Raw genomic sequence first — 144,179 nt, 5'->3', positions numbered from 1 at the left:
CTCCTCTGAAAAGGAACAGTACTAGCTCAGCCTCCTCTGAAAAGGAACAGTACTGGCTCAGCCTCCTCTGAAAAGGAACAGTACTAGCTCAGCCTCCTCTGAAAAGGAACAGTACTAGCTCAGCCTCCTCTGAAAAGGAACAGTACTGGCTCAGCCTCCTCTGAAAAGGAACAGTACTAGCTCAGCCTCCTCTGAAAAGGAACAGTACTAGCTCAGCCTCCTCTGAAAAGGAACAGTACTAGCTCAGCCTCCTCTGAAAAGGAACAGTACTGGCTCAGTCTCCTCTGAAAAGGAACAGTACTAGCTCAGCCTCTGAAAAGGAACAGTACTGGCTCAGCCTCCTCTGAAAAGGAACACTACTGGCTCAGCCTCTGAAAAGGAACAGTACTAGCTCAGCCTCCTCTGAAAAGGAACAGTACTAGCTCAGCCTCCTCTGAAAAGGAACAGTACTAGCTCAGCCTCCTCTGAAAAGGAACAGTACTAGCTCAGCCTCCTCTGAAAAGGAACAGTACTAGCTCAGCCTCTGAAAAGGAACAGTACTAGCTCAGCCTTTGAAAAGGAACAGTACTAGCTCAGCCTCCTCTGAAAAGGAACAGTACTAGCTCAGCCTCTGAAAAGGAACAGTACTAGCTCAGCCTCTGAAAAGGAACAGTACTAGCTCAGCCTCCTCTGAAAAGGAACAGTACTAGCTCAGCCTCTGAAAAGGAACAGTACTAGCTCAGCCTCTGAAAAGGAACAGTACTAGCTCAGCCTCTGAAAAGGAACAGTACTAGCTCAGCCTCCTCTGAAAAGGAACAGTACTAGCTCAGCCTCCTCTGAAAAGGAACAGTACTAGCTCAGCCTCCTCTGAAAAGGAACAGTACTAGCTCAGCCTCCTCTGAAAAGGAACAGTACTAGCTCAGCCTCCTCTGAAAAGGAACAGTACTAGCTCAGCCTCCTCTGAAAAGGAACAGTACTAGCTCAGCCTCTGAAAAGGAACAGTACTAGCTCAGCCTCCTCTGAAAAGGAACAGTACTAGCTCAGCCTCCTCTGAAAAGGAACAGTACTAGCTCAGCCTCTGAAAAGGAACAGTACTGGCTCAGCCTCTGAAAAGGAACAGTACTGGCTCAGCCTCCTCTGAAAAGGAACAGTACTGGCTCAGCCTCCTCTGAAAAGGAACAGTACTAGCTCAGCCTCCTCTGAAAAGGAACAGTACTAGCTCAGCCTCTGAAAAGGAACAGTACTGGCTCAGCCTCTGAAAAGGAACAGTACTGGCTCAGTCTCCTCTGAAAAGGAACACTACTAGCTCAGCCTCCTCTGAAAAGGAACAGTACTAGCTCAGCCTCCTCTGAAAAGGAACAGTACTAGCTCAGCCTCTGAAAAGGAACAGTACTGGCTCAGCCTCTGAAAAGGAACAGTACTGGCTCAGTCTCCTCTGAAAAGGAACAGTACTAGCTCAGCCTCCTCTGAAAAGGAACAGTACTGGCTCAGCCTCTGAAAAGGAACAGTACTGGCTCAGTCTCCTCTGAAAAGGAACAGTACTGGCTCAGCCTCTGAAAAGGAACAGTACTAGCTCAGCCTCCTCTGAAAAGGAACAGTACTAGCTCAGCCTCCTCTGAAAAGGAACAGTACTAGCTCAGCCTCTGAAAAGGAACAGTACTGGCTCAGCCTCTGAAAAGGAACAGTACTGGCTCAGTCTCCTCTGAAAAGGAACAGTACTGGCTCAGCCTCTGAAAGATCCCCCACCACACAGCCAAATATTCTTATCATCACTCTTTATGCTTCCCTTCCCTTCTCATCACACTTGCAATAACAACTGCACTATCTGTTTCTTCATAAGACTTCACGGGTCAGTGTATTGTAAGGTAAATGGTATATACTGAAAGTGTTACTAATGTTTTGTGTAACCCTACATAGCTCTTATAGCTAAAGTTTGGAACAATAATACTCCAAGAAGCTATTGAAGAAATACTACTAGAAGTGTGATACGGTATAAAGAACATAAGAAACTTGGAGTAAGACAAAAATGGTTTAAAACATGGTTCTCCCAATTACTACATATTCTTAAGCAAACTGCTTAAATGTTCTGAGTCTCTGTATGTGCAAATGTTGGTACACTTGTTTTCTTCAACACCCAGACATATCTGTAAGTAACATTCCTCTAAACTAAAGCAAAGGATTCAATGGTCACTTGAAAAAAATATTTAAGGAGAAAAATACATAAATATATTGTTTTCTATACTCTCAGAACTTTATTGTATTTATTATACTTTTCATATGAACAATTGAAAACATTGCTTGAAAATTCAATTAACATTATGTTTTAAAAAGCTGCTCATTCTAGTTTCCTGATGCCATAAACAATCCATGTAATATGAGAAATGACCTTTGCATTCCTGATAGGATTCCAATTTGTCATGAGATATGATTTAATAAAGTTCTGTTTACTATATTTTATCTATTTTCATGAATAAAATTGGATTGTAAGAGTATATTATTTTTGTAAGCTTCTTATCTGATTTTTGTTTCAAGAATATAATAACCTCATAAAATGAATTCAGAATGTGGTCTTTTTGATAGACATGTACATTAATCAGTACAGTAACAATGCTATCGATGGAAGATTACAATAGAAGCCTACCCACGCTTGAGGTCCCCAGATGTCACCCAGTGGAACTACTCACCTAAAGGTGGGCAGTTTTTAACCACCCAGAGTGCGTGGAAGACAGGATTAGTGGTTTGCTCTTGTTAAGCTCGCGGCCAAGAAAGCCTGCACAACAGCTCTGTACGACACGTGGCATTCGTGAGTCTGAACTGGCGCAACTGCAGTGGGGTTGCTTATGTTGTTTTATTACGTGGCAGGCACTATTTGGGAACTAGTAACTACAATCCCAGCAGTGAAGGAACTGCAACCTTAATTATGGATGCGATGAGCGCCATCCAGGCTGGCCCACGGAGTGCCATGTGAGCATGTACAGAAAAGGACTTTAACTGGACCCCATGGGCAAATAAAGGGCTCCCTGAGGAAGTGACTAAATGCTAGGCAGAGAATGGAGGAACCATCATTCCAGGAATAAGCATTAAAAACAAAGCTATAGAGATATGAGAGGGCACGCCTCGTTTAGGGAAGTGGAGTATCAAGTTCAAGGGTAGAGGCCCTGATAGGAGACTGGAGAAATAAGCAAGAATCAGATGATGCAAAGCCTTATGACTCAAGCCCATTTGTTGGAATTTTACCTTGAAGGTACTAGGGAGCCACTGATCTGTAGAGCTCACTCTGGTTTCAATATGTAACATGGTTTAAAGAGAAGCATTTTCGGTGACTAATTCAGTAGTTAGGCTGAGGAATAAGCACCTGTAATACAGCAATATCCGGGGAATGGAGAGGAGTGGTAAGGATGGGAGAAAGAAGAAAGCAAACAAACAAACAAACAAATAAAAGAACTTGGTTATGCTTGGATGTGAGAGATGAGAAGAGAGGGAGAGAGAAGAATAGCAAATGGCTTGCTGATTTCTTTCCTGGTAACTAGATGATTTGGGGTACCACGCACCTAGTAGACTGTATTAAAGGCTAGTTAAACACAAATCTACTATTAGGTCACTGAATTTTATGTGCTCATCTTTTCTAACAGAAACACTATTTATCAAATGTCCACCAACTATTTTTTGCAGCATTTCAACACCACCTACAATTTTAAAAATATAGAAATCTATTGCATTGTTTTTTCTTTAATAAAAGCAATTGCCTCTTCAATGATACCCCTTCTTCCACCCACACACATACAAACACTACTAGACACTCACCATCACCACTGGCCCCCATCTAAGTCTACTTTATCCCCTTGCATCAAAGTTTACTTCTTCTGTGTTCATTGTGCGAATGTCTGTTACTTGCCTTCATTTTTAGTTCATCTTATAAATAGCACTAGTTTATTGTTCTGTAAATGCTAACAGAGTCTGTTTCTTCATCCAACTAGTATTTATGGAGTGCTCACCATGGAACACATACTGTGATACACTTCGTAAATAACATCTAACTAGGGAATCAACATTTAAATAAACTGTTGACTCTAGTTTGCAAAACCATTTCAAATCAATGAATAGAATGTCAGGGAATTTTGTACCTTTCATATAACTCTCACATATAAACTATTATATTGTTGTGCACATAAAACTTCACATCCAATAAATAACTTCCACTGAATTTGAATAATTTGGGTGATTTCTTGCCAAATCATTAGGTTTTGATTTGGAATTGTTTTTCCAGCAATTGGATGCCTTTCTAACTTCTCTTCCCAACTAGACAATAAAAAGTAATTGCTCCCAACTTAAAGATCATGATTTTTTAAAATCATTTTAATCGGGGGCTGTGCAGCTCTTATCACAATCCATACATCCATCCATTGTGTGTCAAGCACATCTGTACATTTGTTGCCTCATCACTGTCAAGACATTTGCTTTCTGCCTGAGCCCTTGGTATCAGCTCCTCATTTTTCCCTTCCCTTCCCATCCCTCCCTCCCTCATGAACACCTGATAATTTATAAATGATTATTATTTTTGTCATGTCTTGCTCTGTCCGATGTCTCCCTTCACCCACTTTTCTGTTGTCCATCCCCCAGGGAGGAGGTTATGTGTAGGTCCTTGTAATTAGTTCTCCCTTTCTACCCCACCTTGCCTCCACCCTCCAGTACCGCCACAAAGATCATGATTTTTATAGATGTCCTTAAATCTATTGCTTCATAAAGTGTTGTATATATTTTCTATACACATATGTATTAATTTTCAAATATATATAAACATTTACATTAATATAAAACAAATCAATTAAAATAGTGAATTCATAGTTTTTCATCACCATGTCTTTGGGTACTTCTAAAAAATATATTTATGTAATAATAGGTATTAAAGAGTTTGAATAATTTAAAATCCTTTAATGAGTAGGATCTTATCCTTTTCTTATTTTATGTCTTCCAGTGCTCAGTCTAAAGAAGTTACTTAAAACATGCTAAATGAATACATGAACGTCTCAAAACATACCTTATCTGCAAATTATAATCTTGTAAAGTCTTTCTGGTCAGCTGATGTATTTCTGAGTTTTCCTCTGCTAGTTTAGTAGCATCTATTAATGCTTTAAGCTATAACAAAGAGAAGAGCTCTGTTGGTCTATTGCTTCCAACTGGCATATCACTCATAGTCATACCCATAGTGGGAAGAACTGAGAAGAGCAATCAATATCTGCCTAAGCAATGGACATCATGAACTTACCAAGTGATCAGCTCATCAATTGTTATAAATGCCAATAATTATGGCATATTGAACAAAGGCATCTATCTCAGCTTCTACTCAAAATCCCATAGCTAACCAGCTATTTTCATCCACAGTCATAGCCAGCATCACATTTTTATACCATAGCAATATCTATGCTGTTAAATGTCACCAAATTAATTCTCACCAATGCAGATTCCACATGTGCAAAGTAGAACTGCATCCCAGGGTTTGGAAGCAGATTGCCAGAACTGTCTTCTGAGGTGCCTCTGGATGAGTTTGAACTATCCACCTCTCAGCTAGCAAGAGAGACGTACCCTCTGTGCCATCTAGGGACTCTTTTCTCCACCTATATCTACATCTAAATCTCTCTAGAAAAGCTCAAACACACACCAACCTAGAAGAAGAAAAATAAACTAAAGAGAGCAAAATATACTGTCAAAGGTATAAAACAGAGTAATATATACAGAGAAATAAAACTGGAGGAATTCATACCTGAAAACATATAGGGGAAATCAATTGTACAGGTGGCAGCTTGCAGGAACTCCAAATCAATGAATATAAACTGAGTTAGTTAGTTGTTTATTGTGCCAACCTGGCCAATAAATGCATGTGGGATTAATGGCTCAGTGAGCCTTGCCTTTCGAGTTCTCGGGTCTCTTGCTTTCTGATGTTCGGACCAGGGTGTAGCTGCCTTAGCCAGTTCCCTGCTTCAGCTGGTTAGGCTCACTTCCTGCAAGATATCCCTGAGGAGAAGCCACATGGACCTACCCCGGTGCAGCCCTGGGTGCTGGAGCAGCTGTGTGGAGCCCCCAACCAGCGCTGAGATGTTTACATACTCGCTGACTCAGCTTTCCTCCTGCAGTCGGCATCGTTGTGTCTGTTTTATAAAATGGAGGAGGATTTTGTAGACTGGTGTTGGGCATATGGGTTAATGTTGGACTTGTGGGCTTCGGAAGCACTGGGTTGGGATATTTTCTTGATGCACACTTAACCTCTACATAAAACTCTCTCTTATACATGAGTTTCTGTGGATTTGTTTCTCTAAAGTACCCAGACTAATACATAAACTTTTACTGAGAAACATAAGAAAAAAACTAAGCAAATAGGAAGCCATATTACATTTCGGGATAAGGAAACTTAGTTTGCAGAAAGATTAAACATTCTATAAAATTAATGTGATCACAATAGAAAGAATCATGATTTAAAATAGAATTTGCTAAGTCTGAACTAAGGTTTAGATAGGAAATAAAATTGTAAACAGTAGTCAGACAAGTCTAGAAAAGCAAAATAATGAGACAGTATTTGTCTTATCACACACATCATGATTTAACAATTAAATACAGTGTTTAACACAGAGCAGGACGAGACCAATATGTCAATGGGATAGAAAGTCCTTAAATAAACAATGTAAATATGTTAACGTGGTTTAAGATAAAGGCTGCATTAACTCGTAGAAAATGACAGTGCTTGGTTGCTATTAGTTGTTAGGTGCCATCGAGCTGATTCTGACCCCGAGGGGGAAAAATTGAGTTGGGGACCAACATCACAGAAAACAGAGCTATCAGCTCTAAACTAGAATTTAAAATCTCTTATACACGCAGAATGCATTTTTATTCATACAACCTATCTTTTAATCACATACAGCATGCATACACACATATACACAACAGATATATTAGAACACACAGAAAGTTATCTCTGAAACTATTGGTTGTCTTTTCAGAAGCCATGTTCCTTGACTAGTAAATCCCAACTGTGCTCAAGTGCTCAATATCACATTGGTCCATGTGTTTCAGAGGCAACTCCTGAGTAATCTAGCTATTTGTAGCATTGCATTCTTCTTGCCAGAGACTGGTTTAAGCTTGATTGTACAACACCATTCCAGCCAATGAGACACGAGAGGAAATTTGCTAAGGGGAAGAAGAGAGGCTGGGGAAAGCTCTCAGAGATACTACATACTGCTGAATATTGCTGTGTCTGACTGACAGGACTCGAACTCCGTGACTATGAGAACAGCAAACCAAGTCAGTTTGCCGAAGATCCAACAATAGAAAAAAAATTAAGCTAAGGTTGTTAGTGATATTGTTGAGCCACCAAATCAATTAATCAATCCTTAAACTGAACTGATGTCTCTGAGTGACAGAAATATAATTTGTGCTCAATTACTAACCTAAAGGGAGGTAATTTGAACTCACCCAGAAGAGCAAGGAAGCAAGCCCTGGTAATCTGCTTAGCACACGCTGTGGAGCAGTTCTATTCTGCAGTACCTGGGGTCACCATGAACCAGAATCAACTCGATGGCAATGATTTTAGTAATATCTTTTCCTACTGCTACAAATAATTGAGATGGAGTTTTCTGTGAATGACTACCAAAGGCATTCAAATGGATATATTTGGGGTAAAGAAGTTCTTTGGAAGCAAATAACACAACCTAAAATCTACAAGTAAAAAAGCAGGCAGATGTAATCTCATAAAAAATTAAATATTTGTAAAATATATAAAAAATGAAGTTTAAAAGACAAGAAGCAAAATAGGGAAACATACATAAATCATACTAAAGAGGTATATTTCTTAATATACTTATACCCATAAAAATCATCTATGTGCACACACATATTAAATTAAAAGATCAAGTAAAGATAAACAAAGCAACCAAAAATAGGCAAATAACAACATATTTTGGTAAGGACGCTGGGACGTGGGCTAGTAAAAATTTAAACTGACTGTGTGAGGCAGGGTTGACTATAGAAACAAATCCAGAGACACTAAAATCCAGAGACACTCAAAGAGCAATTGTATATTGAGAAAATATCCCAGTGCAGTCCAGATCAAGTCCATAAGTCCATTAGTAATGATATGTCTGATACTAGTTCATCAATTCCTCTTCAGACTCATGAAGCACATGCAATGATTCTGAAAGCAGGAAGATCATAGTCCATTGAATCAAAAGTCTGTGGATCCAAAAGTGGTGCAAGTATCTCAGCGCTGGTGTGGATTTCCATGTGGCTCCTCCAGCTTCTGAGAATCCTCTGAGAAGGCCCTCCCAAAAGGAGCCATTATCAGGTTGTGTGTGACCTGATTGACAGGCGAGACTCCACCCCATTCATTCAATACCCTCCAGTTGATACTACCACAGTGCCATTGATTGTGTGATACTACTACACTGGAAAAATTTGGGGGTGGGGTGGGGGTGGAAAGGTCGTTCATAATTCTGTAACAAAATTTAAACAGCATGTGCCCTGAGCCTTGACTAGCTATTTTTCTTCTATCCCACAGAAGTACTCAGAGATATGCTCAACTGTACAGTACAAAACATTTATGGATTCATTGCTATTATCTTAAATTTGGGAGTAAGCTATGGGTCATGAATGGGAATTAATTAAATATATCAAGAGTTAGATTGTTGACTTAGATATAGTAATAAAAAAGCTGCAAGTTACAATACTAACTTAGAAAATATGGTAAGATTCCAAAAGCCCAAACCAAACCCGATGCCATTTAGTCTATGCCAACTCCTAGCGACCCTATAGGATAGTATAGACCTGCCCCGTGAGTTTCTGAGTCTAACTCTTTTAGGGAGTAGAAAGCCAATATTTCCCCTGAGGAGTGGCTGGTGGTTTTGAACTTTAGACCTTTCAGATCAAAGCCCAACTCCTAACTACTGCACCATCAGGGCTCCTTGGTAAGATCCAAATCATGAGTCAGAATCGACTCAATAGCAGTTGAGTTTGGGCTTATGAGAGCAGATTTTAAAGGTAGTATTTACTACCATACTATTTTAAAATAGTATAAATAAATGTCATTTATTTATAAATAATATTTATATAGTATACATAAATATCATTTAAAATAGTATTGGAAAAAATAAATAAGGGTTTCTTGGGGAGAAGTGGGGAAGGAAGGGGATAAAGGGGAGCTGATATCAAGGAGTTCAGGAAAAAAGAAAATGTTTTGAAACGGACTGCGGTAGCAATTGTACAATACTGTTTGATGTGATTTAACTATGAAATGTTATGATATCTGTAAGAGCTATTTTTCAAATTATTGGAAAATAATCTATAAAGTAGAAGTCTTAAATAGATTTTCACAATCAACTCTGAACCCTAAGTTCAGAGTTCATTCCTTCATTATCATAACCAGTGGCCACATGGTAATGACACAATAGAACTGCCAGTATTTGTTTTAGGAAATACTCTTTTTATTAAATTGTGCCACACAATTTCTACATGAAAATTTAACCAGATGGATTAAGATCTGTGTTTTTTGCACTTATATTGTAAAAAGCAGACATATAAGGCACCGTTAATTTCTAGTTCATGGGGATATCTTTTGACTCTATCAGGCTTGAAGGTTTCATTGGCTAAATGTAACCCACTAAAATACTTTTTCAGGGAGAGCACTAGTCAACAAAATGCTCATTCATCAGAAATACAGTTGGTGAGTTTGAAGGGCTGATGTCTCAGGTTAGCCACCCCATGCTTAGCCCACTGTGCCACCAGAGATCCTTATTAGAGAGTTTAATAAGAGGCATATATCCAAAAGAATACTCAGGGGGTACTTCTTTGATTGTTCTTCTGACTTTACATACTCTCCCTAATGTCATTAGATGACTATTTGGATGATTCGTTCTCAGGCCATGTGGTAGGAAGGTTTATTGTGCCAACCTGGCTAATGAAATATGTAGGATTAATAAATTGCAGTTTGATTGGAGAACAAAGAGATAAATGGTTCGGCAAGGCCCACCCCTCTCTCTCGTTTTCTGGTGATCAACCAGTGTGCGGCTGCTTTACTAGTTCTCTGCCTTCACTTGTGAGCTACACTACCTGTGGTACAGCCAACCCATGGATCATGTCGATATTCCCTTCGAGACCTGCTTCGCCACCCTGCTGGTTTATTTATACATCACTTGCGCTTGAGGCTTTCACTGCTTGAGTTCAATATCCCATGCGGGCCTGCTCTGCTAAGCACCTGAGCTGTTGACTGTTGTTGACTGGTCCTGCTGCTTTGCTGCCTGTGGCCTGACCGCCTGCATTGCCCTAGGGAAGACTCAGCTCTCTGCTTCTTTGACCTTGGACCCAGCAGCCCTCGTTGAGTTGAAGGACTTCCAGTATATTAACTGTTCCACAGAAGTGAGTTGAACTGAGTCCTCTGTACTGTTGTGTGGACTAATTAGCTGTTATATTCCTTTGTGTTGTATATATTTAACCATATATACACACATAAGTGTCCTGGTTTTGTTTCTCTAGAGAACCCTGTCTAACATAGGCCAAAATGCTTCATATTACAAAATTCAGGATCTCTAGTATTTTTATTAAAATACTTAATTGTTGTGATTAAGTGCGGTTGAGTCTGTTTTAACTCATAGTGATTCTATGAACAACAGAATGAAAAACTGCCCAACCCTGTGCCAACCTCACAATTGTTAAACTTGAGCCCACTACCGTAACCACTGTGCCAATCCATCTCATTGAGTGTCTTCCTTTTTTCTTTTCTTTTTTTTTTTTAAACTAGCTTTCTACAAAAAAGAACCATGTGGCATACTGGTTGCACATTGAGCTTCGAAATGCAAGGCCAACAGTTCAAAATTATGAGCTGCTCTGAGGAAGAAAGTTGGAGTTTTCTACTCCCATAAAGAGTTAAATATCAGAAACTCACAGGGGAATTTTTTATCCCTGTCTTATATGGTCACAACGAGTCCTCAATGACGCGGTGGCAATGAATTTGGTTTTTTGTTGTTGTTTTTCCCTACCAAAATACTTCACTCCAAGGCTTACAACAGCTATATGATTGTTTTGACTAGTAAGAATTAAAAAAAAAAAACTTGAGTCAAAGAATCAAGGTAAACAACTGACTAACAATATAGTTATAAATGCTCACAATCTTGAAGAGCATATTTGAGGCTGCCTCCTTCACCAGTATATTTCTATAATTTCTTTTTAAAATTTAAATCAAACTATTTTTCTTATTATCTCAATACTTAATGGATGTACTCATGGAAAATGTTCTATGAAGACTTGCTTTGTACTAACAAGTTTGTTCTATAAATACAATGAAGGCATTCTTACCTTCTCATAAAGTAGCTGAGGCAAATTCTGTTGTTGCCTGTTCTGAAAACACTCATAAAGTTGGAGCAACCTAGCACACAATACATGTTCTTGATTGAAGAGAGGATGATGGCTGAATTGCAAACCCACAATGTTGAAATCTAATTGGTACATTTCCCTTTGGCTTTCCATTTTGTTCCTAAAAGACTTTTCTAGACCATAGTTTATTGCCTTTTAAAAGAAAAACATATGCACAATGTTAAACTTAATTTTATTTCTTTTGAAATTTTTTTCCTTAAAAATTTTTTTGGTTGTAGAGAAATTAGCATCATATAATATCACAGAACTCTGTGGAGAAAAAGTTATCTGAACCAGGCTATTTTTGTAAAAGTCCAAGAAAACCCATTTTATATTAAAACAAAGCAGTAGAATAATGATTTTACTCAAATCCTATATAAAATTCCTATAAGAAAATGAATAAACAATAAAACGCAGGCATTCCAGAAATACATCTAAGAATTAGATGATAGAAGAAGAATTTTTTTCACATTTTATTAGGGGCTCATACAACTCTTATCACAATCCATACATATGCATACATCAATTGTATAAAGCACATCCGTACATTCTTTGCCCTAATCATTTTCAAAGCATTTGCTCTCTACTTAAGCCCTTTGCATCAGGTCCTCTTTTTTTCCCCCTCTCTCCCCGCTCCTCCCTATAGAAGAAATATTTTTATAGGAAACATTTAAGTACATAAGATATGAATGTAAATAAGAACATCTCGGTAGTGAAGTGACAGAATTAGACAGACAGTAATAGAAAGGGTTAATTTTTATTTAGAAATTAAGACTAGATGATAAGGATCACAAAATAAATAAGCATCATACAATTTCCTTCAAGGAGAAAAGTAGGATGTTTAAATATCAAAAAGAAATGAAGAATAACTCGCTTGCTGAAATTAACATAGAGCAGAAACTGAGATACGTGAACTGGAATGCAGGTCACGAAACAGTGCAAGCACTGAAGCTCAGAAAGAAAAGGGAGAAGAAACACAGCAAGATCAGAAGGGGCACATGGGGATCTGAAGTCCCAAAGCAAAAGAGAATAGGGCAAAAGGACAAAATGAGGCTAATGTCCAAAACTGATTCCAGACATGAAGCCATTGATTTAGGACGCTCTAACAACCAAAGGAGCCCTGTTGGTGTAGTGGTTATATGTTGGGCTGGCATCTGCATGGTTGGCAGTTTGAAACCACTGAATCTCTAAGGGAGAAAAACTGGGCTTTCTACTCTTATGAACAGTCATGGTCCTGGAAACTCACTATGTGGGGTCGCTATGAGCCAACAATGACTTGATGGCAGTGTTTTAACTTATTTTTCTAATAACAGAAATATAGAGTTATATATGATAGCATGTATACTGATATATATGTATATGACATATTATGAGTCTACAACAGAAACCAGAGACAAAAAGAAAAACTAAAAATCCAGAATAAGACTTTAAGTTGATCAGTGGAAAGACATCTGTAAAGTACTCAAAGAAAGATAATGGCCAGTCTAGAATTCTAGACCTAGCACAAAATTCTTCAAAGATATAGTTGATGAAAATATGTGCAGACAAACCCTGAGAGAATTTTTCACTAGCAGGCTTGCACTAAAAATAATACTGAAAGGAGTTCTTCAAGCAAAATATAAATTGACATGATAAAGAAAAGTCTACCACTTGTTTGTTAGTTTGTCATATTATGTGGCTGGTGTCTTGCTGTGATGCTACAAGTTACGTCCCTGGTATTTCAAATGCCAGCAGGACACCTAAGATGAATCTGTTTCACTGGAGCTTCCACTTCCGAGGGATTAGCCACTAAAAACTTACGAAGCGCAGGAGAACACTGTCCGATACAGTGACAGATGAGCCCCTCAGGGTGAAAGGCCCTCAACGTTAGACTGAGGAAGAGCCGTCTTTCTCAAAGTCTGGTCTACCTTCATTTGCTGATGGAGCACAACACAAAATGAAAAGAAATAACTTCAGATACCTACTGATAATTGGTACATGTAATGTGTGAAGTATCAATCTAGGAAAATTGGAATTTATCAAAAATGAAATAGAACTCATAAATATCGATACACTAGGTATTCAGTGAGATGAAATGACTGGTTTTGGCCATTTTGAATCAGATTGTTTACTATGCTAGGAATGACAAATTCAAAAGGAATGGCTCCCATTAATGGTTAAATGAGATTGTAAAACATATCTTGAAGTACAATGCAGTCTGTGATATGATAATATAGTTACTGTTTTGGGGTGGTTTTTTTTTTTGCTGTTAAATGCCACAACACTATGCACAATGAAATGAAACTCTGCGTGGTCCCGGACGCCCCGTCCTCACAGCCGCGCCTATGCCTGAGCCCTTTGTGACTGCCCCTGTGTCCATCTACCTTGTTGAGGGCACTCCTCTTTCTCACTGAGCCCTATTGTACCAAGAAGGCTGTCTATGTCCTTGTCCAGGGCCAGTCTTTCCTGGAAACATGTTCAAAGTAAGTAAGATGGAATCTCACCAACCTTGCCTCTAAGGAGCACTCTGGCTGTACTTCTTCCAGATCGATTTTTCCTTTAGCAGTTCATGGTACTTCCAATATTCTTCTCTAGCACCAAAATTCACATGCATATGAGGCAACTGAGAATACCATGATTTGGATCAGGCACATATTAGTTCTCAAAGTATTCATCTAATTCAACATGTCTTTTGATCTCTTGACTACTGCTTCTGTGAGCATTGATTGTGGATCTGAGCCAGAGGAAATCCTTGACAACTTCAACCTCTTTCTCTATATATACTGATGGTGCCTCTTGGTCCAGTTATGAGTAATTTGGTCATCCTTATGCTGAGTTGTAAGCCACACTGAAGGCTGCAATCCTCGATCTTCATCAGCAAGTGCTTCGAGTCCTCCTCACTTTCAGCAAGCACGGTTGTGTCATCTCCACACTGCAGCTTGTTAATAATCCTTCCTCCAAACCTGATGCCACATTCTTCATATAATTCAGCTTCTTAAATAAGTATGGTGAGAGAATGCAACCCTAATGCACACATTTGCTGATTTTAAACCATTCGGTCTCCCCCAGTTCTGTTTCCACAGCTGTTTTTTGAGCCATGTACAAGGTCCAGAGGAGTACAATGAAGTGTTCTGAAATTTCAATTCTTCTCAAGGTTATCCACACAGTCAAATGCGTTGGCATAGTCAATAAAACACATTTAAAGGTCCTTCTAACAATATTACCCCTTGTTCCATGTCCTCTTTTGAATCCAGCCTGAACCTTTGGCAGCTCCCTGTCAATGTGCTGCTGCAATCCCTGTTGGATAATCTTCAGCAATAATTTATTTTCATGTGATATCAATTGTACTATAGTTTGAGCACCCTTTTGGGTCACTTCTCTTTGGAATTGGTACAAATATGTACCTCTTCCAGTCAGTTTGTCAAGTAGCTTTGTCCCAAATTTCCTGGAATAGAAGGACTGCTTCTAGTGCTTCATCAGCTTGATGAAACATTTCAATTAATATTCCATCAATTCTTGGAGCCTTGTTTTTGACTACCACATTCAGTGCAGCTTGAACTTCTTCCTTCAGCACCATTGGTTCTTGCTCATTAAGTTACCTCCTGAAATGGAATGTCGACGAGTCCTTTCTGGTGCAGTGACTCTGTGTATTCTTTCCATCTTCTCTTGATGCTGCCTGCATCGTTCATTATCTACATGCATACGAGGACTATAGTTAATACAAATGGATATTCAAATTTATACACCAACCATTAAAGCTAGTAATGAAAAAATTGAAGAATAACACCAACTTCTCAGTCTGGAATTGATCACACATACAATCAAGATACATTGATAACTATTGAAGATTGGAATGTGAAAATTGGAAGCCAAGAAAATATAACAATAGTTGGCCTTGGGGACAGAAAAGAAGCTGGGGATCTCAGGATAGAATTTTTCAAGATCAATGGCTTCTTCATTGTAAATACCTTTTTTCAACAAAGGAAACAGTGACTATACATGTAGACTTGGCAAGATGAACTACACAGGAATCAAACTAACTATATCAGTGGGAAGAGACAATGAAGAAGCTCAATATCAGCAGCCAAAGCAAGGCCAGAGGCCAATGGTAGATTAAAGCATCAACTTCTCTTATAGGTAAGCTCAGGTTGAAATTTAAGAATCTTAAAGAAAGTCTCCAACAACCAAAATTCAACCTTAAGTACAACCTTGTGAATATCTCAAATAGATTAGCTTCTTTGAAGACTAATGACGGAAGACCCGACAAGCTGTGGGATGATATCAAGAACATCATAGGTGATGAAAACAGAAAGCCATTAAAAGACAGAAGGAAAGAAGAGGTCAAGTGGAAGTCAGGAAGGACCAACAGATGCATCAACAGAGAGCTGGCAGAAAGAGATACAAGATTCAGAGCAGGACTCAGAGCAAAGGACAGGTGAATCTGGGCTGGAAGTACAGATAGCACAACAATGTTTCCTTGTGTTTGACTGACTATGCAAAGGTGTTTGACTGCATCATTCGCAACTAACTATGGATAACACTGAGAAAAATGGGAATCCCAGAACACTGTGCTGTGCTTACGGGGACCCTGTGAGCTTGAACAGGAAAAGGGAATTCTGTGTGGTGTAAAATCAGCAAATATTCGGGTCAGCGTTTTATCTTTTCATTATATTTATTCAGTTCGTATGTTGAGGAAATAATCTGAGAGTTGTGCTATAAGAAGACCGTGGCATTGCAACTTCTGCTATGCAGATGACACAACCCTGCTCATGGAATAAGGAAAAAATAGTAAGTCTATAAAAGACATGAGTAACACAACAAACTGAATAAACACATCTAGAATGCTGGGCTCAACAAAGACAGAATATACATTCTTTATAAATATATATGTGAAACATTTACCAAATTGACCACATGCTTGGAAATAAAGCAAGGCAAGTAATTTTTAAAGGACTAAAATAATTCTGAACATGCCCTGTTATCACAGTGGAAATAAAAGAAGACACAAAACAGTTTAGGAATTTGCAACACATTCTAAATAATTCCAGTGTCAAATAAATAAATAAAATACAAACACGGTAAAACTTACAAAATACATAACATGAGGACAATGACAATGTTCTTAAAACTGGAGGCATGTGGCTAAAGCAGCGATGAGAGGACAAGAGGTAAATCCTAAAATTACATATTTGTTTAAAAAGGATAAAAGTTGAAAGAGAATCACCTTAATATTCATCCTAATAAAATTTTAAATGGTAAAAAACCCTAAATAAAGGAGAGGAAGTGAATAGAAATAAGAGTAAACATGAATAAATGAGAAACTAATTTATAATAAAACCAAAACCAATGGTCACCTCTCTATGTAAAAATGACTAAATAAATACACCAATAGAACTCCTCTCAGAACCTGCAAGAGACCTGTGTGAGCCATGTTGTGGTTGGGGGCCAGTTGGTTCTGACTCACAGCAACCAGTGTAACAGAACAAAACACTGCTGGGTCCTCTACCAGCCTCACAAGTATTATGTCCGAGCTCATTATTACAGCCACTGTGGCACTCTTATCTTGATGAGAGCCTTCTTATTTTTCACTGACTCTCTTTCTTATCAAGTTCGTCTCTTTTTCTAGGGACTGGTCCCTCCTGATAACATGTCCAAAGTACGTAAGTAAAAATCTCCCCGTCCTTGCTTCTAAAGAGCATTCTGGCGGTACTTCTTCCAAGATGGCTTTGTTTGTTTTTCTGGCAGTCCATTGTCTGCTCAATATTCTGGGCCAACACCACAACTCAAAGCATCAAACTTTCTCTAGTTTTCCTTATTCATTGTCCAGCTTTCACATGAATATAAGGTGGCTGAAGACATCATCACTTCCTGGTTCAGATTCACCGTTGTGCTAGAAGTGACGGTTTTGCTATTCCTTGGAACTTTCTTAGCTACATTGATAAGCAGCCTCTGGCTACCGCAAAGTGGTTCTCTTTTAAGTGTGCTGAATCTGTCAGACACCCAGGTTGTACTAGAAGCAATTCCATACCTGCGACTGCAGATCAGGACATAAACTGACCCAATGCAATGTGCCGTTTGAGCTCGTGACTGCTGCTTTCCACTGATGGTGGAGTCAGGCAAGACAGAGCCTCTGACAACTTCCGTTTGTTCTCAGCTTATCATGATGTTGCCTCCTGGTCCAATTGGGGAGATTTTGGTTTTCTTGATACTGAGTTGTAATCCATAGAGATGGCAGCAATCCTTGGCCTTCAGCAGCAAGCATTTCAAGTCCTCTTCACTTTTAACAAGCAAGGTTGTGTTATTTGTATATATCAGGTTGTGGATAAGTAATATTTTATTACTAGACTAGATAATATCTTTAAAGAGTGAATTAGCACCAGAAAACATTTTAATATTACAAGAATTCTAATCACAAATACAAATAATCTGCTCTTGGTTACCTTCCTGTATATGGTCTTTAAAGATGGGTTTATGGGCTCCTCTCCTATGTTCAGTCTGAAATTCCATGACTGCCTAATTGGGGAAGGCAATGACATTATTTCGCCACTTTCTTCGAACCAACGTTTTCCCTAACAAAAATAAGACACATAGCAATTAAATATCTCACCAAAACCAAACATCACATACTATCAGCGAGTTATTGAACTTTGTAGTTTTGTGATCTGGTGTACTTGCCTCGTCTAGCATAAGCAGGCGGTTTTCCATTTTGTTGCAGGTCTTTTTATATATTTCTGGTTTTCTCTGAATATAGAATCCTTCATCTTCTAAAAGTCGCGGCATCATGTCTTTTGGCAGTTTACACTGGCTGAGCACTTAATAACAAAATCTACACATTAATCTAAAGTCCAAAATATTAACTGGCATAGACCAGATAAGAAATAAATATGAACTGCCATCTGCCTATCACTAAAATCCAGCAGAAGTCTAAATATATGCACAAGTAATAAATTCTCTCACCCAAGTCACTTATCTCAGAGAAAGCATAAGAACAAATACAGAACACGTTTTTAATGATTTTAAATCAGTATATTTTCTCTATGCAGAATACAAAGGAAGCTACGTGTCTGTGATGCGTCACTGATGACCTGGGTATCGGAAAAGAACAGTACCTGGAGAACTACTTGGTACAAAGGTATTTGCTTGATCTTTGGTCTGTTCTCCATCATCTCTGTATTCAGCAGCTTTCACTTCAAGTAAATCTGGATAAATTACTTCTTCCATAAAATTTTCATCTTCATTCTCAGAATTTTGTAAATTATCACCAGGTGAAATGTGTCCTTGATAATTATCTTTTTTTGATTTGTGCTAAATACCAAACAGAAAAAAGCTCATGTTTATTTCTAATGACTAATGTACATATAAATGAAATGTACCTTACTAGTAACTATCTTCCTGATCAATGTCATCCAGATAAGTCCTACCTAAAACTGTGCTATAATGCAATTTAACTGAACATACAGGAATTATTTCAAGGTTTAATATTATATAATATAACTTGTTATAGCCTTCCTTAGCAGTTCTCCAATGGAAAAAAACACAGAGGTGTAATTCAAATCTTTCCTCTCTTATGAAAAACATTATCAGATATTTGACTATTAAATTTCAATTACTAAAATGTCATACTGTAATGGTAGAGACCAGAGAGATCAGATGGCACAGTCTGACTCAGCCCCCACTCCTCCTTTAAACTATTACAAAAGCAGTACTATTTAAAGTGATCTGAAGTAGCCACTGTATTTTCTGGAAAGTGTTATAAAAAAGGAAAACTAAAAAACTAAGAATTAAATATAAAAGTCTTTGCAGAGTGATTACTGTGAAATTATGATATATGAGTTATAAATAATCTGAATATAGGTATGAAAAGTATGAAATACTAAACATAAAATGCGTATTTTATATAGTGACCAGAAATTATATATAAATCTGTTCATAAAAATAAAATCACCAATTTGTTTTAGATGACTTTGTCCTCTTTAATTTGAAATCTACATATATTGAAATAAGAGAGGGTCAAAAATATTAGAGTCAAATTAAACTTCTTCAAAATTAATCTATTACTCACCCTCAAGAAAGGAACACTGAAGATATGGGTGCTATAGCAAAACTCAGCAAAGAAATTAGATGGTGCCCAGCTATCAGATAAAGTAGCATCTGAGGTCTTAAAGGCTTGTCTCCAAACAAGCAGCCATCTAAGAAGTGAGATGTCAACTGAGTCCACATAGAAGAAGCACACCTTCATCCATCACCAAAGGGTTGTACATCATATAATCCAAAGTAGGAGGAGGGAATAGTATCAGAGCCTCATTTGTGAGAATCTGGTTTGCCAAAGGCGATGGACGACAGTGGGAGCCCGAGATACATTTGTGGGAACTGCATAGGAGATAAGCTTCCCAAAATTGAGGGATGGGAGGAAAGAGGTTACTAAACAGAGTGCACTGGAGAGATGAGTGTAGATCAAAGGGATAAATCTAGCTTGAACAGTTAAAACGTTATCTGTTGATCCCCCTTTGATGCATGTTGGACCTGATCTGGTTTCCAACATTTCTGTGATTTTGTTTTGTTTTGTTTGTTCATATTAGGATTTATCTCAGAGGTTTATCTTATGTCACTGGGGTCACTCTCTTGAAGTTGCGTTACGGTTTTCTGTTTTTTGGTATATGAAACCCAGGATTGATGAACTTATACAGGTAGCAAGTAGAATAAGGGTTTCAGGGGGCGGGCGGGGAGTGGGGTGGTACAGTGGTGGGGGGTGAGTGTGCTAAAGGGGAGACGATGTCAAAGGAATCCAAGAAGAAATAGAATGTTTGGAAACTGATTATGGTAGCAATTATACAATACTGCTTGACATGATTGAACTATGGAAAGGATATATATATTAACTTCCAATTAATAATAATTTTAAATGCATCTAGGAGTAAATATTAACATAAAAAGAATTAACCACATGACTAAAAACTTTCTGACAATAATAACAAAAGTCCTGGACCAAATGGCTTTACTGAGGAATTCTGCCAAATATTTAAGAGAATCAAAACTAATTTTCTTGCTGTACTTCTGAAAGATACAGAAAGGAATGCTCCTTCCCTCATTCTATGGAACAAGTATAACTCTAATCCCCAAATCACACAAAAGACGACGAGTACTGAAAAGAACCCGACAGTGAATTATTCAGTGAGTCACACGTTTTGACAAGAGGGAACTCGCCCAGGTTTGCATGGGTGGCTCGGCAGTAGAAACTCGTAACTCCACACCAGCAGAACCACAGCAACAAAATGCACGATCCTCTCGACGGGTGCAGAGAAGCATTTGATAAACCAATGCCCTTTCTTGATAAAACCCTACACAAGACTGGACTAAAAGGGAAACAAAGCTCACGGCCATGGTGCCCATGTTGACTGTGAGACTGTAACTGTTTATGGCTGTTCTCCCTCACAAGTGCTGGGGTTTTAACTGTCGGCCATGGGGAGGACAGCTCAATGTGTAACCACTACACCCCCCCAAAGGCTCCTAAGCGGGAAGTAGCTTCTAATAAGATATCGAGGGAAAAAATCTAACCAGGGATGGGAAGGGCTTACACAATGAAAATGATAAAATAGTACACGAAGATTAAAGAAGACTTAAATAAATAGGTGTACCATGTACATGGATTGGAAAATTGAATATAGTTAAAATGTCAATAATATCCAAAACAATCTATTGATTTAATGCAATGCAGCTTCAATAAAAATTCCATCAGGCATCTTTACGAAAAAAACACAAAACCACCCCCCAACAAGTTTATATGGCAAGTCAAGAGGTCCAAAATAGTCAAAACACTGCTGAGAGAAGAACAAAGCAGGAGGACCCACGGTTCCAGATTTTAAAACATAATATATAGATACACCAACCAATGGAATTCCATGGAAAGGTCAGATATCTGAATCCACACATCTATGGGCAACTGTCTTTTTGACAAGGGTGCCAACTACATTCAAAGGGGGAAAGAAGAGTCTCATTACTAAATTGTGCTGAGAAAATTGGATTTACACATAAAATGTGGATCCCTTGAAAAATGAAACAGGATTCTAGACACACACCATATACAAAAGTAAGTTCAAATTGGGGTAAGCACCTAAATATGCAAACTAAAATTATAGACTCTTAGAAAAATGAGCAGGGGTAATGCTGTCAGCTTTAGTTTTCAACAATATAGTAACAACTGTGAAGTGGCTCAGTAGTATCATCTAACAGAATAACAAATATACAAAGAAAAAAGAAAATCATGACCTAATACCAATGAAAACTTTTGTCCATCAAAACTCTTTGCTAAAATATGGAAAAGACAAAATGAAGCAATCATCTTCATAAAACATATAACCAACAAGATCTAATAACCAAAATATATTTCAAAAACTTTAGCAACAAAAATACAAATAACCCATTCATAAAATGGGGAAAAATACTTACATAGACATTTAGCTAAAAAGGACAAATGGCCACCAAACACATGCAGAAATCTCCAATGTCATTAGCCACCAGAGAGAAGTACATGAAAATCTCAGTGAGCTGTCACTGCCCTCTCAGGATGATGGCTAAGACCAGGGGAAAGAAAGTAACAAATGTTGGCGAGGAAACTGGAATACTCACCTACTGTTGGTGAGAAGGAAAAATGGCTTTTTGACAGTTCTTCAAGAACTATAAATAGAACTCCAATGCTGCTGTTAAGTGCTGGACTTATAGCAACCCACACACAACAGAACCAAACATGACACCATCCACAGAGTTGTTTGAACCCCCTGTGTCGATCCATCTTAATGAAAGCCTTCTCCTTTTTCTCTGACCCTGTTTCACCAAGCATGACAGTTCTCACCTGCTACATGTTCAAAGCACACGAGAGGAAGCCTCACCATCCTTCCTTTTTTAAAAATGATTTTATTAGTTGTTGTGTAATACATATATAGAACATTCCATATTTCAATCACGTCAAGTAGTATTGTACAATTGCTACCGCAATTAGTTTCCAACCATTCTTTTTCTACATGGACTCGTTGATATCGTCTCCCTTTCACCCCACCCCCAACCACCAGTGAACCTCCCGAAACCTTTATTCTACTTGTTGTCCCTATAGATTCATCAATCCTGAGTTTCATATACCGAAAAATGGAGGCGTAAACAACACATTGTCAAGAGGGTGACCTTCGTTGACATAACACCTCTGAGATACACTCTACTGTGAACAAACAAAACACAAAACAAAAAGACAGAAACGTTCTTACTCCTTCCATGACAGATTTGTGTGTTTTTTTGACATTCCACAGAACTTTCAATATCCTCCAACAATACTACAATCTATCCATTTTCCTCTGGTCTTCCTTATTCATTGTCCAGCTTTCACATACATACGAGTTGATTGAAAATACCATGGCTTGAGCCAGGGGCATTTTCGTCCTAAAATGCTACCTTTTCTCCATAACACTTTCAAGAGGTATTTTAGAGCAAAATTATCGTATAACCTAGCAATTCCACTCCTACAGATACACCTAAAGACTTGAAAGCAGAGTCTCACAAAGGGACTTGTACATCAATGTCCATGGCAGCACTATTCACAATAGCCAAAAGGTGGAAACAATGCCCGTCGATAGGTGAATGGATACGCAGAACATGGTACAGGCAGTTGCCAGGTTCCAGAGGGCAGAAACAACAAAAGGAAAAGAAAGCACAGGCTTTGGAACTGACAGCCCATGTTCAATTCCCTACTTCATCAATGCTCAACTCCTTTATGCCTCTTTCCTCACTTACAAAAATAATAATCACACCAGATTGACTGGCTACCATGAAGATCAACTACTATAATCTACACAAAACACTTTCAACCTCAGTGGTCATCTGAAACACGCAGTAATTGCTAGTTATTATTATTCATAAACAGTTCTCATATTCAAGGAGAAGCGAAAGGCCAAATAATTTTAAAACCTTTTATTTCAGTCTTTGCCTTTGAATGTTTTATTTTTTCCCCCTGAGGGTGAGGATGTGAGGAGAAATCCAACCTGCTTTAAAGACTGGTCCAAAGAGTTGTCATCTGAGCCATCTTCACCATTTAAAATGAAAAATGAAATACTTTCATTCAATGAGACTTCAGTCTGTCAATTGAACAACAGTAAATGACTTTATTACACGTTTTCTGCTTTTGAATGAAGTACTTTTCTGTGTCGTGGGGAATAGTAACCGTTATCTATATCAATGGATGAGAAGCGGCAGGGCAAACACTAATATTCAAGTTACATTTAACTTTGAGCCTATTTGGTTCATAAGCTATTTGTTGTTTATTTGAATGTTTTGACAGTTATAACAAAAGGCAGAATATACCAAAATCTTCTGTTTATCTGAGCTTATTTCTCACTCCAGCCTGAGTATTAAAAGCATTCCCTCTCTCCATTCAACTAAAATGTAGACTCAGGTCAAACTCTTTCTTTCCTGCTTTTTAGTGTTCTCACAGAAACATACATGCACACATGTGTGCATGCGCGCGCACCCCATACGCCCCCAGCACAACACTTTGTCCCATACTTTTTGTAGAGCTAAAGTTAATCTAAAGTCTTAGAAGTGGCATACTCTTCATTATAAACCTGCTAATGAACTCATTCTCATTTACTAATACTAAAAAGCCTGAATTTAGGGACTATAAATCGCATCTTTATACCATATTAAACCGTTTTAAAGGAGATGTAGGGGTGGGATCCATTCTACAATACAAAGTAAAACCCACAGTTACTAGAAGTCAAATATTTATGACTAGGAATTATAAAATATACGTTTATCTTACATTCTGCTTGTATCCACAACTTAGCTGTCACAATAACTTTAAAAGTTATTTATCTTAGATTATTGATATGCACCCTCCCCATAACTATTATGTCAATCCAGCTAATGGAAGGTGCTTCTCTTTTTTCTGTCCCTCTACTTTACCGAGCATGGTGTCTTTTCCTTAAAAAAAAAACAAACTTTTTTTTCTTTTTGTATTAAACCTCAACATAAAAAAACCCCAAAATTCCTCACAAATGGACCAATAAACAACATCATGATAGAGAAATAGTTGAAGTCACTGAGGGTCTCAGAGTACTTGGATACATAATTAATGTCTATGGAAACCAAACCAAAACAACAAACTCAATGTCAATGCCATCAATGTTTACTCATAGCAACCCTATAAGACAGGGCAGAACTGCCCCTTTGAGTTTCAGAGACTGATATAAAGTGTATTGTGCCGACCTGGCCAATAAACACAAGTGCGGTTAATTGAAGGGCAAAGAGAGAAATGGCTCAGTGAACATCGCCTTTCTAGTTCTCAGGTCTCTTGCTTTGTGATGGTCAGACCAGGGTGCAGCTCCCTTAGTCAGTTCCCTGCTTTAGCTTGCAAGGCTCACTTCCTTCAAGACATCCCTGAGGAGAAGCCACATGGACCTACTCCGATGCAGTCCTGGGTGCAGGAGCAGCCGTGTGGAGATCTCTGCCAGCACTGAGATGCTCACACATTCACTGATTCAGCTTTCCTCCTGCAGTTGGCATCATAGTGTTTTGTGAGATGGAGGAGGATTTTGTGGATTGATGTCAAACATTTGGGTTAATGTTGGATCTGTGGGCTTGGGCAGCACTGGGTTGGGATGTTTTCTTGATGCACACTTAACCTTTATATAAAACTCTCTCTTATACACGAGTTTCTGTGGATTTGTTTCTCTAAAGTATCCAGACTAACACAGAGACTCCAATTCTTTACTGTGTAGAAAGCTCTAACTTTCTACCAAAGAGAGGCTGGTGGTTTTAAACTGTTGACCTTGCAGTTAGCAGCCCAATGTGCAACCACGACACCACCAGGGCTCCTATGGAAACAGCAGTCAGGAATCAAATGATGTTTTGCATTAATCTGCTGTAAGAGATCTCTTTGAAAGTGCTTAAAAGTAAAGGTGTCCTTTTGAGTGGTAAGGTGTGCCTGGTCTAAGCCATGATATTTTAAACAACCTCATGTGCATATGAAAGCAAAAAAAAATAACTGATGCATTTGAATTATGGTGTTGGCAAAGAAAATTAATATGTCACGCATGGACTGCCAGCAGAATTACAGTCAGAATGTTCCTCAGATGGGAGGACATGCTGAAACTTTGACCCATACTCCATGCATGTTATCTGGAGGAAACAGTAACCTGGGAAGGAAATCATGGTGGAAGGTCAGCGAAAATGAGGAAAATCCTTCACCGACACATTGGCTGCTAACAGTCACAATAACTGCAAGCGTAGCAGTTACTCTGAGAATGGTGCATGACTGGGCAGTGTTTTGTTCTGGGCTACTTTGAACCAGACCTGCTTGATGACATTTCAAAACATCTTACTTCTTTTGGAAAAATATATCATGAACATAGTTATATGCTTTATTGGCTGCTCTCCAGGTTACTTCAACTTTGATTAAACTGGAGAGAGAGGTGTGTGAAAAGCAGGTAGGTACAGGTTGTAACTACTCTGTCAGTCCTATAAGATCAGTATAATATCGCCCGGGCAGCTCTTAGGGCAAATGGAATCGTCTTGCAGAGTCTGAAGAAGGCTCTGATGTGGTGAGAACATTGTAAGTCGTGCTACACGGGGGTAAGTGGAAGACCTCTAGGCAATTTGTTTGGGGGTTAAGTTCTTGGCTGTTAACCGGAAAGGTGGTGGTTCAAAGCCATCAGTTGCTGCTCCACAGGAGAAAGATGTTACACTTGGCTTCTGTAAAGATTTGCAGACTTGGAAACCCTATGGTCCAGTTCTACTTTGTCCCGAATGGTTACTATGGATCAGAATTGGTTTGATGTTAACAGGTTTGTGTTTGTTTGGTTGCAATGGGGATGATAAAAATAAAGCTAATTCACTATAGGTGCAACTTTGTCACTTGAAACAAATCCCTGGGAAAAATTTAAATTCCTCTTGCATTTGTTTGCTACATTATTCCCAGAACTTAAAATGGCACGTGATATATAGCATAGGCCTGATAAATATTTGCTGGATGGATGAACCAGTCTTTATGCCCGAGATTTGAGTATTCTAAAGTAGGTTTTATCTTTTATGGTTTAATAGTCCAGTGGATTCTCTATGTTTGAGTGGGGAAATGGCGGGATAGAGAGCGCATGAATGGAACAGCGTTTTTACATGTATTGATTTTATGATGTATCTTCTGTCCATCTTGTATTATTAAAGAAATTTAGTTTCTATTTAAACTTTTCTCTTTAGAAATCTCTATTCCTAGCTGAAATTCTTAATTAGCCACTTACAACTGAAAAAAAATAAAAGCCAGTAATGTAAGAGTTGTGATTATTGACAACCTTTTTGCTTGTGTACAGCTTCATCGACTGTAATGTGGTATGTCTCTCCTGATAGCTACAAAGCAAAGGGGTCCAGTTTGTATCTCTTTGTTTTTGGTAGGAAGCATCTTCACATGTCTACTATCCCTTTGAATACCACCTTTTTTGGAAAGCCAATTCATGCCCTGTGCCTGCTTTCTTAAGTCATTTCATCAATTGCTAAGAGGTATGCATGTACAGTGGATTATGAAAGAGTAACAACGTTTTCTCTTTATCAAAGGGGACTTTAAATAATAAAATTCGGTGGCTATGTTCTTAGCCTTCATCTAGTGTCTGCTGCACATGGGTCAAATGACAGCGGGTTGTGAAAACACTCTGAGAACGCTGTGTCAGTGTCGCCATTATTTCACTGATTATTCTACAGCATCGGGCTTATTTTCTTGCAGTCTTTCATGTCTTGGCCTTCTACTCTTTTGCCTTTCTGGCCACACAGTCCCTGTATTCCCTGTAATGGTCCCACTTCTCCTCAGACCCTCAACATGGGCAATCCCAAGACTACGGAGATTACATACCGTATATACTCGTGTATAAACCAAGTTTTTCAGCACAAAAAATGTGCTGAAAAACAGGTTCGGCTTATACACGGGTCAGCGGTACCCCAGCGAGGTGTAACATCTCGGAGTGATTACCCCAGCGAGGTGTAACATCTCAGTGTTCATTCAAAGCCCCGCTGGATGTTTGTCTACTCACACCTAACCAATCAGAGCCGTCCTAGGACGTGGACGGCTCCAATCACAGAAGCACCTGTAGTGATTCACTTACACCAGCAGCTGAACTGTTAAGGATGTGTCGGTGGCTGCGCTCCGTCTCTCCCCTCTGGTCTCTGTGTTAATTCACATCCTGCATTTCCCACCTGAGGCTTATACTGGAGTCAATCAGTTTTCTGGTTTCCCAGGTAATAATTAGCTACCTCAGCTCATACTCGGGTCGGCTTAGATTCGAGTAGATACTGTACGTTCCCATATATTCCCAAACCTGTGTCTCCAGGCTTGATGACCTCCTTGAGCTTCAGAACCGCATTTCCAGTGTTTCATGATATTTTTAATTGAGTGTCTCATCACCATCAAAACCTCAGTATGTTGCAATGAGAATTTAGTGATTTTATTGTTGTTTTAAAAGCTTCAATAGGTCAAGTAGACTATTCTAGCAACGTTAAATATTGTCTTAGAGAAAAATGAAGCATTCGTTTTTTACTCACTCACTGCCCTCAAGTCAATTCTGACTCATGGTGAACCTATCCAGCAGAGTAGAACTGCCTTTGTGGGCTTACAAGACTGTAAATTATTACAGGCTTAGAAAGCTTCATCTCCCGAGGAGCTGCTGGTGGTTTCAAACTGTTGACCTGTGGGTAGCTGCCCAGCACAGAACCCACAGCACCATCAAAGCTCATAATTGTATTTGTTGACCAAACTAATGTGGAGTTGAAATAGATAAAGTAGACACATGTCAACTCTTAATTGTGGCAAAAATATGAACTGTGTCAAAAGCTAAAGCAGAGTACTGCTGTGATCCAATAGTATTGCAATAAAAGCTCTCTGTAGAGCATTTCTGATAGATTATCAAGTCCACTAGTGGTGTCTATAGTGCACTTAAGAACGAACGATTCAGATCAACATGGATTAAGGTGTTCCCTTTTATCTGATCTTTTAAAAATAACTCATTTTATTGGGGACTCATATAGCTTGTATATCATTTCATACATTGATTGCATGAAGGATATTTGCACATGTTACCATCATAATTTCCAAAACACTTTCTACTTGAGCCCTGGGTATAAGCTCCTCTTTTCTCCATTATTTTATCTTTACCACCTTTCTCAACATAATTAAAAATACCAATTTTACACATTCTACAAGGAATATCAATATTTTAGGATGTGAAAGAACATTAACCCTGTCAAACAATTGATAGCGTTCTTTTAGTTCACCATCATCTTATCCAGCATTTCAAGATTCTTGTCACTTTTCCCTAACTTCCCATCTCTGCACAGAAAGCAGAGATAAAATGGAAATCTAAAGATTACTTTAAGAGCTAGGTGGGTATTGGTTCCTGTATATATTTCTTACACACACACAGGGAGACACACACACACAAATTTTTAGCAAAATAGGGAATGGATTAGTGGCTTTCTAATAGGAATAAAAAATAAATGGATATTTAGTTAAGAAAATATGTAATAAATAAATAAGTTACCTTTAATGCTCTTTAGTCCATGATTGAAAGACCAAAAAGTACACTTTACCCTTAAACTGTCTTATTTAACAAAATTAATTGTATGATTTCTATCTAGAGCCAAGCGTATCTAATTTATTGGTATTCTCCTACATTTATAATTGGCATATTTAGTATAACCTAAATTCTTATAAGTTTCATTAGTACCTAACCTTTTTTTTCATATATTCTCTTCTCTTCGAGATTTGATTCATAATGGCTCTTTCTTTAGTCTCCAGTTCCTAGATAAAGAAGAGAATATTCATAAGAACAATGTATTAGGTGACTAAAGTAAACCTTGGAATCATTGGGATACTGGACAGAAAAATATGCTATTCAGAAATTTTAATTTAACTATTAATAGAGTAATGAAATACACTACCAACCCTAGCATTAAATATTATTCTAAGGATTCTGGTTAATGCAACAAGGTATGTAAAAGAAAAGGTATAACCATTAATAGTTTCTATATATGTTGTGGTAGAAAATGGTTGTTTTCACAGTAACGGTACAAATCTTTTCAAAATATATATAAATAACCTTAATTAAAATATGTGAATTTCCTCCAGACTTAAAAAATTATAGTGAGCAAAAGCAAAGAAAAATACATTATTCAATAAAGAAATATCCCACGAGGGCAGGGAGACTGGTCGAGAAGCACTTATGAGAGGGCTTCAGTGAATTTTCAAAGCCCCACGTATAGTAGGTTCGATGGGACAGTCACATGGAGATATTTAGACGGTGGTTGAAAATACTGAATTGGGGAAAAAAGATATGGAACAGGCTTGCAAAAGAAGAGAATCACGCCTGAGATAGATAAATTAATTTATGTATGAGCAAAGGGGGAATTTAATAGATTGACTCAACAATTTTTAAAAAGGTTGTCAGCACTTTAAGGTTCTTCCTACTTTCATGCAAGACTAGACTCAACAGGCATAAAATTACAAGAAAAGAGAATTTTGCCTTTGCCTTCCATTCTTCAAACATTTCTAAAACAAGTTTCAAACCTGGCTTATTGATGCTTACACATGCCAAATTTGGATGCTAAGCTACTAACTGCGGCAAACAGAAAGATTTGGCTACCCCCACATAAGACCAGAAAACCAAATCCTTTGCCATCTATCAAGTCAGTTCCGACTAAGGCTGACCCCAGGGGCTGCAGAGCGGAACCTGCTGCAGTCCCCTCAGCTATCATCTTTATGGAAGCAGGTTGTCATGTCTTTCCTCTGCTAGGTGGGTTCAAACTGCCAATCTTCCTTAAATGGTCCAGAGCAAACTGTACACCACCCAGGGACATTATTTTATTCACTTAATATCAATATAGGGAAAATTAACAGTGACACATCTTATAAATAGTAAAATTATAACAAATTATCAAGTTAACAAGTAAAATCTTATCCTAAAAGAAAAAAATTACTCAGATTTCTTTTTAGAACTGGAGATTTTAGGGGGAAAAAAAGAACTGGACATTTTTTTCAACCTGTTCATTTATCATTTCATAAAGGATGCAAGATAAGCAATTATAGATGAACGATTAGGTACATTTTTTAAAAATCTACATGAAAATTACAGTTACTCATCTGATCTCATGGAATAAGGATAAATTAAAACGCAAGCCTTTTTTTTTTAACCTTCTTACAGCAATTCAACTTTCCGTGTTTGTCAGAAAACTGACTCTAACATTTAAGCACAACTGTTCTTTGAAGATATTGCTAATTTGCAATTCCTGTAATTAGAGCGGTTTCCTAAAAGTGAAGATGAACTATTTTGGTACTAGATGACCTCGACATTCACAGTGAAAACAGAGAACTCGAGCAGCTTATTCAGCCTTTAAATCCATAGTGAACAAGAAGAAATGTTATAGGTGAAAGAGTTTGGCTTTTGCTTAGCATTTAGAAATCTCTGGGTTCTGAACAGATCAAGATTACCGCTATTGTGATTTATGAAATGAAATTTCCTATTTTATGATGTATGCAGATATGACGCCCAAATAGGAATGTATGTTTTAGAGTTTTGAAAGGTTCAAATCTATGGTTGCCCAGCATATCTGTTCCTGAAGAGGTTTCAGCATGAAGCTGTAAAATCTATTTCTAGAGAGGCTTCAATACTTATGCAAAAAAAGAGTCCAATTTGTAGTTTTCTAAGCATTTGCCTTTCATTCTCATGGGAATCTCATTTCCTCACTACCACTGAGTCAATTCCAAATCATGTAAGAGTATGTAAAAAGCCTTTAAAAATCTATAGGCATGTCCATGTCACAGGGCTCACTATTTCTTAATTTATATTTGCAATTGTCATTGTGTGTTGTTGAGTCTATTCTAACTCACAGAAACCCTGTTGGCTGATTAGAACTATCCCATAAGGTATCCTAGGCTGTAATCTTTTTCAATTAAATGCTATTTTATTGTCTTTTAGGTGAAAGCTCCCACAGCAGATTAGATTCTCCTTTAACATTGTCTATGTAAATTGATCCATGCCATTGGCTACAATTTTTACAATGTTAGCATTCTCATTATTTTCACTCTATTTTGTGTCCATTGACTTGGCGTCCCTTCCCCTCCTTTTCTTCTCATCTTTTGGGTAAATATTACCTCTTTGGTCTGCTATAGGAAGCACATTGCTCAGTTAATATTTTTTGTAAGCCTATCTACTATTTGGTTGATAGGTAACCGAAGACACAGCTTCAATTTCATGTTCAAAGCTTATTGTATGGCAATAGTTTTGGGGTTCCTCTAATCTCTATCAGTTCAGTGGGTCTGGGTTGTTTTAGAAAATTTGTGCCTCTGGTCAAAATGGTTGGTAGTGGTGGCTGGGGCTAGTTCTTTGGGGCTCAAATTAAGAGGTTTATGTGGACTATTAGTCCCATTGAATCTTTTCTTCATTGATTTCCTTTATCCTCTTTTTCTCTTTACAAGGAAACCAAGACGTGTATCAGATGTCTAATCAAAGGTTTTTTAAGACCTCAGACCCTACTCACCTAATTAAGATATCAAACATTAACTTTATAAACTGTTATGCCAATTAAGTTGTCCAGCAAGACTATGGCCCAAAGCCTTTTAACCTAGTAAACAACCCCTGAGTTGTTTGGAGATGTTCTAGGAAGCCTCCATAACTGTGTGCTCTGTTGGTGTGCTTTGTTATATATGCGGCACACACAAATATATATGCATATATATACACACATACATATACATATATAAATATGTGTGCCTACTTGCTGCCATCGAGTCGATGCCAATTTATAATGACTGTAGAGGATAGGGTAGAACTACCCCTGTGAGTTTCTGAGGCTAACGTTTTATAGTAGAAAGACTGGTCTTTCTTCTGAGGAGCAGCTGGTGGTTTCAAACTGCTGACCTTGACATTAGCAGCCCGCCACTAAGCCATCAGGGCTCACTACATATATATGCCTACAGATTAAACACCTAAAGATGCGCATGTATTTACTTGCATATGTCTTTCTAAACACATGCAAGGACTTCTAAATGCTTTCATTTATAAATTAAAAACAAGACCCTCCAGCTTCCAGGATATCGTTTACTAATTTTTAACTTCCCTAATTAGTTCTGGTTTTCTCTCTGTTTGATTGCAATAGATTTACATTGTTGATATTAGGTGCCACCCAGCCAGTTCCCTCCAATAGTAAGCCAAGGTTGAATAGAACAAAACAATGCCCAGACCTGCACCATCCTCAAAATTATTGCTAATTTTGCAGCCACTGTTAATCCATCTCACTGAGATTCTACTTTCTTCTACTTTACCGATCTCTACTTTACCAAGCTTGATATTCTTCTCCAAGGAATGATTGTTCTGATAACATGTTCAAAGTAGTTGAGACAAAAATCTCACCATCCTCGTTTTTAAGGTACATTCGGGCTATACCTCTTCCAAGCTCAATTTATTTGTTCTAGCACTACATGGTACATTTAATATTATTCCCAACAGTATTATTCAAAAGCATCAATTCTTCTTTGGTCTTCCTTATTAATGAAAGCTTTCACATGCATATGAGGCAATTTAAAATTCCATGGGTTGGCTCAGGCATATCTTAGTCTTCAAAGTGACAGCTTTGTTTTTAACACTTTTAAAGAGCTCTTTTGCAGAAAATATGCCCAATGTAATATGCTACTTGGTTTCTTCACCTCTGCCTCCATGGGTATTGACTGTGGATACAAATAAAATTAAATCCTTGACAACTTCAACCTTTTTTCAGTTTATTGTGAAGATTTTTGCTTTCTTTACATTGAGCTATAATTGACACTGAAAGATGTAGTTTTGGCCTTCATTGGCAAGTGCTTCAAGTTCTCTTGGCTTTTAGGCAAGCAAGGATGTATCACCTGTACATTGCTGGTTGCTAATGAGCCTTCCTCCAATCTTGACACCGTTTTTTTCATTTCTTCCAACATTTTGTCCAGCTTCTCAGATATTTGCTCAGTATGCAAATTGAATAACTATGGTGAAGAATGAACCCTTGACACACACCTTTCATAATTCGAACCACATAGGGTGCCCTTGTTCTGTTTAAACTACTGTCTTCTGGTCTACATACATACAGAGTCTACATTACCACTACATTTAGGGTTCTTGAATTTCCACATGTTCTTCGCATAGTCAATAAAACACAAGTAAACATCTTTCTAGTATTCTCTGAATTCAGCCAAGATCCATATGAGAAATAATATCCCTTGTTCCAAGTCTATTTCTCCGGCTTGAATTTCTGGCATATCCCTGTAATGCTACAACTAATTTTGAATTATCCTCAGCAAAATTTTACTTGTATGTGGTATTAATGATATCAGATGATAATTTTCATATTTCTTTGGAATAGGCACAAACATGGATCTCTTTCAGTCAGCTACAAGTTTCTTGGCATAGATGAATACTTTCAGTGTTGTATCAATTAACTGAAATCATGAAGTTAGTATTCAGTTAATTCCTGGAGCCTTGTTTTGCACTAATGCCTTCAGTGCAGCTGAGACGTCTTTCTTCAGTACCATTGAATCTTTTTTTTTTTTTTTTGTATCAGGAGTGGGGTATGAACCAACCATTGATTCTTGACCATATATTACCTCTTGAAATGGTTGTTGGTCGACCAATTCTTTTGGTTACAGTTGACTCTCTGTATTCCTTCCATCTTTTTTTTTTAATGCTTCCTGCATCATCCAACATTTTCCCCATAAAATCCTTTCACATTGCAATTTAAGGCTTGAATATTTTTATTCATTTCTATTATTTTGAGATATGCTGAGAATGTTCTTTCTTCCTGGCTTTAAAACCCAAGTCTTTGCACATTTCATTGTCATACTTTGTCTTCTCAAGCTGTCCTTTTACATTTTTTTAAGCATTGGAGAAATTACAGGTTATTTCTTTTCTTAAAATCATTTTATTGGGGGCTCATACAACTCTTATCACAATCCATAAATACATCCATTGTGTCAACCACATTTGTACATTTGTTACCATCATGATTTTCAAAACATTTGCTTTCTGCTTGAGCCCTTGGTATCAGCTCATTTTCCCCTCCCCTCCTTCATGAACCCCTGATAATTTATAAATTATGTCATATCTTACACTGTCGATGTCTCCCTTCATCCACTTTTCTGTTGTCTATTCCCCAGGGAGGAGGTCATATGTAGATCCTCGTAATCAGTTCCTCCTTTCCACCCCACCCTCCTGGTATTGCCACTCTCAGCACTGGTCCTAAAGGGATCATCTATCCTGGATTCCCTGTGTTTCCATTTCCTATCTGTACCAGTGTACATCCTCTGGTCTAGCCAGATTTGTGAGGTAGAATTGGGATTGTGATAGTGGGGTTTGGGGGGGGGGCATTTAAGAATTAGAGGTTAAGTTGTATGTTTCATCGTTGCTACACTGCACCCTGACTGGCTCATTTCCTCCCTGTGACCCTTCTATAAGGGGATGTACAGTTGCCTACAGATGGGTTGTGGGTCCTCAATCAGCACTCCCCCTCATTCACAATGATTTGATTTTTTTTGTTCTATGATAACTGATACCTGATCCCTTTGACACCGCGTGATCACGCAGGCTTGTGTGCTTCTTCCATGCGGGCTTTGTTGCTTCTCAGCTAGATGGTCACTTGTTTACCTTCAAGCCTCTATGACCCCAGATGCTATATCTTTTGATAGCTGGGCTCCGTCAGCTTTCTTCACAATTGGTTATGCACCCACTTTGTCTAAAGCAATCGTGTTGGGAAGGTATCATGGAATGCCAGTTTAATAGAACAAAGTGTTCTTGCATTGAGGGAGTACTTGAGTGGAGGCCCAATGTCCATCTACTACCTTAATACTAAACCTATAAATATATGCACATAGATATATTTCCCCATCCTCATATATATATTTACATATGTACATGCCTGTATTTAGACCTCTATAAATGCCCTTTGTTTCCTAGTTCTTTCCTCTATTTCCTTGTACTTTTCTCTTGTCCCACTATCATGCTGAGCCTTCATTTGAATTTCAGTAATTCCTCTTGTTTATATTACCCTTGATCATGCCCTACCATGCCTCCTACACTCTCCTCACCAGCGACTTGGTCACTTGTTGTTCCCTTGTTTCTGGGTTTGTTAACATCACTTCTTTTCCCCTTTCCTCCCCCTGTCCCATGTCCCCCCAGAACTGTCCATCCATTGTTTTCTCCTCCAGATTATTCATCCAGCCTCTTATTTAAACAAACCTGCGGAGATAATAACATGCACACAAAAAAAGACAGAGCAAAACAAAGCAACAAAAGAAAACAAAACAACAACCAACAGTCAATGACAAAACAGCAACAACAAAGAAAAGCCTGTAGCTAGTTCAAGGACCGTTGGCCTTTAGGAGTGTTTTCCAGTTGAGTCTGATGGGGTGCCAAGCCCTGGCCCCAAAGTCTATTTTTGGTGTTCCCTGGGGACTTCGCTGCTCATTGTGATGATTAGTGCAGGTGTGCAGCTATTTCCCCCCATTTTGAGTGGTGCTTCATCAGCAAACGAAGGTCGTGAAGCTGTGTTCCACCGATGTCATTAACTACTTGAGACGGGAGCTCTTCTCCAGTCATATCGTGAGTCCCTTCCAACCTGAAGGGCTCGTTTTCCAGTAGCATGTCAGGCAATTTTGTCAGAAGTGGACTGCCTCTTCCTTCCTTCCAGTTTGTCTTAGTTGGGAAGAGCCACTGAAACTTGGCTACTACCATGGGTTACCCTGCTGGTGTTTGACACGCCAGTGGCAGAGCTACCAACATCTCAGCAACATGCAAGCCACCACAATATGACAAACAGACAAGTGGTGACAATGAACATCTATCTTCATGCATTTGCGTTGCTGATTTTGCATCGCTATTGTATATACCCAGGAGTAGGATGCTGGATCATAAGGTATTTATACTTCTAGCTTTTGGGGGAAGCATCAGCCTGGCTTCCACAGTGATTGTACCACTTTACAAACTATTGGCTTTGTGCAAAAGTCCAACACCCACCCACAACTTCGCCAGCTTTTTTTTCATCATTGCCAGATTTATAGGGGTGAGATGCTATGTCATTGCACTTTGCAGTCGCCTCTCTCTAATGGCAATGGAAGGAGCTCTGGTGACAACCAGGTCAGTGGTTCAAATTCACCAGCAGCTCTGGGAGAGAGATATGATGCTATCTGCTCCTGTAAAGATTTACAACCTCAGAAACTCTATACAGGGTCTGTTCACTTCATTTTCCTGTTAGTTTGGGTAGCATATTTCTAGAAATAGGTTTTCAATTTTGTTGAAGAACAAATTTTCATAATATTCTGTTAGGATCTTTCAAATTTTCTATTAGTTCTGTTATAATATCTCCCATTTCATTTATTTTAGTAATTTGCATTTTTTTTGGTCAATTTGGCCAGTGGCTTAGACAGTGTTAAAGTCTCCTGCTACTATTATACAAATATCTATTTATTTGTTTTACATATTTTATTAATAAATCATTTTATTGGGGGCTCTTACATCAATTGTATCCAACACATTTGAACATATGTTGCCATCATCATTTTCAAAACATTTTCTTTCTACTTGAGCCCTTGATATCAATTCCTTTTTTCCCCTCTTCCCCTCCCTTCCCACCCTTGTGGACTAGATAAATTATAAATTAGTATTTTCATATCTCATACCATCCAGTGTCTTTCACCCACGTTTCTGTTGTTCATCTCCCGTGCGGGGCGGGGGGTATTATACACCAATCATTGCAGTTGGTTCCCCTTTGATCTCCCTTCTCTCCCTTACCCTCATGGAATAGCTACTCCTATTACTGTCCTGGAGGGGGTTATCTGTCCTGGATTACGTATATTAAAAGCTCTTAACTGTATATGCTCTGATCTAGCTGGATTTGTAAGGTAGAACTGGGGTCATCCATCCTTTGATTTTTAAAAAAATATCTGTCAAAGTATGTCTCTTGGAGGGAACATATCAATGGGTCTTTTATTAAAAATCTGTTTAATCACTCTATTTCTTGACTGATACACTTTAACACATTTGGTAAAACTCTTGATAGGTATGCATGTACTCCTGTTATTTTGCTGTACTTTTTTATTACGGTGGTGGTGGTGGTGGTGTTAATAGTTTCTTTGTGCCATTTAATTTTCTGTATTGAGCTCTTTTTTTAAATGGATCTCTTTCCATATCTTTTGTTACTGTTAATTTTGTTACCTGAGCCTTTTTAATTTTCATCATTTTGGTAATAGATATATTACATAATTTTTCTTTGTGGCTACTCTGAAATTTACCTCTATCTTCATAAGCTTATATATTATATAATTAAGGCAATTAAAGTCAAAGAAGAAACAAATTATTACTTATTGATGATTGCAAAGGCAAGAATTCTTTTTAAATCATTTTTGGGGGAGCTCTTACAGCTTTTACCACAATCCCTACATGCATCCATGTGTCAAGCACATTTGTACATACATACGGTAAGAATTCTTAATAGCTCACACTCACATAGAGTTTTTGGGATGAACATCAACTTCTGTAACTTCAGAACAAAATTGATAAAGCATCATTTTCATAAGAAAAAAATAACTTTTTAAACGAAAAGCAAAACAACAAAATAAGAATTGCATTAATTCAAAATTATTGATTAAATTATTGTTGTTCAGGTCAGTGGAGGTTAGTAAGATCAAGGGAAAGGCATGAGATTGATTTCTGTTTCCACTTTCATTTGGGGAGACCACAAATATCCTATAAACAGACAGGCTGTTCAATATAAAGGCTAAACACAACCCCAGACCCTTCTCTGGAGTTCAGTTTCTGGACCAGTTCGGAGGGTGTGTCCGTATCAGGGATGCTGGTGGGCCTTTGCTTTAGCTGGAACAGAATGTGAACTACGACTGTTACACAGACACGTGGAGGAATCAGCTGATTTCAGCACAATCTTCAATCACCTGTCACATGTCATTTGAACTAGCAGAATAAAATTACAGAAAAATAGCTACTGCTTAGACTGGTCACAGAATGCATATTCTGATCTTTTGTTAATTTTGTTGTTGTTTTGCTGTTAATTTTAAGCTAATTAGACATTTGTTTTTCCCTTTAATTTCCTGCCAGTGCTTAGAAAGCTTCCTAAAATGGATTGGTATACTTTCTCCCTTTGCAGAAGAGAGTTCAGTGCAAAATCCGATTTCCTATAACTTTATAGATGTGAATCTCTGCCCATCATTGCATGGCATCATTGTGTGGCAAGCTCTTTCTGTATCCCTTTATAGCAGTGTTTCTCAAATTAAGCTATTCCACCTTCCTTTGGTTTGAACTGAGGTGGAATGTGTCCCTTCAAATGTTTCAATCAAATTGTCAACAAAATTACTAGCCGCCCTGTCAATGGGTGTGAACCGAAGACCCTGTGGTTACCAGTTTAATGTTTACCCATAACTCCACCAGAACTTCTTCCCCTCCCCTGTGAATGTACATCTCCAATAACTCTTTGAAAACATCAAACGGCGAGTCTTTCTGGAAGCTTTTTTCGGACTCTGACCTTCCTAAGACTTCCAATAGCACTTAAAATTCAGAATGGCAATTTTCCTTCATCCCCTTGTATCGTGAAAAATTCCATGTTGCAGCTTACCCCCAAATGAAGAGGAGGCTGGAGCAGAAACTCGGCTACCGTCCAGGTGCGGTACTGCACACACAGGGGGCGGCAAGCAAACACGTGCGTGCCGTGGGGGTGCTCAAAGTTCGAGTGACTGAAGAACGGATTTTACCCCCGCGAACTTTGGGAGCACTTCCAGTATGTCCACTGGGAAACGATGCAGGTCAGAGGGGCCCTTGGCTACTGCAAACTGGCTTGCACATCTACTCGCGCGGGCACCTGTCCCAGCAGCCTCTGCGGCTCGGGGCCTGGCTCCCGAGGGGCTTCCTACTCCCGACCTGCCCCGTCGACTGACAGCCACCTCTTTCTCCCGCGGTTTCTGGGGGACCAGAGGTTTATTCCAGAGCAGGCCTTCCGCCCGAATCCCGGGGCCCGGGGCGTGCGGCGGGAAAGGAGAGGGCCCTGACGCAGCAGGCCGCCACCCACCGTTTCTCCGGGAGCCACGGTGGGACACGTGGCTGTAGCGCAGGTTCCCAACGGCTTCCCACGCACGGCGCTGACTTCCGGTCCGCTGGACTTCCGGTGGCGCACGCGCATGCGCGACGCAGCCTCCCCGCCCGCAGGGCCTCAGCGCGCACGCGCGCGGGGATCTTGGGCGTGAGCGCGGGCTTTGCCGCCCGCGCGCCTGCCGAAGCACTGGGCAACAATCCATTGCTTTCTTTTCCTTCCCTGCCTTCCCAGCACCCCTGGCAAACTCTGAAATCGGTTCCCTTTGGTATGAAAGTCTTTAATGTGGGTTTTTAGTCCCTATAGTAGTGGCCTCATATTTAGTGTTCCTTTTGTGATTACTAATTTCACTCAGCATCTTGTTCTCCAGGTTCACCCATGCCATGCCATCTGGGCTTCCTCGCTTTTTCTTTTGAGGCAATGCGTAGTACTCCATTATGTGTAGATGGCAAAGTTTTTCTTAACAATTCTGTCAATGGGAATTTGGGTTGTTTCCATCTTGCTATTGTGTGTGCGCATGTCTGTTCATGTTATGATTCTTCTATTTTTTGAAACGAACAGGTTTGTCATTATAGATTTCACATCAATTTCAGATTTACTTTCCCTCTTTTTTTAACCACTCGGACTAATATTTAGGTTTGAGGGATAAGGCTATGACTTCCTTCTGTAGGATATATACCCAATATATGAGATATTGCTGGATTGTATGCAATTTCTGTTCCCAGTTTCCCATGCAGCTTTCCACAGAGTTGTCATCGCTAGGTGCTAAGGAGTCTGTTGCGAGTCACAGTGACCCCGGGTGCAACCGAATGAAACATTGCCCAGTGCTGCCCCATCTCCACAAGTATTTTTATGTTTGAGCCCACTGTTGAAGTGCTTCCTACAGTGATTACACAGAATTACATTCCCACCAGCAGTCTCTGAGGAGTCCAATCTCTCGCAAGCCTCTCCAGAATTTGTTATTTTCTGGATTTGTTTGTTTTTTTAAAACTAGGCTGTCATTGTGGTGTAAGGTGGTATGTCGTTGTTGCTTTTGATTTGTATCTTCTAGCGTCTCTTCATGCTTGCTGGTCACTTGGATATCATCTTTGGTGAACTGTCTGTACATGGCCTTTCCAAGGCTGTGAAGCCTCTCTTGTTCCAGTGTGTGGCTGGTGGGTTTGAATTGCTGACCTGGCAGTTAGTGTTCCCAGGCATAACCCACGAGGCCACCAAGATGCCAGGTCCTCAACATAAAGAAAATCCTTATAACAGGACCTACAAACGACATCGTGATACTTTTAAACAGGAAAAAAGGATTGAACACGTCAAGGATTTTATTTTACTTGGAACCAAATCAATGCCTATGGAAGCAGGAGTCAAGAAATCAAATTATGTATTTATTGTACTGGACAAATATGCTGCAGAAGCCCTCTTTAAAGTGTTACAAAGCAAATGTGTCTCTTTGAAGCCTAAGATGCACCTGACCCAAGCCTGGTATTTCACTTGCATTAGATAAGTAATTCTCAACCTTCCTAATGCCATGACCCTTTAATACAGTTCCTCCTGTTGTGGTGACCCCCAACCACAAAATTATTTTTTTGCTACTTCATAACTGTCATTTTGCTACTGTTATGAATCGGGCCACCCTTGTGAAAGGGTCATTTGACCCCCCCAAAGGGGTTGCAACCCACAAGTTGAGAACCTCTGCCTTAGATGCATGGGAAAGCTGGATGGTGAACAAGAAAGATTAAAGAATTGATGCCTTTGCGCCACGGTATTGATGAACAGTATTGAATATACCATGGACTTTCAGAGCACACACAAATCTGTTCTTAGGAGAAGTACAATCATAATAAGTACATAAGTACAGTTCCTTAGAAACAAGGCTGGTGAGACTTTGCCTCACAGACTTTATAGGTGTGTTATTAGGAGGGACTAGTCCCTGGAGGATATTATGCTTGTTGAAGTAGAAAGCTGACAAAAAAGATGGATAGAAACTGGCTGCAACAATAGCAGTGTCCTTCCTGAGGAAGGATGGGTCGAGACCAGGCAGTGTTTCTTTCTGTTAGACAGAGGGTCACGATGAGTAGGAACCAAGTTGATGGCATCTAACAGCAACATAGTAATGCCAAAATTAAATGTATCTTGAATACCATTTTTCCAAAAAGGAAGTTTTAGAGACACTCCTGAAGACTGCAAAATCCATTCTACCTGTGAGGAAACATTAATGTACTAGATTCATGTGAAAATTAAAAAGGCAATTATTCAAACCTGCTGCCTTTAATTTGAGCTCACGTTGAGACCGTAGGACAGAGCAGCCATTCCCAGAGATGAGTGCAGAGCCGGCCTCAGCTGGAGAAGTGAGGCCCTCTCCCTAGATGACAGTGCTGCGGCAAACAGCCCTGAAGATACAGCTCAGAGAGAGCAGCCAGACTGACTCACATGAGGGCAAATCAAGAGGGGATCCAACAGACCAGAGATGGGATCGAAGCCACGAAGTCTCTGAAGTGTCCTGATTGTAGACTTCTGACTCAGGGAGCAGCACTTGGCACCCATCTGAACTGGTTGGGGATTACTCACAAGGGAGACACACTGAATGTCCAAGGGTGTAACGGGGGAGGAAGGGAGGGGCAGGTATGACAAGGCACCAGTCCACTCCATCCTTGACTACAGGAATAGCAATGGGGACATTTAGGATGCTTGTCTGTCAGACATGAATGCTGGAGACGAAAAGGGAGTATGAGTTGTTAGGTCAGCAGGATATGCAGCTCTGAAAGGAAGGGGAGCTAGACTGATGGTTTATAACGCCCTTCTATTTAACAGAGATATTCATCCGCTTATCAGGATCCCTGTCTCCTCTCTCTGTATGTTTGTTTGCTTATTTATTCTTTTTAGTTTTATCTATAAAAGATAGGCAGGATAGGCAACCTTAGGAGACAGTATCTGGTCTGCTGGTACCTTGGGGTCATGGGAGGGGACTGGTAGAGAGGAGTGGGGAGCCAACAATGATGGGTACAGAGAAACAGTATGTATTCTAAAATTGATGGCAAAGAGGATGTCATTTTTCTGGTCAAGTTTAATCAGTCGGATTGTATCTGAGGAATTACTGAGAGGTGAACAATGGGTAAAAATAATAGTTGGGTAGGAGGAAAGAATATATATATGTATATTTGCAAATGCAACAAGGAAGCAGATGAACTTTGGGCCTCGCCTTAATTCTTACCTCAGTTCAAGAATGATTTGTTTTAATAATGATCACTGAAGACAAAATGGGTGCATAAGCAAATGTGGTGAAGAAAGCTGATGGTGCCAAGCTATTAAAAGATATAGCATCTGGGGTCTTACAAGCTTGAAGATAAACAAGTGGTCATCTAGCAGGGAAGCAACAAAACCCACATGGAAAAAGCACACCAGTCTGTGTGATCATGAGGTGTTGATGGGAAGAGGTATCAAAAGTTCCAAAATAAGAAACCAAATTGAAGTGAAGGGGGCATGGTTGTAGTGGAGACCCAAAACCCACCTATAAGGTAATTGGGCACTCCCTCTCAGAAGGGCCACACAGAGGGGGGGAGGGGGTAAATGGAAGCTGAAATTGAGTTCAAGAAGAGGGGAAAATACTGAAAACGATGAAGGCAGCAATTGTACAATTATGCTCGAGCTAATGGAACTGTGGATTGTAATAACATCTGTAAGAGCTCCTAATAAAATGTTCTTAAAAATGGAAGTTTTCTATGAACCTTTTGACACCAAGTCATATTAAATTTCACATGTAATAAAAGTAAGACTGCCATAGCACTTGTGGCTGTTTTTCCAAAAATCTCCCTCACCTCTGGGAAAGGCAAAGGATTATTCCTTCTGTCTTTTCCGCTCTAAATATATCCTTGGACATGTTGCCAATATGTTCTTGTAGTAACGCAAGAGCTTCTCCCAACTGGACCCTCTTCTGTTTTTGGAACATGGTTGGCTGCTTTGGGTAGGCATGCTCAGTTTGACTGTCTACCATCTTTCCAGACAGCTGGAATAAAGCACGAGGCTTTCTAGTCTGTAAAAAGTTAGTCTCGGAAACCCACACGAGCAATATTTTACCCTGACCCATAGGTCTGTATTAACTTAGAATTGACTCAATGGCAGAAAGGAGGTTGTGGGATTCTTTTGTCTACAGAACTAATTAAACAGAATGTTTCCTGCTGTGCATTAATAGAAAACAAGTTTCTATAAAGAATGGAGTGAGTCACCAGAGCGAGATTCTGTAAAGCAATAAATAATTATCAAAAACAATTGTATGATATGTAAACTATGTGCCAAGAAAGCTGTGGTAAAAAACAATGCTTATATAATATTAATATTAGTTGGCACTGAATCATCTTATTTAGTCCAAAGCATATTTTTAGATCAGCCTTGAGGTTAGGTATGCCTGTTCATTGGCTTAGCAGCTTCATGCTGATTTGAAATTTAGCTTCCTTTTTCAGACAATTGTAAGGACAAAATGAGAGAATAAATGTAAGCAAACCTGGCTGTAAAAAAGCAAAAACTCACAAAATAGATTCTGCTATAACAGTGTAGCTAATTACTACAAAAGGGGTTACGTGTGCCGATTTGGCTTCTGATTACTAACTTGTTTCCTGCCACCAGCTGGGCTCTGACTCCCGCAACGCCCTCACAATCAAACAACACAGCGCTGCATCCTCAGCTGTTCCTGTACCTGAGCCACCGTTGCAGCCACTGTCAGTCCATCGTACTGCATGCCTCCCTCTTTTTGGCTGCCGCTCTTCCAAGCAGGAGTCCTCTCGGGATTGGTCTCCTGACAACGTATCCAAAGTTACGTGAGCATGGCCTCTGAGGAGCATTCTGGCTGTACTTCTTCCAAGACAGATGTTTGTTCTTCTGGCGGTCGTTGGGTACTTGCGACATTCTTCAGCAGCACAGGTCAAACGTGCCGTTCTTACTCCGTGTCCGGCTTGCACACGCATATGAGGCCATTGAAAATGCCATGGCTTCAGTCAGGCACGCCTTAGTCCTCAAAGGAACCTTCCTGATTTCCAACACTCCAAAGGGGTCTTGTGCAGGTTTACCCAATGCAACGTGCCATTTGATCTCCTTACTGCTGCTTCTATGAGTGTGGATGTAGATTTTGCAAGACAAAATCCTTGACAACTTCAATATTTTCTCCACTTATTATGATGTTACCTATTGTTCCACCTGTGAGGATTTTGGTCTTTTTAACATTGAATTGTACTCCGTACTGAAGGCTGCACTCCTTGATCTTCAGTGAAAGCGCTTCAAGTCCTCCTCCCTTTCAGCAAGCAAGGTTGTGTCATCTTTATATTGCACATTGTTAACAAGCCTTCTTCCAATCCTGACGCCATGTTCTTCTTCAGATCCTCCATCTTCTCTGATATGCCCAGCATAAAGATGGAACAAGTACGGTGATGACTAAGATCTAACACAAGCAGTTGTGGGTAGCAAAGAAGTGGAGTTCATGCCCACAGTTTCACGCAGTCTACATTTTGTTCAAAATCATCCTGGCTCAAGAGATACAGGGCTTTGACGTGTAGTGTGTGGGAGACCTCGCCTTCCTTCGTCAGCTCCACAATTCCAGTTTGGGACTCAATCCTGCAAACTGACAACTCGTAAGGTAATCCTTAAAGGGTCTCCTGTATCCATCCAGAGGTCCATAACCACTTTTCTTCTCCCACAAAATATTTCACAGAATAAGGTGGGGGAGTGGGGTGGCGGGGGATGGAGGCCAAACTGTGTGCCTTTATAAAACATCCTAGGATGTTTATAAACACCATGACTGCACAAAAGCATGCCACTGTACAGCACCAGTTAAGCATTCAATTACTAACCAAAAGGTTGGCAGTTTGAACCCATCTCCAGTGCTTTGAAAGAGAAGCCTGGGGACCTGGTTCTGAGAGGCCACAATCTTGACAGTCGCTTGGTGGGCAGTTCCACTCTGTAATGCCCAGATCGCAAGGATGCTGCATCCACCCTCTGGCAACTCGCTTGTGCCCCCACCCCGACACGAATCTAGCTCTCTCACTAAATTAAATCCTGGGCCAATAGGTATGCCATCATTTTAAACCTCAATGTGCATCTTTATAATCAGCTGTTAATGAAAGGCTGGTGATTTCCGTTCACGGCTATTCTTCTCCAGCATATAGTGTAAAGATAATTACTGGGTAACCCCATCCCCCAAAAGCATGCGACTCACTTTATCGTGACTAGCTTTATTGCAGTGGTATGGGACCAAACCCGCAATATTTCAGAGCTATGCTGGTACATGTGTTTTACCACAATTTAAAACCAACCAACCAACAAAAACAATGAATGAATTGGAGGATGAATTTTCCCCAACCCTAAGTTACAACGATTTTTTTTCCTGACATGTAGTAGGCCTTGTTATTGAACACTTCTGTGTACAACAGCTTTTTACCAATCTCTTTTCTGGGTGCTCCACCCTGCAGCGGGTTTGCATCACTCAGAGAAATGTAACTTGCCCGCATCCCTGTTTTGGATTGCATTTGGATCGCATCCACTGCGGAAGCATATTGAATCCTGTAACATACTTACCGAGGCCGCAACACCCTCCCACCCGGAAGACGGGCTGAGAACGGGATGGTTGACTAAGTAAGCGGGATTTTTAAAGCGCATGAAGAAATCCCACTATCTTTTCCCTTAATTTTTCCATGAACTTTTTTCAAGCAGCCTCAGGAGAGAGAAAAGAACTCTAAATTAAGTACAAGGAAGCCATTTCCTGAGATTCTTTTTTTTTTTTTAATTCTCCACACAGGACTCAGAACACACAATTCTTTTTAAAAAGCCAATATTTTATATATATAAAGCAAAAAGCATGAAAAGTGGCACATCTTCACAACTTACACAAATGTAGTATGAAAGAGAGTGGGCAACGGGGAAAGGCAAAAGAGGCAGTGTCTGCCGGGAAGTCACTGAGCCAAAGGGTGGTGAATGCCTCCCAGCAAGAGACCAGGAAGCTTGGAACTGATGAAGATTGGCCCCAGTGAGCAGGAAGGGTGGTCTTGTACACAGTAGAGAAAAGTGCTTCCTGGGAGGATTTTGTTTAGTTTTTTCCTCATTCCAGCCAGAAAATTTCAACTTTTCCTGCTATCCTGTTAATTCCAAAAATGCGAAGACTTTTGAAAGATAACTGAGCCCAGGATGAACACGACCGCCAGCAGCAGGGAGAAGAAGACCATGAGGGTGATGTACGTGGGGCGAGAGAACGGTTTAGGCGGAGGCAGCTCTGCTGGGATCATGTTGGTCAGGTTTAGCATGTAGCCCAAACTCCATCCGGCTTCTGTATTGCCGTTGATCTACAAACAGTGGGGAGAGGCTGTTATTTTTTTGGTCCAAAGAGACAGTATACAAGCGTCATGAAACCCATCCAAATACTGGACAACCACTAGGTGAAGGGCACTGTGTTTGGTTTTCTCAATGCACTAAGTTTGTATATAAACTAGGGATATGGTTGTGGGGAAAATAGAACATCAGACGATTACAATGGAGAATTGGGAGTTTTACCACTTCCAAAAGAAATTTGTAAATGCCCATCGACTCCTGCAAGCTTTGGGCCCTGGAACATACTTCGCTAGTCTGATTAACCCTCCCACCCAGAAGCCAGGCTGAGAATGGGATAAGTGGTCACCTGCCGAAAGGAACCTAGTAATTGAAAGAGTCCTTTGGAGATTTGTATTTGTCTTGTTGCTGTGAGTGTGAGGGGTGGAGGTGGCAAAAAGGAGGCAAACGAGGGAATAATAATTGGCGTTTTACATCCTTGTCCGATCCCGGGAGCTTCCTGTGTAACCAGGACTTCTTCATGATTCGTCTAAATCAATCTCACTTTATCACAATCAGAAGACGATATGCACGCCTGCGAAAGGATTCTTAATAAATGGCGAAGCATGTTCTGGCATCTTTCTACACAGAAGCTAAAGGAGAACATGAAATCAGCCTGTTTAACTACTCAGAAGTTGCTGTTGGCATCATTTTATGACCTATCCTTCCAGTTCTCTCTATATGCAATTTATTTTTTCAGATGCATAAACAAAAAATGGTACTAAATTGTGTAGTTTGCTCACTTAACGAAACGTTATGAACATCATTCTTTGACTCGTAAAATATTTCTACCCCGTTTCTGGCATGAACTATCTGACATTCACTTTTTGCTCACTTTATAATTATTTACATATCTTAAGAACAGAGTAATTGCATTAAACGATGTGTATATTTTTAAGATCCTGGGCACATACTGTCAAAATAGTCTCCTGAAAGGTGGTGCTAATTTACATTCCAAACAACAGTGTGGAACTACCTGTCTCCCCAAAACTTGTACCAATACTGGGAATAAATAATTTCTAAAGGACGCTCTTCCCTCTGAGGGCTAGAAGGCTGTCTGTTGGTAAGGGTCCTGAGTTGGAAATGTCATTGTGCGGATCAGGGGTCAGCACACTTGGGTTCTTGAGATAGCGCAGCTCTTTTGATACATACCTATGGCTCTGAAGTAAAATTGAAACCAGTTAAAGAACACCATTCAGATAATCATGATTTCATTTGTTTGTAAAAATATATTTCTGCCTCTGCAGTGATTTTTAATTATTGTGAGAGACAGAATGGGCTCTGCTCAAGAGTTTGCCGAGCTCTAGCCTTGATGTTATTGCCTTGTGCAGAGTTCAGAGAAGACGAGGCAGGACTGCTCTAAGCATCAATCTCAAGTGACACATAGACATAGCCTTCAAAGAAATGAAAACTTACGGTGGAATGGAAGGAAGGCTGGGGTACTGAAACGAGGAAGATACTGGCATTTGAATTGATGGAGTTTACCAACAAGAGTCTAATGAAACTGGCATCCTCAGGGATGAAGCAGTCCTTTGTTCTAACATTTTGTTTTGCTTGAAATTTCAATATTTAATAAAGCGGGTAAAATGTTTTTCTATTCATGGGCATGGGCTTAAAGAAATACTAAAAGGCTGCTGCTGCCGTCGATGTAAATATCCCCCTGCACCTGGATAAGTGCAGATGGCGATGTAGTACAGCACAGCCCTGAAGTTAGCTCTGGGCTCAGGCTTCTAAGCAATGGCCCCTTCGAAAGCCAGTCAGTCCCCTTTGTCACATAGTTTTCAGACTGGTCAACCTTGAAGCAGTTGGCATTAAGAGCCACAATCAACAGAGCTATTTGTCGCTTGAAAGAGACCATGATCGCCGTTTCCTGGCATGAAGAGAGGGACTTTGGGATGGGTATGAGAGTCCCATGCTGTTACATTATTTTGATATCTCATATTTTAGTTTCATAAGATGTAAGTTACTGTTATCTGAGCAGGAGGAGGATGCTAGTACCAGGCCAGTGGACATCCCCAGAAGGGCTTGTCACAAAGTGGCAACTCAGATTAGAGATGAAGCGGGGGAACAAAGCATCAGATCCAAACTAAAAACCAGGCGGACTTTCACCACTTTGACGATGAAAACTGCTTTGTCACTACCAGCGACCTCCCCCCCCCCCCCCCCGAACACAAAACGTACTCAAATTACCTTGCTCAAGAATTCGACTTGATTCCAGTACTCTTTAAAACCAAACTTTTGAAGCAGGGCTAAAACGTAGGTGCCAGAAAAGCAGTACTCGCTCAAGTACTTCCCACTCACATGAGCGAAAGTTGTGTTCACCTAGGAGTGAAGAGGATAGATTGATACGAGGGCCACCGCGACTCTATAGCCCGCTTTCCCACTGTGAGAGAGAGAGAGAGAGAAGAAATCCCCAGCTCACATAGCGCTACGGTCCATGTGGTGTTTTAGGGGTGGCCCTATACTTACCCGCTCATTTAGGGCTGGGAGAAAGAGCTTCTAGAAGGTACCATGGTAATTAATGTCCGTGATCTTACTACCACCCTCCTCTCTCGCTCTTGCCTTTAGATTCCCGGGCAGTGGGACCAGTACCGGTTTTCTCCTTCACACCCATCTCTTCTCTGCACTCTCACACACGGGGGAATAGCCTACACCAAGGAGGATATGCAGGATTTCTTGCCTAGAAAGGTTAGAAATCCATGAGGCTGAACGTCAGGACCCAGAAATACCTAATTATCAGCAGCTTCAAATGCATAGAAGCTTAAAGAATTGTTTACTTGGGCTGTTCTTTGCATGACCAGATTGTCAGGATGTAGAAGTGGCTATATTTGGGTCACTGAAAGACGTATGACCCTCGAATTAACCTACTAGGGGATGACCATGGAGTGTCACTGTGACTTCCCTCTCTCTGCCTTGGGGACCCAGTGATTTGAGGGACCTACAGACATCAGTGGGTGTGCGCCTCCTTTTATTTCCCCATCCGAATCATGGCATAATATGTGCAAAGCATCTAACCCACTTGTCAACACATAATACTGGCTTCCTGATTGTTAGCTCTCTGCCAAGGATCCATAGAAGGAACAGTCCCAAACTTGAGCGCACTGGGGCAGCAGTCTTTGCTCAGGGTGAGGTTTCAAGGCAGAGGAAAGGGTTACCCTGTGAAAAGCATCGGACCAAACTGTGTACAAAAGGTGGCGATACAGTTGGGGAAATCACGAGCATGACGACAATGACGGAGGACTTGTTGAAGGAGGATGCAGGCCACACCCTGCACTCCCCTCCCCCGGCTCTTTCATGACACGAAACTCACTCTCAGAGACCCTGTAGGACAGACTGGAATGGCCTTCGTAGGTTTCTGAGATGGCGACTGTTCACGGGTGAGAAAGCCTCGTCTTTCGCTCACCTAATAGCTGGTGATTTTGAACTGATGACCTTGTGGGTAGCGACCCAGTGTGTAACCACTACACTACCAGAGCACCTTTGAATATTTCAGCATTTCCCCCACATGCAGAATTTTCTAAGCCTACTAACGGGGCCTTTGTGTAATTTACCATGGCGTATGGGAACAGAACCTAGGTCTGCGTATGAGCATCCCACTCCAAAGTAAGCTGCTGAAACGGGCGAGGGTGAAGAGAGGGAATGTGGCCGAGCTTTCACTCTGAACAAGACGCAATTCCCCACCCCAAAGGGCAGCTTATATAGCCGCCTTCACTGCATAGGCCTAGACTTGAGTTGCCTCTACCCGAAGATGCCTCTCGTCTTTCGCAGACCACCCATCAACTACAAAAATCTTCCCCTAAACATCTGTGAATTGTGCTGAAACGCACGTGAGCAGCTCTAGCTGAAGGCCCGGGATCCCCTTTCTTGATGCTTCAACTCAGGCAGCAAACGTGGGAAGAACTCCCGATCGACAGGCTCTTGCACAACCTCTCTTCCCCTTTGGTCAGTGCGTCTAGTTTTAATGACCGTCCTTTTGTAGGAGGAACGCACTCTTCACTGCTGCAACTGCATCAACTTAAAATAGCTGCTCTTGAGCTTGCCTCTATGAGATGTAGAGGCCCAGATGACGTGGTGGGTTAAGTGTTGCGGTGCAAACCACAAGGTCAGCAGTTTGAAACCTTCTGTTGCTCCGTGAGAGGAAGAAGAGGTTTTCCACTGCCGTCAAGAGTGACAGCCTTGGAAACCTCCAGAGGCAGTTCTGTATAGGATTGCCGTGAGTCAAAATCGACTCAATGGCAGTGAGTTTATTTTTGTTCTATGCGAAGTATCGTTTGTAACTGGAGCGGGCCAGTCACCTCTTTGCCGGACACTTTCACCAGGGGCCAGTGAGTGGCTGTTGAATGACGCAGTGCCTCCAACTCGAAAAAGTAAATGTGCTTCAAACTATGAGAAGCGGGGGGCATCTTGGACATGAGCAGTGGTGAAAGGATGTTCCCACAATAGTGTCTGGGGTGTCTTCTCTGGGTGGCCTGCTTTCCTTGCTGATAGAATGCTGACTGTGAGGCTGGAGAAGAGGAGTCAGCAGTAATGTAGCCAGCTCCAGGGAGCTCTCAGGCTCTAAGACAGCCAGAAAATTCTGTACCCTGCTTTCGCACTGAGCCCTGGCTAAAGAGATGTAAGGGAAAGATTTCTGAGCACCTTCCGGGACAGCTTTATTTTCCTTTGCAAAGATGCATCTAATTCTACCCTTCTCAGCTTGATCATGGCTGTGATCCCTGAAGCTACTTCTTCTGTGCGTGAGGAAATGGTCACAATAGCAGAAGAGGCACGGACAAGGACATGTTCAAGCTGCTGACCCTGGCCAGACCGGTGTTAGGTAAGAAAAATAAATCAAACCTTATTTGTTTAAGCCTCTGAATGTTTTTAGCTCATCTAGAGGTTTATGCATTTCTAATTCAGTCCGCAATCTAAGCTTCTCTAATACATGGGTTAGACCTTTGCCAGGGCACACTAGAAGCATCTGAAGAGGAAGCTGACGCTGTCAAGGGCACAGGGTAACTGGGACAGTTGCTCTTTCTAGGCACGCACCACGGCCCAGGGGGTAGAGCAGAACTCCTCCATCTTCCGAGTCACCATCTCCTCACTGGACACGTTTTCTGATGTCAAGTTTAAAAAGTTCATTGCATAGTAATAAGCTGAAAATGCCTGCAAGAGAAAGAAGGGCAGTTATTGACCACGGCCAACTCAGAGATCTGGAGATGCTCACCAGAAGCCCCTAGCACGAGTACTTGGAAGTCTCTGCTGAGTGATTTAACGAACCAAGTGATGTTCCAGATCCAGGAGCTGCATCCTTTTTGGAACACAGATCACTGTGCTACTGACCTAAGTTTCTGAGCTACTTGGCAATTGATTTTTCTCTCTAATCTTTTAAAAATCATATATATATATATATATATATATATATATATATATATATATATATATATATATAGTTTGCTGTTTAAATGCATAGAATTCCGTAGCATTAATTATAGTTCACGTGCTGTGCATCCATCACCACTATCTATTTCCAGTAGTTTTCGATCCCTTACTGGACACTCATTAGAACCCGTAATGGAAACCCCTAACAAAACCTCCCTCTTCTTTCATCAACAACACCCCTTCCCACCTCTCCCCAGACCTTGCTAATCACTAATGAAAGCTACGATACTATCCGCCTGCCTATTCTAGATAATTCATATAAGTGGGTTCATGCAACGTTTGTCCTTTTTATATCTGACATTTCATTCAACATCTTTTCAAGATTCATCCATGCCATAGTATATATCACAACTCCGTTTCTTCTTATGTTTGTTCATTCATCTGTTGATGGACATGTGGATGATTTCTACGTTTTGACTCCTCTGAAGAATGCTACAATGAACACTGATGTGCACGATCTGCCTTCAGTCTCTTAAGCGCATATGTACAAGTGGAACTGCTGGCTCACGTGGTAGGTAGTTCTGTTTGGTTTTTTGAGGCACCACCAAACTTTGCCACAGCAATTGCACCATTTTACATCCCCTCCAGTGACACAGAAGAGTTCCAATCTCCCCACATTGTCCTTAACATTGGGGCTTTTGCTGTTGTTTTTCTTGTTATTTTTTCTTCTGAAATAGCTCTTCCGTTAGACTTGCAATGGTACCCCAGCTGTGGTTTCAGTTTGCATCTTCTTATGTACTCAGAGGTTATCCACTTAGCTTCTTCAGAGAAATGTCTTTTCAGAAGGAGCTTGGAACTGGGATCCAAATAATTGCCCAAACTTCAAAATGTAATGAAAATGATGCTAAGCCCAATATTCAACCTGCCCATCAGGTCACAGACTGATGGTGTCTCCTTGTGGGCGAGGCCTTCTCATAAGGAGGGACCTGGGAACCTCCCCACCCCCTCTCTGTCTCCCCGCCTTCACCTTTCTGCTGACTGATCCTATTTGCAGCCATATCCACATGACTTTCCACTCACCAACCTGTGATCTTCCTGCATTCTATATGAGTCTGAAGAGGGACTTATGGACTACTCTTGGACTTATGGACTTGAGTTGGACTTGGCTGGGATGCTTTCTTGATATATAATTATATCTTGATATAAAGCTCTTTCTTATACAGATATGAATTTCACTGGATTTGTTTCTCTAGCCAGCCCAGCCTAATACATATAGGGAAGAAATATGCTCAAGAAAGAGTCTTTAGTTCCAGGGCAAAAAGAATGATAAGTCTAAAACAACCATCATATTCCACTCTCCTTTATCACAATGGGTTGAAAGATGTACTTTTCACCAAATTCTGGCCAATGGGACTTGAAAAGATGTTTACCGACACCTCTGTAAAATGGGAGCGAGAGATACAGGAGAGAAACTTCTTGCCTGCTTGCTTTGGCTTTGCATGGGAAGGAAGCTCTGGTGCTTACTTAGCACAGTAACTGCTTTGAACACAAGAAAGACCAGGGAACGGAGAAGCTGATCTCAAGTTCTAACATGGACCTGAAGAGCAAACCATAAATTATCTACCTTGAAAGTTATTATGTAAAAGAAACAAATCAATCCTACTCTTTAAATTCTTTGCAGCCCAAATCGTTCCAACCAAAACACCTCATTACTTTGCAAACTTACCCCAAATTTTCCCCAGATTGGTGGTATGTGAACCGAATCAAAGACGCAATCGTTGGAATTGCAATAACTGGCACTGAAGAGCTCAAGGATGCTTTTCTGGCATTCTAGAAAGTTTCCAGTGCCCTGGATTCTTATGGTATCCCCTTGATCCAAATTATAAAATTTCCTGCTGCAGTAGCTCCCGTAAAGCTCTTTGGTGGCCACTGTCTTACTGTATCCAGGGTGGAAGCATGGCTCCAGGAGGAGGTCAGACTGTAAATTCTGGATGGAAAATCAATGAAAGGCATGTGAGAAGATAGTGCCAAGAGAGGGTCCCCTGCCTAGAAGTCCCCTTGCATAGCCCAAAGATGGACAGTCTATGAAGCTCGGGACTGATGAACCCGCAGAGACAGCAAGTGGAATAGGGGTTCCTGAGGCGTACAGGGGGGTGGGCGAGGGCACGGGAGCTGATACCAAGGATTTCAAAAGGGAAGAGAATGCTTTGAAACTGATTGTGGTAGCAATTGTCCAACACTGCTTCATGTGATTGAACTATGAAATGGTTTGATATCTGTATTAGCTCCTAATTAAATGGCTTTGGAAAATAAAAGAAAGGTATCGTGTGAGTGCTCCAGGTCCAAAAACCAGTGCAGGTATCGTGTACTACCCCAGCACTTAGTAGGAGCATCAATATGTCCCTGCCTTGCCTCTTCCACTTTGGGAAGTACTGAGATTTGCATAGCAGGCACCAGGAGTGCCATGCCTAGTTGGATAGTCACAGGAAAATGGACCCAGAGATACCATTAGTCTAGAATGTCTTAAGTGCTTAGCCCCAAGCACATAAGTCAGGAACATGTTGACTAAAAACAACAACAACAACAACAACAAAAAACAAGTTAATTTTTGAGCCTAAGGCAGTTCGATAAGAACCTGTATTACACACCCGACCCCCACTTTATATCAAAGTGCTAGAAGGTGCCTTAGATCATCTAACCAAGGAATATCACAATTATTTTAGCCTGCAGCTCAGTAGGTACAAGAGAAGCAAGAGGGCTGCTGTGGATAGGAGGCTTAGTGGAGTGTTGGCGTTCCGTGGGAAACTCTCGGCAGCCATGAGTCCCATGGTGGTCATCTTAGGACAGTGATTCTGAGAACTAAGAGTGCCTGAGCCGGCTGGCCTTTCAATGAAGACAAGGAAGACTTGGCTGCATCAGCCTGCTTTGTGTTTGTCCGAGTGTGCTTGGTACTTGTACAGTGCTGAGCATGTTTAATCTTTCTTGTCTTCAAAATGCAGAATGCATCCTGGGGTACTTCTGGCATCTGAGGTGTTTTTTTCTCCTTTTCCCCAGGTTGTTTTTGACAACCCTTTTCTGAGATTTGTAGGGAATGGAGATGATTATAACATGATTGCGAAGGCTTTATGAGTCGCATACACCCCACAACAATATTCTAGCATGTGATTTTCATTGCCAATCCCGTAACAGAGAGAAGTCATTTTCTAAGAAAGGGTTTGGGTAGTGTCCTTGGAGATAGTGCAGTAAACAAACACAGGAGGTGAGGTCTGAATGGAACAATTCATAGGGGTTGACCAGATGTAGTTAGAGACACTGCCTTAAATAAGACCTCTAATAAGTGCCACGTGAATAAATGATGTAGAAACGATACCCAACTTTCCTTGGCACCAGACTAGGAAAGAGGTTTAGAAAGTAAAGCAACCGACTTCAGACCAATTCCTGAACTGAAGAAGACAAGAAAGTATCGGAGTTGGCAGCTCGGACCTGGGGAGGCCAGGTCTGGGCTTAATCATACTTGCCGTCGCCTTCCTGGCCAGTTTCCACAAGAGTGCTTGATCTTTCCCAAAGCACAAGAAGCTGTGTGTGAACACAGTGTAGTTCCTCCCATAGAGGCGGAAGTGCCTCAACATTTTAGGAGGCGTGTGCGTCTTGTTCACGGGCACAAAGGTAATTTGGGTGGAGGCCCCTCCGAGGTCCAAGGCTCCAAAGGTGCTCAGACTCTCATTTTTTCTCCAAGACAGGTTCTTAGGACCTTGTTTCTGAAAGAGAGTATAGGTATTGGGTGCTATAGGTCTGGGCATCTTTGCACGATTTCTTGGACTCAGGAATTTCAGAAGGCAAAAAAATGTAGGGCATAATGATGAAGCAAAACTCACTGGAGGACCCTGGTCCTGAGCCTGCACTAGATCAATGGCAAGAAATGAGGGACTTTGGAGACAGTCAGAACAAAAAAAGAGTCTACGCAAGTCTTTCTAAACAAGAGCACACTGGCCAGGAAGACTTATGTTCAAATCACATATTCAATCACTCATTTGCCGTGTGACCTTAGAGAGATTAAAGATTCTCTCGATGTCTCAATTTGGGCATCTAAAATGGGAGTAACAATTCAAAAGGCTTTTCTGGGAATGAAATCCGCAGTATATGCGAGCTGCTCAACACAGCACAGGACACAGAGCGCTAGTGAAGCACTCGGAGTCACTGCCATCGAGTCGATGCTGACTGATCGCGATCCCTGTGGGTTTCTAAGACTGTAACTGTTTCCCAGAATAGAAAGCCAAGTCTTTCTACCTCAGAGCTGCTGGTGGCTTTGAACGACTTAACCTGTGGATAGCAGTCCAATGCGTAATCACTACACCACCAGGCTCCATAATTAAACACCAGCTATTCTTAGTTTTAGTGATAGATTTTAAATTTCTTCTTTGAAAATCTACCAAATGCCAATCACAAAATGCAGGCTTCATGAAGTGAAGATAGAACTTCTTTATTCCAGCAGTAGCAGTTCTTTGTAAGAGAATTCTACCATGAGTGATTTTCACAACTGAGGCAAGAGATTCATTTGTTCATTCACTCATTCGTCCAGAATTTGTTCTGGCTAGTGACCCAAGTACTGCCGGAGAAAGCAATGGCACTGGCCTCCCAGGGAGTTTTGCCCTCGTGCGTGCTACAAGATATTCACCTCCTTTAGTTTTCCTAGCACATAGTTGATGGTAATCCAACCATAAGAGCCCTCCTCGGCGTCAGACAGGATCCTGGCACCCTGGAAATTAAAGGGGTAGGATTTGAAGAGACTTGACACTGAAGACAGGATCTTCGCCACCAACTCTTTATTGTCAAATCTACACAAAGGAAGGACTGAGGTTATTGTTTTGTGTTTTAATGATTAACCCTACCTATTTCAGCCAAAGTTTCTGGGCAACTCTCCTAGGAAATAACCCTAACCACTAGAATCAACCGAGAGCTGGGGACCACCCCAGATGGCTGGCTGAGGAGTCCTCCATTCAGACCAGGCAGACCTGCTCTTGCCGCCCCTCTCTTTAAATCTAAACTTCCCAAACCATGGCAGCTTAGTCTTCTGAAAACACGAATTTCATTTTGCTGTTCTCGGGCTCAAATTAAAAAAAAAAAGTGTCGGGGACATTTAAATGACTGTGGCGATGGTAACAGGGTCTTGAGCTGAGAGGGTTAGGTCAGCCAGCGATGGCGGCACTCGGTTGATTTGCATGCAGAGCCAGGCTCCACTCGGGGCTTCTGTTGTTTAACAATTGGACTGATAACCAACTTCCTTTGATGCCGCACTGGGCAACAATGCCTTGACATTTGGGGTCTGTCTGAGGCTTTAACACCTAAAGAATATTTCAAGGTGCTCATAAGTGAAGATGGGATGCAATTCTTTCCAAGGTCTCGGTTATGAAATACGCATACCTCTGAGTAAGAGACTGCTGCCAGCCACCTGGCATTAGACCTCTGTGATCTCTCATTGGAATTACTTGGTATTTTACCAACTAGCTTGGCCTTGCCTCCTCTCCGGTGACTTTTCTCCTTTGTTCACCAGTTATATAACAGCTTTTAATAGCTTTCCACTGTCTCCAAGACAAACTCCAAACTCCCTAACACAGCCTACAAGACTATCTCGAATCTCACTGAGAGTTCTTGCTATTACTAACCAGCTATGTGACTTGGAGTGAAACAAGTCACAGCTTTGTCATCTGGTTATAGTTAATCATATCGTTTACCTAATAGAACCATTGAACAAACTCCAATCTCTTTAAGTGTTTAGTATAGTGCTAAGAACATAGTAAAAACAAACCAAATTCACTGCTATTGTCAATTCTTACTCATAACAACCCTATAGACAGGGTCAAACTGCCTCCGTGGGTTTTTGAGACTGTAACTCTTTATGGGAGTAGAAATTTTCATCTCTCTCCTACAGAGTGGCTGGTGGTTTTGTTGAACTGCTGACCTTGTGGTTAGCAGCCCAGTGCCTAACCACCATGACAAAAAAGGCTCAATCAATACTTGCTATTACTATTTTAAGGAACCCTGGGGGGGGGGGCTGCGGGCTAGGTTGGGATACTATTGTGGTTTAAAACCCACTAGGAGAAAGACATCACTGTTTGTGTCCATAAAGCTTTACAATCTCAGAAACCCAATATAGGGTTACTATGAGTCAGAATCAACACCATGATAGTGGGTTTGGGCTAATTATTATTTTAAGACATGTACCCTATGTTCTACTATGTGGAACTATTTATAGCCTTGTGAACAATACCTTGGTATCACAATTCCTTGAAAGGGGCAGGGATTTGTATTTTTTCCTGTTCACTGCTATGGCCTAGCATGTAATAGGACCTCTCACATAGTTGTTAAGCCAAACCTATTGTCTTTGAGTCAATCCAGATTTATAGCAACTTCCTGGATAGAGTGGAGCTACTGCATAAGGTTTGTCAAACGGTAACTGTGTCTCATGGAGCAGATGGTGAGTTCCAATCAGCTAGCTTTGGGTTAGCAGCCCAACACTGAAATCACTGTGCCATCAAAACTTGGCCCCTGATTCATGAAGACCCCATATATTATAGAGTAGTTCTGCTCCATAGAGTTTTATTGGCTGTAGTCTTTATAGATGCACTTCATCAAATCTCTGAACACATGTTATTATCAAGTTGACTAGACTCATTGTGACTCTATGATAAACTAGAACTGTCCAGTAGGGTTCCTTAGGCTGTAATCTCCACAGATCACCATGTCTTTTCTCTCACCGAGCCATTGGTAGGTTCCATCTACTGATCTTTCAGTTAACAGCTAAGTGCATCATGTGGGCTCCTTAAGCCTAGTACATAATTAGAGGCTTCAAAAAGTCCACAGAAAAACAGAATTAAAAGAATAGAATTTCTCCATGAACTTGTTAAAGCCCCTTCATAGGTGGTAAAAACACACTGGTTACTTAATACATGCTGGAAAATGAATGAATAAATACACGCTGTCTGCGCTGCCTCTTTCCCTACCTTCTAGTCATATTCATTCTTCGTGATTCCCCCTCTGGTAAATCTTCTTCATCTCCTCTCGTCCTGGGCAAGGCCAATTGTACACTCCCAACACTTGGAATTAGTCTGCTTTGCTCCTCTCTCTGAGGAGCCTGGTAGTATAATGGGTTTATGTGTTGGGCTGCTAACTGCAGAGTCAGTAATTCTAATCTACCAGTTGCTCTCCCACTCAGCGGGGTAGTTCTACTCTCCTGTAGGGTTGCTATGCATCAATCAATTCAATGGCAGTGAGTTTGGTTTCTGGTTCCTCCCTCTAAAGATGCCCAGTGGCACCATAGGGTCAACATTGGGCTTTTAACTGCAAGGTCAGTGGTTGAAACCCACAAGCCATCCTGGAGAGACAAACGAGGCTGTCTGCTCCTATAAAGATGTACAGCCTCAGAAACCCCTTATAGGGTCCCGATTAATTGAAATCAACTCAAGGCCAGTGTGTTGGAGCTCCTGCCTCTTCGATACTAAATGGCTGAACCTGTGGCCACCAATTCTCAGAAAATACAGGTTAAACCTTTCCCCATTTGTGTCCCTTCAGAGTTCCCCAGGGAGAAGTGGGCAAGGGGGCTTTTTGATATGTTAAAAACCCCACCATTGTACACACCAAGAGGTTGGGGTTATTATTCACTTAATTGAAATTTTCTTTCTTAGGTGCAGATACTTGGACTGGGTCGGTGTCAGGGTATTGGGGAGACCTGGTATTGTCCCATTGCTTCAAAGGCTCTTGTCTAACTTGTCCTGCTCTCTGCACGATGCCGTACCTGAGCAACCTCATGCCGGCTGTGGCCCCCAGGTACACAGGTGTCTCTTGGTGCTTGAATGTTGGAATCACATCCTTGGCTCTTCCCATGCATGGAGACAGGTAAACAGGTATTTCTTGTAAGTTTCTATATGATGAGATTCCACGACCTAGAGAAAGGGGTAAAAGAAGATGGCAATCCATATGTTAATAAAAAAAGTTTAGGGCATACCTCCATAAACATAAGGCTTTTATAACTTGCCGATGTTAGAACAAAACAACAGTGTTTGATGAGCGCATGCAAGAAAACAATCATTTGATGTGATCTCATGTATTAGCTAGTCGTGCTTCGAGGATAACTAACATTGACAGGATTTTTTTTCCCCCAGACCCTTGGCTGGGTCAATCCACTCTTCAATAATTTCACCACTAGATGGCAAGATTCTTATACTTGATTGCATGAACTTCTTAGCGCATTCTCTCAGATTTTAATGGGGATCTTATTCGCGCAGGCTTCAAAAAGTTCATATAAAGTTTCCATTATCTTTTAATCCCATTTTCCCACAATCTTTTTAAGCCGCCTCACTACCCTACATAGCTGCATATTGATGTCTCTTCCACAAAGCTATAATTAACAAAACTAGTTTCTAGATGACATAAAGAGAAAAAAATGACATTTAGGATAAAAGAATAATAAGCAGCAAGCATCCTGACTTTTACTAAAAAAAGAGAGCAAATGTTCTTAACTAGTTCTGTGATCACGGCTACCCAAAAAAGAGGGGGGGGTGGGGGGAAAAAAAGACCAAGCCCACGGTTGAGTCGATTGTAACTTGTAACTCATTCGTGACCTTGTAGAGCAGAGGAGAGCTGCCCTATAGGGTTTCCAAGGTTGTAATCTTCATGGAAACATGCTGCCTCATTATCCAATGAGAGGCCGTGTATTAGTCAGAAGGAGCTCTAACGATGCTTAAGCATTTGGCCGTGACTGAAGGACTGCCGTTAGTTACTCAATGCTGAACCCATTGCACCGATCGGAGTCGCTTCCTTTTGTTCGTTAGGCCAAACACCTGCTGGATTAAGCTCAAATAGATATAACCAAAAACACTCTTAAAAATGGAAGGTAGTAAATTCATTTAAAGAAGCCAGTTGTGTGAGAGCTTTGGGCTTTAAGAAACGCTAAAAGTATTGTCTCGAGCGTGAAGGGGCCAGTCACCATGCTGCTCATGCTCTTATGCCCAACTGCTTCCCACCACCCCCCTCTCATTGTTCCTCTTACCTTTGACTTTACAGGATTCTATCTCATACACCAATCCCGTGTCATTCACCTTTTCTGCTGACCACTTGTAGATGTACATGTTCGTGTGGGAAGAGCCCGCGTCAAACACAATTCCATACTGAGGGCAAAACAAACGCAGAACTTGGTGTTACCTCGCTCTTCGCCACAGCAGATTTGCAACAGGACAAGTACAGGTGCTTCAAAACCAGGAAGAGGAAGTACTTTCTTTTCTAGGGAAATGGCTGGGAGGTGACCTGGGATTGTCTTGGTCACAGGATCTTCCACTAGGGCACCAATCCCTCTAAAAGAGCACCTCGTAATCTTGGTTGCATGTTAGAAATAGCTAAGCCTTGCTTAGGGCAGACGAGCACATTATCTCGGAAGCTCCGAGGTGATTCTAATGTGCAGGCACGGTTCAGCAGCTGAGACATTATGGAAGGAAAAGAGAGAAAGCCATTAATCCAGTAACTGAAACTCCTCTGCACATTGGAATCGTGTTGCAAGCTCCTGAGAGGCTCAGCGACTACTGATGCACGCAATATTTACTGATGCCCAGAGAGGGGTTGCCTTGGTCCAGCACGTGAACTGGGCTTTGGAAGATGGGTAAGGTCTCCAAGGGACTCAAATGTTCAGACACATTTTGGAAGAACTGCGTTAATTTGACAGCCAAATAGCAGTAGTGCTTTCATCTATGAAAGTGGAATTTGTTTTTAAAGAGAGAAACAGAAAATACTAAGAGTATTTCATTTTAATGAGTATTAACTCTAACATTGCATTCAATAAGTTTTCTAAGTTAGGTACTTTTAGCATTTTTAATAAAAGGAGAAGGCGTAGTGGAGAAAGAAGGCAGGGGAAGGGGGAGAGGGAGGATGCCGAGGTAGAATGAGACAGAAGAGACAGGGAGAATGGCCGGGTCACCATGTCTTATTTCCTAAGCGTTGAATGTATAGGCGGGTGCCATGTGAAGCATGCTATATGCATTGTCTCCGTCTTCAAGGCAGTTTCTACAGTATCTGCCACTTTCAATCTGTCTATCTGGGTAAGAGACTAAAGCACATTAGCCTGAGCTCTCCAGCTGCCAGACTGTCTGGGAATCCGAGCTTATGCTCTGGATCAGAAACAGAGGCGAGCCCGGCAACAGTTTTCAGACGATGCCCCGTGAAAGGGCTCTTTAATGAGAGAACGACAGTGCCAGTCCTAAATGCCCACCTTGATGCATTTCTGCTTTTGTGCACCTCCATAAACTACCGCCCGAGACGAGAGACAAGCCATTCCCAGCCCGCGGAAGGCTTTCCCATCTCCCTCAGTCGGTTTCCCCGGAGAAGCCCCTTCTTTCCTCTGTCACCACAGACAAGGTTCGCCTGGTTTTGAACCGTGTCTGAGTGCATTCACATACTGCTGTCTTCGTGTCTAATGTGCTTCACTCTACACTCTCTCTTTCAAATGCATTCAACTGTGTGTCAGTAGTCCGTCCTTCGATGCTGTAGGTATTTTATTAAATGCATAGAACACAATGGATTTATCCATCCTGTTATTGATGGATCTCTGGCTTGCTTCCATTTGGCACTATCGGGAATACAGCTTCCAGAAAATTCATGTATCTGTCTTTTGGTGAACACAATTTCTTGTTTATTTTGGGTACTGCCCCGGAGTACATTGCTGTATGCCCACTTTAACCAATTGTTCTTAAAAAGAACACTGGGTTTAACTAGTAAAAACCATAATCAAATACCAAGTCTTCTATGGGCTTGTAAGGAGAACAAGGTGACACGTTTGCTTTTCTTTTTTTTTTTTTTATCGTCTCTGAACTAGAGAGAAACTCGGGGTGAAACAAAACGAAAAGAATGGAAGAATGAAATGCTGAAATATACACAAACTATTCTTATCACATTTTGTTGTTTGTTTGCGTGGACTGCCAATGGGTACTACTTAATTCAGCTAGTGAGTGGGTGAATGGGTGGGTACTAGTTGCCACTGAATCAACTCCAATTTATGGTGTCGAGTCCATTCCAGATCCCTTGCTTCAGAGGATAACTGTGCTCCAAAGGGTTTTTAATGGTTGACTTTTTAGAAGTAGATTACCAATCATTCTTTCTGTGGTGCCTCTGGGTGGATTTTCAGCTTTTTGGTTAGCAGCCAACAGGAAACCATTGGCATTACTCGGGGTCTCCTCTCTCACTCTTCTCTCTTTGTACACACATGCAGAGAGGCACACTCATGTTTGCACATATACATATCAATTATCTTTCATTTCATGTGTCCATGTGCTTTTTGAAGCTCCCTCACATGTAGTTGTATATATGCGGGTAAGTTCAAAAGTATTGCTACTAGGCTCCCAGTTCATCTATACATAGGTTTATTCCAAACAAAATGTACTTAAACATGACCCTGCGATGGGCTGATGCTTACGACAAGCTCTCTCAGTAATACACTGGTCGTTGTCTCCCTGGGGTGCTTTCAAAAAAAAAGGATCCAATCAAAGCAGTGCCTCCCAGGGAATCTGCTCGGCCAGTGACATTCAACAGAGAGGTCAGCTCAGTCGGTTATGTTGGTGGTTTGGGGGGATTCCCAAGGGTGATCTTGAAGGACAAGAGATGATCACATGAACTTATTAAGAAGAAGTTTTAATAACACTGAAGACTGCACTGGTGAGCAAACAGGCCAGGAACATTGCATCAAGGCATTTTTGTTGTGTGTGTGTGTGTATGTGTGTATGTGGGGCAGGTGTTTCCGCATTATGATAATGCACCTGTACAAACCCAAAGACCCTGTAAAGGAGCACAATTTGAGCCACAAACACAGTAATTATGAGCGGGTTAATCACAGTGGAGTTAAAGGCCTTCAGAGAGATAGTAGTCAAAATGAGTGGCTTTTCATGGCGTTCTAATGAGACACTGTGGTCAGTGTTGCCCAAGGTGGCCCGAATTGCCCTTTGCCGTGGTCTCCAGTGGAAGGAGCAGTTTCTCTGGGAAAGAGCTACATGGAAACACTGCCTTGAGAAGTGTATAGACCTGGGTGGAGACCACGCTGAGAAACAGTAGCTTCCTATTTTGATATTTTGATACTTTTGCTTACTAAAGGTTTCTATAACACTTTTAGTAATACTTTTTACTTACTCTCAAATCTGGCAAGGTTAAACATTATGGGTTAACTTGGCTAATATTGTATAATAATGTATACATCATAATATAACATATACTTCAGATACACACTATTGCATACTTAAGCTAATGTGTAATCTGTAACACAGCTGGAGCATACAGGACTGTTGTAGTGTTGGGCACAGTTCTGTACTGTTCAAGATACTGGATTTACACCAAATTACTATGTGCACTAGAATACCGTATAGAGCTAGCTGTATGTACAAGAAAAACTTTTCTTATTTTGCTTCTCTAAACTAAACTTAGGCTACTTTGTAAACTTTAAATTTTTAAAAATTTTATTATTTCTATTTAAACTTTTAAGAGTCTTCACTTTTTAATCTTCCATATACACGCTTTCTTAGCCTAGACCACACACAGTTTATTAAGGAGGGTCCAGGTCATCCTCATCACCATTGTCAGCCTCCTCAGAGTGCCCCGTCAATTAACCTACATTGATGAACTGTCACCAACAAAGACAGTCTCTCCTGGAATGCTGGGAGGACCTGGTTGTTGAGATTCTTCCTGGGGAGGTGCGGGCTTTTCATTTCATATGCATTTCTAAGAAGCATTCTGGCTGTATGTTTGTTTTGTGATCCATGAAACTCAGTATTCTTTGCCTTTAGCGTAGTACAAACACATCAGTTCTTCCCAAATCTTTTCTTATTCATGATCCAGCTTTCATGTGCATATGAAATGACTGAAAATAGCTTGGGTTGGCTCAGGCACACCTTGGCTCTCAAAGTGCTGTGTAACACCTTGAAGAGGAATCATGCAGGAGGTTCGACCAGTGATGCATCCTTTGGTTTCTTGACTGCTACTTGCAGGAGTGTTGATGACTGACCCGAGTGAAAGAAGATCCTGGACAACATCATCCTTTATCAGGATGGTGTCCCCTGGTCGAGTTATAAGGATCTGTTTTCTGTGCCTTGAGTAGTAACCCACATTGAAGGTGGTAGTCCGTGATCATAAGTAATTGCTGCAAGTCCTTCTGGCTTCCACCAAGTAAGCTGTGTCATCGGCATGTCATATGTCGTTAATGATGCCGATGCTGTGTTCTTCATGCAGTCCAGCTTCTCGGCTTATTTGCTCAGCAGACAGACTGAACAAATAGGGTGAAAGAATACAACTTTGGCATTTTGTTCAAACAAATGCCTCTTGGTCTGTGCATAAATTCTATACGAGCACAATGAAATGTTCTGGGATTTTTCTTCTTTCCATTGTTATCCAGAATTTGTTAGCATCCAGTCAAATGCCTTAGCATAATCATTAGAACACAAATAAATATCTTTATGGTATTCTCTGCTTTCAGCAAAGACTCCTCTGAAGTCAACCATCCAGCTTGAATTTCTGACAGTTCCCTGCCGATGGACTGCTCCGACTACTTTAAAAATTATCTTGAGCAAAATTTTACTTGCATGTGATATTAATGGTATTGTTCAATAATGTGTACGTTCTGTTACATCTCTTTTCCTTGGAATGGGCACATAGATGGATCTCTTCCAGTCAATTGGTCTGGTAGCTATTTTCCAGATTTCTTAGCATGGAAGAATGAGTGCCAAAGTTGTATTCTTTCACCCTCTTTATTCAGTCTGTGGGACGGTTTAAGTGGTAATCTGTAAGTTCCGGGACCTTGTTTTGCACTAATGCCTTCAGTGCAGCCTGGGCTTCTTCTTTGAATCCTATCAGATCTTGATCCCATGCTTCCTCTTAAGATGCTTGAAAGGCAATCCATTCTTTGGGGAACAGTGATGCGGTGTATTACTTCCATCTTCTATTGATGCTTCCTGCATCCAATATGTTTTCATCATTCAATATTGTCCCATAGAATCCTTCAATATTTGCACTCAAGGCTTGAATTTTTTCAGTTCTTTCAGCTTGAGAGCTACTGAATATGTTCTTCCATTTTGGTTCTCTAAGACCACATTTTTGCACATTTCAGAAATGTGTAGACCTAGATGGAGGACATGTTGAGAAAAAGTAGCTTCATATTTTGGTGTATTTTTTAAAAGGTCATGATTCTGTAGAAATACCTTTTTAAGTTACCCACTGCCATATGTAAGGCACGGAGAAGGAAGCCAACAAACATTTGTTGAATTGAATGAATGAGAGGCATTGAAACCATATATTCCTAAATTACCTCCAATTCTGAAGGTGGTCAATATCCAGCGTTTAATATAAAATAGTACACACTACGGCTGGAGCCCCTCCTTAAAAAAATCAGCAAAAACAAGTAAAAGAACAACACTGTGATCATTCACTTCTCTTTGTCTCTTCAGATGTATTGGTTCTTTAAAATCCTTTTTAAAGTCCTGTAAACGTTGACAGATTAACCCTCAAGAACAATAATGGGAGGAGTGATACCATGAGGGTAAGGGGGGGCTTGGGGGAGAAAGGGGGAGCAGATCCAATGATCATCATCTAAACCCACTCGCCCAGGGTGACGAACATCAGAAACATGGGTGAAGAGAGACAGCAGACTGTGTAAGATATGAAAATTATAATTTATCAACGGTCCATAAGGGTGGGAGCGGAAAAAATGAGGAGCTGATGCCAAGGGCTCAAGTAGAAAGAAAATGTTTTGAAAAGGATGATGGCAACATATGTACAAATGTGCTTGACACAATGCATGTACGGATTGTTGTAAGAGTTCTAAGAGCCCCCAATAAAATGATATATTTTTTAAAGTCCTGTAAATGTAGTTTTTACAAGAACTTCAGTTCCCACGTCAGTCTGACTCATGAGGCTGGGTTTATAAACAAAGTCTGTCCTTTTGAATGTGGCTCTAGTACTCTAAACATGTCAAGCCTTTGTTAGCTACAGAGATGCAGGTGGGGCCTATGAATAATTAGAAACAGCTTCTTCCATGCCTTTTCCTTTCATTGAAGTCATTCGACCTTTAATATAAAACACAGTGATTATACTGTTTTTAAACCAGACAGCTATTTGAATCCAGTGGGATAAAAATACACATTATTTTCCTTATTTTCCAGGAGTATTTGGGGTTGAAAATCAGAGCAATACTTTCAAATTCTCCATAAAAAATGTAAAATAACAAATGTGTATCTAAGAAAACTTTGATTTATCTTGGAACAAAGTAGATACAAAGAGAAAGGCCCTTTGCAGAAGATGGGACCAGTAGTTGAGTGCCAGGTAAATGATCAAATAGCTAAAATATTCCACATCACCTTCCAAATAGCTAAAATATTCCACACCACCTCCCACCAAATGGTGATGCCCACTCATCTCAGCCAAGCGCCTCTAGTGTTCTGGGTACTCCTTTATTATTCCATTCAATCCTCATAAGCATCCCCCAAGTAGATAACTCTTTTATCTCATTTATAGATAAGGAAGCTGAACATATTCAGTACTTCTCAAGCTGAAAGAACTGAAAGAATTAAAAATCTCACAGCAAGCCCACAAAGTGGGAGCTCTTCATGAAAGCATGTGGTTTGGCTCAGTCTGGTGCCTTCAAGAGGACCTGTGCAGCCTGTGTATTTGTCAGGAAATGGATTGTCAAAGATAAAGGCATATTTGACAACTAGCTGCCAATGTTCAGAGATGAGAAGGCTTTAAAAACTGACAAACTGAACAGACTTCAAAGCTACTTGCCCAAATAGGTCCACCAGGACCGAGTTTTTTTTTAGCAGAAATTTATTATTACATTTTTATAGTTTTGACATAAAATTCACATATCATATAATTTATTCACTTAATCGCATTAAGAAAAGTTGTGCAGTTACCACCACAATGAATTTCAGACCATTTCCTTCTTGTTAGCTCCCCATTTTCACCCAACCTCCCACGCCACACCCCTAGATAATTATTAACCCAGTGCTGTCTCTATAGATTTACCTCTCCTGGATTTATTACACAGAGAATTATACAAAACACAAACAAATATGACAAAACAAAACAGAGAAAAACCTCAATCAAAAGAAAGCAGAAAGTATTAAGAACTGAAATAATTTTAAAATGAGTCAAAAGGGAGATCAAATAAGAGAAAATGGTTAAGTCTAGTATGGCTACATCTGCAAGGCTGTTCACATCCCTGGCTTTTGCTCAGAGGAGATACGCTGGAGGTTTAATCCGTGTGGGGCTTCCACTGCCATCCAGAGCCTCCTGCAAACCAGGTGCGCACAATTTAAGCTTGGCTCCTGTTTCTGCCTTTGGACTTGGAATTTATCGTTTACAATCCTAGGATTGCAATGGCTGGTGTGCTTCCTCCATGTGGACTTAGTTGACATCTCCCTTAGATAGCTGCTTGTTTGAAGACAAGCCTTTAAAACCCTGGATGCTATTCATTCTGATAATTAGGTACCATCTGATTTCTTCACACTTTGCCTTCGCACCTCTATCTTCAGTGATCTCCTCATGAGGGCGAGTATTGAGTAGGGCCATTTCATAAGAACTAGTTGTTCTTAGACTGGGGTTAGAATTAAGTGTGAGCCCCAAATCCATCCATATATCCATGGTTTATATATGTCTCCATTTCAATTATCATTTGTGATAGGGAACACTATAAATCATCCCCATGGGCCGTAAGAAATATTAATACTTCTACTCTTTACTCACTGCCATTTGGTTCATATCAACTCATAGTGACCCCGTAGGGTAGGACAGAACTGCACTTGTGACTTTCCAAGACAACAATGTTATTAATTTAGTCAATGGTATAGAGTTGACAGCACCATTGAGAAAAGGAAAATACAGGCTTTTCAGACTACAACACATTCATTGTTGCCTTGTACAGATGACATGTTTCAGTGACTGGACACTGTTTGCATGAACAATGGGGGTTGGTGATAGGGCAAAACTTTCAGTGACACTCATTCACAGAGGCAGAACCGTGCCTGAAACTGTTCTTCAAATACGCAGACCTTTCATTTAAAGAATGTCAAATGTCTCTTCTCACTTTCCATACCAACACAACAGCACGGAAGCATGAGCGGCGCTGTGAGGAAGACCACTGTGACTAATAGAAGGTCATCCAATGCCACGTGTATTACTCTGGAACACAGAGCCCAAGTCTAGCCAGTCCCCTCTCCGGTGATGTAACACTGAGCATGGGAAAGAGTCAAACCAAGAAGGCAGTTGTGTACTTTGGAGCTGGGAACCAAAGAGCAGAACTCAATGCCATGAGGCTTTCACAGTGAGTGAAGCTTTGCCAAGAGCACGGACCTCACTCGAAATATGAAAAGTCAAGAAACTACTGACAATGAAATAGCATCGGCCACATCAAGAAGAGAACTATTGAATTATACATGTGTTATATGCCAGTAAAACTATTGAAAAATACATAAAATTTAAAAAGTTGGGAAAAGAAAAAAGAATGTTTGGAAACTGATTGTGGTAGCAGTTGTACAGTTCTGCTTAATGTGATTGAACTATGGAATGATATGATATATATTAATTTTAAAAACATAAAGGATAAACAAAAATAAATAATAATAGTATCATAATAGAACATAAGTATAAAACCAAAGAAAATAAAGTAAAAAATAAAACTGTTTTAAAAAAGTCAAATAAAACTGTTTTTAAAAAGCAGGGGGGAAAGAAATATCATTGGCCTTCTGTGTGCACAGAGAAGCTGCTGTGCACAGACATACTGGGTGGATTCATGTGATGCCCAAGTCGCTGCTATCTACAAACATAATTAGAGTGGATGACTAGGCTTTCAGTGGCCTGGCATAAGCATTCATCTTCCCTGGCTCACAGTTTCCCATGTTTCCAACAAGGGAAGATACTTGTGGGGCATGGGACAAATATTCCAGGGTCTTTGTGTTTAACTTTTGGGTATATCACCACTTACTTATGGATATGGTCTCACTAGCAAATTGGCGTTCTTAGAGACTTTGTAGATTTATTTACTTTTATTTCAGCTAATGTTGAAAGTGGTCTATCTACAATAAGTGTAAATGTACCTCTTGCTTTATAATTAACAGATAAAATAATGACCATCTTATAAGATATTGATAAGAGATTCAAAACACTTAGATCTTGATAGTTTGCTTAGATGACTTGGGAAGAAAGCAGAATTAATTTTCATAGCAGAGTTAAAACCATAATGGAGTGCTGTTGCCTTTTAATCCTTTTACAGCTCATGCAGCTCTTATCACAATCCATCCATCCATCCATCGTGTCAAGCACATTTGTACATGTGGTGCCATCACCATTCTCAAAACATTTGCTTTCTACTTGAGCCCTTGATATCAGCTCCTCATTTTTCCCTCCCTCCCTCATGAACCCTTGATAACTTATAAATTATTATTTTTTCACATCTTACAATGGCGAACGTCTCCCTTCACCCACTTTTCTGTTGTCCGTCCCCCTAAGAGGAGATTATACCTAGATCATTGTGATCGGTAGCCCCTTTCTCCCCACATCTTCCCCTTCCCCTCCTGGTATTGCTACTCTCATTATTGGCCCTGAAGGGTTTAATCTGTCCTGGATTCCCTGTGTTTCCAGCTCTTATCTGTACCAGTGTACATGCTCTGGTATAGCTGGATTTGTAAGATAGAATTTGGGTCATGATAGTGGGGTAGGGTGGAAGCATTAAATAACTAGAGAAAAGTTGTATATTTCATCAGCGCTATACAGCACCCAGCCTGGCTCTTCTTTTCCTAGTGACCTTCTGTACGGGGATGTCCAATTGTCTACAGATGGGCTTTGGGTCTCTGCTCTGCACTCCCCCTCATTCCCATTGATGTGATTTTTTTTGTTCTGGGCTTTGATGCCTGATACCTGATCCCATCGATACCTCATGATCACACAGGCTGGTGTGCTTCTTCCATGTGGACTTTGTTGCTTCTCAGCTAGATGGCTGCTTGTTTATCTTCAAGCCTTTAAGATCCCAGATGCTATATCTTTTGATAGCTGGGCACCACCAGTTTTCTTCACCATATTTCCTTATGCACCCACTTTGTCTTCAGCGATCGTGTCAAGGTGAGTATCACGGAATGCCGGGTTATTAGAACAAAGTGTTCTTGCATTGATGGAGTACTTGAGTAGAGACCCAATGTCTGTCTGCTACCTTAATACTTAACATATATATAGATATACATAAATCTATTTCCCTGTGATTATATATAAAGATATTTACATATGTACATGCCCATACTTAGACCTCTATAGATGCCCTTTGCCTCCTAGTTCTTTCCTCTATTTCCTTGTACTTTCCTCTTGTCCCACTATCATGTTCAACCTTCATTCTGGTTTCAGTAATTCCTCTCAGTTACATTACCGTTGATCAAGCCCTATCAGGTATCCTACACCCACCTCACCATACCCTAATGGTTTTTATTAATCCCAATTCAGTCTTTAAATGTGGAAATTTCAGAAGAAATCTGTCCATTTTTTGAATAAATTTCAAATTACCATGAAAGATAAATGTATGTGTTCTATGGGTCCTTTTGAAAATTGAGTTCGCTGCTTTCTTTACTATTTTTAGAGGTAAGGAACGACTTTTCTCCACAATCTTTGATCTCCCAAGTGCTTTCAACACAGTATTCAATTGCCATGAGGGGTAATAAGGTGTAGGTGACAGCAGGGGAAATAAGGGAGTAAAAAGAACAGTATGCAACATTAAGACTCACCAGTGGTGAAATGAGGAAGATGTAGAGATTGTATTAGAACTTAGGGTATTACTATAGTATCACTGGTGAATAAAGCATTTGTCTCTCTTAAAGTTTCAACTTAATAAGTTTACTGAGCAACCAGAAAAGTGATTATCTTGTCACCGGCAATGGATTAAGGCATCCCTTTTCTAGCGTGAGTATGTGTTTCTTTGTGACTTCCCTACTCCACTGAGTACTGATGGGCCCCTCGGTTTCTAGAACGACAAGGAAAACTGTGAGAGCTGAAACTGAATGGAGCCGCCTTCATTCTATCAGTCTCACAAGTTTTCTACCCTTGACAGGGTACAGCCTGGCTGATTTTGTTTTATTCACTTGAGTGGAAAATAGTGTTTAAGTCTTTCTTCTGATGGGTTTCTGGTTACACAGATCCTGCCTTTTCCAGGCTTTGCTGTACTGCTGGATGCTCTGATTTCTCCGACCCCTTCTCCTCCTCCCCCTCTCCCCCTCCCCACATACATACAGTTATTCGAGTTACCTTGAAGTTTTCAGACTGTGTTTTATTCTGGACCAGCCCCACAGCAATCAAAGCTATCAAACACAGGATAAAGATGAATCCAAGAATGACCATGCCATTACTGGTTAAAAATCTCCTCACTCTGGAATCTAAGAGCAAAAGCAGAAGATAACATATCAACAAGAAATCGACAACCATCAATTTCTTTTCCTTCTCCTTATTTGTGATCGTGTTCTAGCTAACAGCAGACATCAAAGCCAATCTGTATGTAGTAGACACTTGCAAAGTAATTGGGAACTAGGTTCAGAACAAAAGTATTGTCTGTACTGTGATAACTCAGCCAAGGCTGAATTAGTGACTGTGGTGAACAAAATGGGCAGCATGGGTGATCAGTGACCAGATACCGAAGGAGCGGTGAAAAGAGCCCTAGATTGGCAGTGTGCTTCATAGGTCATATAACAATTAACTATCAAGGATATCTGTCCTAATTTTAAACATTCTATCAAAATATTTATGATCTCAAAGAATATAAAAATAGATCATTAAAGTCCGGCCACTCCATGACATTTCCTGCTTGACACACCCCTTGCATTTCAACTACCCACCTGTCTATGGTGAGGAATTAGGAAGAGCCTGGAAGCTGGGAAGTTTTTAGCATTTCAGGTAACCATCCACATTATCTTACCAAATCTGTTCTTAGTCTCACCCTGCCGTGGGCCACACAGAAGATCCAAGTGCAGCAATATATAAAAGGCAAAGTTACTTTGATCAGATATAGACAGAATGTTTAGTGGGGCTGAACAGAAAATGAGATGATTGCTTCATTCCCTCCACTCCAACAACTTCTATCCTCTTCCTTTCTCCCCAAACTGCCCAGTGTCCCCCACTTCCTTCACTTTTTCTTCTTAGGCTTTGGGGCGGGGAGCGGGAAGGTAAGATAGAGTATAAACTATGTGGGAGTGAGCTTGGTTCTCCAAAATAGTTTGCTCTTCTCTACGGATGGGGCATGGGATCAAGACAACTGAACGTGGAGCGTAAGTCTCGTCCCCTCCTCTTTCTTTCCCCTGGGGCCTCAGTCTGTAACAAGTGCCAGAACTGTGAGCCATTTTTAATCCTCAGACCCAACAGTATAAAACTTAAGAGAAAGGAAAGCTTTAACATTTTCTCTTGCTTCTAAACCGAAGAAGTGCAGATAAGACTGACGGCACTTTCTCCCTTCTTCCTTCCCAAAAGAGCCTACATTTTGTTCAGGTGGCTTCCATGCCCCCAAGCAGCGTAGGATGCCACTTGCAGCTCAGAGATGGGCCTCATGGCCTGGTCCATCTCTTCCCCTCAGCCGAGAGCAGGTCAACAGAGGGTGTGTACCGGACCATGACCAGCAAACCCCTGGAGGAAGTCTGCTGAGGCACCTGCAAGAAGTGAAAGGAAGCAGTCGCCCTTCCTCCTGACCCTGTCCTGCAAGCAGAATGCCCCTGAGAGACAGAAGAGACGCGTGGAGTTCTTGGTGGTATTCTGAGCTGCAGAATCAACCAACCCTGAGCCTCACCATCCACGAGACATAGGTTTCCAGCCAGGTGGAGTTAGAATTCCAATTACTTAGATTAAAAAAAAAATCTTTATACAGCTGATGTGGCAGAAATGCGTTCACTGATGCCAGAAGTGTGCAATCTGGAAAAGAGTCTCCAAAGTACTCCGCACTGTTGCTAACATTGCGAGACACAGCTCATATAAAATCCAACAACTAACCTCCACACATGACATGTAGCAAGGGTCCCGCTATCCCATAAATTAGTCCCAGCCAGTGCTATCAATTGGATTCAAACTTACAGCGATTCTATAAGACAGAGTGCTTTTGTTTTCCAAGACTGCGAATCTGTATGGGTGCAGACAGACCCAGCTATCTCTCAAGGAGCAGCTGATGGGGTCAAGGTGCTGACCTTGTAGTTCACAGTCCAACACAACCCAGTATGCCATGCGGGCTAGTTTTGTTTCTATTACACTGACAGTTACTTAGAATGCTTAGTGCTTCATTCCCTCAAACTGTTCATTAAGATCTGCCTATTTCATTCTTTTGATTTGACATATTTGACATGTTTTACAATCTCTTTTCCTTCCAAGTCTATTCAGGTTTTTTTTAGCATACAGGTCATTTCCAAGAAAAAGATGGACAAGCTCCCCCTGCTCTTTAGACCTCAAAATATTGTTGGGAAGATATTAACAAGAAAAATATATAAGTAAGTTGTTTCACATCATGCTAACTACTAAGAAGAAATTAAAACCAAGCAATTTGGTTTTCATTTTATGTGAGCGAGTTTTAATTTGATGGGAGAGAATGCCTTACATCAGAGTGGAGAAGTATTTGAAGCAATTAAGGTGAGGAAACCTCAGATGAGGTGACGTTTGGACCAAGACCTGCATAACAAGAAAATATGGGGGAAGGGGAAAGAACATTCCAAGAAGACATAAAACCCCAAATCAATGCCCTCTAGTCAATTCTGACTCATCGCAACCCTATGGGAATACCCCATGTGGATTTCCAAGACTAACTCTTCATGGGGGAAGAAAGTTTCATCTTTCTCCCGACGAGCAGGCGGTGGTGGTGAACTGCTCCCAGAAGAGGCCCGAACAATTGCACAAACCTGGAGGGGGCGCCAGGCTGATGTGACTATTATTGTGTCTTCCTTTCCTGGATGATATTTACTAAATAATTATGACCAACTGCAGCTGGGTAAATACTTTTCTATAATGATACATACCCAACCTTGGCTATAATATTTATGTTACTGGATTATAATCAAATCTGTCATCATAGTCTTATCTCTAACTTTAGCTAAAGTGCAGATGAGTCTCACATTGCAAATGAAGAATTTAAGTCAGAGAAAATGTAAAATTGTTCCGTACACAATTTTCAAACTTTATTACGAAAAAGGCTGTTTATTTTTCATGCAACTGACTAGATTACTCAGAGAGCAGTAATTAAACACCACCCATCTATTTTAAGTGCAGTTCTACTCTGACAAAAAAGGGGTTCCCCTGAGTCAGAGTTGACTTGATAGTAACCAGTTTGACTTGGTTTTTTGTTTGTTTGTTTGTTTACCTCTCCTTGGCTATATACCAGTCCGTTCTCAAAAGCTTCAGAAGTGGTGGTCCACTTGAGAGTCCATATTAACTTATCTGAGATGTGACTAGTAACAAGGAACTATACACTTAACTGTTCACTTGGGGTTCTTAGGCAGACTCTATGAGTGCTACAGTTAACTTCTATTATGGAAAATTCATGCTGACTGTCTTCCCCCTGAGAAATTCTTCAGCTGCCTCATGGACAGAATGTGGTTTTTACTATACAGCATGAACTAACATTTCAGGAAACAATTCTTAGAAATTACTCAAAATAGCCAGTGGAAAAGGGTTGTGTCGCTATCTAACTACACTGGAAAATTAAAGACTACCACTTCCCTCTTATTTTATCCTTTCATAGTGTGTTAGTCTGGGTACATTAGAAAAACAAATCCACAGAAAATCATGTATAAGAGAGAGTTTTATATAAAGGGTAATTGCACATCAAGAAAATATCCCAACCTAGTGCTGCCCAAGCCCACAAGTCCAACATTAGCCCATATGTCCAACGCCAATCCACAAAGTCCTCCTCCATCTCACAAAATACACACTATGATGCCGACTGCAGGAGGAAGCCGTGTCATTGAATGTGCAAGCATCTCAGTGCTGGCAGGGGTCTCCACACGGCTGCTCCAGCACCCAGGATTGCACAGGGTTAGGTCCATATGGCTTCTCCTCAGGGATGTCTTGCAGGAATTGAGCCTTGACAGCTGAAGCAGGAAACTGGCTAAGACAGCTGCACCCTGGTCCAACCATCAGAAAGCAAGAGACGTGAGAAAGCCAAGGCTCATAGAGCCATTTATCTCTCCACCCTTCAATTAACCCCACATGCACTTATTGGCCAAGCTGGCACAATAAACTTTAACTATCTCACATGGTAACAAGTGAAAGATCTTCTATTAAAAGTGTAAACCAGGTGATACTTAAACTCTTCACTTGTCAGAGAAATAAAACGGAAGGAAATCCAATCTTTAAAATAAATAAATAAATGGAACCCAGACTGATTTCAACTAATTATCTATGTCAGGAAAATAAAAACTGGGTATAGTGATGAGATTTACAGTTAGCATCCCTTTAAAGTGAAGATCAAATGTTTCATTTTGTTCTTAGTAAAAATCCTGCGATGGCAAGAGATCTCAGCGTATCTACTCTGCGATATAAGATCTTAGATTTTACTCTATTAATAAACAGAGTTCAAGTGTTAGCAGATGCAGTGGGTTTCTAGGGAAAACAAAGTTTTATTTTGCAGACCCAGTACAACTGACTAGATTCAAATTGTCATTTTCTAATGAACTGCATCTGAACTAAGAACAAAATAGCAGGCACGGACAAACACTGACAAGGAAATATTAGTGAAATGTCCTTCCTGTGTTTATAAAGCTCAGTAATGAGACAGATTCCCTGAAGACTCACCCCTGAAGGGATGGTTCTGATTTGGCCTGGCCATTTCCCCAACTCCCAGGGTTAAAGTCTCGACATCATTTCCAATATATTTCTTCCTCTCCAGCATGACAGTTTTGGCAACACATACTTAGGCTGTCCTCACATTTGGAGAACAACATGCACAGCATATCTTAAACAGAAAGAACCCAAGGAAAACTTTAAGCCTCCAGACTTGCACGATGGATGGACTATATGGACAAAGTACTGAATGATGCAATAAGCATCAGAGGAAGATGGGAGGAGCACACAGTCACTGCCCCGAAAAGAACTAGCAGATGCTCAACCATTTCCAAGAGTAGCATATGAGCAAGAGCCAATGGTACTGAAGGAAGAAGTTCAAGCTGCACTGGAAAGTATTAGCCAAAATCAAGTTCCAGGAACTTATGGAATGCCAATTAAAGTGTTTCAACATGCTTATGAAGCACTGGAATCACTTACTGGTCTACACCATCAAATTTAGAAGGCAGCTACCTGGCCAACTAACTGAAAGAGATTCATATTTGTACCCATTCCAAAAAAGGTGACCCAAAAGAATGTTCACATTATACAGAAATATCATTAATATCACATGCAAATAACTTGTTGCTGGGGATCATCCAGTAACAGTTGCAGCAGTGCATTGAACTTCCAGAGGTTCAAGGAGCTTCCAGGGGGGTCAGGCTGGATTCAGAAGAGAATACGGAACAAGGAATAGATCTCATCACTGATGTCAAATGGACCTTGGCTGAAAGCAGAGAACACCAGAAAGGTGTTTACTTATGTTTTGCTGACTGTGGTACGGCATTCAACTGTGTGGACCATAACAAACTAGGGACAGCCTTGAGAAGAATGGCAATTCAGAGCACTGCAGTGTGCTCACGGAGAACCTGCACATGGATCAAGAGGTAGTTATGTGAGCAGGACAAGGGAATGTTGCTGCATGTTTGAAATCAGAGAAGGTGTGCAGCAGGATTGTACCCTCTCACCACACTTAGTCCATCTACGTGCTGAGTAAATCATCAGAGAAGCTGGGTTATACGGAGAAGAATGTGGCATCAGGATCGGTGGAAGGTTCATTAACAGCCTCCAGTGTGCAGATGTTCACTTCGCTTGCTGAATCGGAAGAGGACTTGAAGCCCTTGCTGATGAAGATCAAAGATTGCAGCCTTCAGGATGGAGGACAATTTGATGCAAAAAACAAAACCAAAACTCCTCTCACTGGACCAGTAGGTAATATCATGAGAAATGGAGAAAAGATTGACGTTATTGAGGATTTGGTCTTGCTGGGGTCCACAAACAATGCTCATGGAAGCAGCAGTCAAGGCCTCAAAGGGTGCATTGCATTGGGCAAATCTGCTGCACAAGACCTGTACAAGGTATGGACAAGCACGGATGTTACTTTGAGACTAAGGTCCACCTGACCCAAGTCATGGTACTTTCATGCTTCCTGTTTGTGAACTGAGAGAGTCTGTTGCCTCTGAGACATGGCAGTGTAGTGTATTTGTATTTAATTGGTGATTGCATGTTGTACTCTGTCCATGTCCCATGTGTGTTTGTTTGCTTTGATGTGTCTCAGGGTCTGCTGCTCTGCTTGTTACTTTGGGAAGGCTTAGAAGCTCACCACTTGACTCCTCGTGAGTGGAAGGGAAGACTCATTGTGGACTCGGTTCTGTGTTCACTGTTTGAGTAGAGCAGTTGAGGGAATACTTTACAGTTTTGTTCGGGGTGGCTCAACCTAGAATGGCTTGATGGGAAAAAATAGTGTAGGTTCTAGACTCTAGAAGGCACCACAGACCCAACAGTCAGTCATCAACCCACCAGCAAAAAGCCAGATTCTACAGACTTCTGGATATTCCTCCAACTATAATACAAGCTCACACAAGCTCACCTTTGCTTAATCTCTCTAAATCTGAATCGCCTCAACACAAAATGGAGTCATGACAATCCCTACTGCATAGATTTGCTGTGTTAAGGTTCAATTCGCTCAAAGTATTCAACAGCCAATACTCAAATAGCTGAGTGCCGGGTTCTGCTGTCAGCATTTTGAATGCAGAAAACCATTAACCTTCATTGCAATTCTATAAAGCAAATTTTTTAAAGGAAAGCAAACCAACAACAGTTTCCGTGGAGCTGCTCCCACTTGGGCCACCCATGGATAGCAGGTAGAAGAGTCTTTCCCCAAAGTTTGCGTGCGACCCAGGACTCCTTGTGAACTGTGACCACCATCCTCACTTCAAACGATGTTAAGGAAACTGAGTCAGAAAGAAGTTAAACAACTTGCTCAAACTCAAACCCAGTGACATCAAGTCAGATCTGACTCACAGAAGCCCTCTTGAGGGTTTCTGGGGCTGTAAAGCTGTTTGGCATTAGCACATTCCCCAAGTCAGTTCATCATGTGTCAAGTACGGGAATAAAGCAACTTGGTGATTTTTTTTTTCTTGCCGGTGCTTGTAAGTCAAGGAAATCAATGTATACACAAATGCTAAAAACGTCGTTTGAGTCCTTGATGATAACCCATTACTAAAGAGGAGCGGGGGGAATCAGATGGATGCAGAGTTGACAGACACAAGCAGGAAGAGAGCGCCAGATAAAGAGGAGGAAGATGGCGGGCGAAGAAGGGAGCAGAACCAAAGGTAGAAGGAGCTACTCAAGGAGTTCTGAGACGTGAAGTCACCAATCACATTATGTCCTGCTCACTGATCTTCTGAACCGTAGGCCTAAGAGAGTTATTACCTGGTATGGTATTTCCTTACTACTCTTTGAAATTTGAAGTAGCTAGTTATTCTTAGCTCACAACGCTTCCATTGGAAACGGGTACATTAATCTCAACAGAGTAGCCTGGGCTCCCCACCTCACACTTCTTGCTATGCCGTGTGCTCTTCTCAGCTCAGCAGACTTTAGACTCCATAGTGCCCCACGACAAATGATGATGTGAAAACCAAGTACTAATAGAGATGCCGTGTGGGGGAGAAATAAGGAAATAAAGGAGTTCCTTTCCCTCTTTGTCCTCCTCACAACATCCACTAGTTTTGGGGTTTTTTTCTACATTCCTTCTGGTCTCTCCTGAATTCTTTCATCCGTGAACTGCCTTGAGGACAATAGGCCTTTGTGGTCAGTGTGGACTCCCGTGTGTAAGTGTGGAGTTGGCAGAAGGAGGGTTGTTTCCAGCGAAGTGATGTCACTGAGACAGACGGTAAACAGGAGTCCCCTGTGCCCCAGCCCACAAGCCTAACAATCTTGCAGTCTGCACATTGCTTTCATGAAATGAATCTTCTTCCACATTCGAAAATGAACTGTGCCCTGGGGACTCTGTCCACGGCTCAACGTTGGTGCATTTGTCCACGGCCCTGTCTTTCCTGTGGAGGGTAGTGGGGGAGGGAGCAGAAGAGGGATTGGTTGATCTGGGCCACCCAACCATCTAGGCTGCTCGCTAGAGCGATTCTTTCATTTCTCATTTTTGAAAACCGTGAGCCACAAAATCCAGATACTACGTAAAAAGTCTTCTGTAGTAAAATAGACTATAAATAAAGTGAAAATTATAAAATGGGAAAATGTGAATAACAACTATGAAATGGACTAGTTTCTCTTATGATTTAAGGAATCATTAAAAATCAGCGAGCAATTGATTGACCCACCTAAGACAAAAAGGAACAAGGACATGAATTAGTAAGAAACAGGAAAATATACTCAACATAAACATTTACTAATAACCCTAGTATGTATGAATTACGGTGCTGGTGAAGAATATTGAATATTCTATGGACAGCTAGAGGAGCAAACCAATCTGGCTTCAAAGACGTACAACCAAAATGCTCCTTAGTAGTGCGGATGGCAAGACTTCCCCTCCTATACTTTGGACATGTTGTCAGGAAGGACTCATCCCTGGAGAAGCACATCAAGGTTGGAGGAGCAGAGGATCAGTGAAGAAGAGGCAGGCCCTCAACGAGATGAAATGGCCGAGGCTGTAACAGTGGGCTCAAAAGTAGCCAGGACTGGGCAGACCTACAGGACCAGGCAGCTTTCATCTTCTTGTTGTGAACAGGGTTACTCTGAGTTGGCATGACCTTGACGGTCACTAACAATTACCCTTAATTTTAAAAAGGGAAATGAAAACATCATGAAGCATTTTGTGCATGTGAAAAGTTTTTTGAAACCATTTTATTGGCATCTGATTCATAAATCTAACAATTCAATTGTTCAGTATATTAAGAAGAGGTGTACAACTGTCACCACAATTAATTTTAGAACATTTTCTTCATTCTTTTAATCATCATTATTAACTTCCCATTTCCCCACAGCCTCCCTTGTCCTACCAAGAAACCATTAATCATCAATCCAACTACTGTCTCTATAGATTTACCTATCTTGGATTTCATATACAGGAAAACATTTTTTATTAAAAATCATTTTATTGGGGGCTCTTATACCAATCCATACATCAATTTTATCAAACACATTTGTACAAATAGTGCCATCATCGTTTTCAAAACATTTTCTTTCTGCTTGAGCCCTTGGTATCAGCTCCTCTGTCTTCCCTCCCCGCCAGCTTCGTGGACCCCTGATAAATCATAAATTATGATTATTTTCATATCTTCCACTGTCTGCTGTCTCCCTTCACCCACGTTTCTGTTATTGGTCCTCCTGTGAGAGGGAGACATTTTTTAAAACAACCAAAATTTCCATCAATAGACGAGTGGGTTAGGAAACTCTGGCACATTCACACAATGGAGTACATAAAGAAGGGGGAGGGGGGAAGGAGGAGGGAGAATCAGAGTGGGGAGAAACTGAGATGATGGCACTGGGGGAACAGGGCACTAACCCACCCGGGGGAGAGTATTGGTTGTGTCCCCACAGAACTGGAACATGTATACAGACCCCACCGGGAGGCACCAAACCAGGAGGGCAACGTAACATGTGGAGGACTCCACAAAAAAGCTGGACTATATGCCCAGCCCCAACCAGAATCAACCCGACCCCCACCATGGAAGGGAGTGCCACAGAAAATGAAAATAGATCGTCTGGTGAGGAAAAGGAACTGAGCTACCATACCCAGAAGGAAGCTGAAGCAAATGAAGGGAGTGGAGCACACCCTGGCCCACCAAGACCAGAGGACGATAGCCTGGCTCGGAGCGGCCAATGCACAGAGAGGACCATATGGTCAGTCCCACTGTGAGATGCAACATCCTGCACTGACCCATGGCCCTACACGGGACAGCACCAGAGACACAGTGTGGGGTGTGCGACTGAGCTGAGCCCACCACACTGAGGCAAAACACTGGGGGCGTGCAATAGAGCAGAGGGAGAAGCAGAGCAAGGAGGTTCTAAGGGAGTATCAAGGATGGACTTTGGGGCCAGGGCATGGCACCCCATCAGACTCGGCCAGTAAACACTCCTAAAGGTCAACAAACAGGCCTTGAACTATTAACAGGCTTTTCTTTCTTTCTTCTTTTCTTCCTTTCTTTCTATTTCTTTCTTTTCTTCTTTTAGATTTTGTATGTCAGTGGCTTTTCTGTTTGTTAGTGTGTTGGTGTTGCTGCCATCATCGCCTTGTTTTTATGTGCCACTTTGTTTGGTGCTGTCGAGACCATCTGCAATTTTATGCTCATATTATCTCTGAAGGTCTGTCTAGATAAGATAGGCTGGATAAAAAATGTGGAGAAGAAAACAACGGGACCAACGGTCCTGAGGAGACATGGAAGAGTGGGAGGTGGGGGGAGGGAAGAGGTGTTGGCCAACCCAGGGACAAGGGAGCAACAATTGGTTCAAAACCAGTGGCAGGCAGTGGGTGGGAGGACTGGTAGGGAGTGATCAAGGGCAGTGTAACCGAGAGGAATTACTGAAACTCAAATGAAGGCTGAACATGGTATTGGGACAAGAGGAAAGCAAAAGGAACTAGAGGAAAGAAGTAGGAGGCAAAGGGTATACATAGAGGTCTAAATACAGGCATATACATATGTAAATATATTTATGATTATGGGGGAAATATATATGTGTGCATATATTTATAGGGTTGTGATAAGAGTTGGGTTGTGATAAGAGTTGTATGAGCCTCCAATAAAATGATTTTTAAAAATTTTAATAAGCTGCATAAAAAACTAACAGCAATTAACAAAGTAAAACAGAGAACAACATCAATTGAAAAGAAGCAGAAAATAATAAAAACTAGAGTGCTTAAAACAGGTCAAAGTGGAAATCAAGTGATAAGGTGTAAAGATTTTAACCTCACTGCATCTGCAATAATCCACTTTCCAATGCATTCTGCATGATTGCAAGGCTGTCTACACCCCCAGTCTATACTCAAAGGGAATTCATCAGAGGCTTAAGCCACATGTATTTCCTCTTCACTTTTTTTTAAACAAACCTACTTTTTAATAGGTCAAAGGGGAGTTTAAGTGATAAGATATTACATTATAACCTAAATACTTGCACCATAAATGACTTTACAATGTTCTGTCAGACAACAAGTCTGTTCACATCCCTTAGTTATGGCCAGAAAGGACTCACCAGAGGCTGAACCCATGTGTGGACCCTGCGCATGGACTTTGGACTTCCGATGGACTGCATGGTTGAGTTGTTCTAGGCATGAAGGGTTCCACCAGTCTCTCTGTGATCAGTAAGCTTGTCATTTTTATGATTTTGAATTTCCACATGTTTCTCCCACTCTATCCAAGACCTTCTAATGTGATTCCTTCCTTCCTTCCTTTCTTCCTTTCTTTCTTTTTGATGATTTTTTTTTTAATGATACTGTGATCCCTTTCAGACTAGCAGTAGCTGACTACAACCTGTCTCTTCTGGTCTCAGTGTCACCGAAGTTGAGGTCTATGTAGTCTATTAGTTGTTTAGTACTTGTAAATGATTACTAAAATATCTGGAATTCTTAATTAAAATTACTGAAACTTCAAAGGCTTTGGGAAATACATAGTGGGAAAGGAACATTTTATTCCATCTTCTGGGAAAGTCTTTGTTGCCTAGGACTGACTTCTGGGAATGACGCATTCTTCTGGTAGACCTATCTTTAGGGATGGGAAAGCTAACATTGGATAACAAAGACACTATTGGATCCAGACTCCACCCATCCTCTCTGGACAGGGAGGGAAAAGGCCACTTCCTCTCTTCATAAGATTTATTAGAATTAGTACCGTATATTCCATTTCTCTTGACTTTGGCTCTCTCCCTCAAGCATTTCAAGTGAATTGATACATCGACACAGCTATTCTTATAATCTGACTTCCTCTAAGTTGAGTTTTCCCCATGCACTATGTGTACTCCTGAATTTCACATCCCCACAATCCACACACTCCTTGACTACTACGCCATGAAAGTGGTTCACGCAAATATCTCCAAGAGCTTCCTAATGTAGGTGTTTTCAGGGTTTTTTTTGTTTGTTTGTTTTTTCACGTTAAATTCTCCATTTTTTGTCTTCCCTCTCTTTTCCCCCTGCTGCCATCCCTCACCTCGCAGTCATCAAAGTCCTGTCTATTGATGTATAAACTACGTCTGTCCTTCGTTGTTTATCCTTATAACAATGTTAATATTAAATATTTAACTTTGTAAAATTGACTGAGTTTGCTAAGCATAATGTTCTCTCATTTTTCCATGTCTTGTGATGTTTAAAAGAATTGTCATTGTTTCTTATTGATATATATAGTTCCACAGTATGAAGGTACCAGAACTTGTTTATACATTCCTCTATAGCTGGGGTTTATGATTGTTTCCGTTTTCGCTATTGTGAACATTGCGCAATAAACATAGGTGCACATCTGTCTGTTCATGTTACATTCTTCACTTCTTTGGGGGGTATACTCAGTAGAGAGATTGCTAGACCAGAGGGTGCTTACTTTGCATTTAAGGAAGAGCCATACTGATTTCCATAATTGCTATCCAACTCTACAGGCCCAACTGCAGTGTGAAAGCGATCCTATCTCTTCAGGTTTTCTCCAGCATTTGTTATTTTCTGATTTATTGAATTTTGCCAAAAGTGTTGGCATGAGGTGATATCTCATTGTTATTTTATTTTGTATTTCCCTTATTGTTAATGACCTTGAACATTTCTTCATATAGTTGTTCATATTCTTGCACAATAATTTTAAGACCATGCTAACCATACAAGATTATAATCCAGGTGGAGTTCAAGGTCTTGGTCTTTAAATGGTCCCCTTTTAAATATTCTTGTTCCATTGTTCCTGCTTCTTTCTTCTGTCTACAATGTTCTATTCCCTCTTTTTTTAATCCAATTCACCTTTAGATAAACTGAGGCCTCAAGATAATTAGTTCATATGTCCTCTCAACCAGGAAGTCTTTCCTGAAAGCATCATGCCCCTTTTCTGACAAAGAAAAAGATACTCTCCAGTGCATCCTTGTCCCATCACACCTTCCCACAATGCCATAGCGGTCTTTAACCTGTCGCTCTCCTCGATGAGACTGAGCACCTTAGCTCACTAGAGTAGCAATGCTCCACGTGTGCCAGCTGAGTACATATGTGGGTAAGATTGATTTGGGGAGGGCTGATTTTGATTTCTTAGTAGATAGGAGGCATTTATTGGATAGAAATTGATTCCAAACTGTTTTCAAAATGTGTTTTAATTTCTCAGCTCCATGGTTCTGACTGTTTTTAGTGAGCTGCCAAGAAGTTCAACTTCAATTTGCAGGCAATTAAGGGACATGTGTCTAGGCAGTACTTCCCAAATCTGGGACCCAGAGCTTAGTCATAAAGTCCATGGGATATTCTCTCTCTCACTTACCAAGAATAATGAACTCAGATGCAAGGCTCACAATTGAATGAGCATGTAGGCTATGTGGAGGCGAAAATAAAATATGGAAGCTGAGGGTAGCTTTTCTACTACTTCCAAAGACTATGACCCAAATCTGGTCTCATAGGGCAAATATTTCAGATATTAAGTAACCTAAAATTTCACAATAAGAACTAGCCTTTTGTTCATGAGGTAGGGGACAGTGGGAAAGGAGGGGGACAATGAGCAGCAGATATTAAGGGCTCAAGTAGAAGGCAAATGTTTTGAGAATGGTGATGGCAACAAATGTACATATGTTCTTGACACAATGGATGTATGTTTGGATTGTGATAAGAATTGTATGAGCCCCCAATAAAATGATTAAATTTTAAAATATTAAAATTAAAACAAAGAACTAGCCTTTTCTTTGAAGATATGTGTAACTACCACTCTCAGAGTAACTTCATATTGCAGATGAGCTCATAGGAACAGTCCCTCAACCATGGGTCGTCTTTAGCCAAACACATTCTGAGGGAAAGAGGAGGTTACATACATGTTCATGAGTATCCCAAAGGCTTATTGAAACTGTTTAATCTGAGATGCAATATTCGGTCTCATACTCTATGGTGTCCAATTTGCAAGTTCTGTTTAATAAATAACCATTATTGTTTTAACATTGTTTCAACTCTGGTGTGTCTACTGTGCAGCCAAGGCTGGGAACCACTGGCTAGAGGGCAAGCACCATATCAGCCTATCCACTACTGTACCCCTAGTGTGGAGTATACCATAGCACCTGCACGCAGTAAGTGTTCAGTAGATGGTAGTGTAGTTGTTATTGTAAACATATGATTGAGGAGATTAAAGCACGTCTGTGGTGTATCTAATGTACATCCAGGGCTAGGAACCACTGCTTATAAAGATAGGAAACATGTCTGTTTATCTACTACCTTATCCCTAAAGCCCATATCGTCCAGCCCGTTGCTACATATATGTAATTGTTAGAATACTTTGATCTCAGTTCAACTTTTGTTTCATTCTAATATCTAATCATTGATCCTAGCTCTTAGCTGTGAAATAACAAACTATTTCTACTTTCTAATTTTTTCAAATCCTCAAAGGTATATAAAAAGTCCATAGAAAGGTATATAAAAGAGCAAAAACCCAAACTCAAGTCACCTGTTCTCCACGTTAAATGGCCCCTATCTTATTAAGCATTATATACATATAGTGAATTCGGATCTTACATTACTCCACTGCTCTCCATTACAAGTCTTCCACTTTGCTAATGTTCCTTTCAAAATACACTACTCTGAATGGAAGATAATGCTGCCGAGGCAATGAAGAATTACATCCCTTGATCTAGATCAATGCTTCTCAAAGTGGGTGATACCACCTCCTGGGGCGCAGGAATGTTCCAGGGGCATCAAAAGTAGACCACTCCCTCACGGTCATCAAGTTGGTTCTGACTCATGGTGACCCTATTAGAGAGGGCAGAACTCCCCCGGGGGGTTCTGAGACGCTAATTCCTTATGAGCATGGAAGGCCTCATCTTTCTTCCTGGGAGAAGCTGGTGGTTTCGGACTGCCTTTGCAGCCTAACTCATAACCACTAGTTCACCAAGACTCCTAAACTTTATCCTGGATTTATTGCTACAGTTCAGATGTATTTAACCAGGGAGGCAAATCCATTTTTCTGTTTTGTTCTGAAAAGGGAACAGTAGGTCAAATAAACTTGGGAACCTATGATCTAGATCAATGGTTCTCCACCTTCCTAACGCCACGACCCTTTCATACAGTTCCTCATGCGATGGTGACCCCCAACAACAACATGATTTTAAATGCTACATCATAACTGCAATTTTGCTACTGTTATGAATTGTCATGTCAATATCTGATATGCAGGATGTATTTTCATTGTTACAAATTGAACATAATTAAAGCATAGTGATTCATCACAAAACAATATGTAATTATATATTGTGAAATATTTATTTCTAATGACAAATAAATGAAATTTTATCTGGAAGCATGGTGTAGCATGGGTAACAGTCTTCACGCCAGGTACTCGTATGTGGGTGTATCTGCATGTGGGTGGACCTGCCTGGAGATGATAAAGGAGTAGTGTCTTGGGTCCTAAGACCATTGGGAATCTGTGTTTTCCGATGGTCTTAGACGACCCCATGAAAGGGTCATTCGACCTCCAGAGGGGTTGAGACCCACAAGTTGAGAACTACTTATCTATATTCTCAACTTAAATTAACACCATGTATGACACTTTACCACTTGTTTGTCAGTTTGTCACACCTGTTGCTGTGAGGCTGGAAGCTATGCCATTAATATTCAAATACTGGCAGAAAAACCATGACAGAGAGGGGTAAGTGGAGCTTTACCTTTCTGCATCATTAGCCAGAAGCTATGTGGGTTTGAAGTGGGCTCCGGCTATCATCAGACCCATGGACTTCAGTTGGACTGGGCTGGGATGCCTTCTTGATATACAGTTACTTCTGGATATAAAGTTTTTTCTTATACATATATGAGTGCCACTGATTTTGTTTCTCTAGACAACCCAGCCTAACATACCAACCGTTAACCATACTTTTCTGATAGACATTTCCCAGGACCACAACTATTGTTCAGAACAGATTGTGTCATTTCGAAACTATTTCCTGCGAAAATAGCTGTAGCACAAGAGTGATTTCACCAAAATGAGATTGTCGCCTCTAATACTGCACAGACGTAAAAAGCGAAAAAAGAGAGAAAACGAAAGAGACTGAGGATAAACTGAGTGAACTATCCAAAGGATTTCAAAAACTCAGTTTATGATGGTATATGATGACAACAGGACAGAGGATTTCTTGCATCAACAAAGAGGATGGAATGGTGCCTGAAGTAAGGGTCAGTGGGGTCAGGGTGGGGCTGGGGTGAGGGGTGGCTGCTGATGCTTTTCCTGTCCAACAGGGTAGTCTCTGTGTGCTGAAGATGACAGAAACAAATCACCTTGCTGCTATTGGGATATTTGAGACGATTGCTGCCTCTCTGCTGCCTCAAAATGGCTTAGACCTCCATGGTCTCCCAGAGCCAGACCAGGGGAAGCATGTGGATGAAGCTATAACCCATTATTAGTATTATTTTTAACTTTGTATTGAGAATTGGGTGAAGGTTTACATTCCGTGCTTCATTCAGTTTTACACTCAACAATTCATAGATATTTTGTTTCATCTCATTCATTGCAATCCCCTCTGTAACATCACATATCCCCCTCCCTCTTTATGTCTCCTGTTTCCATTCCTCCCATTTCCTAACCCTTCTGAACTTTAACCTTTGGTAAGCGCTGTCCTTTGGATCTCAACTTATTGATTATTCTAAGATGTGCAGACACCTGAGTGTCAGTGTTCCCCTATAGGCCTTTCTAGTGTTTGGTTGATAATTGAGACAAAAGAGTGAGTTCAAAGCCAAAGCTGAAGGTGCCTGAGGGCCATAGTCATGGAGTTCCATAAGTCTGTCAGCCCAGCAAGCCTGATCTCTTCTATGATTCTGAATTTTGCTCCACGTTTTCCTACTTCATCTGTTGTTGCTATGGCTCAGTGCTGTCAAGTTGGTTCTGACACCCAGTGTAGCTATGCACAACATAACAAAACACTGCCACGTCTGGTGCCATCTGACCGTTGTTAGGTGTGACCCCGTTATTGCAGCCTTCTCCTGACGCAATCCATCTCCTTGAAGGTCTTCCTAATTTTCACTGCCCCTCCACTTTACCAAGCACAAAGTCCTTCTCCAGAGTCTGTACATGTCCTTCTACATGTCCAACCACTCTCCTGATTACACGTCCAACATAGTGAGATTGCTTCCAAGGAGCATTCTGGCTGTACTTCCTGCAAGACAGGTTTGTTTGTTCTTTAGCCAGTGCATGGTCTTTCAATATTCTTTTCCAGCATCAAAATTCAAATGCATCAATTCTCCTTCAGTCCACCTTATTTAATGTCCAACTTTCACATGTGAATGAGGTCATTGAAAATAACGTGAATTGAGTCAGGTTCATCTTAGTTCTCAAGGTTACATCTGAGCACTTCAACAAGGTCTTGTGCAGCAGATCTGCACAGTGCAGTGTGTTGTTTGGTATATCAACTATGAGCATTGATTGTGGAACCAAACACATGAAATTCCTGACAACTACAATCTTTTCCATTTATCTTGACATTGTCTGTGTGTCCAGTTGGGAGAATTTTGGTTTTCTGTACAGTAAGTTGCAAATTCATACTAAAGGCTGAAGTAACTGATCTTTGCCGACAAGTGCTTTAAAGTTCTCCTTAGCTTTTAGCACGCAAGATTGTATCATCTGCATATTGCAGGTTGTTAATAAGCCTTCCTTCCATCCTGATGCTGCCTTCTTCTTCATCTAGTGCAGCTTCTCAGATTATCTGCTCAGTGTACACACTGAGCAATTATGGTAAAAAAAAATTACAAACCTGGCCCACACTTTTCCTGATCGGTTCCAGTTAGGATTATCTAATGTGATCCCTAAAGAGCCCCAATGGTGTACTGGTTATGCACTGAGCTGGCAACTGCAAGGGCTACAGTTTGAAACCACCAGCTGCTCTGCAGGAGAAAAACCAAAGCTCTCTATTCCGGAGAGCTAGTCTCAGAAACCCACAGGGGCAGTTCTAGTCTGTCCTCGAGGGTCACTAAGAAATTGACTCTATGTCCATGAGTTTTTGTTTGAAGGTGAGCCCTGTCGCAGAAGTTGGTCATGATAGCTGGGCACCATCTAGTTCTTCTGGTCTTTGAGTCAGGGCTTCTGAAGTCCGCGTGTCTATGCGTCCATTGAACCGCTGCCATCCTCTTCTTTCCTCTGGACAAGGACAGGCAATAGTTGCCCCTTAGTTCGCTGCTCATCTTGGGACGTTTTAAGCCCAAGTCACTACTTACCTAAATGGGATATAAAAGAAACTATAGGGAATTTGTTGGCAGTTTATAGCAGAAAACTGTAGCATTTAGGCAGAATGGTGGTAAGTCCTATTTCTGTGACTATGGGGACAGGAAGCCTAGGGGGAGTTTCTCCCACCAAGTCAAGTGTCCTTAAATATCTCATAAGCTTCAGAAATGACAAGAAAATTTCAAGAACAAAGATTGGTTGATGGATAGATTCTCTGAGTTCCCCTATATTAAACTAGGGCACTTGAAAGTCAGGCTAAAATAAAATATGCATCCTTGACTTAGGAATATAAATGTCTTTAGGTAAAAATTAGTTTTATTTATATTAATTCAGTCAGGTCTACTGTAAAAAAATGCTTTATTAGAGAGTGTCCAGTTGTAAATTAGGGGAAAAACTGCTTTTCACAACTCAAGGTTAATTTTTTACTGAATTCCATGTCATATGTATTACTATTAAAATATTAAAGAGGATTTTTATGGGAGAAAATATCATGTGGAAATGAAAATACACTAGTTCTAGCATATATAAAAAACTGCCAAACTTTCTTTAAACTTCCAATTGAAGTAACTTTATACACCTTTATCTTAGTAAATACATGCCAGTTTCAAGTGGTCAGGGTTTTCTCTTTGTGGTGTATGCTAGGCTGGGCTGTCTAAATCAACAACTCAGCTCTGTACCAGGAAGGACTTTTTATCAAGGCTCAATTTTACATCAAGAAGGTGCTCCAGCCCCATCTCCCTCTAGTCCATAGTCCAGTGCTGGCTGGGTCTTCCTGGGGCTACAGGCTGATGACACCACACTGTGAAATGGGGAGCAGGGTGGTCACAGGTCAGTAGGTGCAGTCACTGGGATCCAAGGTTGGTGGAGATATGACTGGGTGCCAGCAGCTTTCAAGGTTGTGGGGCCCACAGAGGGCCACGCCTGGAGACAGGCACAGTGTGCCCATAAGCAGGAAGGCAAGGGGGCAAAGAGAAGCAATTCTCAGTATTTCTCACTCTTATACCCATGGCCACACCCCAAGGAGTTGTTATCAGGTTGCCACTTGAGTGGCAGGTTGGGCTCTACCCCTCCTTCCACACAGGCCCCATCAAGTTGACATAAAATCTATCCAGGTGCAAACAAATCTATATTTATTTCTAAATGTTGCCAAGAATGAAACTCCTGAGAAGTCTTTTGAATCCATCCTCTCTGATCTTTTGTGATTTAATTACCAAATCTGAGAGTGAAAATAACTTTCTCTAAACTTCTTTAAATTCATTTGGAAAAGCAAAGAGCTTCTTAGTGACATATGTTTTACCTTAAACTGATTGAACTGCATTTGTCAGAGGTTCCATTTACCTTACCTCATCCATTATCATCAGACAGCCCTCTTCCTGTTCTTGTCCTTGCACTGAGCCATAACCAAAATAACTTCTGCCGTTATCTTTAACATTTTTCCCCGCAGGCCTCATCTTCAAGTAATATTTTAAAGTTTTTTTTAAACATTTTAGTTTTTTTAAATATTATCCTAGCTTCTAAACATGCTTTTCAATGACTTGCCATGCTTTTTTTTCTATCATACATCAGCTTTTATTTTATAAAAGTCATGGTTGTCATAGAAAAATTTAGAAAATAATTGGAAAAATATGAAAAAGAAAATTATATCACCCTTAGTTTTTGTACATGACTTTCTGAAATCTGAACTCCCCATCAAAATCCCTCTAGTCAAATATGCATTTCCAAATGCCTTTGATTTTTGTTAACCATTAAGATTACTTATGATTACAGAATCAGATTTCTTGGCTCTTTCTTGTGTGTGTGTGTGTGTGTGTGTGTGCGTGCGCGTGTGTGTGTGCGTGTGCGTGTGTGTGTGTGTGTGTGTGTGTGTGTGAGAGAGAGATTTGGCATTTTTGAGTCACTCTGAAGTGACTCTGACCATGCGATCTCACCTCTTCTTTTACTAGTTCTTTTTCAATCTTCCTTCTTAAGCTTCTAAGACACATGTCCATGGTTCTACAGTCTTCTCCTTCATGATTACTAATGCCTAAATGAGCCAGTCATTTCCTTTGTCAAGTGGATCTTTCCTTTGAATCAGAAATCAAGGAAGAGGGGCATCCATATCTCCCTCTAGCTTGTAAAAGATATCTTCAAAGGTAATCAAGAATTCCAGTTAGTCTCCTTTTGGAAAATTCAATGTCTAATCGATATGCAGGAGAAGTTACAGCTCGTTTCGGAACTAAAGGGTTGGGGAGTGGGCAACAGAGGAAGTCATTGCATCTTACAAGATTTTTTTCATTTAATATTCTCGAGGATCCTATAAAGATTAAGAACAATTTTAATTCTCGTTTTACAAATAAGAAAATTGCAAATGAGAAAAGTTTCAGCATTTTCCTAAGGACAAGTTAGAGGAGAGTTTTTTAAGTGATAGCAATCATTTGCAAACCCAGGTTCATTCATGCTGCCAAATTAATGGCAACCATTAGAAAAAAAACCCAGAATTTAAAAAATAATTTTATAACAATCCATACATCAATTGTATCAAGCAAACCTGTACATATGTTGCCATCATCATTTTCAAAACATTCTCTTCCTACTTGAGCCTTTAGTGTCAGCTCCTCTATTTTTCCTCCCTCCCCCATGCTTCCACACTTGATAAATTATATTATTGTTATTTTCATATCTTACATCATATGCTGTCTCCCTACACCCACATTTCTGTTATCCATCCTCCTGGAGGTGTGTGTGTGTGTGTGTGTGTTATATACATCAATCATTGCGATAAGTTCCTCCTTTCTACCCCTTCTCCCCTGACCTTCCCTCTACCCTCATGATATCACTACTCCATTACTGTTCTTGAGGGGTTTATCTGTCTTGGATTCCATGTACACACTCTGGTCTAGCCAGTTTTGTAAGGTAGAGCTGGGGTCAGGAGAGGAGGAACCATTGAAGAACTAGAGGAATGTTGTGTGTTCTGTCAGTGCTATGCTGCACCCTGGCTAATTTGTCCTTTCCTGTGACCCTTCTGTGAGGGGCTGTCCAATTGTCTACAGATGGTCTTTGGGTCTCTACTCTGAACCCCCTCATTTGCCTTGATATAATTGTTTGTTTTTTTGGATCTTCTGATACCTGATCTCATTGACACCTCATGATCACACAGGCTGGGGTGCTTCTTCCATGTGGGCTTTGTTGCTTCCCTGCTAGATGGCTGCTTATTCAATTTCAAGCCTTTAAGACTTATCTTTTGATAGTCGGGCACCATCAACTTTCTTCACCACATTTGCTTATGCAACTGCTTTGTCTTCGGTGATCATGTTGGAAGGGTGAGCATCACAGATTGCCAGGTTACTAGAACAAAGAGTTCTTAAGTTGAGGCAGGACTTGAGTAGAGGCTCAATGTCCATATGCTACCTCAATACTTAGCATATAAATATATGTACATAAACCTATATCCCTATCATTATATATTAATATATTTAAATATATGCATACCTTTATTTAGACCTCTATAAATATCATTTGCCTCGAGTTTTTTCCTCTATTTCCTTTTAGTTTCTTCCTGTCACACTATCATGTTCAACCTTCATCTGACTCTCAGTAATTCCTGTCATCTACATTGTACTTGGTCAAACCCCACCAGGCATTCTATGTCCTCCTTGCCATTGATTTTAGATCCATTGTTGTTCCCTTGTCCCTGAGTTTGCTGGCTCCAAACTACATTTCCACCACCCCTCCCCTCTGTCATGTTCCCCTGGGACCATCAGTCCCATTGTTTTCTTCTCAGGATTATTTATCCTGCCTATCTTATATAGATACACATAAAGTAATAATAAATACAAATAAACATTTTAAAAGCTTATAAATAGTTCCACATCTGTCTTCTGACCCTTTAGAATGCTTTCCAGTTGGGTCTGATGAAGCTCCAAGTCCTGTCCCCCGAGTCAGAAGTCTATTTGGGGGATTCCTCAGGGACTCCATTACTTTGTTCTCCTTGCTGCTCTGTTGCACTCACTTCGTGTTTGGCCCCAGTTTGGAGGGGGTGGGGGAGGTGTCAGACTGGGCAGAGATTATTTTTATAATTGAAAATGGTACTCTTTTTTAAAATTCAAAATGCTATTGCAAGGGTTCATCTTGTTTTCTCATGAAAGAGGAAGTCCCTTATAGATTAGTTTTTTACAAAGACGTATATGTCACTTCAACATCTGCTGCTATTTCCTCACTGGGTTTGGTATCTAGGGCAGCTTTTCATACGGACAGTAAGTGTGGAGGCTTAGCTTGCTGGGCTATCATAGCTGCCTGGAGTTGTCTACCTTCTTTGGGGAGCAAACATTGGCCTTAGGCTCTAGATTCAGGGTTCATCTTCTCAAGCACTGTAGAGACTCCTGTCTCCTGCTGATCCTGCCCCCACTTATTGTTCAGGCTGTCTTTCAGGTCTAGATGGATGCCCTTGGGCTCAAAATGTCTTCATTTCCTATATTTCTTGCTTACTAATTTCAAACTTAGAGGAATTAAAAGTAATCTGCCCCACAGCCCCAACCTGAGAGATGGAGAGAAATTGCATTGTCTTTATACCTTGGAGTGCATTACTGTGAGAACTCTTTTTCTGAGAACTACTTATGGCAAAGGTAAACTGGGAAAACAACAGTAGCAAACCACCAGGAGCTTGGAAGCCCTACTGGGAAGGGAAGGTGCAAACCAACTCTTAGGATTTGCATGCAAAGGGCTTTAGGCAAAACCTAGACTCCCAGGGTGGTAGGACAAGAGGATATAAAGGGTCATAAAGGAGGTTTCAGATAAATAAATCTACTTGGCCAACACCCAATTTTATCAAGCACCCACCCCAACTTCTTAGACAAAGACAGCAGCACCACAGGATTCTAGGTCAAGAAACGTTCCTATTGCCATCTCCATAATCCTCTTTATCACTATATGATACATGATTGCTGGGTAGAGGGTACAGTGCTAAGCATTTGACATGTACTATGTATTCCTGAAATCCTGACAACCCAGTAGACATCATTACTCCATTTTGCCACTGAGGAAATCGGGGGTGAGAAAGTTTAGTAATTCATTCAAGGCCACACAAATAACATGTGCCCACAGGCTTGTCGAACTCTGGGAATCCCATGTTTTTAGTTACTGGGATTTCATGATCAGAATAATTCTTTGCTCTTCTTTCACCAATTCCCCATCAGTTTACATAATCGCCTTCTGAGGAGAGCGTCACAAGCCGGTCCTGCCTCACAGATTGCTAGGTTGGGTTTGGGGGCTGACCTTTGTGTTTTGTGACCTTAAGCCCACATTTGTTGTCCCGGAAATTATCCCTGGGCATTCATTATATCTTCTAATTCTCATAGCAAAACTGTATATTAAGTGCTGATATGAACCCTATTTTCCAGACGGAAAACTTGATGGTCTGAGAATTTATCTGCCCAAGTGCAGACACAGAGAGCTAGTTCCTCTTGAGAAAGAGGACATATAATGATAAAGGCTGGTGTATCTTCAAGCACAGAAACACCAAAGATTTCAGGCTACTAGAAGCTGAGTAAAAAAATAACCTTCCTGGAAAACGGGGGAACCAATCGCAATGATCGACACATAACCATACACCCCTCTACCGGGAAAAGAACAACAGAAAACACGGGGGGAGGGAGACAGCGGTCCGTGTGAGATGAAAATAATCACAATGTACAGGCTGGTACTGAGGGCTCAATAGAAATAAATGTCTAGAACAGAATGAAGGCAACATATGTACAAACATGCCTGATTCAGTTGATGTATGGATTGTGAGAAGAGTTGTATGAGCCCCCCAATAAAATGATTTTTAAATAATAAAATAGTCTTCCTCTAGTTTAGCTTATGCCAGAACTCAGTCTTCTAGCACCCTGACTCTGAGCAAACACATTTCTGCTCTTTAAAGCCACCAACTTCTAATACTTGCTTATGGCAAACCCAGACACCTCGCAACCTACTTCTGTTGTTGTCTTGGCCTGCTGGAGCAGAGTGATAACAGCCCAGGAGTGGAATAACCTTTGTCTTGCAACCTTAGTGTTGAATCTTGCCCCACTCCCAGCCTGAGGCGGTGAAGCAATGCTGTGGCCCGGCAGGCATTGTGGGCCATGGGGGCAGAGGCCAAGGGAGGATGCTTGACTGCTGGCTGAGAAACTTGGACACTGCTGTGGACCAAGCCTGTACCCTTAATGTTTCCTTATCCTGAAGTGTAGTAACCTCTAACTTCCTAGTAAAAAACCCATAAACGTGAGGACTGTCTGTGAGTTCTCTGTGGCTATTTCAATGGATTCAAATTCATGAACCCAGCAGAGAAGTGGCCTGTCAGAAGAGGGTAAAAGAAGGATGGAGGCTGGAGGCATGTCTGATCTCTACCTTGTGTCAAGAGGCCATGAGCTTGTGTGGAGGTAGGTTTTCCTCCTCCCCTAGATAGCCAGACGAGGTGTGGTCTGGCCCCCATGCCATCTTCGTCCTCTTTAACGCTCCAGGCCGCACCCACACAAATAAACACACACGCTCTTATTTGGAAGGTTCATATGAAAGCTGAGGCTAAAGAGCAAGGACACTTGTCCAGTTTATAAGCAACTGTGTTTAAAATTGAACCAAAAGTTTCCACTTTCAGACCCATGTCTTTTCATCCTAGACATTTTCCTCCCATGTTTCCACCCCACCATTACCCACCTCAATCCAAGAAACCAGAAACCAGTAGGATTGATGAGTTGTAATAAACCATCTTAGAGCACAGATTCAGAAATCAATAAAGGAATGAAAGACAGGGCAAGAAACACAGCAACAACGACAAACAGGAAGAGCTGAGTTGGACCCATGCAGAACGGAGTTTCTAAACCAAACAGTGGAATTTTATCCTCTTTCCTGTTCCCTTTCTCCTCGCTCATGACTAGGACCCAGGACTACCCTGAAAGGCCCTGGGCCTGCTCCGATGCGAAGGCTATCTTTTCCAGCATCAGGTGCTGGTCTCGAAATATTTTCACTAAACGTCCTGATTGAAGAGGAACACTTTCCAATTTTTCTTGAAATTACCATACCGGTCCCAGTCACATGCATTTTCACTGCTTCCTTTCACTCGTGCTCTGTCTACGACAAGGCCCCGGGGCCCTTCCTCATTCTGGACAAACCCACCCAGTGCGCCAGCATCTTGCTTCAACTGTAATATGCTGAGGGGAGGGAAGTGCAATAGAGTCCTTTTCCGTTCTTTACTCAAGAGGTCAGCCCACAGTAGATAGATATTGATTCACAAGAGCACTTTCAGGGGTGATGGAAATGTTCTGTATCTTGACAGGGCAAGGGTTACTCAGGTGTGTGTATATTCGTCAGAATTGATCAAACTGTATTCCTAAGAGCCATACATAATCATTCCTAGTGCTGCTGCTGGGCTAAACAAAACAGTGGAGGCAAGCACTCAGAGGAGGCCCTGGTATAAAGTAAAACGTTCACGGGTCCTTGCCAGCCAGTGCCTCCTTGGCTCTCTGTCCTCGTCCTTCCTCTTGCTTTGGTGTGCCCCTTCAGTGGTTCTCTCCCATGAGAAAACACAATCACTTAAACTACCTTCTCTTCTAAGCTCAGAATTTCTTGCTAAAATATCATATTTAATTATTCAGCCTGAAACCAATGTAAGACCCTAACCTTCTTAAATATCAACTTTCAGTCTGAGTGCCTAGGCCTTGCTGTGCATGCGAATGAGTGCCCTTCAAAATAACCAAATTACAGTTTCACAACATGATCAGTGTAATTAATGTCACTAAACTATATTTGAAATGTAAAAAAAAAAGCATAGATTGGGGGCTCCCTAAGAGGACACTGTCTCTATTATCTAATCTAATCATTATACAAAGGGGCTTCAAAACGTTTGTAGAAATATTCCATTACCTTCCATTCTACTTTATCATAAACTTATTGAAGCTTCCTCATAGGAGCCCAGTTAAGGTATTAACCTCATTTGCAGATAAGAAAACTGATGGACAGGTATTGGTTAATTTGCCCAAGATGTGTACTACCAACTGGCATTGTAACGGGGTCTGTCTGACTACAAAATTCACTCTCTCTCTTTTGTAATCAATAAATATGCAGTTGGGTAGTATTCATTCCTTTTGATCAATTTGAAAAAGCAATTGTTACATTCTATATGATCCTATCAGCATTTTCTGATGCAGCAGATTTTGGCAGAACCTAAAACAACCACAAGTAATGGGGCCATAGACCTAATAAATGATACAAAGAAGCTATATTGCTGCTAAAGACTTAGCTCCAGGAGCCAAGTGGGTAAACTAACCAACCTTTGCTTATACAAGATACCACTGGTGGGGAAATGTGAGTCTCACAGTTCTGCAATAGACCTCCAGGGTTCGAGGTAATGGTTTTTCACTTTCTATGCCTTTCTGGGTGCAGGCCAGACAGTGCTTTGTTCTGTTACAAACTGGAACCAACTCAGTGCACCTAACAAGCACAACAGGGTTTGATAGACCAAGAGCTTGAAAGAAACTGGAGTAGGTGATAGACAAACATGTGCTCAGTGAGCTAGTCTTCTCCCCAACTTAAAATCTACCCAAGACTCGAGAATAGTAGAAAAGTTTTCCCCATTCTGGTCATTTTTAGGTTAGTGTTAAGTACTGGCAAATAATTATTTTATAATCATATACAGAAATACCTCATTTACTCAAAAGCAAACTACCTGGCAAATTCAACTATCTAAAACTCAGAATTGACTAACAAAGTTTGGGGGTAAAGTGGGGTCGGGGGGTGTCACAAAACTCAGGATAGCTAAATCAGTGTCATGAGCATATAGATGGTTATAATACATTTTATAATTGGTAAAACATATATGTTCTCAGTAATGTGTTATTGCTAGCTATAGTAACATGTATCAGCCCCATTAGTTGCTGAGCTTGGCTTAAACCGTATCTCCATCTTAGAGAACCCAGAGTAAGCCTCAAGTTTATTATGTGACTTGCTAGAGCAATTAAGAAGTAAAAACCCAGGACATAATACAAGTGTTTGATCCAAGTTCTTAAGTCCTTTCATTCAACATGTATTTTTGTTAGTTAATCTTGATAAGCTTAGATACTAGTTCCCTGATCAGAAACATGGTTTAGAGAAGGGAAGGATTTCTACTCTGGGACTTCTGCACTCGTCTGGTGAAGACTCAGCAGGCTTGTCTCCCGAGCCTCAGCCTCATCGCGTTCCCAGAGGCTGCTGCGGATTTCCTCCACTGAATGAAAGTGATGTGAGAGACGGTTCACATAACTGGAATCAAGTGTCCTGAGAGACTTAGCCTGTCCTGTGGAGAATCTGACCAAGGCTTTTGAACGAAATAATTCTTGACTGTAACTGTCCTTCTATCTGGCTACCTATGTATACTCCATCCTAAAACTACAGGCTTAGCATGTTGACCAAACTGACGACCCCTGGCTTCAGCCCCCTCCTTTTACGTATGATCCAAACTCAGTTTCTGGGGTCTCCTGGGACACTGAGTAAAGAAGACAAAAGAAAAATTGATGCATTTGAACGGTGGTGCTGGCAATGAATGCTGAATGTCCCACAGATTGCCCAAAGAACAAACAAATCTACTCGGAAGAAGTACAGCCAGAATTCTCCTTCAAGTTCAGGATGGAGAGACATTGTCTGATATACTTTGAACATGTTATCAGGAGAGCTCAATCTCTAGAAAGGGATGCCATGCTTGGTAAAGTAGAGGGGCAGTAAAAAAGAGGCAGACCCTTGAGGAGATGGGCACGGTGGCTGCAATAATGGGCTCGGGTAGAGGAACAATTGTGGGGGTGGTGCAACACCGAGCAGTGTTCATTCTGTCAGACACAGGTTGCTGAGGCTGAACCTGTGTAGCAGTTTCCAACAACATCAGTTACAATTGGCATGAAATGTAATGTGTGAGTTGAACTCCTATGAGTAAAGGCAAAATTGGTCTTTGAAAAATTGCTAGATCTGTATCACAGTTGGGCCCTACCAGTTGTGTGGCATTGACCTCACTTCCTCACCTCTAAAATGGAAATAACTGTGTGATTTATAGTTAGGTCTTTGATCCATCTTGACTTTGTTTTTGTACATGGTATGAAGTATGACTCTTGTTTCACTAGTTTACAAGTGAAGACCCAGTTTTTCCAGCACCATTTGTTGAAAAGGCTGTCACTTGCCCATTTAATATGTGTTAGTTTTTTATCAAAAATTAGGTATATATAGGTACTTGGTCATATTTCTAGTTTTTCAATTCAAATACATTGACCTTCCTACCTAGCATTGTACCAATATCAGGCTGTTTGATTACCGTGACTATATTGTAGGTTTTAAAGTCTGGGAGTGAAAGGTCTCTTAGTTCTTATTGCTTGATAGTGTTTTATTTATCCTAGGTTTCTTTATGTTTCATATAAGGTTGGTAGTTTGTCCATTTCTTTAAAAAAATTGTGGTGGGATTTGGATAGTCATTGCATTGAATTTGCAAAGTACTTTCAGTAATATTGACATTTTCACAATATTTAATCTGCCTATTCAGGAACATACTAACTTGTTCCATTTTTGTAAGTTCCTTTTGGTTTCTTAAAGGAGTATTTTGTAGTTTTCTTTGTGTAAGTCTCTTGTTTCTCTGGTAGGAGGTATTTTTAAATAAAGTTCCAGTTTCAGAACCCCACAGAGGCACTTCTGCTCTGGCCGAGAAGGTCACTGGGAGTCAGAAGTAACTCACTACCAGTCAGTTTGGTTTTTATTTTAATGAGACTAAGGCAAGTGTATTACTGAGAAAACTGACTGCAGAGACGAGCTTAAACCTGGTGGGGCAATGTTGTTGGAATAAACACATTTACATATAAACTGGAACCCTAGTAACAATACGTTTTTATTCACCTTTGTGTTCCAGGAGTACAGAGGAAGTCTTCAAGACCTTGCAGACACTGAGGATGGGGTGGAAGGAGTTATGGCACAGAAAGAGTTGGGAGTAAGAATAGCCCTGGTCTGCCAAAATGAAAGAGCCCCAACAGGCCTCATAGTGCTTCTTCTCATGCGCTTTTTCCTGAGCAGCTGTGGTGGTACAGTGGCTAAAGTGTTCAGCTACTAACAAAAAGGTCAGTGATTTGAAATGGAGGGAGAAATGTGGCTGTATGATTTCATAAAACTTTAGAGCCTTATATCAGTGCGAACAAGGGGGGTTGGAGTGGAGACCCAAAGCACATCTGTAGGCAGTTGGCTATCCCCCCCACAGAAGGGTTATAAGGAAGGATGATACCGATGAATCACTCATCATTCCTCTAGTTCCTGAATGCTTCCCTCTGACCTTCCCCCCCCGCCCCCCACTATCATGACTCAGTTCTACTTTACAAATCTGGCTAGACCGGAGAACACACATTGGCACACAGCTCTCAACACATGGAATTCAGAACAGATAAACCCCTGGGGAACAGTAGTGGGAGTAGCGACATCATGAATGGAGAGGGTAGTCGGGGAGGGAGAAGGGAGGGAAAAGGGGAACCCATCACAAGGTTAGATATATAGCCGCGTCCACCCCCCTCAAAGGGAACAATAACAGAAATGTGGTAAAGGGAGACAATGGATGGTGTAAGATATGATATAATAATAACAATATATAATTGATCAAGGATTCACGAGGATGGGGGGAAGGAGGGAAAAAAGAGCTTATACCAAGGGCTCAAGTAGAAAATGCTTTGGAAATGATGTTAGCAACATATGTACAAATATGTTTGATACAATTTATGTATGGAATGTTATAAGAGCTGTAAGAGCCCCCAATGAAATGAATTTTAAAAATTTAGAGCCTTGAAAACTCTCTGGGGGAAAGTCCTACTCTGTCTCTATGAGTTGGAATCAACTCAGTAGCCCTGGGCTTGGTGAGTTTAAGGACTCCACCTTTTCTCTCAAAGCTATTTAACCCTTTCAAGACCAACTTCCTTTCTAGGTTGATGTTTTTGTTAAAACTGCATTTTCAATAATAAAAAGCATTATGAATGAAATGGGAAAATCATTCTTTTAAGTTACATGGATTTTGACACAATGGGACATCATATCTTGAGATCTCTCTAGTGCTGGGGTTGGTGGGATGAGGCGCATTTCTTCAGATTTACGCAATTATATTAATATCCACCAGAGGGCGGCATGCACTAAAAGTGGGATAAATGTTTCCCATCGAACCCCAAAGGTGGAAAATAGAGATGGGCATCCAAATAAGGTAATGAACCTAGAAAGAGGAAGATCTGTGGTGCAAACTGATAATGAAAGCACAGAAAGAGACAAGAAAGGCTCAGGAAGATAGTGATGCCACAGGCTAAGAATGCACCCAGCCTAGACTGGGGCAAGAAGAAAGGCAGAAAGGAAGTTCACAAGAGGAGCAGAGCAAGGCAGGACAGAAAATAAGCAAGGAAGGGACAGAAGTAAACACACCTGCTACATTACTTGTGGTGTGGAAAAGCATCTTGAAGGATTTGGAAAGAATGACTAATGGAGGCAGAGAAAACAAGCAGATGAAAACTATTTAAAAACTAAAGAAGAAACAAACAAGCAAAAAATCTGCTTAATCTATGCCGGTGTAATTAAAAAATGTGTGTGTGGGAAAGGAACTCTAAGACACAGAAATACTCAGCTGGATGTGCTACTGTAAGCACCGAATAATAATTTAGCAAGCCGTGGTATCACGGTGTGGGGAAGCTGTGGATATAGCAAGCTGGGGGATGTAAGAGAGCAAAGTCCTCAGCTACCCCAACAGAAAAGCAACAACATCGCCTGATGTAAAGTCCAAGTGTAAACCCTAGGAAGTCTCCTAAAAGAATGAAAGTGGTTTCCCTGGAGATTGAGGGTGAAGGAAGCAGGGCAGAGAATGAGGGTGACCGGCAGCTGTTCCTCTTTGTCACGACTTATTCAATTTGACTTTGTGTGTATGTATTATTTTGATAAAAATTAATATTGATTTTTTCAATCTCACCAATTCATCAAATTAAAAAAGCCACCAACCTTTGAGCTAGGTGATTGACAAGAACTATTCTTCTCAGAAGGAGTCCTGGTAGTGCAATGATTAAAAGTTCATCTGCTAACTGAAAGGTCAGTGGTTTGAAAGCACCAGCACCTCCCTAGGAGAAATACGTAACTTACAACTTCAAAAACCCTACAAAGCAGTTCTGCTTTGTCCTGTCAAGTCACTGTGACTTGGCACAATGAACTGACACAGAATTTACACAATGACAGTGGGTTTGGGTGTTGGGTATTTAGTTTTTAATTTCTGCATTTTAATTCTGCTTTGAAACTGTTACTTCAATTCCTAACATCCTCTAGTAGAGTTGTTATTCTGTGCTGAGAAACTTAGCTGAGAATAGAATGAAAATTGCTAATCTAATTAGTTACTTTTCATTTAAGTTTAAATTTTTCTATGACATTTTCAATAGCATGTTTGTCATGGCAAAGTTTCATGTTTATTACTAGAAGTTTGGACAATACAGAAAAGTATAAAAAAAAAGAAAATGAAGTCCACTCTATGATATCACCCATAAATAAACCTTCTAACATTTGAATGGATATCTTGCCCATCTTCATTCCATGCACATATAAAATCTACATTAATTACATTTTAATAAAACGGGCTTGACTGTGTTAGACCAGATTGACAAATCCAGAGACACTCATATGTGCGTAAGAGAGAACTTTATATCAAAGAGTAATTGTATATTGAGAAAACATCCCAGCCCAGTCCAGATCAAGTCCTTAAGTCCAATATTAGCCCATATGTCTGATACCAATCTATAAAGTCCTCTTCAGACTCACGAAACACATGCAATGACGCCAAATGCAGGATGATCACAGGCTAGTGGGTGGGGAGTCTTGTGGATGCAGTGGCGGTGGAAGCATCTCAGTGCTGGCATGGGTCTCCATGCGGCTCCTCCAGCTCCAGGGCTCTGACTCTATCCATGTGGCTTGTAACAGGAATGTCTCACAGGGAGTCAACAGAGAGAGGGTTATCTATCTGGCCTCCAGTGAGGTCAACAAGCTGTGACCTGGTTGACAGGCTAAACTCCATCCCTTCATACGTGGACAGGAGATTGTGTAACTGCCACACTGTTTATGTAAGTTTGTGGCCTGCCTTTTTCCCTTATTCTTGGAAATTTATGTATATCATTATTTGATAACTATTTCACATATGGATGTGCCTTCTTTAGGTTCTTTCTAATCGTTCATTCTTACAAACAGTGCTCTAATAAACATTCTCACAGGTACATCAGCGTACATTCAATGCATGTATGAAGGCCAGCCTGGCTTCCTTAGGGTAATTTCCAATAGTAGCCCTGCAGGGTGTGTGCATTTTAAATTTAGGATGTAAATCATTAAAGCCAAATTGCCATCCACAAATTTACACTGTAACTGCCAACACTCAAGGGGTGCTAATTTCCCCACATCTTCAACACTAGGGGGAAAAACACTTTTTCCCTAGTTTTAAATATGTGACAAGTAATACCTCATTGTTTGGTTGCTTATTTATTTCTGTAACAGTAAAGTTGAACATTTATCACAAAATGAGTCAAATAATACCTAACCTTGAAAGGTCTTTAATATTAAACATAATTATCACACCTCCTTTCAGAACAAATTATTAAGTCCCTTTATTAAAGTAACACCAGGATTTATATTAGGATTTTCTTTTTTTTAAAAATATCAGTGTTAAGTAGTGGGCTAAGAACTAAAATAGCAAGCCTTTGGGCAGATGGTTAACTTGAAAAGATTTTTCCCGATGATCAATTCCTTGGAGAAGCCCTGAACAGATGGTCGGAGACAGCGCTAACTGATAGTCTGCGACTGATTAACTGGAAAGGAACACAGAAGAGAGTTGTGTGGAACAGAGGCCCTGCTGACAAGTGAAACGAGAGCCAAAGAACCTGGGAGAAGCACAACCAACTCCCTGAGCAGCTGGTAGAAACTGTGAGAATCTAGACTAAGTGCAGCAGACCAGTCAGAGGGTAGAAGGAACAGCTCAAAACAGGGAAGCGGAACCAAAAAGCAAAAGTAGAAATGCAGACAGGCCCAGAAGAAGGGTGGGTTCCGCATAACACCCAAAGATAACATAGAGGAGGTGAGCGGTTGAGCACAACCAGGGATAGCAGGAATATAGTATCAAGGATCTGGCTTAGGTGCAACGTCGGCATCACACATTCAAAGCGCAATTGTCAGATCAACAGTGAGCCAGAGACAGAAGCTAGAGATGAAAGCCAATCTGCTCATCCAAACTCCAAAACTAAAATATGCAGGACAAAAAAAAAATTCAGAGGGAAAATGTTGTTGGGTTTACTGGGTCCATTCCAAAGTACAGCAACACGGGTAAATAGAATAAAACCCCACCAGGGCCTGTGCCATCCTCATAACAGTTGCTGTGTCTGAACCCACTCTTACAGCCACTGTGTCGATGCATATCATTAAGGGTCTTATTATTTTTCATTGACTCTATTTTTCCAAGCATAATGCCCATGGCACATTAAAGAGTCTTGCCAACACCACCAGTTAAAGGTATCAGTTGTTCGCTGATCTTCCTTATTCATTGTCCTGCTTGCACATGCATGTAAAGCAATTGAAAACACCATGGCTTAGGTCAGGTGCCTTACGTCTGATGAGCTCACAGGGAATTATTTTTCTATTTGTTCTTTCTTATATAGCCCAAAATTTAATAATAAATGTATTACATTTTAATTTTGAAAGAGGGAAATCAATTAATTTTATTTTAATGAGTTTTGAGGAGACTCTCTTAAGTCTTTTCCATTACCAATATTCATTCACCCCTTTTATGTTAATGCTGAATGCATTGATTCTAGTTATCATTTGAAGTGTGATTTTCTACTTCACTTATGTACTAATCCCCCCTTAATGAGTTAAATACTCCACAATTGCAATTTGCAAACAAATATACACTGTGGAACTTTGAAAAATATATAAAGGAAGAACAAAAGTAGGAAGGAGCCTTAAGTTTTGCCCATGTTCATAGTCAGCTTCCTAAGAAAAACACATTTGAAAAAGTTCATGCTTCCTGCCGTGGTAGAGCCTCTGGCTTTTCCTTCATGGAAAATGGTTGCAATCTTCATGGCCTGTCAACACTGGAGAGTTGCATGTCTTCCCATAATGTTCCCAAAATGAAAGACTTAAGAGGTAACTGATGTTAGAGACTATAAATGGAATACGAAAAATAGAAACAGACTATTTCCAGCTGAGATGAACATTTGCTCTTATCTTCCAAGAGTCTATTTCTACTTCTTCTGGTCCTGGCACACTGAAGTTCTTTTTCATGTTCTTCAGAAATGACTGACTCCTTCTTAGTTGGGGAAGAGAGTAGCAGTGGGATCAACTCCACTCAGAATTATGTGTCCAACACTTCATCCCAACGTGCTCTCAGCACACCAGCCTGGATGATCCAAAGATTATAAACAATACAATCCAAACCCAAAGGTGGGACTGGTACCCGAGCTTAAATTGTGAACACCTGGCTCACTGAAGGCTATGGATGACAGTGGAAGCCCAAAATCCATTTGGAGGGTCCCCACATGGATTTGGCCTCTGGGAAATTCCCTCTGACCACAGCTGAGGAATGTGACCAGCCTGCTATCAGTAGGAAGCATTGTGGAGTCGGTTATGGCAGATGGAGTTAGGTTAAAATGTAACATCTCATCATTTGATAGCTCCTTTGGCCCATTTAAAAGTTATTTCTGTTTTTTTTTAAAGTGAGGGGGAAGTACACGTGCATTAAGCCTGTGCTGAATCTCTCTGGCCACAGACCTGGAATGTGAATAGCTTCGCTACCCTGCAGAGTGCACTAGAAAGTGAATGATTGCAGGCGCAGTTAGGGTAAATTTAACACCGTATCGTCCCCGCCTGATCCACTGTAAATTTGTCCTAGTTTTTAATGTTTTCTGCTTTCTTTTCAATTGAGGTTTTTCTGTTTTGTTATTATTGGTTTTTGTTTGTTTAATGATTTGGAGGTGGGAGGGGGGGGCAATATGTAATCCAGGATAGGTAAATCTACAGAGACAGGAACTGGATTAATGGTCCCTTGGGGACATGGCAGGGAAGGGTGGAGGAAGCAATGGGGAGCTGATAAAGATGAGGACAAGAATGAAGAAACTATTCTAAAACTGATTGTGGTGATGACTGTACAACTCTTCTGGGTGTGACTGAACTACTTAATTGTATGATGTGTGCATTATGTGCCAATAAAACTGGTTTTAAAAAGTGTTCTTATAATGTTCTTATTAAGTTCACTAGTAAGCACCATTCTGCCAGATGCAAGCATCAATTCCCATTTCACCTTTTATGACTCATGAGTAAGTCAGGCAAGGCCGACCCTTCCTCTTTCTGAAGCACTTTCCTTACTTGGCTCCTAGGAAACCACAGTCTCCTCCTTGATTCCTCCTACCCCACTAGCTGTTCTTTCTTGTAATGAGGGTCAATGTTTGTTATGAGTCAGAATGGCTCAGTAGAACCTAACAAAAATAGACAACCCCAATCAACAATCATGCAAACATATACAATTTTCTCAATCTTCTTGGATAGCTTCTCCTCTTGTCCCCAGTAGATAAATTTGGAATATCCCCATATCACCTGACAACACCCAAAGTTTTCTCTCCAGCCAGGTCTTCTCTCCTGAATCTCAGACCTGCATGTATATCCACCTACTTTATTCGAAATACCACATCAAAGCAAACCAAACCAGTTGCCTTCAAATTGATTCCAACTCATAAATTGAATTTTCAATGACTATGATCTTTGAAAGTAGATTTCCGAACACATCTTTATTAATTTGAACCATCAAACTTTTATTTTAATAGCCGAGTGTCTAGCCTGTTGAGCCACCCAGAGGCTCTCATATTAAGCAGGCACCTCAAAATGCATATATCCCACAGCGAGAACCTGATTTTCCCATTCAAATGAGTTCCAACAATTTCCCCATCTAAGCACCAAACAACTTCATTCTTTAAATTTCTCAGACCTGAAACCTTGAGAGTCAGGTTTGCTCCTCTCCGTGATTCTCATCAAAATCCAATAAAGAATTTCTACTGATTCTAATTTCAAAATATAACCCAAATCCTATGGGTGTCCCTCGCCATTGGCACTCTCCCACCTAGAATTCAACTGCACAAACTCTCACGTGTATTATGGCAGTACTCTTCCACCTGGTCTCGTTCCTCCCTTTTTAGTCTGTTCTCTAAAACAACACCCACAATGAGTCGATTAGAACATGAACCAGGTCACCCGGTTCCTCTGCTCAAAACCTGCACTCTTTCTCATTTCACTATGACGAAAAGGCAAAGGTTATACAGGGGCTGTTTTCGATCTCACTTCTCGCTCACTTCCTGAAGCTCTCCCTCTTGTTCTCTCCAGTCCGGCCACCCTGGCTTCCTTCTGCTCTTAAATAATTTATCTTTAAGACTTTAGAGTTGTTGGTCTCTTTGCCTAAAAAATTCTGGTGACAGCCACAAGGTTCCTTTGATCTCCATAAGGTCTAGATTCAAAACCGTCTTCGATCTCACTAACCAAGAAAGATGATCATCTCCTAACTTTTGTTAAACCCTTTCCCTGTTTTGAGGAGGCTTGAAGTCATAGTGATTACACATCGGGCTGGTAACCTCAAGGTCAGTAGTTCAAAACCACCAGCCACTCTGCAGGAGGAAGACAAGACTTTCTACTCCTGTAACAAGTTACATCTAGGAAATCCACAAAGGCAGTTCTACCCTATCTTAAAGGGTCATTTTGAGTTGGAGTCTACTTAATGGCAGTGAGGTTGGTATTGGTTTTTGGGGGTTCCTGCTTCACTTTTCTCCTTAGCACGCAGCATCACCGAGCATACAGGATGATTTACTTATTTATTTATTTGTTTATTTAAGACTTTAAAAATATGACACTAATGTCTAACATCCAGTCCTCTGAGACAAGGGAACTTGACAAGAGGTAAGTAAGACTGTCTTTACTTGGCCCTTCTATACCACTTCCCTTGGAAACAACCAAAATGTATTCAAAAGGGTGCAGAGTGCAGATAAGAATGTTTTGGGAAGCCTGGGGTTTGCTTTCTTTGTGGGTAAATGTTTGGTTTTGCTTCTATGAACTGGCAGCGGTGTAACCATTAGGAATATGAAAAGACTTTAGAACAGCGATTTTCAACCTTCCTAATGCCACGACCCTTTAATACAGTTCTTCATGTTGTGGTGACCTGCCAACCATAAAATTATTTTCTTTTATTTTTCTTCATAAAATTATTTTCATTGTTACTACATAAGTGTAATTTTGCTACTGTTATCAATCGTCATGATAGGCAGGATGTATTTTCATTGTTACAAATTGAACATAATGAAAAAAGTGATTAATCACAAAAACAATATATTATATGTTGTGAAATATTTATTCTAATTTCAAAAGAAATGAAGTTTTGTCTTGAAGCATGGTGTAGCATGGGTAACAGTCTTCATGGCGGGTACTCCTTTGTGGGCATACCTGCATGTGGGTGAGCCCTCCTGGAGACAGATAGAGGAGCCTGTTTTCCAGTGGTCTTAGGCCGCCCACAGGTTGAGAACTTAATCTCCAACAAACAGCCATTACCATGCAAAGCACTAACCAGCAAATAGCAGAGGGCTCAATTCCCAGTTCAACAAGGATTTCCTGGGGATGGGGGTGAGGGAATGGAGCAAACTTAGGAAGACAGGCCCAGGAAAGAGTCTTTCCTGCTTCCTTTGGGCGTATACACAGCAATATTAACAGAATGTGGCATCTCTAGTCTCTATTCCATGAAACACGAGTTTGTTGAGAATAATGTTGCCTTCTTTTATGAACATGAGTGGGTCTTTGGGTCCAGAGGATTGAGATGTCTTTTCACACATAAACAGGATCTTGTCTTTGGTGAATGTACTCTTCCAGGATCCCAATGGAACTGGAAGTGGCCAGGGTAGCTTATGCCCTCCATCCACCACTGATTTGGGATGGGGACTAATCACCCTATAGCACAACCATGAATCAGAACTGACCAAAACGCACACAACAACAGTGGTTTCTTAAATTCTTTTTATAAAAAAGTGAGAAATACACACACAAATACAAAATGTATTTGTTTTTAATAATAAGGTATTAGGTTAAATAAATTTTGCGATGAAATAGAAAGAATGATGAGGGGAAAGCTTCTTTCCAAAACAGACATAAGAAACAGAGGGAAGTTATTCTTTGCTTGTTAAACTAGATGTAAGAGGATATTCTGATAAGTGACTAAGATAAAATACTTCATAGAAGACCAAAACGTTATCATACAATGAAAGCTTATATCAGAGGTAGTTAAGGAAAACTGAATCAATGGTGTAGATGACAATCTTAAGAAAATCTTCTCCAGGTAGAGAAAAAGGAAAAGAAAATGCCCTGAAATTCAGAGAAACACTAAAGAAAGAAAGAAGAAAGAAAAGGAAGGGGCAAGGGAGGGTAAAAAGAGATGTTTACATACAATTCAGAAATAAATCCAAATAATAGGTCACTGAAGAAGAAGAACTGATCAAAGTTATGACAAGAGTAGTTTTTCTTGCTCTTTAAAGCAGTTTTCAGTTTGAAAATCATGAGGGTTCACCAGGTGCTAGAAAAGCCTATGAAAGAAAATCTAACCTCAATTATCTTTCAGTAAAAATGATACATTTTAGAAATAGAGAACAAAAAACGTCCAGATGAAAAACAACAAATTGTGTTCAAATAAATATCTGATTCGTTATAGTATGGAACCTCTCAGGATGATGAAAGAAGATCTTACATCTACAAATAAATTATCACTCTTTTACCACACTGATAGTCTTTCTAAAAAATTACTCTGTGTCCTATCAGGTCATTATGGAATAAACCAAGATTAAGAACTCATTTAAATGAGGAAGGACTACACAACGAGCAAGAGTTCTAGAGTATGTAACTTTCCAAACAAAGTCAAAGGCTACCCTTGCTTATTCTATAGGAAGGTACATTTGGGCTCACGAAGGCTATTTTATTTATTTAAAATATCTACTTTTTAATTAAAAGTAAGATGTATATTACACAAAGCTTTACAAAGATGATACAAAAACAAATAAGCAAAAGTCCAGAATCTACAGAGCAATAAATACCTACATGATCTAGGAGGCAGCTGAGACAAGCAGCAGCAGCAGCAGAACCGGGAGCCAGAGCATGAGGCAGAGTGGGGACTTACCAGCCACTGCAAAGTAAAGCTGACTGATTTGTAAAGGCAGAAGGCTGGCTTGAGGAATCGCGGTCTCTGGACCCTTATTTGGGGGAGAAAGGTTTGCCTTCCGGTGGAGATTTACAGGAGAGTGGCATAACCTTTGGACATGTATTTGCTCAGCATATAGAATGATCAAGTCTGGGGAGAGGATACAACGCTGACCCACACCTTTCCTGATGTTAAACCATGCAGTACTCCTTGTTCTGTTCAAACAACTACCTGCTTCTTGATCCATGGACAGGTTCCAAATGAGCAAAATGAAGTGTTCTAGAATTCCCGTACTGCTCCAGATTATCCAGAGTTTGTTATAATCCACACAGTTTATTATAGTCCACACATAGTTTTGTTATACACAGTCAATGAAACACTCGTTAACATCTTTCTGGTATTCTCTGCTTTCAGCCAAGACCTATCTGACATCAGCAATAATATCCCTGTGCCACATCCTCTTCTGAATCCTGTGTGGACCTCTGGCATCTCCCTGTCAACATACTCTACAACCAACATTGGATGATCTTCAGCAAAATTTTATTTGCATGTGATAGCAATAATACTGTTCTATAATTCAAGCAAGACATTAAGTTGATGGACTTAAATCAGTCATGAGTGGGGAGCCAGTGGAGGGGCCTGAGGGTTCGACCCCAAACCAGCTACGTGGACAACTGCCCCTCCCCCCAGAAGAATTTACTTGAGAGGACAGCACTGAAGCTCCAGCTAGGGGAGAGGGGCATGTCTGATCAGAGCAAATGCGAGCAAAAGAAGGGAGAGGAAGAGAGAGTGGAGCACATACTGGCCCATTAAGCCTGGGGGGCGATATCCCTGCTCTGAACAGCCAATGAACAGAGTGGACAATATGGCTGATCCCACGAGGAGACACATAGTCCCTTGATGGCCCAGGGTCCTATGGGGGACAACACTGGAGACTCAGGGCCTGGACTGACCCAGACTGACCCTGTGACACTGAGGCAATGCACTAAAAGCGAGCGACACAGCAACCCTGGGAGCAGAGCAGGGAACCCCTGAGGGAATACAAAGGACAGACTCTGGGGTCAGAGCATAGTGCCCCATGGGACCTGACTGAAGGACACACCTAGAGATCAAAAATCAGACCTTCATCTATTTACAGGTTTTTCTTTCTTTTTAAAATTGTTTTCTTTTAATAAATCTATTCTTCTATGGGTAATTCGTTTCCCTTTTTATTGCCATAGCTGTGTTCTCACTCATGCCTATCTTGCAATGACTTGATTTTTGGTGCATATTATTATCTCTACAGATCTATCTAGTTAAGATGGACTGGCTGAATAGTCTGGAGGAGAAAACAACAGGACCAATGGTTCCGGAAGGACATGGGAGAGGGGGAGGAGGGGGCAGGGAGGTGGTGCTGACCAACCCAGGAACAGGGGAGCAACAAGTGATCCAAAATCAGTAGCAAGGAGGATGTGAGTGGCCTGGTAGGGATTCAGCAAGGGCAAGGTAACCGAGAGAAATTACTGAAACCCAAATGAAGACTGAGCATGATAGTGGGACAAGAGGAAAGTAAAAGGAAATAGAGGAAAGAAGTAGGTGACAAAGAGTATGTATAGAGGTCCAAAGACTGGAATGTACATATGTAAATATATTTATATGAGTGTGGGGAAACAGATCTATGTGCATATATTTAGAGGTTTAGTGTTAAGGCAGCAGATGGACATTGGGCTTCCACTCAAGCACTTACTCAATGCAAGAACTCTTTGTTCTAATAAATTGGCATTCCAGGATGCACACCTTACCGACACGATTGCTGAAGAAAAATGTGTGCATAAGCAAATGTGGTGAAGAAAGCTGATGGTGCCTGGCTACCAAAAGATATAGCGTCTGGGGTCTTAAAGGCTTGAAGATAAACAAGTGGCCATCTAGCTGAGACGCATCAAAGCCCACACAGAAGAAGAAAATGAGTCCGTCTGACCACAAGGTGCAAAGGGACCAGTGATTAGACATCAGAGAGCTAAAAACCATATCAGTGGGTGCCCACCTCCCTGATACAATCACTGAAGACAAACGAGTACATAACCAAATATGGTGAAGAAAACTGATGGTCCCCAGCTATCAAAAGATATAGCATCTGGGGTCTTAAAGGCTCAAAGGTAAACAAGTGGCCATCTAGCTCAGAAGCAACAAAGCCCACATGGAAGAAACACACCAGCCTGTGTGACCACAAGCTGTCGAAGGGATCAGGTATCAAGCATCAAGGAACAAAAAATCATATCATTTAAAATGTGGTGAGTGCAAAGTGGAGACTCAAAGCCCAATTCTAGTCAACTGGACACCCCTTGCTGAGGGGTTGTGGGGAGGAGATGAACCAGGCAGAGTGCAGGGTAGCAATGATAAAACATACAACTTTCCTCTAGTTCTTAAATACTTCCTCCCCCCCACTATCATGATCCCAATTCTACCTTGCAAATCTGGCTAGACCAGAGGATGTACATTGGTACAGATAGCAACTGGAAACACAGGGAATCCAGGACAGATGACCCCTCCAGGACCAGTGATGAGAGTAGCGATGCCTCGAGGGTGGAGAGAATGTGGGGTAGAAAGGGGGAAGATTACAGGAATCTATGTATAGCCTCCTCCCTGGGGGAGGGACAGCAGAGAAGAGGGCAGGGGGAGACATCAGACAGTATAATATATGACAAAATACTAATAATAATATATGAATGATGAAGGGTTCATGGGGTGGGGGGAGTAGGGAGGGAGGGGGAAAATAAGCAGCAGATATTAAGGGCTCAAGTGGAAGGTAAATGTTTTGAGAATGATGATGGCAACAAATGTACATATGTTCTTTGCACAATGGATGTATGTATGGATTGAGATAAGAATTTTATGAGCTCCCATAAAATGATTTTAAAAAAATCAGTCACAAAGAACTAGTATATGAACTCACTTATATAAAAAGAATTAAGATAAATACAGCAGAGACCAAAGTTGATTAGTGGTTACCAGAGGTAGTAGGGAGTGGGAAGCAAGGAGGGAGCATACATGGCAATTGATTTATATTTACATAAATCAATAGTGGCTGCATTGATTAAAAAGATACATTTGCACCATTGATCACTATAATTGCTGTCCATAACTTGTACACCTATAAAAAGTTCAATTGGCAAAAGTAGTGAGACAAATATGTTTACCCCAAAAAAGTGCCTACTGAGGCAGTGTATATACAAACATCTGATGGGATTTGATTCCTTACTTTGGAGGTTTAGGGTCATGGATTCATGATACATGGCAGTTAATTGGTCTAACAACATAATCAGTGCTTCTATTCTATGACCTTAGAAGTCCTAATGGTGCCATGGATTACGTGTTGGGGTGCTAGCCAAAAGGTCAGTAGTTTGAACCCACCAAGCTCTTGGAAGAAGGAAAAATAGGACTTTCTACTGCTGTAAAGATCTACAGCCTCAGAAACCCAAAGGGGAAATTTCATTGACTATGGTCACTATGAGTCCAAATTGACTCAATATCAGTGAGTTTTGAGTGAGTTCTATTTCTTAGCTTGTGGTATGAGGGCTGAGATCTTAAATTTTGTTAACAGCCATCGAAGGCACAAAATTGGTCTCTCGTCACCTGGAGCAATAGAGGAAGAAGGAGGGTCAGGAACAGGGGTAGCATGTGGAATACGTGGCTAATTTCTTCCATGAACCACTGCCTCCACCTCCTTTGCCTTCAGACCAGAACTGGATGATGCCAGGTTACCACTACTGAACATTTTGATCAAAGATTCTATCAAAGAATACTGATCAAAGGAAGGAAAATACATAAAAATCTCCTGAACTCTAAATTTTCTAGAGCCATGGAAGCTGCGGACCCCCCTACAACTATTGCCCTGAGATTATCATTAAACCATGAAGCAATGAAAGACCTGAAGTATTAATAATATTTGTTTAGCTTAACTAGTAAAAAAAAGGTATATAGTGAGCAGCATGCTCTTTTAAGAACTATCTATATGGAATCTAAGTGATAATATCAAATGGAAAAATTAAACGGGAATTTGGGGGACAGTGTGAGTTAATGTTAATGAGGGAAGAACAACTCAAAAAAAAAAGAAACAGCATCACTAAATTGTATTTGTAGAAACTATTGAATTGTAGTATATGTTTTGTTTTCATTAACAACAAATAAGCTTTGTAAAAGTAAACATTAAACACCAAGAAGAACAAAACAAGTATGGCAGATCAAATAAATCTGAACCATTTAAATCCCCGTGTTAAAAGAGACCAAAATTGAATTTTAAAAGCCAGGGTTATAGGTTTTTATTAGGTGTCATTTATGAAATTTTGATTTTAAAAATGTTATCAAAATTTTCATAAAATATGCTAGAGCATACCGCAACAGAGGACAATACCAGGGGACACGGCAAGGAGAGAGTCCAGTCTGGCCACCCCCACAATGGGGTGAACCAAGAAGGGAACATAATAGATCAGCATGTGAGCAAAGCAAAGCTACAACCCCCTGAGGAGCCTCAAAATAGATTTCAGACTAGGAGGGGAAGTTCCCAGAACCCCCAGGACCAGTGGGGAGATAGTCATAAGGGTCAGTGGACAGACCTGGAATTATGTATGCTTTTTTGGTGTGTACTAGTTTTTTCCCTCTTTTTATTCAATCTTTTGTTTTCTTTTTGTTTTATCTCTGTTATTGTTGTTTTGTCTACCAATATATGAGAGGCATGAAAAGCAAGCCCAAGGAGAAAGCAACAGAACTGAAGGTTCCAGAGCTGGGGAGAGGTAAAGGCAGGGGAAGGGAGAGGTGAGCAAATACCACCATCGACAGGGGAACAACTAGGGAATTAAAAGCAACAACAAGGAGGACATAGAGATTCCAATGGCGACAGGAATCAGGCTGAGAGGAATTACTTGGAGGCAGAAGAAGGGTGAGTGTGGTGGTGGGGCAAGAGGAAGGTAAAAGATAACAGAGGAAAGATCTAGGAAGCAAAGCTATGGATAGAGATATAAACATAGGTGAGCACTTATGTAAATACATTCATTAATAAAAATAGAGGTATTGGCCTATATACATATATTCATATGGCACTACATTGAGGAAATGGACAGTCTTTGGGTCTCTGCTCAAGCCCTCCCTCAACGCAAGAACACTTTGTTCTAACAACCTGGCATTCTGTGATGCTCACCCTCCCGAGATGATCCCAGAAGACAAAATAGGTGCATAAGCAAATGTGGTAGAGAAAGCTGATGGTAAGCAACTATCAAAAGATATAGTGTCTGGGTTCTTAAAGGCTTGAAGTTAAGCAAGCAGCCATCTAGCAGAGAAGCAACAAGACCTCATGGAAGAAGCACACCAGCCTGTGCGATCACGAGGTGTCAACAAAATCAGGTAACGGGCAACAGAAGATAAAAAACAACAACAACAAAAACCATATTGTTGAGAATGCATCTGTAGACAATAGGATGTGACATCCCCTCACAGAAGGGTCACACGGAAGGGATGAGTCAACCAGGGTGCAGTATAGCACCGATGAAACACACACTATTCCTCTGGTTCTTTGAGGCTTCCTCACCCCCCACTATCATGACTGCAGTTCTGTCTTTCAGTTCTGGCTAGACCAGAGCATGCACACTGGTGCAGATAAGAGCTCACGACATATGGAATCCAAAGCCCTTGGGAAAAGAAATGGGAGTAGTGATACCAGGAGGGTGGGGGAAGGTGGGGAAGGAGGGGAAGAGGGGGAAACAATCAAAATGATAGATGCATAATTCCCCCTCAGGAGGGGATGAACAACAGAAATGTGGGTGAAGGGAGACAGTGGTTAGTGAAAGATATGAAAAGAATAATTTACAATTTATCAAAGGGTCATGAGGTGGGGGGAGGGAAAAAAGAGAAGCTGATACCAAGGGCTCAAATAGAAAGTAAATGTTTAGGCAGGGAATCCAGGACAGATGAACCCCCTCAGGACTAGTGGTGAGAGTGGTGATGCCGGGAGGGAGGAGGGAAGGGGGAATAGAAAGGGGAAACCGATTACAAGGATCTACATATAACCTCTTCCCTGGGGGATGGACACAGAAAAATGGGTGAAGGGAGACGTCTGGCAGTGTAAGATATGATAAAATAAAAATTATAAATTATCAAGGGTTCATGAAGGAGGGGAGAGCGGGGGAGGGGGGAGAGAATGAGGAGCTGATTCCAGGAGCCCAAGCAGAAAAACGAGTGTTTTGAGAATGATGATGGCAACGACTGTATAAGTGTGCTTTACACAATTGATTTATGTGTGGATTGTGATGAGTTGTATGAGCCCCAATAAAACGATTTAAAAAAAAGTAAATGTTTAGAAAATGATGATGCCAACATATGCACAAATGTGCTTGATACAATTGATGTATGGAATGTTATAAAAGCTATAAGAGCCCCCAATACAATTATTTTTAATTTTTCATAAAATAAAATTATATGAAAAAATTGCCAAAATATTGGGACAAAGTATATTAACCAAATAAAAATGGAGTAGAATTTAACATAAAGTGGAGAAAAGGAGTTTATGTCAACAATGCATCAAAATCTAGAATTACAAACTTTATAAAAAGTGAGTTGAACAGGGGAGCAACAAGTGATACAAAATCAGTGGCAAGGAAGGTGTGAGAGGCCTAGTAGGGATTCAGCAAGGCGAATGTAACCGAGAGAAATTATTGAAACCCAAATGAAGGCTGAGCATGATAGTGGGATAAGAGGAAAGTAAAAGGAAATAGAGGAAAGAACTAGGTGACAAAGGGTATTTATAGAGGTCTAAATACTGGCATGTACATATGTAAATATATTTATATAAGAGAGAGGGGAAATAGATCTACGTGCATATATTTATAGGTTTAGTCTTAAGACAGCAGATGGACATTGGGCCTCCACTCAAGTACTTAATGCAAGAACACGTTGTTCTATTAAATTGGCATTCCATGATGCACACTTCCCAACATGATTACTAAAGGCAAATGTGTGCATAAGTAAATGTGATGAAGAAAGCTGGTGGTGCCTGGCTATCAAAAGATGTAGCATCTGATGTCTTAAAGGCTTGAAGATAAACAAGCAGCCATCTAGCTCAGAAGCAGCAAAGCCCACATGGGTGAAGCACACCAGCCTGTGTGACCACAAACTTTCAAAGGGATCGGGTATCAAGCATCAAACAACAAAAGAACCATATCATTGCAAATGAGGGTGAGTGCAGAGTGGAGACTTAAAGCCCATAGGTGTGCAACTGGATACCCCCTTACTGAAGGGTTGTGGAGAGGAGATGAGCCTGTCAGGTAGCAACAATGAAACATATAACTTTCTTCTAGTTCTTAAATGCTTCTCCCTCCCTTCCCCCCAGCTATCATGATCCCAATTCTACCTTACAAATCTGGCTAGACCAGAGGATGTACATTGGTACAGACAGTAAGTGGAAACACAGGGAATCCAGGACAGATGACCCCTTCAGGACCAGTGGTGAGAGTGGCGATGCCTGGAGGGTGGAGGGAATGTGGGATGGAAAGGGGGAACCAATTACAAGAATCTACGTATAGCCTCTTCCCTGGGGGATGGACAGCAGAGAAGAGGGCGGGGTGGGGGTGACATCAGACAGTGTAACATATGACAAAATAATAATTTATGAATTATGAAGGGTGCATGAGGGAGTAGGGAGGGGGGAGGAAGGAGGGAAAATGAGGAGCCGATATTAAGGGCTCAAGTAGAAAGCAAATGTTTTGAGAATGATGATGGCAACAAATGTACAAATGTGCTTGACACCATGGATGTATGTATAGATTGTGATAAGAATTGTACGAGCCCCCAATAAAATGAATTTTTTTAAAGTGGGTCGAAATGAATAGACTGCTAAATAGACCATCAATTATTTATATGCATGTTCAAACAGAAGTTGAAGAAAATATAAACAAGTGCATGAGAACCAAAGTAGGCCCTTGAGTATATCCCACCTGAATTCAGAGAGCCTCTGAAAAATGCATTTGACACATTGAACACTAATGACTACACAAACCAGCTGTTGGATCACATCAAGGATATCAAGAAAACCAAAAATGGTTGTAAAAAGACAGAAAACTAAGGAAATATAAAAATGGATGTCAGAAGAGACTCTGAAATGTTCTCTTTTTTACATAGAGTAGTTATGGCAAATGGAAGAAATGATGGCATGAAAGAGCTGGCCAAGAGCCTGTAAAAGGCAGCTAGAGGTGATGAAGTAGGCATTAAAATGAATTGAGCAAAGACAGACCTAAAGCTAGAAAGTCCAAGGGCAGGGACATGCCAGCATTTTCAGCTTGCGGCTAAAGGAAGTGAAGAAAAATTTCAGGTTGTAATATTGTAGGATTTAATGGGCAAAATATTGAATGATGCAGGGAGCATTGAATTCTTCTGATGGAAAGAATATGCAGTTACTGTATAAAAGGAATTGGGTGACATTCAACCATTTCAGGAGGCAGATATGGTCAAGAACTGACAATATCGAAGGAAGAAGTCCAAACTGCAGTGAGGGCATTGGCTAAAAACAAGTCTACTGAAATTAACAGAATATTGAGCTATTTCAACAAACAGAAGCAAAAATGCTCGCTCTGTATCAAGCAATTTGGTAGAAGAGCTATGTGGTCAATCAAAGGATACAAAAGATCTTATTTTGTGCCCATTCCAAAGAAAGACAATCCCAAAGAATGTAGAAATTATCAAACAATATTATTAATATCACATGCAAGGTAATCAAAAAATGGTTGCCATAGTACACAGACAGGAAACTACCAGAGATTCAAGTCATACTCAATAGCTGACTTGGAAGGAGGGATAACACTACTGATATCAGATGGAGCGTGGCTGAAAGCAGAGAATACTAAAAAAAAAAAAAAAAGTTTTATTGTGTATGTAATCCACAAATATATTTGTCTGTGTAAATCATGGGTAACACTGTGAAGAGTGAAAGTGGAACATGTACATAGACCACAGGGCAGTCACTCAAACAGAATGGAAAACTGTATCTGGTTTTAAAAATCTGTGACTCCACTAACCAATATCTGAGTATTGACTTTATGTGAATGAATTGTGTGATATGTGAGCCATATTTCATAATCTCACTGCAATCGAGTTGATTTAAACTCATAGCAACCCTGTAGACAGGCCCTTCAAGGCTATCAATTAATTCTTCTGAGCGCAGACAGCCTCATCTTTCTCCCAGAGTCTGCACCCCAAATTTGAGGTTAGCAGCTCAAAGCTTACCCAAGAGCACCAAGGTTCCATATTTCATAATAGCAATAATCTCAAATCTAACAGTTCCCAGTTGAGAAACTTTAAGGAAGTCACTTAAAAGCTCATTTTTCTGTTTCTCATCTGCAAGACAGAGTAGCAGCCTCCTCGCAGGGTTGTTGAAGAAGTTACTGAGTTAACATCCATAAGCTAATGAAAACAGTGCATGTGGCTGAAGACACACTAAACCAGTGTCCATAACTGAAACCACCACTATTTCCACTGACTGCACACTTACTGTATTCATCTTCTATGGCTGCTGGAATAAATGATCAGACATTTGGGGGCGTAAAAGAATATATTCTCTGAGAGTTCTGGGGGTCCAAAGTCTAAAGTCAATTTCACATAAAAACACTGGCAGGCCACACTTCCCTCTGGAGACACTAGGAAAACTCCTTTCCATTCTAGAAGTGCGTTCTTTGAATTCCGGGACTGGGCTCCTCCCCCACCTTCAAAGCCAGCAGCACCAGCATTTTTGCTTCAGTGGTCACGTTTCTGTGTCACAATTCCCTCTGCCTCCACTCTTAGAAAGATGCTGAGACTACGTTTAGAGTCCAATGGATAATTCTGCCCAACAAATAACCCACTGGTCACCAGAACGGACTCAGTGCAGTGAGTTAGATAATTCAAGATAATCTCATTTCAAAATCTTGAGTCACATCTGCAAAGATCCTTTGTCCATATAAGGTAACATTCACACTTTCCCAGGATGGGGGCCTGGGTTTTGGGGGGAACCATTCTTCAGCCTGCATTGGTTATTATATTGGTTTCACAATTATTTCTAAGCTCATCGAATAAAGCGGTAAAAAACATATTTAGCAAAAGATGCTATAAACAACATTTTATACAGTTTAAATTAGAAAATATGAGTACTACACTAATCATTGTCTACTTACCAACCCTTTTTTAACCAGAAACTTTTCAAGGTTTACCTTAGCTGTCAACTCAATGCAGTGACCAAATCAATTTTTTGACAAGTCACAGTTTATTTTTTAATTGTTTTGTTTTTTTCCTCTTCTTTTACATTTGTATGTCAGTGACTTTTTTGTTTGGCAGCATGTCGGTGTTGCTGCTGTCGACGCCATGTTCTTATGTGCCACTTGGGTGCTGTCAAAGCCATGTGCATTTGTGTGCACATATCACTATATCTGCAGGTCCACCTAGATAACATAGGCTGGACAAACAATGTGAGAAGAAAACAATGGGACCAATGGACCCGGAGGGACATAAGATTGTGGGAGGTAGGGGAAGGAAGGAGGTGTTGGCCAACCCAGGGACAAGGGAACACCAAGTGGTTTAAAATCAGTGGAGGGAGGGGATGGGAGGACTGGTAGGGAGTGATCAGGGCAAGGTAACTGAGAGGAATTACTGAAACCTGAATGAAGGCTGAACATGATAGTGGGACAGGAGGAAAGCGTAAGGAAATAGAGGAAAGGAGTAGGAGGCAAAGGGCATACAGAGAAGCCTAAATACAGACATGTACATATGCAAATATATTTATGATTATGGGGGAAATAGACCTATGTGCATATATTTATAGGTTCAGTAGTAGGGTAGCAAGTGGACATTGGGCCTCCTCACGCACACTCCCTCAATACAATAGGACCTTGCTCAGCTAAATTGTCATTCCATGATACCAACCTTCCCAACATGATCGCTGAAGACAGATGTGTACATAAGCAAATGTGGTGAAGAAAGTTGATGGTGCCTGGCTATCAAAAAGATATAGTGTCTGGGGTCTTAAAGGCTTGAAGGCAAACAAGTAGCCATCTAGCTCAGAAGCAACAAAGCCCACAGAGAAGCACACAAGCTTAAGTGAACACGAGGTGTTGAAGGGATCAGGTAGCAGACACCAAAGAACAAAAACCATCATTGTGTGATCACCTTCCCCACATAAACGCTGAAGACGAATGTGTGCATAAGTAAGTGTGGTGAAGAAGGCTGATGGTGCCTGGCTATTGAGAGATATAGCATCTGGGGACTTAAAGGCTTGAAAGTAAACAAGCGGCCATCTAGCCCAGAAGCAACAAAGCTCACATGGAAGCAGCACACCAACATATGTGATCAAGAAAGGCCGAGGGGGCCAGGTTTCAAGCAACAAAGGTGGGGGGACAAAATCATATCATCGTGAGTGAAGGGGGTGCATGATGGGGACCCAATGCCCATCTGTAGACAACTGGACATCCCTTGCAGAGGGGTAGTGGGGAGGAGATGAGTCACTCAGGGTTCAGTGTAGCAATAATGAAACTCAAATCCTTCCTTTATTTCTTAAATGCTTCCTCCCCCCTCCCCCCCCCAATTATCATGATCCCAATTCTACCTTGCAAACCTGGTTAGACCAGAGGATGCACAGCGGTTCGGTTGGGATCTGGAAACAGGGAAGCTGGGACAGATGAACCCCTCAGGACCAACGGTGAGAGTGGCAATACCAGGAGGGAAGGAGGTGTAGAAAGGGGGAACCAATCTTGGGGATCTACATATAACCTCCTCTCTGGGGGATGGGCAACAGGAAAGTGGGTGAAGGGAGATGCCAGGCAGTGTAAGATAAGATAAAATAATAATTTATAAACTATTAAGGGCTCATGAGGGAGGGGGAGCAGAAAAGGAGGGGGAGGGAAAAAAGGAAAATGAGCTGATTCCAGGAATCCAAGTGGGAGGCGAATTTTGAGAATGATGAGGGCAACGAATGTATAAGGGTGCTTTACTCAATTGATGTATGTATGGATTGTGATAACAGTTGTATGAGCCCCAATAAAATTATTTATAAAAAATACACATATCGGCATCTTTATCCACTTGGGCAATACTCATGCAATCTACTGACTTAGTTATCCTGACTCCATCTCCTAGATATAGCAAGAGGAATCCACCTTTAGCTCTGGTTTCCTGGGACCTGCCATGGTTATTTGGTAGTATTTTTTACTCACACCCATTCCATACTACCCATAATTTTGTAGTCACACGATGCTCAGCTCCCTAAGATACTGCGTTAGGGGCATAGGGGTTTATGCATTAGATTGCTAACCACGAGGTCAGCAGTTTGAAACCATCTGCTCCCATGAAGATGCAGTCTCAGAAACCCAGAGGGTTTCTACTCTGTCCTATAAGGTCACTATGAGTGACTGGATGACAACTGACTGGATGACAGTGAGTTTGGTTTGGTTTGGGTCTTTAACTTGATCGAGATTTAATGACTCCCTTCCTGCATCCACTTTGCCTGCCTTTTGTACTCCCAGTCCCCTTACCCTCTTTTCTCAAAAGCCACAGGTGAAAGGATTCCTGTCTCCTTTTTTTCTGGAATTGAAATTCTTCTACATGTCAGTAAAAGTACACACACACAAAAAGTGCGTATACACTGTATTTTTTTAAAAGAAAAATGATGTTTGGGAAAGGTTGTCATATAACTTAAAAGATGAGATTGATAAATGCATATCCAATTTTATATCATAAAAGCAGCAGCTACAACTTAAAACATTTTTTAAAGTTCACCATATGTTTAGATACAAGAAAACTTAAAATTATAAAGCCGCATTCTCTAACCATGAAGCAATAGAGTGAAAAATCAGTAATGGCTTAAACAAATCATGAAGAACTTTAAAATACATGTACGTATTTTAGGTTAAAGAGGAAATTAATATGCAATATCAAACTACACCATCATGTATAAAAATAATCCTTCTATTGCTTTAAGTTTCGACATAAAAGCACCAAGAGTCAGGAAAATGTGCAAATGTGGCAGAAAACTATAAATCCCTTTATTTAATTAAGAGCTCACATAAATTCACCTATACCAGTGGGGCGGGGGAGAGTTGGTGAACTGCACTCCCTCACACCATCAGGAGGGCTGGCATCAAAATGACTCCAGGGTTCATTAGTTAGCATGGTGGCAGTGGCAGCTGCAGACTGGCCGGTGCTCAGGCACAGGATTGAGGCAGTGGTGTCTCAATCTGCCAGTTGGATGTGGGCGCAGAGTGCCATGGTGCCCACCATTGGGGGAGGACGATCTAGACCTTGACCAACAGGCTTGTGGAGGAGTCTCGGGAGTGGGGAAGGTGGGGCAGGTTTGAGTGAGTAAGAGGCTTAGCTCCTCACACTAGGTGGCATGCTGGGTCATGCCAACCGTAGGAGGCCACGACAACCTAAGAGGACAAGATTTCCTTGTGTTACCATTTATTTGAGTGGATACCTCAGAATGGGCAAGGATCCAGCAGAGTGGAAACTGCTCGTGGGAACACAAAGGGTTCACCCTCTGGGACTGTCCTTGGCAAGAGTCATCAAGAAGTTGAAAAAACATTTCCAAGAAATCAAACCAAACTCACTGCCATTGAGGCAGTTCTGACTTCGAGCATCCCTACAGGACAGAGTAGAACTGCCCCTCTGGGTTTCCAAGGCCATCAATCCTTACAGGAACAGAAAGCCTCACCTTTCTCCCATGGAGATCCTTGATAGCAAGAAGGAAAAAAAACATTTCCTAGCCTTAATCCAGTCACTCTGCTGCTGGGGCTCTTTCCACAGAGCGTGGGGTAAAACATAAGGTAAAACCACATGCAGAAAGATATTTATTGCACATTGAAACAACTGGGGTGTGCCAAAACAAGGAAGTTGTTCAAGAAATGCATAGCTTACAAAAGCTATGCTATAAAATGGAAAATACTATGAAGATTGCTATACTAGAAGCCTTTAAAAGGCTCTAAAACTATATGTGCAACCAGAGGACCAGGATGCCAGTGCATAATTGTTCCAGGTCCTATTGAAATTAATACTAAAAAAATAACAAAACAACAATCCAAGCTTAGTAAATGGAACTGGAAGGAAACACATTATCACAAGTGAGGTTTCTTTCTCGCCTGTAATCTGTGTTGCCAGGTTTTCTTTAATGAGCTATTTTACTTATGTCCTTAGGGATAAAAAGGAATTGTTCATATCCTTCCTATGAACCAACAGGAAACACCTCTTTGTAGGGTGTGTACTACACTGCAATAGTTCCTGGGTTTCTAACAGTCACTTTGACATTCTTACATGCAAACTGACTTTGCTGGGAGGCGACAACCTTGCCTCTCTTCACAATCCCACTAAGTGTCCAAGTCCAAAGGAATCTCATTGGTCCCTCTGTACCCACTGCCCTCTGTATGCCTAGGATCCTTCCCACCTCACTTCTTCTGGCTGGAGACAAGGTCCCAGGCACAGGCCCTTAATCTCAGAACCTAGTCCCTTCTGCCAGCAGCATCTTAGCACTCTAACATCCAACAGGGAGTCGGAAAGGCACATATTCTCTTTTCAAGTACTTCTCTGGTTGGAGGCAGGGGATAGAGAGAAAACCACAGAGCTGTGGAGATATTTAAGAGATGAAGCACAGGGCTTGTGTGTGGTGATAAAATCAGCTTGTGTGTGATGAAGACTCATACATGTTGCTCGGAATATGGCACTCTGGGGGCACCAGCTATTTTAGAATATATATTCATTAAAATGAGCTCGATTTCTCATCATCCTGCCATAACATAGCTGATCAGTGAATCAAAGCGGTGGCTTGCAGGAGAAGCAGAGGCGAGAGGACTTGGATAATTGGTACCAAAATAATTCCTGAGTCTAAGGGAGGCCGTAACCCTAGAACACTGCTCTTCACAGTGGGACCTGTAGAATGGCAGCAACATCAACACCTGGGGGCTTAGGAATGCAGAATTGCAGGCCCCATCCCTGGGCTATTGGAGCAGAATCTGCAATTTAAGAACATTCCCAGTGATGTGCATGTTAAAAGAAGTACTTCCTTAGGACAAGCACATACACATCAATCTGTGCCTCCTCCCCTCCTCACTTCCATTAAACCCTTGAGGCGACATCAAACAGTGTGAGATATGACAAAATAATAATAATTTATAAATTATCAAGGGCTCATGGGGGAGAAGGGGGCTGGAAGGGAGGGGGAAAATGAGGAGCTGATACCAAGGGCTCAAGTAGAAAGCAACTGTTTTGAGAGTGATGAGGGAAACAAATGTACAAAAGTGCTTGACACAATGGATGTTTGGATGGATTGTGATAAGAGTTGTCCGAGTCCCCAATAAAATGATTTTTTTAAAAAGAGCTGCCCTTGATATCAGACTCACACCAAAATCTTGCAAGGAAAGAGACTTCAGAAGAGCAAGCTCAATGTCATTCTCCTAGGTCTCATCTTGGTCTGCACCAGCTGAGCCTAGTACCTCCAAAAGGGCAATAGGTGGGGGTAATGGCCTTGAGCAGAGTCACTGGCTAAAGAGACTGGAGAACCAAGGAAACCAGACCCGAAAGAGGAAACACTACCAACATGTGGTTTGGCCAAGTAAAGGCAACACCAAACACAGACATTTGTCTAAATGCTTTTACATGTGTGTCTAATTATCATGCAGGACAATCATGAGTTAGGGAAATATTTCATGTGCAGCCAATTACTTTAAATGATTTATTTAGAGACATGATTGGCAATCCTAAACTCATAGTCAAGGCTAACCTTCGGATTCAGTCTCTAAAACTCTAGGATAGACATGAAAAAAGTTGTCTGCTAGAGCTGGGGTTGGGGGGAGGAAGGAGCTTTTCACTCTAAATAATTACTGTAGTTTTGGTTTTAAAAAAGAAAATGTCTTTAAGCACCATTGGCCAAGGACGGGTACTTGTCATGGGCACCAGACTCTACCCATCTTTCTAGGGGCAACTTCCCAGAAGTTAGCACTGCTTGTGCTGTTTGCCCTGGTGCTTTCTTTAGAATCCTAGTGTGGCTTTGAGGGAAGGAGGCTGACACAGTTGGGGTCCCAGGTTTCGCAGGTCAATCTGACTCAAAACGGCCTCGTGTATGCACGGTTTTCCAGAAATAGATCATCAGTTCTTTCTTCTAAGGCACCCACTCCGTGGGTGAGCTTTCTGTGCTGCAGGTCCCAACGCTTCCTCTGGTAGCTGTGTGATCTTGGCCAAGAGACCACTTTCTACAGTTGTAAGATGCAAGGACCTGTATCATAGACTGTTGTAAAGATTGCACGACACAATGCATATAAAACATTTTGTGCCTAACACAAAATAAAATAATTAATGTTAGTTATTATTAGGACTACTTCACCATGCCTGGCTTAAATTAGATTTGACTGTGTATATATATCCGTCTTTCCTCTAGACTGTGAGCAAACTGTTTATATCCCAAGCATCTGAGACAGGGGCTTACAAATGGCAGTGCACAATATTTGTCAAGTTGGTTTGAAGACAGACCAGGAAGAGGAAAGGGACGGTGCTGGAAGCAAACTTAATGCACTTCATGATTTTAGCCAGAGCCACCGTCTGCACTGTTTCTCTTCACTACCAAAGTACACCAGGTCAGACATCAAGGTTGCTATAAAATAGGGCTAAGGAGGCACTATTAAGGGGACCAGATAACTGGATGTTGAGCTGTAAACTGAAATGTTCAAGGCTGTACAGTTGAACCCCTGGCCGAATGGGGAACAATGTCAGAATCACATTGAGTGAGTGACCTGGCAGGGGTCACATTGGCTCTGGGATCATCCGCCTAGAAGGTATACCCACTTAGATGCAATGACTTTATAGGTTGTCTAAGGCAGAGCCCTCATCCAAAATCCTCTTCTCAAACCAGCCTCCTGGCTCTTGGATAAACATCAGCTAAACCAATACTTAATTTCAAAAAGAGCAAAACCATTGCCCTCAAACCAATTTCGACTCCTGGCAACCTTAGATAGGATTTCAAGGCTTTGCAAATCGTTATGGGAACAGAAAGAAGCACCTTCCTCCCGAGGTCCATGTGGTGGGGTACTTAATTTACTACATATTTGTTGATTGCCCATGAGGTGCCAGACAAGGTATTAGGACTGCAAGTCCCAAGGTGAGGAAGAGACCTTAAGCTGGCATGTGGAGAAGAGGAGTCATACAGAGGACAGAGTGTGGACAAGAAAGCAGGTAACAGGAGCCAGGGTGAGGCGTGCCATTGTGGGCATGAGTGGTGAGGCGCCAAGGCTGGGCTCCAGGAATTGGAGCGCCCCAACAGGCAGAGTGAAAACCAAGATGCGATGTGAAGAGCTAACATTATTGAGCACACGGCGCATGTCAGGTCCTGTTCTGAGAACCTTACAAGGCTAGGCGGCAAACATGAGGATCTTCATTTTATAGACGAGGAAACTGAGGCACCGAGTGAGTAAAACAGTGAAGCTAGAATTCTGACGTCACATTAAGGGGAAGGAGAGGATCAGACAGACCTTCAATGCTGGGGAAAGCACCTTGGAACGGCAGTTTGAGAGTGAAGAACAGAAAACACACCTGGGGAAAATTAAAAGTGGGTTTTTCAGCAAGGTGCCTGGTGGTTGGATGGAAGGTGAGAGCTGTCTGGACAGAAGACGAAACCAAAGGCAGAGGATTTCTGATCTAGACTAAACTTTCAATTCTTAGCTGTGGGATGCATGTCACCTAACCCATCCTGGCGTCAATTTGCAAGAGGGAATCCTGACACTACTGGCTGGCTTTGCTGCTGCAAAACACTGCACGAACACAAAATGGGGAGGAGAACAACACGCCCACAGGGTGTATGTGAAAGCACAAATGCCTCCACAAACTTGAGATTTTGCACTATCATTTCCCCAATAAGTCTAGGAATTGACAAAATCAGAATCAGCAGGCTCCCGAGAGGAAAGCGTGCAGAGCTGAGCAGCAGTGGGCAGTAGCAGAGAGCAAGCTCACCTTGCACTAACTGTACAATCCTAAGGGAGTACTTCAACTGTACTACATATGACCCGTGTGAGGGCTAAAGCCCATGTGTGACACACTTAGAACACCACCCAGCACAGAGGAGAGGCTTAGTAACCACTGACTGCTGTCATTATCACCATTATTAAAAAGAATATTGGCTACTCATTCTCTCTTCTAGAGACATGAGAAGCTGGAGAGGAAGAAGCAGCAGCTTTGGGACCCCATATGCCCCAGTGCCTCCTGGGTCCCCGCCACACCACAGGACTGCTGAGATTCTTCCTGCTTCCACACGCGCCAAGCAGTTGGCTCTCGCCTCCTGGCTGAAAATGCCCAAAAGAGGTAAAAGACTGGCTCTGCACAGCATCTGTGTAGACCAGGCGGCTCTAGCCGTTATCAGGCAAAAATCTACATGTAGCCAGTCAAAGATCATAGAACAGTTTTTCCTCCCAGAAGCCGTGGTGGTGCAGTGGTTAAGGTGCTCAACGGCTCACCGAAAGGTTCAGAAGTTGTTCTGCAGGAGAAGGGGGTGGCAGGTACACGGACGTACAGCCTTAGACATCCCAGGGGGTTGTAATGGGGTTTTGCTGCTGTTAGTGCTGTTGTATGCCCCTCCTCCCTCTTCAACATCACACACACACACACACACACACACACACGTCCCCCGACACATACCAAGAAGCTTTCCGATCTTTGCAAGGCACGCAACTTTCAGGTCCTGTTGTGACAACCTCTTGCCACAGTACCGTCTAGGTCTCCGCTAATTTCAGCACAGGGAAGCACACAGGAAACTCCAGAGCAAAACCCATCTATGCAGGGTGCCCAGCAGCGCCCCGGCGCCGGCGCCGGCGACCCCGGCCTGTGGCACAGGCAGCCGCTGCTCCAACCACAAGGGGACTGCAGAAGTCCATAGCCTCTCAAAACCCGGAGTGCAACGCTGCATACAAATCGCTTTTGAATATTCATGAGCCCCTAACTTACTCAAGAGCCACCTTTAACAAAACAAAACCCAGGCTTTGCTCCCTGAAAAGTTGCCCAAAGTTCTTTCTTTACCTCCTCTCAGAAGGAAGGGTGGGAAAGCTCCTTCAGGGTTTTTGCTCCTCTCTCTCCCTCTCCCTCTCCCTCTCTCATTCTTGCTTAAGGACTCAGATCAAATCAAGTTGGCTCTTACCCCTGCTCTCTTCCATGAGTGGCAGCTTTTGTTTCCTTCTGTGCCCGGGTGTGTATGTATTTATTTATTATCAGCCTCCGCAGGCTGTGGTCGGTCGCGGAGAGAGGGACTCAAGGAACTGAGATATAACAGACCCTCGGCTCGTGGGAGGGGCTACATTAGCCGGCCCCATTTCAAAAGGAAGCTCAAATCCTATTTCTTTTTCATTGACTACAAAGGGCAGATTGGCTGAGTCCAGCAGCTCATTTCCCTAAAGCTACACTAAGTCTTCCCCAGCGCTGTAACTTTTTTTCCCCATTCTAAAGCAACATGTGTTCCTGAGTCTGTCTGTCCCTGTCTTAGTCTGTCTCCCCCTTCACCCCTCTGTGACAGAAATCATTTTTTTCCTTATAAAATTTTGTCTTGGTTGCAAGTTGGTTATTATTATTATTTTTAAGCTGAAGGTTGGGCTTTGAGCAGCTAGTCCCAACGTTGGCAGGTCAAGTCTACCAGCTGCTCTGGGAGAGAAAGATGAAGCTGTCTGCTCCTGTCTCAGATGTATCATCTCCAGAGCAGAGTTGTACAAGTCTAAGCTGCCTAGTTCCTTGGCAGTGGGGGGTTGTTTGTTGTGTTGTGTTTTGTTTGTTTGTTTGGTGGCAGAGTAGTTACGAATTGGGCTGCAGTCCATAAGATCAGGAGTTTGAACCCATAGAGCTACCGTCTGGGAAACCCACAGGGCAGCTCTACCCTGTCCTGTAGGGTCGGAAGGGGTCACAATTAAGTAAATAGCACTGAGTTTGGTTTTGCATTTGTAATAAAACTGATTTTTAATAACTTGTTTATGCTTATATTTATAATTATACTTATCATTACAGTGAAGAATTCAAGGATACTCTCTGTGGAGTCAATCTTGATTTCTATGACAGAATATTGTTTTAATATTTGCCCTGTTGTGTGCATCAGGACAGTATCCTCTCTCCATACCTATGGAACGCTGAGCACATAGTCAGAGAAGCTGGATTACATGAAAAAGAAAGCAACATCAGAATCTGACATGTTATCAAGAGAGTGCAGGCGGTGGAGAAGGACATCGTGCACGTGTTGGTCAAGTACTAGGGCAGTGATACAAAGGAAGATCTTTGACAAGGTAGATTGGGACAGTGGCCGCATAGATGTGCTCAAACGCTTGTGAGGCTGGCGCAGGACCAGGCAGTGTTTCCTTCTGTTGTACACAGGGTTGCTGTGAGCCGGAGCCAACTTGATGGCACCGAACAACAACCATGCATCATGGAAATGAGCAGTGCTACTGGGTGGGTGGCGATGTGCAGCTGGTGGAATAGCCTAGATGATGAACATTATAGTCATTACGCTGTTGCTAATCCCTCATGAAAACAGAAGCCTATCGTTGTAACTGGTTTTCTATATCTTAAATGCCCAGTGTAACTGTAATACAAAATGACATGTTTGACCCATTGCAAGAATGTCTGAATTTATCAAGTTAAAAAAATCATATTAGAGTACACTAAAATGTTCTTAATATTTGAAAGGAGTTCAAAGGGCTATGCCTTCTGCTGTCTTTTCAACAGTCCTTGCTCATGAGTGCTTTCAAAGCTAAAAGGACATTATAAAAGAATTGACTTCCAGTGACCTACTGTCTCCCTTCATCCACTAATAGCAATTTATAAATTATCAAGGGTTCATGAAGGAGGTAGGGAGGTAGGGGGTTGGGAAAAAATGAGGAACTGATACTAAAGGCTCAAGTAGAAAGAAAATGTTTTGAGAATGATGATGGCAACAAATGTACAAATGTGCTTGATACAATGGCTGGATGTATGGATTGTGATAAGAGCTGTCTGAGCCCCCAGTAAAATAATTTTTTTAAATAGGAAAAAATAATTGACTTCCATAACTGATATGGAGGCCACAGATATAATAAATCACAGTACTTCAAGAAGCGGGTAACGTGTACGACCATGTATTGTAAACATGGCAAGTCATAAGCCGAATCTCAGGGATGTGTATTTTCTTACTATGTTTGTGGCAGCAATAACGCCACGCCCATCCTCTTACATCCCCTATAAACCAAGAAACCAAGTTCATACAATTTATTATTGATGATGTGTACATACTCAACAAAATAATTTGCCATACGGCTTGAAAATTGTATCAGTTCTTGGACACCACTTGACACTGTACTCTGGTAAGCCATCAGCACTAGTTCAAAAGAAAAACGTGATTAAATTAACTTCATTAATTTTAGTACTTCTTTACCATCAAGGAAAGATTGATTAATCTGAATTATGGGGTACCAAAGAGTATTAAGCATACCACAAATGACCAGAAAATAAAACAAATCTGTTTTGGAAGAAGTACAGACAGGAGGTTCATTAGAAGTAAGAATGGCAGGATGTTGTCCTACTTAGAAAGTGTCACCAGGAGAGAACAGTCCCTGCAGAAGGACTTCATGCTTGGTAAGATGGAGGAGCAGTGAAAAACAAGGAAGGCCCGTGACAAGAGGGATGGACACAGGGCTGCTCCAATGCACTCACAGGATGGCTGAGAACTGGGTGGGGCCTCTTTCTGTTGTAGATGGGGCTTCTGTGAATAGGAACAGACTCCACGGTGCCTAACAACAGTACTCGGCATGTGTTATCAAGAGACCCTGGAGAAGGAGGCCATGCTTGGTCCGTGAAAACGAGGAAGACCCTCCAGGAGTTTCAATAAATGTACAGAACCAATGGATACAGCTGTTATTCAGCCGAGAAATGGCGTGGAGTATGTGGGCACTTTCTGCACTAGCTTCACACCTTTGCTATAAGTCTAAACTTAAAATTTCATTAAAAAAGTTTAAGCATGATATCAGTGTTTAAGGGAAACTGCTGAAGTACATCTTTTGAAAATAACTGCTAAATGGACAGGGTTTTGCAAGAAAGCATTTCTTACACATGATTTCTCCGCTCAAACAGAATTCCTTGTATCCACATCTGCAAAGCCAGGTTACGCAGAGCTGTGTGCCAAGACGGACACAGCCTTGTTACACCGAACGCAGTGTGAGCATGGTAGCACTCTGTTCTTCCCTCCAGACCACACAAAACTTCCATTGGTCTAAACAAACAGAAATTTTATGTTGCTTCTCCACTTGCTCAGACAGTTTCCAAATGTGTCACAGGGGAGGAGGCAGAAACCTTGGGACCAGGAAGGACAGGAAGGAGTAGCAACTGCTGGTGGCAAACTCGGTGGAAAAAAATCCAAGGAAAAGGAAGGGAAAGGCCTGGGCATCTCCAGACGTTGGGAACACTGCCAGAGAACTGAAATGAACCGGCGTGCCCTCAGATCACACGCGAGAGGCGGTGGAGAGTCCAAAGGCTGTAAATCTCTCTTTTCTACTTCCAGATGTCTGCTTCCAGGGAACCACAGAATGTTTTGGAGAACATGTGCATAGCCCTACCCCTCTCTACCCTGGTCACACACGAGCTCCTTGGTGTATGGTTGACTGACCACCTTCTGGTTTGAATGAAGATAGATGCTGTTTTCTCAGCCACTGAGCAGCGACTTGGTTTTCATCAGGCAAAGTGAGGGCAGCCCTGGATGCTCTTTCCAGCACTGGCTTTCCCCATTCCTGTATTGTAAATATGGCAATACCTAACCTCAAGGATGCATAGTTTCTTATTATGTTTATGACAGCAATCCTCCCAGCCCCATCTTCTTACATCCCCTATAATCCAAGAAGGTCCTGGGTTTGCCCCTCCCCCCACACTCATATCTTTATTATATCTCACCTTTTCCCTCTCCTGTGAAAGGATGGTATATATTCTTACTTGAACGCTTAGCACTGGAAGGCAGGTAAAGGACACCCCCCCAAAAAAAAATAATAAAGCACTAAGCATTAGACTATCATCCTCATAGAGAATCCAACGGCTGCTGCAAAAGCAACGCATTCTTTCATTGAGCCTCTACTAATTAAATGCCTACCAAGTGTCCTAGGAGCCTTTCCTGGTCTCTCTGATCTCAGTTCCCTTGTCTTTTGTCTTACCTCAGTTCACTAGTCTCATCAAATAATAGTGTAGTGGGTTTCCCGTTAGGCTGCAAACCACATGGTCAGCAGTTTGAAACCACCAGTGGATCCATGGGGAAAAAATGGAAGCTGTCTACTTCCGTAAATCGTTACAGTCTCAGAAGCCCAGAGGGGGTGTTCTGCTGTGTCCTATAGAGTCACTATGAGTCAGCATGAACTGGATGGCAGTGAATCTGGGTTGTTGGAGAGTTTGGAGGCGATGTGATTCAAACCCCTAGATGTCTCAGAGGGAAATATTTATAAGGCAAACATTTCTCCTGCTAACACTAACTGCCTCTCAAAGATCTCGTGCTGTTCTATCATCACTGTTCACCTCTTCACCAAAGAACGCCTTCAAGTAGCTTAGCCTGGAGCTAAGAAATGAGAAAATACCACCTTGCCAATATTATCTAGTTTTGTTAAATAGAGAAACATGAAGGGTGAGAGAGTTGGAGGGGGAGAGAGGAAGAGACTGCTAATGAGGACGAGAGAGTGCGGGGGGCGGGGGGTATCAGCAAAAGGACTGTTGCTCTAGTCATTGCGAGTCGATGAAACACAGTTCGGTCCAATTCAAATAGAGCAAGGAAAAATCCCTTGGGAAATTAGGGCTGTGTAATGAACGTAAGGAATGGAAATCATTTTCCATTCTTTAATACTGGTCACGACTCTAGCGTCTTGGTCCTGACCTTCCATGCCAAATTTGACATCCTGATGGATCTCTCTCAGAGCGCTGCTTGCTCGGCACTGATCCAGTTTGCAAAGATGTACTCTTCAGATCACTGGCCTCATGTTTTCTTCCACGCGACAAGCTCCACAGGACAGGGTCAGCTTCTGTCAGGTTCACCAATGAATACCTAGACTCTAGCGCAGGTGCTGCATATTATAAGAATTAAGTATTCATTAAAAGTCCAAAATCATGTTTCTTATTTTACATCCTTCCTCATGTTTCAAAAAAGGTCCATCGCTTCATCTCGATGGGGTGAGATTGACCTAGTTCAACCTTACCAGAGTAGGTTGTAGGAGATACCTTTCACTCAGTAACCTCCCTTTTGGTAACTATACAAGGATCTATGTACAAAGATGTATAGTGAGCATTGTTTTTAGTACTGAAAACAAAACACAGGCAAAAAATTACCTGGTAGCAGATGGACATTGGGCCTCCACTCAAGTACTCCCTCAGTGCAAGAATACTTTGTTTTATTAAACTGGCATTCCATGATGCTCACTTTCCCAACACAATTGCTGAAGACACAGTGGATACATAAGCAAATGTGGTGAATAAAGCTGATGGAACCCAGCTATCAAAAGATATAGTGTCTAGGGTCTTAAATACTTGAAGGTAAACAACCGGCCATCTAGCTCAGAAGCAACAAAGCCCAAATGGAAGACCCACACCAGCCTGTGTGATCATGAGGTGCCAAAGTGATCAGTTATCAGGCATCAAGGAACAAAAAATCGTATCATTGTGAATGAGGGGGAGTACAGGGTGGGAACCCAAAGCCCATCTGTAGGCAACTGGACATTCCCTTATGGAAGGGTCGCAGGGAAGAGACGAGCCAGTCAGGGTGCAATGTACCAATGATGAAACATACAAATTTCCTCTAGTTCCTAAATGCTTCTTCCCCATCCACTATCATGATCCCAATTCTACCTTACAAATCTGGCTATACAAGAGGATGTACACTGGTACAGATAGGAACTGGAAACACAGGGAATCCAGGGTGGATAGTCCCATCAGGACCAGTGGTGAGAGTGGCGATACCAGGAGGGTGGAGGGAAGGTAGGGTGGAAAGGGAGAACCGATTACAAGGATCTACATATAACCTCCTCCCTGGGTGAAGGGAGATGTTGGACAGTGTAAGTTATGACAAAATAATAATTTATAAATTATCAATAGTTCATGAGGGAGAGGGGAGCAAGGAGGGAGGGAAAAAATGAGTTGATACCAAGGGATCAAGTAGAAGGCAAATGTTTTGAGAATGATGATGGCAACAAATGTACAAATGTGTTTGACACAATAGATAGATGTATGGATTGTGATTAGAGTGTACAAGCCCCCAATAAAATGATTTTTTAATTACCTGGAATGCTTGACTCTCATATGCAGAAAGTTGACGATGAGGAAAGAGCAGAAACTTAGACTTTGGCATCTAACCAGTAGCCAGTTACCACTGCGTCGACTCCAGTGCACAGAAGTGTGTTTGAGTAGCACCGCGCCGCGCTCCAAATAGTCTTTGGTGGCTGGGTTTTCAGAAGCAGATCACCAGGCCTTTCTTCCGGGGGCACTTCTGAGGGCTATCCCTTCCGTTAGCAACAGGATACATTAAGGGTTTGCACCACCCAGGGACTCCTCACTCCCAGCAGTCATTGGGTGAGGGCTGGCTGGGGGCGGAGGAGGAGGGAGACATTTCAAGGCTCTCCTGGCTCCCTGAGTACCCAAGTACAACGTGTCCTGTCTGTGGACAGTCTGTTCACCAAAAGATGCAGAGAGAGGCTGTTGGGAGGGCAATTTGCTTAGGAACTCTTGAACCCAAAAATAATAAAAGATCTAAGGAAATGCAGGTGCAAAATGACAACCCAATGTAGGCAATCTTGTGATTAATATAGCAGTCACTGCGTAAAAAAATTAAGAAAACAAGCAAAACCTCATATGGCCACAGCCTTGCGTGAGCATGAAGAAAGAGGTGAAAGGGTCCTCCCCCTGGGAAGGGGGGAAGGGAAGTGGAAAAGAAGGGAGGCATGGGAAAGGAAGCTGGCCTGACTTTCACTTTTTCCATAATATACTTTTATACTAGTTATAGGTAATGATAAACACTTTAATTAAGATGTTAGAGGGAAAGTTAGCTAGAATATTTTTATGTTTTAAGTAAAACTTCTCAGCCCGTGGATTGATCGCATACATTTGTCTTTAAAATTTTTCTCATCTAGTCCAAAATGAAAACCCCAGTGAAATTTCTGCTTTAAAATGCATTGTTCAGCATTGAACTAGCAATCTTCAACACTTTTAAAAAAAGGCTTTGTATCGATGCGGAATAAGTTTCTAATCTAAAATAAAAGAGAGGGTGTAAAGACTAATTGGTGGTGATAGGTGGGTGCTGTTGAGTCGATTCTGATTCAGAGGAAGCAGAGCTCTACCCTCGGGCTTTCTGAAGAATAATCTTTATAGAGTCTGAGTTGGAAATATTAGCCTCTTAGAAGTCAAGTACTTAACTGTTGCACCACTAGAGCGCCTTAAAGGCCAACTGGAGATCTAGAATTAAGTTCAATGTCAACTTCGTCAGGTGCTATGTTTATATGCTAGAGAAACAAAGGACACTTATGATTTATATATATACAGTCCAACAGTCCCCAGCTCAAGCGATGTGTACTCCAGTAGTGTGGCAAAGCAAGTCTTGAAGGAACCTCAAACTACAGTGACACAGTCCCCGGGTTGGGTGTCCCACAGGTAGTGTAGCTTGCAAGTTGAGGCAGAGAACCAGCTAAGGCAGCCGCACACTGGTCCGATCATCAAAGAGCAAGAGACAAGAAAGGGGAAGCTTGCTGAGCCATTTCTCTCTCTACCCTTCAATGAATCCCACATGTGTTCACTGGCCAGGTTGGCACAATAAACGTACCGATCACAGTTTAAAAGGACTCCATGAGTGGGTGATCAGATGGAAAGGCACTGTACATGTCATTCTAAGCTTGATGCTTGCATCATTTACTACTCTGCCTTCGGCATTGCTTGAGAGACAAATCCTGAATTTCAAAACATTAAACATCTTTCTGTATTGAGTGTTTTAGGATCAAGGAAATACAGACACTACATATAAAATGTCACTAAGCCTACCCACCCACTGGGCGCCATCATTTCCTTGAGGAAAAATAGACACTGCGCAGACACCTCTGTTCTGAAGCCTCTGGGATGACAGGAAGCTGCAGACGGACAAGGGGAGAGATTGGCACCTCTTGGTGGGCAGGCAATGGTTTTCTGCCTCCAAAAGCTAAAAGGCAGAAAAGATGGACCACATAGAATAAGTGCAAATAGGAAACGCTTTATTGAAGGAATTCACAAGAAACACTTCACTAATGCTTGGGTACTACCTACATAGAGCCTGGTGACAGCTATCAGCTAAGCATGGCATGCTAACTACAAGGTCAGTGGTTCAAACCCACCAGCAAATCCTTGTAAGAAAGGTCAAGCCATACACTCCCTTCAAGATCTACAGATTCAGACACCCTACATGGGTCCTTATGAGTCACAATACTGACCAGATGGCAGTAGTTTGGTTTGATTTTTTTGGCAGCAGTTTTAATACATAAATAAGGAGTCCAGTTAGTGTGAGAGTGAAGCACGCAGCTGCTAAATGAAACCAAATGGTTCCCCAGGAGAAAGAAAGGCCTGGAGTTCCGCGCTCGTGAGGATTACAGCCTAGAGAACCCTATGGGGTTGGGGATGCGGGGCGGAAGATGGCGGGCAGTTCTACTCTGTCATGTATCGTTGCTATAAGTAGAAATAGATGGAATGATTCCTAACAATGACAGACGATACATAAAGATAGGGGAGGTAGTGATTCAGTGGTAGAATTCTCATCTTCCATACCACAGACAAGGCGCCCTGATAGTATGATGGTTATGCATCGGACTGCAATTCTCACGTTTGGCAGTTTGAAACCACCAGTAGCTCAGTGTGGATTTCTATTCATGTAAAACAGTTAGTGTCAGAAATCCTGGGGGAAGGGGAGGTCACTATGGGTCAGGATTGGCTGGATGGCAATGAGTTTGAGGATTTTTTTTATACCATCAGAGACGGGGATTAAATTCTTGACCAACGCCCCTCATGTAAAACCATCATTCATCTGTGCCCAGATGCCTGGGGAGCTACTTCAGGAAATGAAAGCCCTATCAATCATAATGCTCTGATCTGCAACCAATCATGGGGACAGTATAAGACCCGGCAGTGGTTCTTCCCCTTGTGTATGGGTCACCATGGCTCGGTAGTTGACTCAATGGCAGATAACAATAATAATCATTTATAAAGAAAGACCAACGAAGAACTGATGCATTTGAATTATGGTTCGACAAAGGCTGCTGAAAGCACCAGGGACTGCCAAAAGAACAAACAAATCTGTCTTGGGAGAAATACAGCCAGAATGCATCTTAGAGGCAAGGATGGCGCGACAGGGTCTCACTTACTTTGGACATGTTGTCAGGAGAGTCTAGTCCCTGGAGGAAGACATTGTGCTTGGAGAGGGGCTTCAGAAAGAGGAAGGCTCTCAACAAGGTGGATTGACATAGCAGCTGCAACAATGAGCTCACACATGAGAACGATTGTGAGGCTGGCACAGGACCAGGCAGTGTTTCGTTTTGTTGTACGTAGGGTCTGTATGAGTCAGAACTGACTCAAGGACACTTAGCAACAAAACAACAACCACATGTATAATTACTTGTTATTGTGATTTATTCAATGAAATGGGACCAAGCTTGAACAGGGTCAATGAGGAAAATAATTGTTTTCTTTTCTCTAGTTCAATACCTTCCACTTACCTTTCTGCCTAACTGACAAAAGCTTTATGGAGAGACTGAAATGTTCCTAAATGACAAATATGTCATTATTTATTATAAATACACCACGTGCAGAGCCTCCCCTACAGCTCTTATAATAATCTGCCTCTTGTCTCAGTTATTTATAAATGGAGCAGTTCAATCTGAATCTACTACATTTAGAGACCCAAGACATTTGTGCTTTGTTTTCTTTATTACAACATAAATGCATCTCGGTCTCTGTGCCTCTGGACTGGCAAGAAACCCAATGTTAGTCATTATTAGGGTCACCTTGCCCTCTGAAGTTTACCTCAGGATCTAGAAGGAATGTGTGTGCCCGGAAATAAAATAGGCACTCTAATCACTCATCTACCCTAACCCTCCTTTGGTATTTCCAGTGTCTCACCTTGAAATGTGACAAGGCTTCTGACCTTATGCTCAGGAAGGCTGGAGGCAACTTTGGCTCAACTGAGCGCCTAGAGTTGAGTCTCCCAAAGAGGATCTCATGCAGCCATCCTTTCTAGAGTATTATCAACCAGTACACGACTACAAAATCTTTATATTAAAGGCACTCCATACTGGTGGCTGTAGTATTTGATCTTCATCAGTAACAATTTCAAGGCCTCTTCAGCAAGCAAGGTTGTGCCATCTGTGTATTGTAAGTTATTAGTGAGTCTTCCTCATAACTTCTCAGATTATTTGTTTAGCATATAGATGGAATTAGTAATGGTGACAGAGCACACCTTTCTTGATTTTAAATCACACACAATTCCCTTGTTCAGTCGAATGTGTGCCTGTTGGACCACGCAGAGTTTGTTTATGAGCATAACTAAATGTTCTGGAATTCCCATTCTTTACAATGTTACCTATAATTTGTTATGATCCACATATTCAAAAAGGTGAAGAGTACTGATGAAGATCAAGGATTGGAGCCTTCATTATGACATACAGTTCAATGTAAAGAAGACCAAAATCCTCACAACTAGACTAATAGATAACATTGGAGAAAAGATTGAAGTTATCAAGGATTTTGTCTTGCTTGTATCCACAATCAATGCGCATGGAAGAAGCAGTCCAGAGACCAAACAACACACTGTGTTGGGTAAATCTGCTGCACAGACACCTTTAGAGTATTGAAAAACAAGGATGTTACCTTGAAGACGAAGGTGCACCTGACAAAAGAAAAGCCATGGTATTTTCAATTTCCCCAAATGCATGTGAATAAGGAAGATCAGAGAAGAACTGATGCGTGTGAGTTATGGTGCTGGCAAAGAATGTTGAAAGTCTCATAGCTTCTAAAAGAACAAACAAATCTGTTTTGGAAGAAGTGCCGCCAGAGTGCTCCTTAGAGGAACAAAGGGTTGCACTACTTCTCATGTGCTTTGGACATACTGTTGGAAAGACCAGTGCTCGTAGACCATGCTCAGCAGAGGGGCAGTGGAGCTGAGGAAGGACCTCAGTATGACAGACTGACACCGTGGCTGTAGAAATGGACTCAAGCTTGGGAATAATTGCGAGTGTAGTGTAGGACCAGGCTGTGGCTCAGAGCTGACTCCACAGCCACTAACAACGCACACTCACACGCCTTTGCATAGTCAATGAAACACAAGGAAACAGTTTTCTGGTATTCTCTGTTTTTAAACAAGATCCATCTGACATCAACATCGTTTCACATCCCAATAACTCCCAATCAATGACTGCTACCATTGTTTTAAAATTATCTTCAGCCAAATTTCACTTGCATGTGACATTATTGACACTGTTTGATAGTTCCCCATTCCATTAGATCACCTTTGGTTGAAAGAGGTATGCATATAGATAGATCTTTTCCAGTCAGTTGATCAAGTAGCTATATCAAATTCCATACGATTGACAAGTGGACATTTCAGTGTGGCACCTCTGTTGAAACACCTCAATTGGTATTCCATCAGTTCCTTGTTTTTTCTCCAATATTTTCTGTATATGTTGGATTTCTTCCTTCAATACCTGCAACTATTGATCATATGCTACCTCCTGAAATGGTTGGATGATGGCCAGTCTTTTGGGTACATGACTCTGGGTATTCCTTCTATCTTGCTCTGATGCTTCCAGTTTCATTCAATATTTTTCCCACAGACTCTTTCAATAATGTAACTTGAGGCTTGGAGTTTTCTTTGGTTCTTTCATCTTTAGAAATGCTGAATGTACTCTTTCTTTTTATTTTCTAATTTCAGATATTTGCATATTTCATTATAATACTTTACTCTGCCTTCTTCAGCTGCCCTTTAAATTTTCTATTCAGCTTTTACTCTGGTCAGCAAGGGTTCACCAGAGGCCTCGTCCATGCGGGGACCCTGAAAATGGGTGCTCAGATTAGCCTGGGGATTCAGAATTCAAGCTCTGCTACAATTCCAACCTCCGTGTTTGGATTGTATTATTTACAGTCACTGGATTGTATACACAGCCTGGTGTGCTTCTTCCCTGTGGACTTGAGCGACACCTCACTCAGACAGTTGCTTGTTTTGAGACAAGCCTTTAAGACCCCAGATACTATACTTTCTGATAGCTGCCATCACCCGATTTCTGCCCCACACTACTCTATTATAGCACCATTTTGCTTTCTTCATGTATGATGTCGTTGATGTTATCCCACAACTCCTCTAATCATCAGTCATTGGTAGTCAGTAATATAAAATCAATTCTTGCGATGGTTTCTAAATTCAGTCAGAAGTATTAAATGTCTTATAAGGTCCTGTAATGACCTTCGTAGACTTGTTTTAAAGACTATAATCTTCAATATGTACCACAACCCGACATAAAGAAAACAAAAATCCTTACATATTGGCCAAGGAACATCATAATAACAAAAAACTCAACCCCACAACCATTAAGTCAAAATTGACTTATAGAAACCCTATATGTGGCTTCTGAAGCTATAAATCTTTATGGGAGAAGAAAGCCTAATGTTTCTCCCACAGCATAGCTGCTAAGTTTGAATCACTGGCCTTGCAGTTAGCAGTCCAGTGATTATTAGACAAAACCACCAGGACACCTTTACATCATCATAAACAGAGAAAATATTGAAGTTGTCAATGATTTCATTTTACTTGTATTCACAATAAAAAAATCCATGGAAACAGCAGTCTAGAAATCAAACAATGTGTTGCATTGGGCAATTCTGATACAAAAGAGCTCTTTAAAATATACTAAAGCTAAGATGCTACTTTGGGAACTTAGGTTCTCTAGGCTGAGCCTGACCCAAGCCAAGGTATTTTTTATTGCCATACATAGAACAAATGCTGGACAATGAAGAAGGAAGACTGAAGAAAAATGGATGACTTTGAATTGTGAGGTTGGTGAAGAATCCTGAAACACACTATGTTCTTCCAGAAGAACAAACAAATCTATCTTGGAAGAATTACAGCCAGAACAATCTTTATAAGTGAGAAAAGGAGACTTCATCCCATGTGGTTTGGATATGTCTCAGGAAGGACCAATCCCTGGAGAAGGATATCATGCTTAGTAAAGTAAGGGTCAGAGGGAAAGAAGAGCGCTCTCAATGAGAAGGATTGAAACAATGGTTACAACAAGGGGCTTAAAAATGGTGAGGCTGGCACAGGACCAGGATTTTGGTGT

At 41.2% G+C, this 144,179-nt stretch overlaps 1 protein-coding gene across 3 annotated transcripts; it reads right to left on the bottom strand.

The window, feature by feature from the left end:
- Window positions 1–46,268: 46,268 nt before the first annotated feature.
- Window positions 46,269–131,148, bottom strand: ENTPD1 (ectonucleoside triphosphate diphosphohydrolase 1). 3 transcript variants are annotated; one of them, XM_075534309.1, is made up of 10 exons: window positions 131,009–131,148; window positions 72,475–72,602; window positions 61,223–61,340; window positions 59,969–60,116; window positions 56,852–57,011; window positions 55,695–55,934; window positions 53,903–54,163; window positions 51,844–51,960; window positions 49,006–49,137; window positions 46,269–46,793 (listed from the first exon to the last, which is right to left on the bottom strand). In XM_075534309.1, exons 1-10 carry the CDS (start codon window positions 131,022–131,024, stop codon window positions 46,593–46,595), a joined length of 1,521 nt encoding a protein of 506 aa, XP_075390424.1. In that variant the 5' UTR covers window positions 131,025–131,148; the 3' UTR covers window positions 46,269–46,592. The 3 variants fall into 3 exon arrangements, with proteins under 3 accessions (XP_075390424.1, XP_075390425.1, XP_075390426.1); XM_075534310.1 differs by lacking the exon at window positions 131,009–131,148 and adding an exon at window positions 130,891–130,949; XM_075534311.1 differs by lacking the exon at window positions 72,475–72,602 and having other exon boundaries at window positions 131,009–131,128.
- Between the last annotated feature and the right edge of the window lie 13,031 nt (window positions 131,149–144,179).

This window comes from Tenrec ecaudatus, chromosome 16 (genome assembly GCF_050624435.1).
Source record: "Tenrec ecaudatus isolate mTenEca1 chromosome 16, mTenEca1.hap1, whole genome shotgun sequence".
Classification (NCBI taxonomy): domain Eukaryota; kingdom Metazoa; phylum Chordata; class Mammalia; order Afrosoricida; family Tenrecidae; genus Tenrec; species Tenrec ecaudatus.
This window is presented reverse-complemented; position numbering and strand designations above follow the sequence as displayed.

What these genes read in the sequence shown, in the direction of transcription:
- ENTPD1 (XM_075534309.1), bottom strand. An exon ending in GCCGGCATGAGGTTGCTCAG is followed by an intron (nt 57,012 to 59,968) that starts GTACGGCATCGT and finishes TCCTTTGTGTAG; the next exon opens with ATTTGACAATAAAGAGTTGG. An exon ending in AACTGGCCAGGAAGGCGACG is followed by an intron (nt 54,164 to 55,694) that starts GCAAGTATGATT and finishes TTTTCCATCCAG; the next exon opens with AATTTACAGTCTGACCTCCT.